This window comes from Thunnus maccoyii, chromosome 19, assembly GCF_910596095.1.
Source record: "Thunnus maccoyii chromosome 19, fThuMac1.1, whole genome shotgun sequence".
NCBI classification, from domain to species: Eukaryota; Metazoa; Chordata; class Actinopteri; order Scombriformes; family Scombridae; genus Thunnus; species Thunnus maccoyii.
Genome location: NC_056551.1, coordinates 18,908,623 through 19,033,792, shown reverse-complemented (window position 1 = coordinate 19,033,792; position 125,170 = coordinate 18,908,623). Strand labels below are relative to the sequence as shown.

General features: G+C 39.8%; 5 protein-coding genes across 13 annotated transcripts; 1 reads left to right on the top strand and 4 right to left on the bottom strand.

Moving 5' to 3' along the window:
* The first annotated feature begins 4,888 nt into the window (after window positions 1–4,888).
* aff1 (AF4/FMR2 family, member 1) lies at window positions 4,889–33,443 on the top strand. Of its 2 annotated transcripts, none has more exons than XM_042396006.1 (19): window positions 4,889–5,125; window positions 10,440–10,560; window positions 11,394–12,245; window positions 15,648–15,689; window positions 21,043–21,129; window positions 22,190–22,223; window positions 23,739–23,793; window positions 24,296–24,437; window positions 24,542–25,591; window positions 25,672–25,760; window positions 25,906–26,131; window positions 26,313–26,407; window positions 27,514–27,577; window positions 27,695–27,831; window positions 27,996–28,067; window positions 28,793–28,886; window positions 29,020–29,063; window positions 29,160–29,392; window positions 30,464–33,443. In XM_042396006.1, exons 1-19 carry the CDS (start codon window positions 5,073–5,075, stop codon window positions 30,586–30,588), a joined length of 3,615 nt encoding a protein of 1,204 aa, XP_042251940.1. In that variant the 5' UTR covers window positions 4,889–5,072; the 3' UTR covers window positions 30,589–33,443. The 2 variants fall into 2 exon arrangements, with proteins under 2 accessions (XP_042251940.1, XP_042251941.1); XM_042396007.1 differs by having other exon boundaries at window positions 4,891–5,125; window positions 26,316–26,407.
* A 136-nt stretch (window positions 33,444–33,579) lies between these two features.
* On the bottom strand, window positions 33,580–53,200 carry LOC121886089 (macrophage mannose receptor 1). 2 transcript variants are annotated; one of them, XM_042396005.1, is made up of 51 exons: window positions 53,118–53,199; window positions 51,553–51,621; window positions 51,153–51,298; window positions 50,966–51,078; window positions 50,692–50,831; window positions 49,779–50,002; window positions 49,583–49,689; window positions 49,378–49,496; window positions 49,110–49,245; window positions 48,130–48,212; window positions 47,912–48,031; window positions 47,700–47,801; window positions 47,454–47,612; window positions 47,241–47,323; window positions 46,920–47,064; window positions 46,784–46,828; window positions 46,498–46,665; window positions 45,232–45,351; window positions 45,020–45,130; window positions 44,877–44,909; window positions 44,602–44,736; window positions 44,245–44,391; window positions 43,968–44,102; window positions 43,643–43,800; window positions 43,398–43,542; window positions 43,226–43,274; window positions 43,068–43,134; window positions 42,830–42,963; window positions 42,713–42,756; window positions 42,425–42,598; window positions 41,981–42,135; window positions 41,770–41,883; window positions 40,928–41,043; window positions 40,428–40,582; window positions 40,113–40,318; window positions 39,833–40,010; window positions 39,529–39,753; window positions 38,953–39,122; window positions 38,797–38,867; window positions 38,309–38,409; window positions 38,078–38,197; window positions 36,797–36,934; window positions 36,561–36,715; window positions 36,344–36,443; window positions 35,974–36,209; window positions 35,016–35,199; window positions 34,646–34,894; window positions 34,347–34,529; window positions 34,177–34,236; window positions 33,874–34,019; window positions 33,580–33,784 (listed from the first exon to the last, which is right to left on the bottom strand). In XM_042396005.1, exons 3-51 carry the CDS (start codon window positions 51,177–51,179, stop codon window positions 33,740–33,742), a joined length of 6,330 nt encoding a protein of 2,109 aa, XP_042251939.1. In that variant the 5' UTR covers window positions 51,180–51,298; window positions 51,553–51,621; window positions 53,118–53,199; the 3' UTR covers window positions 33,580–33,739. The 2 variants fall into 2 exon arrangements, with proteins under 2 accessions (XP_042251939.1, XP_042251938.1); XM_042396004.1 differs by lacking the exon at window positions 51,553–51,621 and having other exon boundaries at window positions 53,118–53,200.
* klhl8 (kelch-like family member 8) lies at window positions 52,173–64,823 on the bottom strand. 7 transcript variants are annotated; one of them, XM_042396013.1, is made up of 13 exons: window positions 64,692–64,823; window positions 61,567–61,786; window positions 61,226–61,287; window positions 60,728–60,893; window positions 60,252–60,572; window positions 59,811–59,997; window positions 59,361–59,504; window positions 58,941–59,052; window positions 58,346–58,514; window positions 58,101–58,260; window positions 57,377–57,578; window positions 56,319–56,461; window positions 52,173–53,367 (listed from the first exon to the last, which is right to left on the bottom strand). In XM_042396013.1, the coding sequence occupies exons 2-12, from the start codon at window positions 61,762–61,764 to the stop codon at window positions 56,338–56,340; spliced, it is 1,845 nt and encodes a 614-aa protein (XP_042251947.1). In that variant the 5' UTR covers window positions 61,765–61,786; window positions 64,692–64,823; the 3' UTR covers window positions 52,173–53,367; window positions 56,319–56,337. The 7 variants fall into 7 exon arrangements, 6 of the variants coding, with proteins under 6 accessions (XP_042251947.1, XP_042251943.1, XP_042251948.1 ...); XR_006092674.1 differs by lacking the exon at window positions 52,173–53,367 and adding an exon at window positions 54,516–55,415 and having other exon boundaries at window positions 55,590–56,461; window positions 64,692–64,822; XM_042396009.1 differs by lacking the exon at window positions 52,173–53,367 and adding an exon at window positions 54,516–55,695.
* A 1,705-nt stretch (window positions 64,824–66,528) lies between these two features.
* On the bottom strand, window positions 66,529–73,072 carry sdad1 (SDA1 domain containing 1). Its single transcript, XM_042394393.1, has 22 exons — window positions 72,857–73,072; window positions 72,640–72,744; window positions 71,868–71,966; window positions 71,623–71,733; window positions 71,404–71,475; window positions 71,191–71,291; window positions 71,029–71,086; window positions 70,859–70,933; window positions 70,618–70,719; window positions 70,458–70,527; window positions 70,236–70,339; window positions 69,835–69,892; window positions 69,701–69,759; window positions 69,536–69,612; window positions 68,741–68,838; window positions 68,538–68,614; window positions 68,049–68,178; window positions 67,811–67,902; window positions 67,518–67,708; window positions 67,252–67,336; window positions 66,930–67,091; window positions 66,529–66,789 (listed from the first exon to the last, which is right to left on the bottom strand). Exons 1-22 carry the CDS (start codon window positions 72,944–72,946, stop codon window positions 66,742–66,744), a joined length of 2,064 nt encoding a protein of 687 aa, XP_042250327.1. The 5' UTR covers window positions 72,947–73,072; the 3' UTR covers window positions 66,529–66,741.
* A 2,432-nt stretch (window positions 73,073–75,504) lies between these two features.
* On the bottom strand, window positions 75,505–124,332 carry ptpn13 (protein tyrosine phosphatase non-receptor type 13). Its single transcript, XM_042394394.1, has 49 exons — window positions 123,883–124,332; window positions 117,626–117,745; window positions 114,757–114,923; window positions 113,164–113,229; window positions 111,147–111,332; window positions 110,703–110,790; window positions 107,553–108,185; window positions 97,886–97,978; window positions 96,219–96,318; window positions 95,080–95,296; window positions 93,993–94,067; window positions 93,715–93,889; window positions 93,154–93,304; window positions 92,917–93,055; window positions 92,577–92,729; window positions 91,919–92,101; window positions 91,647–91,809; window positions 90,326–90,761; window positions 89,610–89,716; window positions 88,671–88,724; window positions 88,143–88,232; window positions 87,832–87,939; window positions 87,530–87,661; window positions 86,927–87,414; window positions 86,390–86,506; window positions 84,804–84,897; window positions 84,570–84,655; window positions 84,303–84,471; window positions 82,737–82,951; window positions 82,518–82,616; window positions 82,034–82,416; window positions 81,784–81,937; window positions 81,503–81,658; window positions 81,213–81,384; window positions 80,847–81,057; window positions 80,636–80,721; window positions 80,448–80,509; window positions 80,034–80,189; window positions 79,593–79,758; window positions 79,351–79,440; window positions 79,120–79,226; window positions 78,953–79,008; window positions 78,767–78,864; window positions 78,201–78,349; window positions 78,025–78,115; window positions 77,287–77,624; window positions 76,974–77,189; window positions 76,792–76,854; window positions 75,505–76,115 (listed from the first exon to the last, which is right to left on the bottom strand). The coding sequence occupies exons 2-49, from the start codon at window positions 117,738–117,740 to the stop codon at window positions 76,038–76,040; spliced, it is 7,731 nt and encodes a 2,576-aa protein (XP_042250328.1). The 5' UTR covers window positions 117,741–117,745; window positions 123,883–124,332; the 3' UTR covers window positions 75,505–76,037.
* Between the last annotated feature and the right edge of the window lie 838 nt (window positions 124,333–125,170).

The following is a 125,170-nucleotide window of genomic DNA, read 5'->3' as shown; positions in this document are numbered from 1 at the left end:
ATAGATAGATAGATAGATAGAACTTTATTGATCCCCAAAGGGAAATTCAAAATGTATCATAACCATAACACATAGAGTTATTTGCCACCGGCTCTCACATCATTTTTACAGTTATTAAGGAATCAATGCAGGGCCAGAAAAGATAAATGAATGTAATTTATGAAAATGCTAATCTGGCTTTGTTTCCTGTCGCTCTCGGCTCTCATATGACTCTATTACCTGAGTGAACAGACAGTGAGTGTGCTTTCAACTCTCACAAAGTGGATAGCATAATGAACTCTACAAAGTAATCAACAGTGTGAGTGCCACACAACTTTTGTTCATCTGCTGTTCTGAAGTTTGTTGTTTTTATAGGTATCGTCTTCCAGAGTGTGAACTTGCCTCTTCTTTTGTGTGATAGATTCCTATAAACAAAAGACATTTTTATTTACTTTATTTACTGGTTTTAATCGTTATTTAGCTATATACCCATGTTGATTTTGATTCTCTAACAATAGTTCTCTTGATAGACAGGGGGAGTCTCTAAACCCATGATACAATTCAATTATTATCATACCAAGTTGTATACTTACCACAAATTGTGAACCATAGAAAGTATATAGCTGAGCTGAGCTCATGATATGGTATTGTATTTTGTACAGACATTTTAGTATCTGTCTTTATTCTTGCTTCATGTGATTTTAATCAATTTGTTTCATGTTTTAGTCGTGAAGGTCTTTGACCTTTGTCAAGCACGTTTATTGGAAACCTGTGAGACATTATGAGTGTTCTGCTGAATTTATTCAAAGGCAACAAGAATGATGGAAAAGTTCTCTGTTAAATGAATATTGTAAATATTAGCTGTAAATGGTTGTAGTTGTTCATGGTAACATTAAATCATTCTATTTTCCTTTTTCAGTCATGTTTTTTGTGCGTAAGTGTTTGACTGTTTGAGAAGCATTTAGAGATATTATTCTAACTATATGTCTCATTTGTAAGTCAGAATTACATTATACTGCAAAAGTAGCAAACAGAAACTAACAGATTCTGTGCACAACCTAAACTGTAAACCTTACGTAAATTAGTTTGGATGAATGCTGCAGGTATTTAGGAAATCTACTTTTGCATGACAAATGTATAATGTGCCACCTGTATGTGTTTGTCTGGTTACTGTGCACATGTGTGGTATGTCAATATGTATTGGTCTGGTTGTTGTATAATGTGAAGTTTCGATCATTTACCAAACACATCATTTACTTCTGGGAAATTTCTATTCTCAAGAAATTATATAGTGCTGCTTTGTAGTTATGATGTGAACTAGTAGAAGTAGTAGACCAGAATGCAAGTCCTTTACACCATGCAGCCTCTGGATGGCACACTTGTTACAGGGCAGGATTTTTTGTGCGTGTATGTGTGTGTGTGTGTGTGTGTGTGTGTGTGTGTGTGTGTGTGTGTGTGTGTGTGTGTGTGTGTGTGTGTGTGTGTGTGTGTGTGTGTGCATTATGTAAGGTAATCTCCTCAACGTAGCGTGCTATGCAAAAATTAAGTGGAATAAAAACCAAGATATTTGTATTTACAAAAGCTGAGACACTTATACAACCAAAATCCTGTGTCTCATTAACCAGTCATCAATAAGATCCTAAAATGTAGTAAATCTAAACAGCAGTTTCTTTAACAGACACTTAATAACTATGAAGTTTATGCCAAGGATGATTGATACTTATAATAAACTGTATTTTATGAATTTTATGATACTTCTTACTCATTTTGAGATATTATTTTGAACTCTTTTGACAAACAAGAGTCTATGTGTGTGTCAGCTTTTGCTTCAGGTATGCCCACCTTTTCCTTCCCTCTATAATGTTTTTTTTACCTCAATAATGAATACATTCATTTGAATGCATGAGCAAGCCCAGCTATAAAATATATTTCTACATTTTGGGTTTTATCTTTATTTTGTCTTCTTCATTTAAAGGTTTTAATCAGTTTTTCAAGCTTTTCATTCTGTTGCAGCATTGATTTAGTATTTAGTTGTAGCATCCAGCATATCATCATAATTTAGGTCCTGGTACTGTAACATAGGGCTGGGTAATATATCAATATTATATCGATATTGTGAAATGTATCTATATCTATCTATCTTAGATTTTGGATATCATAATATCGTGATATGGCATTAGTGTTGTCTTCTCCTGGTTTTAAGGCTGAATTACATTAAAGTGATGTTATTTTCTGAACTTACCAGACTGTTGTAGCTGCTCTATTATTTGCCTTTACCCACTCTACCCACTAACTGATGATTATTTATCAAAAATCTCATTGTGTAAAAATTTTGCAAAAACATCAGTAGTCATCCCAACAACATTGTTGCAATATCGACATCAGGGTATTTGCAGTTTGATTCCTGGCTCCTCCTGTCAAAGTGTCCTTGAGCAAGACACTGAACTCCAGATTGCTCTGTGTGGCAGTATATTGCATGGTAGCCCCCTGTCATTGATGTGTGTGAATTGAATAAATGCAGTTCATATACCATTTCTTTATTGGCATTTTGTCTACAGTCTTACAGTCTCATGGTCCATTCAGCTGTCCTGAGGCTCCAGTGAGGTCTAAATGAAGGAAGGTGGTGTCGGTGTGCTCTGCTGGCAGGCAGCCAGTAGCAGCATAACATAACCACCAAGAGTGAGTGTCCAATAACAGACCTTCCTCCACAGCCTGTGCTTGGGCAAGTATTAAATCATGCACGTGTCTGCGTCCATGCTCCAAGAACAGCAACACGCAGAATTTATTTTCCATCTCAAGCACTTAAGCTCTTTTCTGATGCACTCTATCAGCATGGTCACTATCATCCTACAGCACAAGTCTTGTTGAAATGTGTCCTAACTCAACCAATAACAAAAAAATATGACAGACGTCTTTATTTCTATATTAAAGAGAGGATATTTTGTGTGCTATATTTGGTGAAAATGTTAAATTAAAGGTGTTTTGTGCTGTATATACAACCACTTTTGCCACATATCTCTCCACTTTCTTAGAGAATCATTCTTGTCAGGTGCTAAATGGCACAAAGCCAAGGACAAATTATTTCCATATCATGTACATACTAGTTACTGGCCACTGTGTTTTTCAAGGCAGGTCATGCAGGACAGAAAAAATTTCCACACCTTAGATACATGAAAGCTCATTTTATTCCACAGAAAACTGGTAGTCTGACAGTTGGAGCTTATAGGGGAGGATGAGGATGACCTAATAAAAGAGTTGGATTTTGTCAATCAAGAAATGTCGATCCAAACAGAGTGCCAAATGTCCTGAAAAATAACAACATAAATTGGCTTTTTTTAAAAAAGGAAGGACATCCTGTCAGGTACCAGAATAAACAGGCTTTATATAAAGGTAATCCAAATTCTGTCTGGAAGAAATTCAGAACACACATCCAGACGTGAAAATGGCACAAAGCAGCTCATTTTAGCACATTTTGGACATGATAATCTATGTTTTGTTAGTTGGTAGTGCATTTAGATATTTATTTCCCCCCTGACCGATGAAAAGCACTTTTTTATGGAACTGCTGCTTATCCTGAGACAAAATATCACATTATCTGAACCACAGCAGTAATAATTAACATATCATTAAGTTGTAGTGTTCTTTTATACATTTCTATCTCTATTTTATTCATTGTGTTTAAAGAAAATATTGCCTTTTTATATATATTGCTTTGTTTACCTTGTTATTGTCTAGCATTGATGACGTCTGATCTATAAAAGTGCTGTATAAATAAACTACTTACTGACATAATGAAAGAAAATGGCTAATACTTTGCAGTTTGCTGCAGCTGTCATTCTAATACAGAAAACAAAATACTATTCACTAAGTAATAATGGTCCTGCTTTATTTTGGGTAGGAAATCCATAATACGAATTATTTTTTATAAGTCCAAAGTCAACACTATTAAAGGACAGGTTCACAATTTTTCAAGTCTGTCTTAAAACAACAGTCAGGTGCTCATATGAGCAGTGAATGAGGTTTTCCTTGCTGTAATCATTCCTCCTGTTCATACTGGCTATTAAAAGATCCCCTTCAAATGTACTTTAATGTAAGTGACGGGGGCCAAAATCCACAGTGTGTCCACGCAGTCATTTTGTGCAAAAAATTCATTTAAAAGTTTATCTGAAGCTTATATGAGGCTTCAGCACTCTTGAGTTAGTCATATCAAGGGGATATCTGCCGTCATTTTAGCATCAAACGCCCTGTTTGTGTTTCCTCAGACAGTGTTTCCCTGTTGAGCTGTGGTGACAGTATAGTACCATAAAGAGGGACTTTGGCACTAAAAAGACTGTAACCTTGAAAGTTATCTACTTCAGTTGACTTATTTGGATGGCTGAAGCTTCACATTGGCTTCAGATAAACTTTTAAATACATTTTTACACTGAGGAACTGTGGATTTTGTCCCCCGGTCACTTACATTGTAAGTGCATTATGAAGGGATCCTCTAATAGTCAGTATGAACAGGAGGAATGATTACAGCGAGAAAAACATGTTTCAATGCTCATTTAGGCATCTGACTATTGTTTTATGACAGACTTGAAAAAAATGTGAACCTGTCCTGTAATCAGGAGGCCTCACCTCAACTCTGTAGTAAAACAAACATATCTAAACACACTTGGCTGTACCATGTCTGTCACGCAGGGGTACGAGTGTAAAGTTTGGGTAAACTGTAGTAAGGAGGAAAAAACAGTGACTAAGATAGCTCTCAGTGGAGCCGTTTGTTATATTTCCACCATATATACTCTTAAAACAGTGACACAACTGCTTTAGGAATATTTTATGACAAGTTTGTGCTGCATTGAGTGTGTAAAGCTGAGCTCGGTCCCCGGACGGTTGAACAGAGTAGAACAATCCAGTAAGCAGAGAGAGAGAGAGGGAGTGAGAGAGTGAGAGAGAGAGAGAGAGAGAGTGGACAACACCAACACCAACGGTTAGCAGACAACTATCAAACAACGGCCGTCTGACAGTCATTTGATTTCAACAAATCCTCCTCACCGGTAAACAATGTGACCAAGTGAGGGGAACACCTTGGCGAGGACTGTCAGAAACACATGACAACCAACTTTGGTTGTTGTGAGAGGCGCACCATGGCATCCCAGCCGAGGTAGGCAGACCCAAGCCGCGGCTAGCTGCTAGCAGCGGGGCGCTAGCTTCGCAGCCTGACATGTTAATTAGCGAGATACGGTTAGCTGCTGCTCACCAGCACTGAGACTTGACGCGTCTCAAAGTTAAAAGTTTGAACCTTGAAAGTATGTGAAAGTAGCAGCAGGGAGGTAGTATCGGTTTGGTTAATTTTTGTGTGTGGTTTATGTAAAAAAAAAAAAGACAGACGTGCAGTGTTTTAGCTTGATAAGCAGTTCCGAGGAGGAGGTGGAATCAGCTGGAAAGAGCAGGCTGCTGTGATTTTTACCAGCTGGTCATCGGGGCTGCTGTGTTTATACTATATATATATCTGTATATATATTTTTGCGTAAATCAAGGTTTGCTTATTTAGTTTTCAAGGAAAACGTTACGCCTACCAACACACACACACACTCACCAATCTCAATCGTCGTGTTTGACTTGAACTTGAATTTTGGATAACATGTCAGCGAGGTTTGTTTCAGCTGTGACGGAGTGTCTGTATTAATTTAATTGAACTGTATATTCCTTTTAAAAAGACAGAAAATGGTGACTGCAAAGTTAACCACTCAGTTACATCAACATGTAACTTGAGATGTAATAATCTGAGCAGAAGAGAAAACTAACTAACCACTCCTACTTCAGTCTTTCTGTCTACAACTTTTCAACTTTTTTTTTACAGGCATAAATATGCTCAGTACAACTCTCATGTACTAATATAATGATCTGGTCTCAACTTTCCTGCAGAGTGCCCAGTCTTTAGTTAGACTACTGGCCAGTCAGTTAGTCAGAGAAATATGAATATTAAAACAGATGGACAAGATAAAAGATACTAACTAAAAAAAATGAGTCTTGGATTGTTAAAGTTTTAAAGGCAAATAAAAGTAGAATATGGCTTCAGAGTGGTGGCTGTGTTTTTGCTTTGGGTCTCTCATGTATTTCCCATCATACCGAATGATGATTCACACTGTTATTCTGTCCTGTATTATTTTATCGTCTCTGCTAGCAAAGTAATACTGCCTGGCATCACATGCAATGTCAGATCATTAGCCAATAAATGGTGTGAAGCTATTTTTCCTTACAGTTAAACATGCACAGGGAAAGCGTATACTGGGAGTACACGATTATGTTGTGCCCTGTTCATTTAAACTAAGAGAGGCCTAGAAATTTGTCAGTTTTGGGAAGGAGAGCATACAAATTTGCAAACATAACAGTGAGGAGCAAGTTGATGCCTTTTTAATATATCGCTGTCCAGTTTCCAACAGAAAGAAAATCACAAACAGAGGAGCTGATGATTGCCACCCCAGATTTTTAGATATACGAGAGATCCTTTTTGAGCTCAGTAACCAAATAAAATGTGCAGCGGTGTGGAAAAAAAGTGTCCAAATTTGTGGAAATGGATGTTAGACTGTAAGCCAGTTGCATAGTCATTTAACTCTTGCACTAGTTTCATTTTAAGGGCTGTAATTAATTAAGAGTTGTACTTTTCAATGGATCTTTCAGTCTATAAATTGTCTTAAAATGGTAAAAAGTTACAAGAGTCCATAGAGACGTCTTTATAAGTTGCTTATTTTGTCCAACAGTCAAAACCAAAGATATTCCCTTTAAAATGATATAAAAACACAGAAAGGTATCAAATCCTCACGTGTAAGACGCTTTTGCTTGCTAAATGACTTAAACTGTTAATCATTTAATCGACTAATAGTTTCAGCAGAACTTTAAATTATTGCTCTTAGCTTGTTGCTGCTGGCAGAGATTGCAAAAATGTACATTGCAGCTGGTCAAAGCATTGAAACATTGCAGCTGGTCAAGGCATTAAAGTTGCCTGCATGTATAAACAGAAAGCACCCTATATGGAACCCCAAAATATGTCTGTCTCTCTCTCACTCTGTCGTTGTCTAAGATGAGATACTGAACCAGGATCTTTCCCCCTCACTTTCTCTCTCTCTGTGATACTGCTGAACTGTGTAGGAAGACGTTGTGTCCTTGTTTTTCTTAAAAAGTACAATATTCTCATATGTTCTTTGCTTCTTGTGGTTGTTTTTGGCTGCCAGTCTTGTTACACTCTGGTGTATTGGAAGTTGCAAACACAATTTGGCGTGCGCTCACATAGCCTAAGCCATAGCTTAAACAGAAGTGGCTTTTTAAGTAATTTAGAGTAGTGGTGCATGGTTAACTTTATGAAGAGGAAAATATTTGTGCCGACTGTATAATTGATACATTTGATGTAAGTTTATTAGTAGATGTTACATGCTCAAAAATGAGTGAGATTGTCACAGTTTACCTTTTCATTAGGTTGTTTAAGTGCTCTCTTCATGTAATTTACATTTTTACTACCAGCAGAAACTTGATCCCGGCTTTGTTGTTTTTGCATCAGCTGCAATGGCTGCTTTAAATTTTAAAATGTGTCGGATTTTGACGAGATGGCTTGATTTGCCGGAGTCATATTCTGAAGTGGGGTTACTGTCCGCCCTTGTATGGGTGTGCCTGATCTATGATGCTTTGTCTCCTCAGATTTAGTGCCTGTCATCTCATGTTGCTTTGAGTTCGACCGTGTAAAGTTGTGTCTTTCTAAGTGATGTGCGTTCTTGGATGAGCAAACTTGTTTTCTCACTTATGCATCTTGCAGGATTTTCTGTATAATTAACATCTGTGTCAAAAAATGCCACGACACTTTGATTCTGCTTCTCTCCACTTCGAGTTTGGCTGCTTCAGTATCAGAACTGCTTTCTCGTGGGTTAGTCTGTGTTATAGACAGGTTGTCATTTCACCTTTTTATTCCAATCAGCATCTGACGTTTTGTCGTCTGTGATCAACTTTTATGCTAAAGTCAGGAAAATGGCTTGCCAAACAGCCAACAAGGGCAGCCAGACTGCTCAAAATAGTTGACAGTTGTCCAAAGGGGTAAATGTTGAGCTCTCCTCTTAAATACTGTAGTACTGATTCTGGACAGTTTATTTTCCATACTTATAAATTCAACCACTGATCCTATTCTCAGGAACAGTTTATAATTATTTCTCTGGAGTGCTTTTGCTGTCACTTATGAATCACTCTTTTGTTTTTACTGGATGGACATAGACGTGAGCAATCATCAACAAAAACCTTTTGTTTCATGTTTGTTTTGGAAGACTAGTGTGAGAGGTTAACACAGGCACAGTATGTTCCTTTACACCTGGGTAATACTGATGCAGGGCCTTTGTGTGTGTGTGTGTGCTGTCCTAGTATTTTGGCCAGTGTCTCTGCTACATTAACCCTCAGAGACCCGCTGGGGCATCTGCGCCCTCGGCCAACATTACTGCCTTTCAGAGGCCGTAGTGGGCTCGCTAGAGTGATACTGGTATCATATGAAACTAGATGACCTAAGGCATCCATTTGTACCAACTATGTCATGCTAGCTTGTTGGAAAGGGGGCTAAATAACGCTCCAAAATTAGGCTAAATTTTGGCGGTGGTAAAACTGGCATCGCATTTTCAAAGGGGTCCCTTGACCTCTCACCTCAGGATATCTGAATGAAAATGGGTTTTTGGGTACCCACGAGTCTTCCATGTACAGACTTCATGCTAACCCCATACAGTTTCTGGCAAAAAACCATGCAGTTTTTTGCGGACAGTAAATGTGTAATTTTTTCGCCTATTCAAAAAATGGTGTATTTGAATATTTTTGCATACTGGGGTAACTAAACAGTCTTGGAATTGCTTAAATTGGGTATGACTGGAAGCCTGAGACTCTTGTGGATTCAATGAGCCCAGCTGCATTCATGTGTGATGATGTTAGTCCCCATAGTAGCCATTTCATTGGAGTGAGACCATTTTTTTTAAACTTGACCTTGCTGTATAAAATCACCTATGGTGACCTCTAGGACAATCACAGCATCATGAAACTTTACAACCATAAACTAGAGACCTAGAGCAACTTTCCCAGATATATTGACAATAAGGGGGTTTCTGAGCAATTTCTTGAACAGAAGTGCTCATCATCCAATCTCCAAATGTCAAAAGTGTTTGATACCAAATCACAGCATGAATTTTTCTGTGGTGTTCCTCAAGGTCTTGGTGTCTTAATGGGGTATTTTGGAGGGATTTTTGACCATTTTTATCAATTTTCAATTGGTCAAAAGTGGTTTTTGGTTTTGGTTTTTCACCAAATCTGTGTAATCAACTCAAAAATTGCTGCAGCAATTTATGAGACACAATTGTGCATGGGAAAGGCCATCATATACTTCCATCATAATGTTGTAAGCCCTTATACACTCTTATACACACAAACTTTCACAATTTGAATAGGCGCCTAACCGAAAGATAATGTTCATTACAGATTTATGACTAGAAAAACTGACACATTGTGCTGAGCTGCATCTCAAATTAATCTTTAGGTTCCCAACTTTCAGATGATGTATACCACTTCTATGTGGCATTTACTGTTGACCTGCCATCTCCCCCTCAAGATCCCCCTAAAAAAGACAAAAATTGGTCTATGTTGGGTCTCTAGGGGTTAATGAGTAAGTGCTCATCTGTTTGGCTTAATCCCAAATCTGTGTTGCTCCACTTGTTGCCATGGAAGTAGCCCATAGGGGCTACTGTCAGTGAAGATGAGCAACACTGCATTTTCAGAAGAAAACCACAAACTTCCAAATGTAGATAAGTGTCCAGTTCTTAGTTAGTTTATTTTAAACTGGGGTTGACTCCATGTGGCCATTTGTTGCTCCACAAAATCATTTACTATAGTAAACAACCTGGTTTTTTTGGCATCTTATAATCACTAGCAGTCATATATATCCATTTCATGTCTGTATGGCCTGCGTGTTATCTTTGGGGACTAGAGAGAACAGATGTGAATGTTTTGGTGAATCCTCATGGCGTCTGTGAGTCTAATTACACTTGTCTGTTGATATGATGGGCACTGTCTTTTCCCATTAGACACTGCCACTCGGCCCCTTGGGTACATAAGTCTGTGACACGATGCCATAAATAAGCTGTCTCTAAAATTTCTGGTATCTTTAGCCAAAACTGATTTTATCATAAGGGTGTCATTCATAGGTCTAGGGTTTATAAGAGTATAAGATACAGGCATAGGAATACAAAATCTAAAACAAATATAAAATACAGACTTAAGAAACTGTCTTTATTGCAATCACATGGTCATTGAATAGTGGAGCATGTCATCAGTTTGATGGTTTGAGGCAACTATATTCCCCTTTTGCATGTAACTGGGTAATTACATTTAGTGTTACAGTGAACATGATGTACTTATGAATGTATGTTCATTTAAGATGTGTCTGTCTTTGTAATGTTTCACAGTGTAAACAATGAAGAAAGGAACCTTCTTCGCCTCCAAGCATGGGAACAGAGGAACCAAGAAACAAGTCAAGCCAAAGAACTAAACCCTCAGAATGTACCGCTCTTTGGAGAACCGTACAAAGTAAGTAGAGTCACATACTGTAGTGCGAGTGTAGCTCCTGGGTTGATTGATTCAGACAGTTTTGGTCCATTTGTGTGTAATCATGTAGTGCTGCCTCTAGCAGCACTTTTACTGTAGCTGTTATGGATAATAAGTACAATGTGTGTGGAACAGTTTTAGAGAACAGGTTTGAATTTTTTCAAGTCTATTTTGATACACTAGTCACTTGCCATATGTACACTGAGAGAGTTATTATTGCTGTAATGATTTCTCCTGTCCTTACTGGCCATTAAGCAACTCCTCCTTGAGCTGGATTTATACTCGGGGGGTTAATGGTAGGTTATGATTTATGTTTTAGTGTTGGATTTCACCCGTTGATATCACCACTGTAACATTAGATGGATGTAGCATACCTGATTGGACTGTATCGTGTTTTAAAGGATATGGCTGGTGATTCTCCATATTTTTCTTATCGTCAACAAATCTCATGTGCAGAGCCAAGCCAACAATGAACTCACCCTAATTACAAGTGTTGTGTGTGCATCCAAAGCCTGATATATTGTCTTCCTCTGTGCTGTAAACCTCTATTGTTGTCCAAGAACTATTAAAAACATCAATGAGCCACACTGTTGCACTGGGTGACATGTTCATGGTAGTTTGTTTAGAAATGGCTGTATGCCGTATACAGAAGTACTCTCCGGAGACTAAAAACATGATCACTGTTATTAGTCTTTGGATTTGCTTAACCTGCAGTCAGTCAGGGAAAACCTTCTAAAAATTTCAAAAAAACATTTCCTACAATTTCTGTCCACAGTTAACATGGTTAAATGGGTTTTGTGTTTCTTTTTTTTTAGACAAACAAAGGGGATGAGCTTTCCAATCGAATCCAGAGGATGCTGGGCAGTTATGAAGATGTGAATAGTCCCAGTCCCTTAGCCATTGAGCCCTTACCTGTTCCTACTTATGTAACCCTCTCACAGTCAGATCAGGGTCAGCTGAAAACAGATAAATCAACCAAACCTCCATTCCATAACCAGGCCCATTACATGTCCACCCAAAGCCAAACAGGCCCTCCTAGTAACAGTTACTCCTCTCAGCCCATGAGGGCGTCCACTGCCTCCTCTTCTCCTAACCACCATGGACATTCATCCACTTTGTCTAAGGCTTCCTTGAACCACAGTCAGCTCAGCCACTCAACACATCAACAAAAGAAGAGTGAAGCCTTCTCAGATCTCAGGGAGCGTGTCAGCCTTCCTCAGGAAATGTCTGCTCAGGCTCCTGATGCTAAGCCGCTACCCTTCCTACATTCCAGTGACCATATCAAAACGGAGCCCAAAGACACACACACTAAGGACACCTTTGATTTCCATCATCTTCAAGGGTCCACAGATCACCCTTCTGCTAGCACCATGGATGTTTCCACAGTAAATCTTAAGCAGTCCCCTAAAGATGCATCTCTGCCTCAAGCCAACAAAGGTAACACACTACCCTCGCAGACCTTCCCTCCACTCCTGTCGTCTAAGCAGCCCAGCGTAGTCATGACCCAGAAGCCAACAGCGTATGTGCGGCCCATGGATGGTCAGGACCAGGTGGTCAATGAGTCACCTGAGCTCAAGCCTTCACCAGAGCCATATGTACCTCTCCCAGAGATGATAATCAACAAACCTGACCTGGGCAAAACAAAGATACTGCCACAGTTTTTGGAGGTGAGTGTATTATTTTAGATCTCATAACTGTAATATTATATTTTAAATGTAATATGGATTGTAAGATGAGCAGGTAGCACTTAATAGTAACCAGATACACTAATGGGAAAAATAATATTAATAAAATAGCAGGCAGATCATATAGAAAGCTGAAGTCTAATTCTAGGCTCTCTGTGGCCACTCGACGGGCCCCAGCCTTAAACCCTCAATGGTCTTGTACTTGTGGGAAACTTGTTGGCTAAAAACTGGAAATATTAAATACAACAATATTAGAAAAAAGTTCTAAGAGTATACAGCCAAACTAGCAGCTCCATGAGGCTGTAAAGAGGAACAGCAGTGCTTTGAGATAAATGCTAACATTCTCACAGTGACAATGATGTTTGTCATTATAATGTCACAATTTCAGTTTAGTGTGTTAGCATGCTAGCATTTTCTAATTAGCACTAATCACAAAGTACAGCTGTGGCTAATGTGAATGTCGCAAGAATTCATTGTTTGGGAACCATGATTGCCTTTACCAAATTTTGTACCAATCCATGTAGTAGAGATATTCCACCAAATGAACTGAAAACCTTGACCTGCTGGATGCGCTAGATGAAAAGTCAGATGATCGACAGAGTCCTTAGGATTCATCCTCTGTGGACCATAAATGTTTGTACACAATTTCATGTCAATATAGTTGTTAAGACTAAAATGTACTATCCTTATCCTGACAAATGGAGTGAAGCACAAGGCAAGGTTATGTTGCCGGGCAGGATTGTTAGTAATTTGCATTATTACAAATGTGCAGAGTGGTTTTGAATTTGATCATTTACATTTTGGTGAAGGACCTGGAAGTTCTGGTTTTAATGTCTCTATAAACAAATGCAAAATTTTTTTAAAAAAACATATAGTATACTGTTAAATGTAAAGTTAGGACCTGAAGCAAAGGATGTATTATCCAGTACTTTGAGTGCATATTAGTCCTTTTTTTTAAAGAAATATTAAGCTATTTTGAACAAAATGTTGAACAAAACAAGATATTTAATGTGCTCTAACATATTGTGATGGTATTCGATAACAAAAATAATTTTGAGTTGCAGCCCTGATATTTTCTTCCTTAGTAATACAAATATTGTGATGTATCGTACATAATTGTCTTGAAATATAACATGTGCCACCGACTCTTGTGTGTGGTACGTCCAGTGACTGTGGGGGAGGTGACAGGACAAGGGAGGTCGTACTTATTAACAGTTTCTCAACGCTGTTGTCTAAGCTTTGATTATACTGTACTATGGGCTAAGAGGATTGTGCGTCTGCTGATCTCAGGATGTTCTCTGAAACCTCTTCATAGTTTTGATATTTCTGCTTGACTGTTCAGGCGTTTAAAAGGATCTTAGACTTTCTTTGTTTTGGAGAATTTGGCTGAACTCCAGTTAAACTCTATTCATCGGTTTTCTGTCACACAGCTACACACAACCCTTGCACCTGCAGCCCTCCACACCCCCCTTATTCTCCTGCAGCAGCACAGCAGAGCTGAATAAGCTGCCGTTTTCACTGCTAAGACTTATCCTGTGCAGGATGGCTATAGGCAATGAGTCTTTTCCCTATTTCTTATCAACTGTTTACTCCTGAGCTAGGGCTCACATCTGCATTACATATATAAGCATGTTATTCCCAATACTGGTCAATACAAAGATGTCACTGGTCAGAGAGCAGACTTCCTTGTACACAAACAACATAGACAAATGTCAATCAGGCATCTAGGTTGCAGTTGAACTGGTGTGACAAGTGAAAATGTTGATCTTTATTTGCATATGCAACCAAAATAGTCACACTGATGGTATTCGCATTTCACAAAATGGAAAACGCATTACAGAAAAAGTAGGAGCATTTCAGAAGTACATTAAGTGCAAATTTTGTTGTCGTCTTGGGAAGTATTGTTTTACACTTTAGCTCCACTGCACTGTTAATATATCAATGTTTCCTGTTAATATAATTGCATGTTGTGTCATCTGCTGCCACATACACCAGTATGCTTGCCGCATACACCATGTTTACACATACCACACGTGTATGTATGTGGCAAGCAGCCTGTGGTATGTGTTTTGTGTGTGTATTTGACCTTAGCTGCCTCCGATAACTTCACCCCTGGGCTCAGCATAACAATAAATGAGCTTTGTCACCAACTTACATAACTGCTCTGGGGGCCCATTCACTCTGACCTTATCTCAAACACTGTCCATTCAGAAGGAAAAACTGAAAGAGAGGCCTGAAAACAAACTGAAATGCAGCCTGTTGACTCATTCACACACAGTATTTATCGGACGTTGGGTCAGCCTACGTCGCTGCCTGATGCTGCGTATTGTGTCACTCATATACTGTAGTGTTAAAAGCTGTAGTTAGTGGTGATGCTGAAAGGTTGGCATTATATTGAAAGATTTTTCTAATGTTTTGTCCACCCCCGTTTTCTACAGTATACATGGGGGGTAGGGGAGGCAGAATATAAAAATCTATGTTTTCACACAGAGTGTAAGGTTTCTAAGTTGGTCTACTCCTCTCTTTGATTGGAGATGTTTTCAATAACAGAACTCGGCAGAGACTCAGTAGCCAGACACTTCTCCGTTCTCTGTCTAGGAGCGGCTGAGATTGACACTAAAATGAGAATAGCCGAGCCATCTTAAAGGTCAGTCCACCTTAAGTGAGCCTGGCTAAGCCATTGTAACTAATTTTGGGGCTCACCCCCTTCACTTTTCCAGCAGTTGGGGAAACAATGGAGACTTTTCTTTGTCTTGAAAAGCTGCAGCATTCATTAACTGACACACTGTGGCCTGTACTGTACATTTAGTGCCAGATTTTTACATTTATGCACTACCCTATTCTTTGAAGGAGCTACGCTATAGGAGTTTCCCAGACAATGACAAAGAGGTTGACTCACATTTCGGAACATCGCTTCACAGAGACTCCAAAATGGTATTGATTTCCGAATGAATGGATATTTGACGTTATTTTTGGCATTAAAAACAAGATTCTTTTGGCCTGGCGAGGGTACTTGTTGGTCTGGCGGCCTGCCAGGCTTGTGCAATTATAGGGGAAACACTGAAGATAAGTACTCTTGTACTACAAATGACAATACCCTTACTAGGGAAAGATATGCCCTTATGGGCCTGTATATTTGCCTGGACCATATGCACCTCATCAGCAACAAGGAGTGAGCAATCTGAGATGTTACTGGAGGTAGGATAAAGGCAGATTTTACCGGCAGATTTTTTTAAAGTTTGCCCAGCCAAATACCATAAATGGTTTACCCTGTAAAACGTTAGCTGCTCAACAAATCCTCCTATGTTTGGTCTTCATTTTATAATTGCAACCAGGTTTTTCACTGTTTTCAGAAACTCATTATTATTCCTCTCCTCTCTACAGACAAGAACAAATGAGGCTCAGTGTGTTGAGGACATCTTGAGGGTAAGTCCAGCTGTTTAAATTCTCATTTTCAGTCGGCTGTTGTCTTCTGCCATTTTAATAATGTAAACATGGCAAGGGCTTACAGTATTAACATCTTACATTTGAGTTCAAAACATCTAAACCATTTGCTGTTTACACAAATATACATGATTACTGACTCACACATACGTAGGCCACCCATACAGCATTCACAAGTACATCTGCACACAAATACAAACATTAAGTGTACTTACACTTATTGTATTTCTATATACATTGTGAGACTCAGACTTTTGTTCTAAATATTTTCTATATCCTGGATACCCATATCATGGTGCATTAAAAACAAGCATTAGAACTTACATTAATGAAAATAATTGAGCTCTGAGTTCATTTTCTTTGGAAAAAAATGGTTTTAAAATCATTCTCATAACATGCACCGCCCCCCCCCAATATGCCAAACCCATATGGTTGGGAGCTGGTGTATAGATGTGATTTTCCCCACAATCGCAAAGTTGTCAGAACTCCAACAAGTGCCTAATCTAACCAGTCCACTGTGGATGGTGTTTCTTTCCCTGTTTCTTTGGGTGTTTTTAGTTGCTTACAATTACAAATACCTTGCTCAATGAGGCTACATTTCCAGTAGCTGCTTCACAGTTAAAGCATTCCAGTGGTTTCCTGTTGACTTGTACATTTTGTGTTAATAGTAGTTTAACAGCAGTAAACTTCATTACAGCTCTGATAGTGCAGCAAATGAGAGCGAGAGGGCCTGTAATCAAGGAATTATTTGCTTATTCTCACAAAATTGGTCTGTAGTATCATCTTTTACAGGTTTATGAGGGCATTTTTTCTGTCATGCTGAGATCCAACAATCTGTAGTCAGAGTGCAGGTTGTAGCTGATGTAACAAAATTTGGCTGTGCACATGTTGCGTTTTCAAATACCTGCATACTTCTAGTTGCTCAACGACCCCGTGAACTTGAGAAACTGCTGAGAAACTGACTTTTTCTTCAGCTTTTTTTTCTGTGCTGGATCAACAGTATTTTCTGTATCAGTGCTTTTGTGTGCATTCTCAGTTGTGCACTCACCTAACAACTCCACTAAGTTTCCAAAGATTAACTTGTGGGCCAATGAAAAAGTACCAACATTAAGACTGTTTTAACATTTTTATTCCTCAATTATTTTCGGAATCGCTCCAATCCCTGTGTTATGTTTTTATAATATTATTTTAAAATGATCTAGCAGCATATTGTGGCTTTGCAGTAGACTTAGCATATTAATTTCACTTACAAAGAGTTGTCAGTTAGATACCCAGTGTAGTATTGTGCCTCTGCTAGCCTTCAGAGCAGCTTGGATTCATCTGGGTATGGACTCAACAAGATGATTGATGATTTGAGTTTTATGTGGAAATTATTGCATTTTGCAGCTGAATAGTGAACAGCTGCACAGTCTTGCTGCCAACAGTCCTGTTAACCTTATCCCAAATATGCTAGAATAAGACCATGGTACTTTGCAGGTCACGCAATCAAATATTAAAAAATTCTGACTGTTTCATTTCAAACTTTTAACATTTTAGGAATAAACATGGTCAGCTGTGCCTGTCTTGATACTTCATTCTGATTAGGCATTTTTGAAATCATATCAGAGGCTCTAAACTCGTCTGACCAAGCCTCGTTGGTCCTTATCTGATGCTGCTGTGCCCTTTACCTTTCTCGTTCTTTGCTGACAATGATGCTCCACATGGTCTTCGACTTTTGTACGTCATTCGACTCAGATTAGTGTTGCATTCTGATAATAATATGAACCTCAGTGTTGAAGTTAGAGGTCTGGTTGTTGCTTGTCTGTTTCTTCTTGCTATTCTCTTCTGAGCCCACTCAACCACAAGCTGTTTACATCGTTACAACGCTGGTATTGTTTGCTTTTTGCACAATTCTCAATAAACTCTTGAAATGTTTGCTCATAAAATATGTTTTGGAGATGCTAGGCCAAATAACACGCCATGTTCAAAGTTACTGAGTTCACTCATTCTGTCCATTTTGTTTGTTGTTTAAATTATGACATGCAAATGATTTATTTCATGATATCAAATCTTAATTATGGTAATAGTTCAAGCCTTCCAGAACTATACAACTTAAATCAAGTTTCCTAAGACCAGGTTTCCCACTTGTCAATCAAAAGTTTCAGTGATGCCTTCCCCTATGTATCCTCTTGTTGGTAGCTGATATTAAGGGAACCTACAGTAGCATGATCTTCTGCTGCTGTAGCCCATCCACTTTAAAGTGGATATGAAGCAGTCCATGAAGTTAACATGATTTACTAAAAGGATTTCCACTCTAATCAACAATTATATAACTAACATGACAAATATAAACATATAAAAGAAAACAGAAACCCTGTTATATCTTTCGTGGCAAAGGCACAACCATCTTGCAGCACTATAACCAATGACGTCACAGGGTTGGTTGAACTAGCTGAGTTAAACAGATACAACGCTAGAGACGGTGAAAGATGGAGACTGGGTAGCCACAGGACAGAGGAAGACAAAAAGGGGGCCACTTTTGTATTGCTCCTGGATGTACAAATGAGTTTTATAAAGCCAAGGACAAAACAGTCCATTTTCTTAAACTGCTGCGCTAGCAAGTGGCACTAAAGAGAGAGAGCCTCCGATGGGCAATGACTCCAAGGTTTGTAGTAAACTTTTTTTTTTTTCTAGCTTGAAGTTGCTCCATCTGTTTTCAATTTTACTGTCTATAACGTGTGCTCTACCGACCACCCAACATACTCTTGACAATAGCGGTACAGAGTCATTGAACACATCCTTCACTCCAAACGGCAGCACTCATGAACACCTGTTCTCCCCCCACATCCAACCCCCACCCCATCACAGCCATGACATACAGTCCGACACACAGTCAGAGCCTAAAGATTTCCATAGCATCTCTGCAGCAAAGGATTTATGCGTCGAGAGCTTGGCTATACAATATAGCAGCCAAAATGACTTATCAGTCTTATCTGAATTCAGTTTGAGGTAGAAAGGTGACGAAAATGGACCGCAACCATTATAAACACCCGGGCCTGAGAGTATTCACCTAAAAGTCACGTTATTCCACACCATACATCATTTGATTCCTCAGCTGATGCAAACCTCCAAAGAAATATTTCTTACTATGACGTTTTCCAAAGCAGTCAGTCAGGCTCACACTTCAGACACTCCAGACTTTAGACTCCAAACTTTAGATAATCCACAGATGTTATCCCCTTAATTCTGTTATCTTCCTCAGCATCATCTTCTAATTGCAATGCGTGCAATAAAGTTTCTTAGCATGTGAGATAGCTAGCTTTTCCTTCACATGACCTAACCGCCGAAAAGGTCACACATATCTCGTGGCAAAATTTAAAAAGTAGGGTTGTAGTAGAAGTTTGTAGCCATCACGAACCAATTTAGGTATAATAATTTACTTTTGGATTAATATCTTACTTTTTAACCTCAAAGTGTTGATCGGTCTGACTTGTTTTTGTTGTTTTTTTTACCACCATCATTTTTCATTGGCTAATGTCAGCTCTACCTGCTCACTACTGCACTGGTTTTATTCATGACCAACATGACCATAACACTAATAAATCAACAGTATGAACCAATAGTAGCGACAGTAGGCCAAATAATATATTTATGCATATGTCGATTTTTCAGTATTTCAGTCTAGTCTAACTTTTGCTTTTTACCAAAGGTATATTTTAGATGCCGTCAGCTGATAATCAGTCTCTAAAAACTAGTATGAGTAACTATTATAGCATAAGATAAAGACCAGAATAGAAACTAGACATTACTAAAAATTTCAATCGGAGCGTAGAAATGCTTCTAACTTTCCAAATGTTATCGGACCAAATGGATCAAAGTCTGATAGTGAAACAAGTCATTTCGCAGGAGTTATTAAGCTCAAAAAAATGTATCCACTGTTTCGCTCCTTTTACCATGATAGTGTATGTGGGGAAAAATGCTTTTTGTGCTCAAGGCAGAGTTGTAATTCAGTTAAACTTTCACGGTTTGGCCACTATGTCAAATTGGCTTCAAAGTCTGACGCACTTCCTGGGGCCTGAGCTAGATAGCTAGGTAGAAATTACGAAAATAAATTTGTCATATCTGTAGTTTTAACAACTTTATAAAACATGATTTTAGGCAAGGTGGTTTTCTAATGCATTTGGGCACAACCATTGCCAAAACATGAACGTCTCATGTCCCCTTTAAGGTTTGATGTGATGTGCATTCAGAGAAGGTCACTGTCGTGTTTGGCTGTAATTTTCAACTTTAAAACTGTACAGACTGTGTTTTATTTATTCCTGGTAAAATGAAGATACTGCATGAAAATTCCAAGAGGAAACAACCACCAACAGTCATGTGTTCAGAGTTGTTTAGATCATGCGTCTTTCCGCTTTTACTGTGTAGAACAGTGACTGAACCTCTGATGCTGTTGGCATGTTTTATATTGAGTTGAAGACACATGAGTCTGTGTTAAGAGGAACTAGTTGTGTCTGTGCCAGTTGCACCTCACAAAATGACCACAGGATGTACAGTATGTTTGTATGTACAGTACATCGCATAGTATACAGATCATGATGAATTATATACGTGTCACCTTTATTCAGTGAAATAAAATAACATTATGCATTTATTACTCATTTGATATAAAACTTACATATTATTAATTAATAGATTGATTAATTGTTTGGTCTATAAAATGTCAGAAGATAGTGAAACATGTGCGTCACAGTCATCACATGTCTCCATACGTCTTATGTCCAAAACACAATGATTCAGTTTACTTACATAAAACAGAGAAAAGCATCAAATGCAGTCAAATGAGACGCCGAAACCAGGGAATGTTTAGTGTTTTTGAAAAATGACTTGAAAGATTAATCGATTTTCAAAATAGTTGCCAATAATTTTTCTGTCAATTGACTAATCCATTAATCGACTTATTGTCGCAGCATTAATCATAAAAGAACAATTGGTTTTGTTGGAGATTTCTGGAATATATTTTTATATTTAATTTATAGGAACATTCAAATTCATTGTTATTCTTTTTCACAGGAACTAAGGTGATACTTTTTATGTTAAATGTGAGCATGCTTCGGGTCTTCAAGTTGTAAAGAAAGAGAAACTATTATGTGCCCATTACTTAATCTAAAATACATGTGGGGACAACTTAACTGGAATTTTTTTTTTTTTTTACTGGACAAGACAGACATCAGTGAAAGTGCAACCACACCCACGTGTATTGATTCCTATTTCATATAGAATACTGCATGTTTTGTATCGAGGCTCTACTTAATAGGCTCATTAACACATTTCACTTTTTTTTTTTCTCTCTCTGTAGGAAATGACCCACTCGTGGCCTCCTCTCCTGACAGCTATACACACACCTTTCACAGAAGAACCCTCCAAGTCCCCTCTCCCAGCCAAGGTAAGAGCTTAAAGGTTGATAATTATTAAAGTGTTTCTTGATTTATGCTCACTGCTGCCCATGTGTATATAGGAGGAGGGTTTTGGTTAAACTAATCTTCTTGCAAAACCTGCCCTGCAGCATTGGCTTACCAGTTGAATGCCACTGAATGAGAGGGTGGAGGACTAAATCCTAAGTCTTGTGACACACAAAATAGTATTTTTTTTTTTAAATTTCAACTGAAGCTAATGCCATGCTTTCATGAAGTCCAAGTTACCAAACTAAAGTGCATATTTTTCAAATAACTAGTCTCTTAAGTGCAAAAATCCCTATCAGATTTTGCAAAGAAAGCGTCCATTTCTGTGGTGTGGTGAAGGGATAATCACTGGCAGTTGTGTGTTGGCTCTGGTGCCAGAATCAGTATGCCAACAACACTGCAGCTGTGCGGTGGCTTTCCCCATTATCAGATACTTTACTGAGCACATTCATGCTTTGCAAAGGATGAACCCTTTCCATTTTGGACGCATAATAAGGCACCAACTAGTGGTCATCCTGAGGTCAAATTGTCAGCTATTGTTCACAAGAAATGGACTCACATATGACTGAATTTTGATTACATTTGCTGTGGATACTCATGGTGCATAGAGGATGTGTTTGCTGACCCTTTGAACCTTCCTGTAACATTTCAAATTTCTATTTTGGACACTGAGCTTTCCTCTTGCACCACTCTCAGGTCAAATTATCAAATTTTACACACAAGATATGGTATCTTATAATGTAACCAGCAGATTTGTCATGAATTTTGATTATCCTCACAAGAAATCAATCCTTTTTAAAAGCCTTGTAGCCTTTTTCTGCACACCACACACAGGACAAAATTTTCACCACCTGCTCAAGATCAGTAAAATCATCAAGTTATAAGGCTACAACTAATAATACCTTGAATCTTGTGTCTTGAATATTGAAACATATGCCTGTTTTTTTTAGTTTAGTGTAAATGTAGTTACAATGTACAAATCTAAATCATGCAGAAGTATGACTCAGATGAAAGCTTTCTTGTTGTTTTTCTCTGTCTTCACAGGAAGCAGAGCATGTCTCTTCATGTCCAGGACAAAGTGAGTAATGAGGGAATGACGCAGAGTAGAATTTAAGGGCAGGACAAAGATGATAACATGATGATAAGTGAAAAAAAAACCAACAAATAGTTAAATAGAAATTATGTAACTGCATCACGGAAGATCAACACTGAATGAAAACCAGTTAGAATCTGTTGTGTCCGTAGTTGACATCAGATGAAACATGTGCTTTACTGCATGTAGACGAAAACTGGAGGTTTGATCATCATTGGTGACATTTGGTGTGACCTAAATCTCCCCTCTCCTCTCCTCTCCTCTCCTCTCCTCTCCTCTCCGATAGTCTCTATTCTATGTTTTCTTTTTTCTTCAAAGCAATGTTTCCATGGCAACTTGTACAACCCCTGTGGCCCATTCTGCAAACTGGCCACAAAATGCCAGAGGGGAGAAACAACCCTACAATTTTCTCTCAAATTAACCTCAGCTAAGAGAAAGCTATGAACATGTAGAGGAGAGGAATAGTAAACTTTCACTATTTTCTATCCTTCTCCTTCACTGATGTCAAATGTTTTGTATCCTTTACACTCCTTTATTTTCATTGACCTTTTAGATTTTTCTTTCACCAGTAGCTTGTTTTCATCCATCACCTACTATACCCATTTCAGCACATTTCCTTTCTCTCTTTTCTTGAATTTTGGTGCTTATCGGTGGATATTTACTCAGTGCAATCCAATACAAAAGCTCATGTTTTGTTGTAAATTTGCAATTACCACCATAATTGAAAATGTATGTAACAATTATTCTATTGTAGGAGATGAACTTTAAAAATGAAGCTCAGGTCAGTCAGTTCAGTCAGTTCAGTATTAAACTTTCATGAAGCAAATTTCATCTTATATCAAGTGATTCTATTTGTCTGACCAGTTATTATCATACTAATGTTTATATAGTAAGTTTTCCAGCAGCATTGGCTAATCTAAGCATGACAAAAATACTTTGTGTCTAGCCTGTGTTTTATTTAAAGTAACATTGAACAAGAACAAGTTTTTTGTGCAAGAGGTGTGGAATTTAGGAAGGTCAGTAGTTTGGGAAATGCTAACAAAACATTCTGGTTACTGTGTTATTATAATGACGCTCACTGACTGCAAATTTACCGGATTGTAGCAATGAAAACACCAGTCTGTTCTTCTTGACAGGAGTGATGTAGATATCTTGATTGATTCAGGACTTTAGGAAGTTAATAAAGTACAGCAACTGTTGTACAATCTTTGTTCCAGGAGATTTGGCTGTATGTCATTTGTAGTTGTTTCCTTTTCTATAGATAAAATATTAGATTTTATGTTGAAATAGATGCAATGTTGAATCTACCAGGAAGCAAATGACACTTGGGATGTCTTGGGAGATCACTTTTGACTGCAGATCAGTTTTCTTTCTAGTGTTTAAGTAAGTTATAATCTGTAAAATTAGTGATAGTCAGTCAGTGTTTTTTTACAGTGACATGTACTGTACTTCTGTTTCTTTTGTTGGACTAATATCTATTTTCTCTGTTTTTTTTCCCAGAAAAGTGTGACTACTCTTCTACAGATCCATCCCATCTCAACCAGAAGAGCTCATCGTAAGTGACATGGGTCTTAAAAAAAAAAATTTCTTTCTTTTTAATTTCAAAATATGACAGAAGATGTGCAACTGAACTATGAGAGGCAGAGACAGGGACCACTGACAGTTATGGAACCTGAAAGAGCCAGTTGAGTAATTGATTTTCATGCTACATAATGAAAACAGTGTTTATCAGCTGGTTGCAGTGTGCTGTGAATTAAACTTAGGTCAAACCCCATCTATTGCATCAGTTCACATCAAAAATACAGATTTATCAGAAGAAGGCATTGCAACTAAAAAAAAAAGCCCAACAAATATTTTTATAAAAACATTTCTAAGATAATCAAAGTACCGATCATTTCTCCTCATCAGTTGTTCCCTAGTACATGATGTTTACTAAATGTATTGTTTAGCAGCACATCTAGGGCATGTAAGCCACAATGTTAGTGACTTCATTATAACAGTAACACTTTTATGTAATATATATTGTGGTGTTTTCTTGCTCTGTATATGTGCTGTAGTTCATTCGAAGCAGCACATTCCAGCGGGGTAGAGTCTGCAAGCTCCAGCGACTCGGAGAGTAGTTCAAGATCAGAGTCGGACAGTGAAAGTGCCACCGAGGAGCCACCTCAACCACCAGCGAGCAGCTCAGTTAAAACTGAGGTAATTTGCTGCTTGTCCTTTTAGTATATTGACACATATTGAATAAAGCGGTTACTCCCCCCCCCCCCTTTTTTTTAAAAATCTTAATTTGTGTCTATTTATAGCCTGATGCTCCAGCAGTGACCCGCGGCGACTGGCAGTTGGGGAACTGGATCAGGTCCAACCAACAGAACTCCAGCACTGAAAGTCAAGACGTCTCTGAGAGTCCCGCACACAAACAGTTACAGCCTACTCATAGCTCCAAGCACTCCAGTGTAGAGGTGATCGACCCCACCAGGGAGTCTAAACCTCAGCTTTCTTCTCACCAAAAAGAGTTCATTGACAACCTTCCCAAACCCCAGCAGTGTAGTGAAAGCTCTCAGGATGACTATTGCCAGAAAAGTAGCCAAAAACCCCCCTCTGTTGAACTTAACAACTGTACCACTTCCAGGAAACTTTCAGGCAACGCACGCCCCTCCAAACCGGTGAAGGCAGCTTGTTCAGATCACACTGAAGCAGCTCTCGGTGTGAAATCTGAGGAAGTAGTAGCCACACGAGACAAAGACCCCTGTTTCACAGATAGACCCAAGGTGAAAACGAAAACGGGTCATTGCAAGAAAAGCAAGGATAGCGGTGACGCTAAAAGAGACAGTAAGAGGACTTCTAAACACACCTCACTCGACAAGCGAAAGGCTGAATCAGAGCCACGGCCTGACGTCACGCCGGTCCCGTACGGTCAATGTCCATCTTGTGGTGTGAGATATCCTAACCCCTGCTCCTGCCCCACTCCAAGTCCTGCTCAGCCCGCTCAGCCTGCGCAGCCTGACCAGCTGTCTCTGGCCCCTCCAGTCAGAATCAGTTGTAACATACCCAAGGCAGACACCATCTGCCAGAAGATGCCTCACAAAACTTCATGCCCTGCAACCCCAAAGCACTCAGAGAAGACTGGGCATGCTGCCAAAGGTTCTCGGGATCCCTATAGGCCTCCTAGATCCCTGCTGGTGAAGATTGATCTCAGTCTGCTCTCAAGAGTCCCCCAGACCTCAGGCACTCACCAAAGGATACCCAGCAATACAAAGAGACCGGCCCTGGTCGTAGAGCAAGAAGGAGGAGGCAATGACGCCTCTACAACACACAAACACACCAAAACCAGCAAAAAGAGTATACTTCAAAATGTGAGAAATATAAGGATCACATATATGTACACAGTGAAAGTCCTATTTTTATTTTTAATCTGTGATTTAATGTCTTCTAGGTTGAGGTAGACAATAAAACTCTTCCCAGGAAGAAACAGAGACTGGATAACAAGAATACCTCATCAACTAATGCTTCTATCAAACTGGAGTAGGTCCACTAAATCACAGGCATCCCATTCATTTATTTAGATAACAGTAACCTTTTTTCATTTTGTGTGTGTGTATGAATCAGTCTTTCCAGTCCAAGAGTCCAATCAGCTCAAACAAGCTTTCTGATCTTTGTCATTTTACAGAAGTTCCAGCAATCCAACGGAGGATCAGGAGAGAAAGAAGGCCAAGAAAAATCCTGTAAATTTGCAGCAGCCTCCAACACCCAAAGACACTAATAAAGACTCAAAGTCACACAAACGCTGTTCTGGGGAGACCCAGGAGTCCAGTAAAGAGGCTGTAAAGAGAAAAGACTCCCACAAGCACAAGAAGAGCAGTGGAAAACACACACAGTGCCCACATGTCGAAAAGGTAACCGTCACGATATGCACACCTACCCCGTGCATATTAAGTTCGTACAGTGCTTCTTTTCCCTAGATGTTAGACGTGTTGCCAGTGAAGAGGGCTTATTAATTAACCTTTTTAGGCCAATTATGACATGAACAGGGAAACTATTTAAATTTTTAACCCATTTTCTGCCTCGCAACGCTAGCAGAAACCCCCAAAGAGCAGCCTTGCCGTCCCATCTTCTTCACAGCCCACCAGGGAAACTGTGACCAACAGGCCTTTGCTCAGATTTGATGACAGGTAAGATTCATTTCTGGGGCTGCTAAGTTGTTCTAAATCACAGTTTGTTTTTTTTTTATTTGTGTCTCCTCAAAGTCTGCCTGTGTCTCGACCTAGCTGAAACTGCAATAATTCTTCTGTTTCCAGATTTTCCCCTGTGGGGGAAAAATCCTCACAACAGAGACAGTTTTGAGATCTTTCCCACAGACGTGTAAAAGACAGTGTCGTTTTTGGCAGCGTATTCCAACCTTTGAAAACAAAGTTTGATGCTACGTGGTGCCACCTAATGGGAACATAATAGAACAGCACTCCTGCTGTGTTTTGAAAAGTGACAGTAAGAGGTAGAACGACTGTCATATTTAGAAAGATGATACAGTGTTTTCACACCTATAAGTGAAAGTATAATCAATTATGTGTCACTGTAATCATTTTAGAGCAACTCTTTATATGAATATGAGCCCATTTTTTCTCCTGTGTGACCTCTCTCTCCTCAACTTTCTTTGAAGGTTTTGGGTTTAAATAACTTTTGCCTGTTTCTGTACACATCAGTATAATCAGACTCAAGGATGCAATGCAACCACAGTGCTACACCCACGTGTAAACGTAGTGATCATTGCTGTTCTCTATCAGCTGAGTTGATGGGTGATATTTAGGGAGTGGGGGAGGCAATGAAGACTTTTAATTCATTCAGTTGTCTTGACAGTTTTTCATACAAACTGAGATGGTTATAGGCGCAGCTTAAACACTGAAGTGTATTATGTCAACAACAGTATGTTAGCAGGACAGTGTTTTTTAACCTTTTGTAGTAAATTTAATTTGTTATGTAAGTTTAAGTTTTTTCAACAACTGATTATCACCAGGAGACTGTCTGATTTTATATAAGCTCTTATAAGCCACGACTTCATTCACAAATTCAAAAAGTAACTCAGTAATTGGCAGTCGACAGTAAACAGAGCAACATTTCTTGGTCGTTATTCAAGATATTTTCAGATTTTAATGAAAATGCTGCCACAGTTTTAATTAAAAGCTGTGCACTTATTTTGTTTCAGTGACAACAACTTTTATCGTGTTATGAATCGTTAGTCATATACTGTAATGTTGTTAGTCACTGTGTCTCTCACCTGCAGGCAATATCCAGTGAAGCATTACATAAAGGAGGCCAAAAGACTGAAACACAAAGCAGATGCAGAGGTAGGTTTCTCTTTTTGTTCCTTTTTTTATGTTCATTTTCTTACATTACTGCAGTTTAAGCAGTAATACAAGTAGCTAAAAACCATATTCTGTGTGTTTGTTTCTCTCTACCTTCAGTCAGATAAGCTCAGTAAAGCTTTGAACTACCTGGATGCAGCCATGTACTTCGTCGAGAGCGGCATCGCAATGGAAAAAGATCCACAGATTTCAATGTCTTCCTACACCATGTTTGCAGAGACTGTAGAACTCCTCAAGTAAGAGAAACACGTTCATTAGATATTTTCTGCACTATTTTGTAATTATTAATTTGCGTGTTTTCCAACCCATAGAGTGCTAGCTATATAGCATTTTAAGCTATAACATGAAGATGAATGTGATTCCTGCATTAGTTTTACTACCACATTTTCCACTCTCACAGGTTTGTACTGAAACTTAAAAACACAGTGGACCCCTCTGCTCCACCTGCAGAAAAGGACTTTTTAGCTTTATGGTAAGTTGATGATTTTTGTGCCCCTGACATTACTGGTTAGGATTTATTTTTGTCTTTTCTTTTGTCTCTGTTTTGGATTTTAAGCTTGCTATCAACTTTTTGTTTCTTATGTAAAGAGGGCAGACTTTGCTGGTTTGATTTTATTCATGTCAGAGATATGTTTATGTTCATGTTGTAGGTTATGCTGCTGTTAAGTTGTAGTGCGTTATATTAGAAACTTGCTGAAATATGAGAAACAAGAGCAACTTATTGTATGTATGAGTTACTTCTGATAGCATTTATGTTGACGGGCAGTATAGACATTTTATTTTAATGTTCATTTATAAATCTGCAAATCAGTTCAGTACATTAGATTTATACTGTAAACTTTGTTTTATTGCTTAATCTCTGTCCAAACTTTTAAAATAAGAAAACACACTTGTTAAAGTTGTAAATTGGAGAAAATTTTGTCTGCTGAACCACCTGTGAAGCTTTAACTTTAATATGTTAGATTTTACCAGCAGTAACTGGTACGCTTGTACCAAACTGTTCTCCAGTTTGGTAAATTATTCTCACACATTTGAAGATTTTAGGTTGGATTAGATTCAATTTTATCATCATTGCACACAGTAGGTACCAGTACAACGACATGCATTATCTTTACCTTTTTGCCTTTTTTCTTCTTTCATGAATCATGTGAATTATGAACGAATCAGTCATCAATAACGTTTAATTGTGTCTTATAGTTTGAAGTGCCAGTCTCTCCTGCAGATGGCCATGTTTCACCACAAACACAAAACTGCACTCAAGTATTCAAAGACCCTCACTGATCATTTCAATGTAAGTACTAAGCTTTTCCTACAATTATTACTAGTTTTGTAATTGTTTAGGTAACAAACTAATGAACACTAAATGTTCAATGGAAAAGTTTGTTAATATTTCATTTCGTTGATTAAATTTGGACCTTTTTCAGAACTCTGCTCAGGCAACACAGGATCCTTCTGTCTGCACATTAAAGTAAGTCTGCTTTACATTCACTGTTTATCGCTTTAATCTATCACAGGTGAAGCTTTCTGCTTACCCTCCTCTTCTTTTTGCCTCCGTCTCCGTTAGAGGCATAGACACCCCGTCCCCTACGCCCAACATGCCGTCTCCAGCCAGCACATCCAGCAGCTCAGGTCCTGGCTCCAGCCGCAGCGGGTTGGTTGTGGGCCCTGTTGGCAGCACTGTGGCAGTTCCCCAGGCCATTGAACAAGTGGCATTCACCTATGTCAACATCACTACGTTATTCTTGAGCGCTCATGACATCTGGGAGCAGGCGGAGGAGCTGGCACACAAAGGCAGCGGTAAGAGCGGACGGAAAAGGAGCGGTGTGGCTAAACTTTTCAGCTGAATCTGAATGTGTTGTCAGAATTTAAGAATAAGCTCCTTTATATTCATAGTGGCACATAAAAAATCATCAGAAACCTCTGGTGTAGACAGGAAGTTATGACAAAATGACTAGAGGTTTTATTCCATGCGTTCTTCCTTGTCCCAACCTGGCAGCCTACATCACCCACAATGCAAGTGACATCACTTGAGGCAATTTGTCAGATTTCACTCAGCTCCCTCTGGAGCCACAAAAGGCTTTATGCTCCTTTTTCCACATATGCAGTAGCTACTCCCCAAGACCTGTAAACAGACTTTGATGTGTAAAATCAGTGGATTTCCTCTTTAACAAATAAATGAAGCCAAAAATGTTACAGATTCCATGTTTGAACCAGCGTTGCCAATTATTTTCAGTGGAAAGTAGCTAAAACCTGCTCCGAGAGTTGCTAGATGACATCATGCGATAATTTACATGTATGTGATGTCTTGATATAACTACATATATATTTACACAAGATTTTTTTAAAAAATTAAATAAAATGAAGTCCAACTAAAATGTTAATATGTCATTAGCTGCTATCATCTCTTCAATCTGCATCTAAATCTTCCTCCAATATCAAACTATTTAATGCAGGCTGCTGTATAGACTGTGGAACTGAAGTATGAACAGAAAACAAACACTGGAGTAAATTCAGTCTTGTAAATTCTAATTTAACTTAAATAAGTCAAGTTAAATCATAGATAATAATAATAAATAAATAAATAAAAAAAATTACCCAGACAAACAGTGAGGATCAAAGACACACATTCACATCTAATTCATGTTTCTGTCTGGCTGATGATTGGTCGAAAAGTTGTTTGATTTGTTGCTAGGCACTTCTTCAGAAAGAAAAAAATGTGACTAAAGGAGTCACATTGGTCTGAACGTGTATAATAAGACTATTGATGGAGAATCCTGATAACTAATCATCAGTATGTTAGTGCTGCTAAGAGGAGTCTTCAGAATATTTATGTTAATGAATGTTTTATTATTTCTGTTTGTGTTTCAGGTTTGCTGACAGAGCTGGACACTGTTATGGGCCCGTTGAGTTTAACTTCCAGTATGAGCTCCGTGGTCCGTTACACAAGACAAGGCGTCCACTGGCTACGGCTGGACAGCCACAAGGTAAAGTGACCAACAGTCCGCTCCTCCCGCTAGATGCCTACAAACCATTTGACGCTGACACCGGTCTCTGGGGTCGACACCAGATTACACATCTGCCAGCTGTGTTTTTCTACTTTCACATGGACATTAACTCATCTCGTCAAAAAAGGGAGACGCAGATATCATCTCACGTCTGTGGAATTTCCACTTTTGAACATCACACTCGTTCGTTTGTTCTTCTCTCCATTTCTCTTTCTCTCTGGCACAAAAAAATATGGGCTGCATCTGGTGTCTTTGCAAGATTTAACATGCCTTCCTGTTCTTTTATCATGTCATGGACGAGGCTTTACTGAGGAGTCCCCTCAACTAAATTCAGATGGAAACACATCAAATATAACCAAAAGTGCCGTTTGGTGGCTCTACGATTCTACTCAGCTTTATCACATGGTTGCGACGGTGCAGACACTAACACAGATCTTATTTATTATTATTATTACGATCACAACACTATTATGGTTTATAACTCACAGACAGTAATCACAAGGTCTGAATGAAAATACCTGGTAAAGGCACTTAAATCATGTCTGAAAAGTATCATGTTTAAACTCAACACCACACAGTTTATTTTATTTAATTTGAGATGAAGTTTCCCTGTTTCAGTCTGAATGATTGGTTTGATTTGGATTTTGGATTTTTTCTTAACCACAAATCACTGTCAGGATCACCCAAGAGTTGTTTTTTTTTTAGAACATTTCAGCTCCTCACAACATTGGTATCATAATGGTGTTTTTTCCTTTAAGAGAACAGGTGTGACATGGTTTAATCTTGACTGTAGGAAGTAGAGATCAATCAAACACAGGGACAATGTTGCTGCTAAAAATGGATCAAGTGTGCAAAAGCACCAGGTAGTAATAAAAAATAAAAAAAAACGTTTAATTTATTCAGTTTAGATAATACTTTAGATAATTCCTGGTTTACATATGTAATTTCAGTTTGCAAATTAGTGTTGTCAGATGTAGAGATTTAACCCTGATACACATCACGTTTGAAACACACTTCTTGTGCAATAAGTATATTGATTTAAAAAAAAAATAAAAAAGAAAAGGAAAAAAAACATGCAACATTCAGACTTATTTGTCCTCAGAAGACTCAAAAAAAAAAATTGAAAATAGGTTGAATCATAATATGAGATTATGAAGAGGTTGCCTCATAACAAAGATGAATCTGGACACAGATTATAATCTGCACATGAGTAATGATGAAGAGGAGGCAGAGTAGGAAAGATTGTGATAACCTGTACAACATTATCAGACTGTGTAAAGGATGTAAAGATGCTGTTTTTCAACATAAGTTGCTTATTAAAAGTTGTTTTGTATCAGATGGAACTGAAGCCTTAATGGATTTCACAGTATAACCATTTCTTAAGTCCGACCTTTTCTGCTTCAGTAAGACGTTAGTTTGACTTTTGTCCGCGTGAGACTGAATGATGATTGGAAGTTTTTTCTGAGAGCTGGTAGACTCGCGCTTCTGATGTCACACTGTTTTGGTTTGTGGTTGACTTCTGCCGCTCGGGGGTCTTAAGAGAGGAGGTGTCATCTTTTTTTTTTTTTTTTCTGGCTGTAGCGCTGCTGCTGGTAGTTTCAGACCAAAGCAGACTTGATTTTTATCCTCTTCATCTTCGTTTATAATTTTTTTTGCACTTGTGTCCTCCTTCTATTGAAAATCGAACAACATGCGAGAACAAAAAAAAAAAAAAGAGGGAATAATCTTACACCCGTCTTTCTTTAGGTATAGTGGTGGATATAGTGGTTCACATCGGCCGTATTTGTCAGTTTGAGTTACCTTTTCAATTAAAGTGGGACGACCACAAGTCATTTAACAGAAAAACTACAGTCCTGTTCCCTTTATTTGTTTTTTTGCACCGATAAGCTGCTTTCCTGTAAATGTTTCCCATGCTTCTGTTAGGTCGCAAAATGTTTCCTAGATGTGTGGGAGTAGAATAAATGGCCAAAACTATTACGCTTATTAAAGAATGCACTTTTTTTTTTTTTTTTTTGAGTATATATTCAGTTAATTTCAGTGTGCTTTTTGGACAAAAGGAAACCCAAGACCGGCAGGACTGTGCTAGTCTTCACTCTTGTTTGTTGTATCTTTTAAATACAAGCAATAAAGCGTGCGTTTTGTTGGCTCAGAAATTAAGTGAGGTGTTGTTATCACAGGCTCTTGCTAATAATACACAAGGGGATACAGAAATAATCAGTATGAAATAATGATGTAGGAAAAGATACATTAGTTTGGACTAGCGCTTTTAAAATAGCGCATTTCTTGAAATGATTGCTTATTGGGGTTTTTGACATTTTTCGCTTGTGCTAAATTCAGTTGGTGTGTTCGTGCAATTGAAACGATAAAAGGGCTATAGAAGGATCACACAGTGTTCCTAACTTTATTTTCTCACATAAATGATAAAGTGATATTTTTTTAAGTAAGGAGCGAGTACACTGGTGCCATGGCATTTGGGATTATTTTTATGTACAGCAGGCTGCTATAGAAATGATCGTTAGAGTCTCTCACCACAATGTCTTCACTGCACACGAGTTGAAACCACCAGTTTTGGCATTTGACATTCATAAGTAGTGCAACTTCATATGTTTTTTTTTTTTTTTTTGTCTTGTCTTCCAACCTGTGGCTTTTATTTCCATTATCCTTGACTGTTGGTGCTTCGTTTATGAATTTCTCTGCAACAAGTTTACACTTCTTGTCCAAATAATTATTTACTGGAAAAAATGTTAAGAAAGGCTTTTTGAAGGATGCGTTTTTTCCTTTTTGTGAAATATGTAAAGAATTTGTGTTGCAGTGTACAGAGATGAATAAACACTGGAAAATAATTTGTTTTACTTTTTATTTTTCTCAAAGAAAACAAGAATTACAAACTCTTGTATTTGGCGGTAAAGGTTGGTGAATGAATGACACGTAAAGTGAATTACTTTGCCCTGCTGTAAACATTACAAAATAACCGGGAGATACAGAGACAATGAAGGTTTATTTTAATACATTTTATTTTTGTATTAAAATATATACAATGCTGTTTAAACTATGGAGACATTCACACTACATCATCACTGATTTGTTTTTAAAAAAAAAGCATCATGTTCGATATACTGTACAAAACTTGAATGATGTTTTATGTGTCTGATTCTCCTGCGAAGTTGGGGTTGACGAAAGCAGGCTGCAACAGAAAAATGACACAACTTATCATTTACACCCATAAAAACGTAACCTTCTCGTCCAGCTGTAACAGGCGAATCGATAACTTACCACATTAGCGGTAGTGGTCGTTCTTTTCGGCAGGCTCAAGCTGCTTAGCTTATATCCTCGCACGATGAAGGTGTAGTAGAGAAGTCCGAATATCAAGCAGGCAATCACAACGGCTGCAATGACGGCGCCGGCTATCACCCCTCCGTCTGTACAAAGAAAGATACAGCAGATGTTTCAGTAGAGCTGATAAAAACATTTCAATTTTCTAAAGCTTTCAAACATGTCATTCATGGTGCATCTACAACTAATGACAGGAAAAGAAAGTAGGAAAATTTAATGCACAAATTGTTAGGAAACACTTACTGCTGACACCCGGATCATCAGTGGGAAAAATGGGATTACCGCCATCATCTGTTACATAGACTGAAAAAAAAAGATTTTTACAGAGAGAAGCTGTTAATCTGCTCGTCCTGTTCCGGTGAGAATCTAAAACCAAAACAAAAGCTGCGGAACTGGGTCAAGAGAATCCTTACACTGGCGGTGGCGGCATGCAAAACCTCTCTTCTGCAGGCAGTTGTTGTCGTTCCAGCGCCCGTCGTGGTACATCTCCACGCAGTTCTCCTCGGCCACGTCCCCGGGGTGAAACGCCGCGTTGGGCTCACCCGGAGCCCAGTTGAGGAAGCCCAGAGGCGTCTTGTCTGTCCAGCCCCATCCGACTAGAAAACCAAACCATCATTTGTATGTATGATTTTATTTCTAATATCAAAGCTAGAGTCCGAATTGTTCTGTAAAACAACATTATCAGTGTTCTTTTGTCCATTTCTACACTCACAGTTGTTGTCCCTCGTGAGGCCGATCCAGATGTTGTGACGTTTGGTGATGTTGATGTTCCTGATGAACTCCACCTCCGCTCTGCTGTGGAGGGACGCCAGCTCCGCCCTGACCGTCTGGCAGTAATGTCGGGCGTCCGGCCAAGAGAAGCCCAGCTTATCGTTGTACACGTAGTAACAGTGGCGGCCGTAGGGTATCCAAAACGGCAGACACTTCCCGTCACCGGGGGCGGGAGTTGGTGGCGGATTCTCTGACAGACGATATAAATGACATAGATATTTTTAGGTTTATGCTTTTTAGCCTAAGACAAAAAATAAGTAAGAAAAGGGATGTAAAAGCAAGTCGGTTCAGTTTAAGCGTGTGTTTTATACCGGAGGAGATCTTGCAGATGAAGGGTTTAGCTTGGTTGCACTTTGTGTCGTTCCAGGTCCCGTGGAACGCTCGTGACGCGTGCATACTCACGCAGCCCTCGTCCTTGATGTTACTGGGCTCTCCTGGTCCCCACTGAGTGAAAAAAACTGGCCAGCCGTCTGTCCACATGTAAGAGCCGTTATCCTGCATTACAACACGATACAGTATGAGCTTTGTTCACTGCTAGGAGAGTTTTGGTTGAATTATTCCAGATTTCAAGTTTCTGTTTCTTCTGTAGAAACTGTTCACACATACAGTGTTGGAAAGTATTAATTACATTTACTTGAGTAGCTCCATTTTCTGCTAATAAATACAGTACCAGTCAAAAGTTTGGACACACTTACCCATTCATTTGAATGAGAAAGTGTGTCCAACCTTTTACTTGTACTGTACATCTATTCTTCTACATTTATCTGAATGCTACAGTCACAAGTTACTTTGTAGATAAAGATTTTACACTAAAAATCTTCTGTATGTTCAGTTCACAAAATGTTGTTCACAACTTGTTACACCTTAAAATCCTAAAGTTTATTACAATTGTCTCCCTCTTGACCAGCTACAGCTTTAAAATGCTGCATACATAATAGAGCATTAGTAATAACCAAACAATAATACATGTATTGATATAATAAGTACTTGAGTAAAATTTGCTTCTAATGTGTACTTTTAAGTAAGCATGACTAGATACCCATAGAAGTAAGTGAGAACATGTATTTTTTGTAATTCGGATGAACCAACTCAATAATGCAGGTTTAATAAAACCTTAAACTGTAAAATATATTTGGAAAATTGTAATTCATAAACTCTGTCTGTCATTTAATGCTTCCCTCATACATTTTGGCAGTTAATTGATTTTGCTTCAAGGTATTTTGAATATGTAGGTAGTTTAAGTTGTTAGTTTCTTCCTGCTGACAGCACCTTGCGCCTGAGTCCGATCCAGACGTCCGCTTTCCCCTGTAAGACCACTCCGGCGACGAAGGCCTGGTCGTAGCTCATGTCGATGCTGGCCAGGTTGCCTCCCTGCTGCTGGCACGTCGTTTGAGCCGCGTCCCAGGTGGCCGCCTCCTCCACCAGCTTGTAGCAGTTCAGGTACCAGGAGATGTAGCCGGCGGGGCAGGGGCTCGTTGTAGGGGGAGGAGGGCTGATGCTGCTCGCTGGTGTGGAGGAAGACGGAGAAAAGTCAGAGAGTAAGGCCTGAACGGGGAAAGAGCTTTCTGTAATGTCAATATCTAAAATTAGTTTAATGATATTTGAGCAGGAAGAAGAACCACCGGAGGTTTTCACTGACATTTCTTCCTGTAGCAGACGAAGCTTTGATCCCTATGACAGGCTTCATCGTTCCACTTGCCGGTCACCAGGTGGTAGTGAGTCATTGCTACACAGTGTTCCTGTTGAGAACAACAACAAAGCTTCAAGCTATTTAACTAAAAGTGTATTTTTCAAATCACGCTGTGTAGGTTTTGCTCTGATTATTACAAATAAGCCTGTAGCGTAAATATCCTCACCGCTCCTCCTGCATTGTTGGGCTCCTTGTCGTTCCAGTTGGTGTACAGTACTGGGCTGACTCCGTCACTCCAGGCGTACTGATTCTCTACCAAGATATCTGACAGACCGATCCACGCGGGGTGCACTAGGTCCCTCAAGTAACTAGACACAAAGTCTGAAAGAGAGGATCGTTCGCTTTGACCTGCAGCCACTGGACTGTTAAATTCTTATAGATGATGTTATCTGCTGAGCTCACCGTTCTCATACTGGTCATCAATAACTGCCAGATCTCCTCCCTGGTCTCTGCACCAACTCCGAGCATATGACCAGTTGCCTTTAATATCGTCTTTCTTCCCTTTGAATAAGAAGCATTTATCCTTGAAACGCATCCAGCCTGGAGGGAAGGAAAGAACAGAGCAGAGATGTTCAAAAACTATTAAAACCATATTAATGAGCCACACTGGAGAGATTATCAAGGTGTGAAAATCCTATACAAATCCATTTTATCGCTATGAAATAGTCCTGCTTATTGATTTGTAATATTGTACGCAAAGGTCTATTATAGCTAAACATATTCAAGGAATAGCTAGTAGCTCAGATAGTTATTCATGTAAATGTTTTTAAATGTACTCTCTTTGAATTTGTGGAACTGTACATCATGATTTGTCATATAGTCTCCCTGGTTATTGTTGCCGTCATGGTATCTACTGTGATTTTATATAAATTTGATATAAAATTTCAGATTTACTTTCCCTTTATATAGAAAGTAAATTTGACCATCTGTTAATTTATGGAAAGAAAAGCTATTAGCTGCATATTTCAACACTGAAAATAGCTCCTTTTTCCTGTTCATATGTATTTTAGATTCTACTTTACAGGATAAAGATGGAAATATTCAACAAAACCCATAAAAATACCAAAACCAACAGTGTGTTTAGTCTGTCTTGATGCTTTCTGACTTCTCCATCCTGTCTGTGGCTCTCGGCCCTGAGCCCATTTGTACCGACTGAAGATGTAAATCTTTCAAAACGGGCCATGAATATATTTTATCATTTCTAGAAAAGGCTCAATAATTTCTTAAATCAGCCGGGCACAGCGGTTTGTAGCTGACGTTACACAAACTCAAGTAAATGGTGCATTTGTTGAGGACTATGTTCAGATGTGGATTAATACACATTTGGTGCACTAGTGAGTATTTCAGGTGGGATGGTGTATCAGTATCACCTCAAAATAAACTACAATGCCCATGTTCATTGCATGAAGAAACATATTAGTGTGTTACAGTGTGTGTTTAATAGTTTTTGGCAGCAATGGAGCTCTATGGCACCAAGGAATAAGATATATCAGGCTTTGGCTACACAGATGATGTGTGTTAGTATCTTCTAATCTGTTCTCAATAAGAAAAATATAGAATACCATCAGACTCATCCTTTAAAATATGTTATACACATGTATTGATCTATAACATCCATGTTTAAATAAATAAACAAATCCTTTTGGAGAGTGTTAATGTTCATATTTAAAAAGTGTGTGTTACCTGCGGGGCAGTTGCCCTCCCAGGGCTGTGTGGGTGGAGGAGGGGTGTGAACTTCTCCGGGGAACTTCTTACATACGTAACCGGCTCCAGCACGACCGCAGTTGGCATCGTTCCATCCGCCTTAACAAGCAAGAGAGCTTCGTAAATGTCACCACCGAGGGAGGAGTCCGATCGGTACACACAGGAGCGATAAATAATCACATCGTTGTCAAGTGAATGTCATTTCAATACCTTGATGTCTGTTCATCTGAACACACTGTTCCTCCCCGTTGGCGTTGTTGGGCTCACCTGGACCCCAGTGAACGTATGTTACAGGGGAGAAGTCCACCCACCTGTGCAGACAAACCTTTACAATGACCTTTTTCATTGTGGTATTTATATAACTTAACTCATTATCACCAAACAATCTCTCCAAGAACTGATGACGCTATCGGGTTACACATTTTGGAGTGATAATGAATAAGTGACTGACTCTGAGGTGAAATGTTACATCCAAATGAATTGTATGTGAATGTAGCTGTGAATATAAAAAATATAAAACGTCCTCATATGAATCACATTGGATGCTGTTATAATGTCCGAGCACTTGTATTATTTATAGCTCTAGGATTTGTCTCTAATGACATCATCACCTCAGTCTGTCAGTCAGCTACAACATTATCCCTTCAATTTCACCTCAAATTAATTAAAATCATGAAAAAGAAATGAAATACACATACATGTAGTGTCCACTTGTAATACCAACCATCCTCAATCCAATCCAGGCTGCAGAAACTTGGCCCGTCCCCACCTGGAAGAGCAGTAACACGTTTCATTGCAACATATTACAACATTTTTCTACACTGTAGAGAAGCTCTAAAAGAAAAGAAGCGCACCATGCTGTTAACGTAGGCCTGTTCGTCTTTGTTGAGGATGGAGACGAGTGAGGCCTTCTCTGCGTAGCAGCGTCTCATAGCCGTGGGGAAGTCCACGATGTCGGTGTCGTTGTAGTAGTAGCAGATGTTGTTGTTCTTCCTCCAGCCCGGGTTGCTACCACAATCAGGAGCTGAGACGTGAGAAAGCAAATATGGTGATGATATGATGGCCGCATTGCCTCGGTTTGTTCACTGTATTTTGTCATTTTTCTGGTTTGAGCCCTGTGTCCTCAGCCTACATAAGTAAAAAACCAAAAAGCACTAATATTTCCTGTTTTACTTGTGGTGTACATATGCATTTTTAAGCTGCATTTATTTGTTTTTGCAATTCAATATGCATTTACTGGCCTTTATTTAACGAGACAGACCCACCAAAATTGAAAACGTCTTTTTCTAGAGAAACACTACAAAACATGCAGCAATCTCGAGCACCTCGGCTCTAAATTAACATTCAAAATAGCTCCAGCACAAGGAAAAGAAAAACATGACTTGTCCCCTCTATACAGAAAGGACAGGAGCATTTTGGGGACAGTTTACCTGGAAGAGGAGGTGGGGGCACCGGGGGCAGAATGGGGTTCTTTCCTTTAGCGATCATGCATATCCAGTCCTGGTGAGCGTCACAGTTGAGGTCGTTCCACCAGGAGAAACTCCCGTTGGTGCTGCTCACCATCTCTACACACTCCTCACGGCCCATGTGGTTATTTGGCTCCCCGGGACCCCAGTTGGTGTGTGAGAGAGGTGAGCCGTCGCTCCAAGAATAGCCTAGAACATTAGGAAGAGTCGTCAGGTTTTCTTTTTTGTGGGTCGGCTCTATGAAACACACATTAAATGTTAAACTCACCTCCTTCTGTGGGGTTGTCCTTAAGGCCGATCCACTTGCTGCTGCCCTTGCTGTACAGAGACAGGAAGTCTTCCTCCTCCTGATTGTGGATGCTGACCAGATTAGCCCCTCTGGCGACGCAGTCTTCGTGTGCTGCTCCCCAGCTCTTCCTCAGGGACCATTTCACGTTGTGGAAGAGCTGCAATAAATCAGCCAGTAAATCAGTAGTGGAAAAATGGCCGCTGCAGAGATGATAGTGATAGATGCTGGTTTTAGATGTTTAATTCACTGCCTTATATACCTTGTAACAGTTCCTGAAGTGGGGCAGGGCCGTCCAGCCGTCAGCACAGCCCTGTGATGGAGGAGGAGTCGGGGCTTTGGTGGGTGGGGTGATGTCAGATCTGGGTTTCTCACAAACAAAGAAGTGTTTCTCTAAGCACTGCTTGTCATCCCAGAAACCGCTAACCTGACCAGTTGTCATAGCCACGCAAGTACCATCCCCGTTATCTAGAGATAAAAAGCAGATCAGTGTGTTTGAAGGTATATTCCCTGCTGCAGATGTTATGTTATTCCAGGCAGCGCTTTTTCTGATGTGTATATATTATCCTCTCTGTACCTGGCTGGTTTCTGTCCCAGTGGGTGAAGGTGAGAGGTGAGCCGTTCTCCCAGATGTAGTCCACCCCTCCGGTGGTCCCTCCTTGAGCACGCAGCCCGATCCACCACAAACCCGTCTTTCCTGACAGCGCCACTGTGAAATGCGACTGCTCATAACTGCAGTGAAACACAAGAGAAGAGAGAATCTGTCAGTGCAGATAAATGAGTGACTCAAAAACAGTCACAACAGATTGCTAAATCTGCCACCGTTATAAATTCATCCTTTTTTTTTCCAATTACAGTTCACATATGTAACAAACAAGGGCAACATCACAAAAAACCTTCAATTCCTACATATTTGGTTGCAGCCATATATTGCATACAGTCTGATTTAGAAAGGATTGGGAAGGTATAGATTGTTTATGAGCCTTGAAAGATTAAAGGCAAAGATGAGTGAAAAATACAGGATGTGTTATAGAAGATGAACTGCTGTTTGAAGGACTATGTTCTTGTCCAACTCACATGTCTCCAATGTGCAGCAGAAAGCCGTCCTTCTCTTTACAGAAAGCCTTAGCATCTGACCAGCTCCTGGCGGTCTCCTCCAACCAGTAACAGGCGTAGCCGTATGCATCCCAGCCCTGACACATTTGACAGAGGTGAGCTTATTCAAGTGACTATTCTGTTGCATGCGGCGTAGCTTTCTCTCAATAATCATTAAAGGATAGGGTCATTATTGTTCAAGTCTGTCTTAAAACAACAGTCAGGTACACACATGGACATTGAAACAGGTTTTTCTTGCTGTATTAATTCCTCCTGCTCATAGTGACCATTAAAAGTTCCCTTCTTAAGGCATTTTCAATGATAGTGATGGGGGGAAAAATCCACAGTCCTTGTTTTGTTCAAAAATGTATTAAAAGTTTATCAGAAGCTGATATGAGTCTCCAGTAGTCTGAGTAAGTCAAATCACGTGAATATCTTTCGAAGTAGTACAAAATTCCCTTTGTGTGTTTCCCTGTTGAGCTGTGCTGGTAGGATAGTAATAAAAAAGAGGGTATTTGGCACGAAAGACACTGAAACTTTGGATGGCCTTCAGAATATCTTATGAATACATTTTTGCACAGAAGGAGGACTGTAGATTTTGTCACTTGAACAGAAAGCACATTAGGAAGGTATCTTCTAATGGTCAGTATGAACAGGAGGAATGATTATAGCAAGCAAAACCTCTTCCAGTGTTCATTTGGGCACCTGACTATTATTTCAAGACAGACTAAAAAAAATTGTGAACCTGTCCTTTAAAACATGTGCACATGAGGATGCTATGCTTGCATACAAAAACAGAGAAATTAAATGTATGGTTGACCCACCTGAGCGCATCCGTATACGGTGGGTTTCACAGAGGGCAATGGGTAATGTGCTTTGGGCATTTTGCACATGTAGGTATTCAGTTTGGTGCAGGATACGTCGTCCCATCTGCCTGTCTGCAACAGAGATGACAATGACAAGAATTACCATCATTCACTTCATTTCAGCTTCGTATCTGTCTGGATGTGTAAGACTATTGTTCATCCTTCTCACCTGTTGTAACATCTCAACACAGTCGTTGTTGGACCCGATGTTGTTGTTGGGTTCTCCCGGAGCCCAGTAGGTGAAGGTCACCATGTGTTCATCAGACCAGGTGAACAAACCGGGCACAGCAACGTCATTTAGACCAGTCCACATGTTACTGGTGGCTGTAAAGGACAAAAAAATAATGTATCATGCAACTTTTTTATGTGCTTCCTTTTACATTTTTCTACCTCACCAGCTGACCAAAAGGCACATTTTTTAATTCAGATTTCAAATTTGATCAATTAATTTACACTGCACTAAAATAATGCAATCACATAATATTTTATCTGCATTAAACTCATGTTGACGGTGATGTGGGAGCAAACATGTTACCTATACCTTGTTTCTGTCTCCTTTCTACTTTCTCTACTTTCTGTTTCTTTAAACTGACAGTTTTCTCGAGATCCGTACCCAAGTACAGGTAGCTTTCCAGCCAGCTTTGCTCCGTCATCGAGAGGATGGATACGAGTTCAGCACCAAGACTCCTGCAGCTGTGCAGAGCATCACGCCATGTCTTTCTGTCTCTAGACGGTTTGTAGCAGAACTCTCCGAACTCATACCAGTCAGGCCCTGAACATCTGAGCTCTGTATGAGAGAGTAAGAGGATTCAATGTCAATGTGGTGACACAAAAATCTACCCATCTTTTTATTTAGAGAAAAGGGATATATTTAAAGTATTATAAATGTATTTCAACTTACCTCCATCTGCAAAAGTGAAAGACACATCATAGTCTCCATCATATCTGCAGAAATTAGATGCATTATTAGGTCAGCTTCTAACATCTGTTGGATATCATCTGAAACTGCGGCACTTACTGTCTCGTAGTGATGCCGTTCCTGGTGGAGCCAGCGTAGAAGCCGTTTCCTGGAGTTTTCAACAAAACAGTATCTCCTCCGATATCATTAAGGACCACTCCAGCATGGATAGCTGCTGCACAGATGTTGGAGTCCTGTGAGAGAAGACAAGAAGAAAACAAAAGCATATATTTAAAATAAATCTTTCCTCAATACTTTACAGAGATTGTGATTCAGTTTAGACAATATATTCACATACCCCACGATATACTGAAGAGCCGTATACTATGTAATTATCGTCAGCACAGCCTGCTGGACAGTGGACACTGAAAAACACATTAGCATCAGCGTGAATGATGGATGGAGTATCACAAAAATTATAATCCATTTGCAAAAAATATGTCACGTTTGACTCACGTCAGCCCATGAAAGTTGAAGTCAGGCGTTTGAGCGCATGTGATTGCATCTGTTGAACAACAATTTTTCATTATTGACCATCAGCATTTATATGTGAAAACACAGAAATTATAAAATATCATTTTTGGACTTTGGAAGTATACTTATTCCACCTGTAAAATTGTTTCCTTACAGTGAGGTGTGCATCCTAAGACATCAAAGCGGAGACCTGCCTGACCGCTGAACTCCAGCGGGAGGATGCGGACGTACTGAGCTGACACAGGTGTACCCAGCAGCTGAGTATCAGGGGTGTTTCTGTCTGTGGAGCCTGGGAAAAACTGGAAATCATGGAAATCCAGAGTGATTATATTCATTTAAGCCAACCTGACCTCCATTTTCACAGTTTGCTTTTGAACCAGGAGGGTCTTGTTTCCTCACCTGCCCGTCAGCAGTGTAGTCAGTCCAGCTTCTTCCGTCCATACTGTGTTGGATCTTAAATTTGGTGAGCCAGTAGTCATTGTGAGGACAACCCTGGATCACTATCCCTGTTACTTTTCTGGTCTGGCCCAGGTTTACCTGGATCCAGCTTGAAGTTGCTGGAGACGGGGATATTAGATATGGTTAATGATGTGAGGATACCAGTTCATCACACCATTTTACCAACTTTAACATCAAATAAAAATAAAGGTATTATTTATGTCTTTCTTATTAACTATTGATTAAAATATTATTTAGCATGTGTAACTGCCAGGTTGGTACATACGGTTTCCTGACGGCATCCAGCAAGAATTTCCATTCAAACGGGCTCTGTTGGGAGTGAAGAGACCAATAGAGGAGGAAGCAGAGAGCTGAGAGTCTGTGATGTTCCTGTCCTCGACACCCAGACCGTGCAGACACACTGACGAGGAGTCAAGTCACAAAACAACATTTAAAATAATAATAATAATTTATACATTTAGGAATTTTTTTTTGATAGTCCAGGAGATGTGGAGGTTGTTTTTTTAAATTATGTGAATCAAAGAATAATAACACAAGCCCACCTTTCTGTTCACAACTGTAGGTGATCTCGAGGTACTTGGAAACAGTGGGACAGGGGTCCTCCTCCATGTGGGCGAACGCAAAGCAAAAGGGACGGTTGTCACATGACTTTCTATATAGAGGAAGGACACCTTCCACTGTGCAGCTTCCTACACAACAGAAATCATCTTTTGGTTAAGCATTCAACAGCAATTATCAATATTTACTTATTAATTTGTGATTTAATTTGGTTTATAGTAGCCAACTGCCAGTCAGAAAGATACACACTGCTAAGTAACTGCAGATGAAGACTAAAAAAAGCATTTTAATCTGTCTTTGCTTTTGCTGAATTTGACTGTGTGACTACTGTGCAGCATCACCTCCTGATCCATCCAGGTGTGGACAGATGTCATCACTCTTCCGTCCGTAGAAAGCAGACTGGATGTTGATGACACTTTCATGTGGGCAGTGAAGGACAGCGGAGGAGTCCTGGCACACGATTGCTGTCATAAAACCTGCAGCACAGATCAAATATTTATTTGGACCATGCATTAACTGTAGATATCTAGTTGTAGTGCAAATAAAAGTGATCATAACATCTATAATCTTTTTGTCATTATGAAAGAAACCATGTCAAATAGTGAGGTGTCATTACCATCATGAGGTGGAGGAGGCTTGGGTGTATTTCCTGTGAGAGGAAACATAGTGTAGTATTGTGTTACCATCATGTACCAACAATCAAAACATTGTCTTCCTTTTGCAAGTGTCAACAATACCTATTCAAGTAATATATCTCACCTCTCCGCTTGCAGATGTATCCTCTTTTGAACTCACAGTTGTCGTCATTCCAGTAGCCGTTGTTAATAAGTATAGACAGGCAGTCTTCACCGTTGTAGTTGTCTGGGTTACCTGTGTGGAAAGACGAGGTCAGTGGTTCAGTGGTTTTGCAAGACAGTAATCCTCATATGTTGTGTTTGTAAATGTATATGCATATTTGGCTTTAAATGTACCTGCGTTCCAGTGGATGTATCTGAAAGGAGAGCCATCTGTCCACTCCCAGCCACCTTCAGTGACGGAGTCATGGCCGCCCATCCACAGAGAGATCCCCGTGGGACTCTGCTGGATCACACCTGGAGAGGACACCAAAAAATACAAATTAAGGTAAATTAAACAGACAGCATATGGGAAATCGTTGGTCATAGAGTTTATGTTTCATATTACACGCTTTAGCTCTTAAAGAGTAACTTAAACCAGACTGAAAAGCACTGTTTCACTGTCTTCTCTTAAGTTTCAAGCCTAATTCACCTCTTTGGTGTGGTCAGAAGTGTGCTTTGTTGCACCTGTAAGCGTACCCAGCAGTGATGTCAGAGTGTCCTGGGGTACACCTGTACATCACTGCAGCAAGGTGAGAAGTTAAACCACTGGAGGTCAGCAAAAAATGGTTTTCAGAAACGTTATGGGTAGAATTTGAAATGTTTCCTTTGGCACCCCCTAGTGGTGATATCAACTACCCCACTGTGGTAAATGCCAATACGAACTTCTTCCAACTACACAAGCAGCACAGAGTTGAACCTTTTTATGTGATACTCTAATTCAACAAACAAAAATGTATGTCGTCTGAATACTTAGAAACATGCTATAGTCACACAAAAATTCAACACATAGTGAGCAGCTTTAAAGTAACCACAATGTAATGTAATTACATTAAAAGTAGTTCAGTCTTGTTTATTGCAAGTATATTGAACCCTATTTCTTGCACTGAAGTAGTCAGAGTATTATGGCCACTGTGAGGGGAAAAAAGGCTGGAATTTGGAGAATTAAGTCAATATATGTTAAAAAAAAAAAGTCGGAATTTCATATAAAAGGAAAATTATTAATATAAATACAAAAGGAAAAAGGAACATTTTATGGAAAAAGCTATATTATGTATGATAAATAGGTGCTTATTGGTGAAACCCTTTAACTTCAGACAGACAGCTCTTACTTGTTTACTATGAGTATTAAAGTATTAAAATCTCAACGGTATAACTTAATCTGGAAATCTTACAATTTAATTTTTGAAGTATTATGATGCTTGTCTTTATTCTGATAACATTTTAACTCTTTCCCCAAAATAATTTAACTTTATTCTGGAAATCTCCAGATTTGGCCTAATATTCCATCAGATTAGATACATACTGAGGCAAACACAAAACCTGTACAAAATGAATAGGCCATAAATTATATAAATAATAAACAAAAATCAGGAAAGTGAAGTTAAGATGTAAAAATCCTACCATGTATGAACGCCTGTTCAAAGGGTTCAGTGATACTGATGAGGTCTCCTCCCTGGTTGACACAGTCAGCTCGAGCTTCTGCCCACGTCCTCATTGACAAGTAGTTAAACAGGTAACAGTAGTCATTAAATGGGTCAGACATCCAAGAACCACATTTCTCATTCCACCCTGCAACAAATACAACACATTCTGGTTTACACGTGCATACGTCAAGATAAATAAACACATTTTATCCGCTTCAGGTCGTGCTTCAAGTGTATAGTGATCAGTGTAGTGTGAAGCTAACCTGGTCCAGATGTTGGGGGCTGGGGAGGAGGTCCTTGTCCCTTGGCTATAGAGAGACCAAATGAAGAATAACTACAAAATAGAAGATTAATGTAACTGAAGAGGCATTCATTAAAAAAAAGAACATCAGTTGGGACCTTTTTTGCAGATAAATTCTTTTGCAGTGGTGCAAAAGTCGTCGTTCAGTTTCCCAGGTTCATGGTGATTCATCCCTCTGAGGAAGACACAGTCCTCATTATCCTGCCAGTTGTCTGGCTCGTGTGGAGCCCATGGGAGGAAATCCTGAGATCCAGAGGAAAAAATAAGTAGCTCGGACTGAAATGTTGCTTTATCATGAGTAGCTTAACATTCCGCAGCATTTTAAGGAGAGGTCAGGATGTTCTCTAGAAACCAAAGATTTTCAAATGTTTGTCAAAGTTATCTGTATCACATAATATGTTAGTGGTTTTGTCACTCACTGCAGGAGTGCCATCAGTGTATACAAACTGGTTTTCAACATTGATGTCATTCAGTCCCAGCCAGGCTTCCCCTGGCATGTGAGCTGCAGAAAAAAGAAAAGAACCTCAAGTTAATTTAAATGTCAAAAAAAAAAATCACGAAATTCATATAATTTCTTGAAAGATTACTTCATGATAAATTTGATGAACTAGAATGCTTTCTTGGTTGCTCACCAGTGAGGAAACTCAGCTCTTCCTGCGAGTGGAGGCTGGCCAGGTGACCCTGCTGTCCGGTACAGTGAGCCTCAGCGTCCTGCCAGTTTTTCACCGTCTCAGTCTCAAAATGATAGCAGGAGTCCCCGTACAACAAATATCCAGGGTCACAGTGGGAATCTGAAGCAAAAAAAAAAGTAAACCATTATTAACATACAGTAGCTTTAGCTGGACAGTAAGTGAAGAGGGGATGTTAGTTTGACTGACCAGGAGCTGCAGTCGGTTTCGGGTTCTGTCCCCCCGTCATCTCACAAATGTAACCCAGGCTCTTGAAGCAATTGGTTGTTTCCCATTTGCCGTCATAATTTCCTGGAGGAAAAAAAATTAACACTGACACTGTTGGTTTCACAATGCAAACCTTGACTGAAAATATTTGGAAGTATCATTTTAGGACCAGAGTGGCACAGTGCGGATCCTACCTGTGAAGATCTGTCCACAGTCCCAGAGGCCTGCAGTGTTTCTGGGCCAACCAGAACCATAGTTAGAAAACGTAACGGCGGTTTTATCCACCCATCTGAATTGCCCGTCCTGGTCCTTATCTGGTAACATCACAAACAGGAAAAGTCATATTTGTCAAGATGAGCATTTTTTTCTATACTTTCACTGAGAATATTAAAAAATATAGTCTGTAGAATACCTGATAAACCAATCCAGATGTCAGGAATGTCCACTTGGTGAAAGTCTGGAAGGTACCCATTTATGAAGTACTGTTCTTCTTGACTGCAGGAAACGCAAACATGACAGACAGCGCGGGATTATCTACTGTGCTCACAAGCAACTCGCTCTGTGTAATTAAATGCAGTGTGGATTTGCATTTGTTAAGATTGTATCAGAAATTCCATAAATTATCCTTCATTGTGCAAGAGTGTTTTAAAGACATCATCATTAGGTGTTTACTTTGTATTTAAAGCTGCATCAATCATTATTTTTTGTATTAACAATGGATCAGTGAACTGTGTGTAAAATGAAAGGTGTTGCTTGTAATGACTTTTAGCTCCTTTTAGATCAATGTTTTGGTTTTTTCGTCCCACAACAGGCAGCTGTTTCAAGTGAAAAAGGTCTGAAAAACACACTGTACGCTACCTGCCCATCAAAACACAGCAGACAGACAAAGCTAGTGACTGGCTGGTGAACATAGTTGATTATTTAGCAGCTAACAGGGCAAATATCTCCCTCAGGAGTAGGTGGAGACCAAAGCAGAGGTAGAGGGAGAGTGAATATTAGACATGTGTTCCTCTGTGTCTTCTGGATGTGTAAATAGGCAACCGTTTGCTAAAACATTCACCATAACAACTTTATAAGGTGATAATATGTCAACGTTGTGTTTTCAGCTTGTTGCACTGCCCCTAAGTTGGGATAAAACCATTGAAATGTTTATCTGTGACTTGCAAAAACATAATATACATAATAATAAAATTTGCTAGCAATAGCTGACATTAGCCACCATAAGTAACTGTTCATAGCAGACCAATTGAGGCTGAAGAGGAGAAACGCATGAGTGTGTCAAACTGCATATGAATAACTTTTCATTTGTCAGAGTAAGATTGTTTTTTTTCTTTCAAAAGCTACATACCTTTGCTTTAAAATTCATATGCTTACCATTGAATTCTTTCCTACCTGTTTATAATCAGCAAGTGGGCCCCCATATCAGAGCACTTGGTGAGGGCTTCGTGCCAGGTGGTCAAGAGATTGGTGTTACTGACCAGCCAGTAACAACTGCCAGCAAAACTCAGCCAGCCAGGAGGGCAGATGGCTGGATGTGAGATAGAGAGGAAAGGGTTAGAAAAACAAAAAATAATATTGTTCTTTTATGATAAAAATAAAGATGATCGTGACTGGGACAAGAGATATCCTCTGAGTGTATTACAAAAACAATCCAGCTTACTGTTCAGTGGTCGTTTACACATGTAAGGACGCTCATATCTGCACACAGTGGACCTCCATTTCCCAAATTCCTCTGCTGAATTTTTCATTATTGCAGAACATGATCCGGCCTGTGTATCACTGTTGGAGAACGCACGTTTAAACCACGATTGCACAAATTAACATTTAGATTCAAATGACAGTTATGATAAGATATGATCTCTTACACTGTTGGTTGACCACTGGCCCAGTTTGTGTACTGCACTTGGTGAGCGTCAGACCAAGTAAACTGACTGTTCCCTGCTTCAACTTGACATGATATCTTGTTGCATTTCTGGAGAAACAAAACTCATCTTTACCTTATGCATACTCAATTATTCATATGCAATATTCATATAAGGGAGCAAATGGGCTTCCTCTCACCAGAGTGGAAAAGCCAATCCAGAGGTCAAAATGAGATGAGTCCAGGGTTCCTGTGATGTACTGCTCTTCTTCTGCTGAGATAACAGACACCAGGTCTCCTCCTTCCCGCACACAGTCATGTCTGGCTGCTGTCCAGCTCTTACTGGTGTCTGCCTTCAGCTTATAGCAGTTGGAGCCGTGCTGTCTCCACCCGTTTGCTAAGTCACACCGTGGGGCAGGATTGGCTGAAGAGGAGGAAACAAAATATGTTGGCATGTGTAAAGTGTTATTAGTCCTCTCAGTATGTTGGGTCTGAGCTTATGGAGACTCACCCATCAGGGTCATAAGTCTTATTTTTTAAAGGATTAAACATTTCAGACCTGCAGCTACCTGACACAAAATTAAAGGTACCCCGTGGAGTTTTTGACCACTAGTGGCGCTATGGAGCAATATTCTGATGAGTGGGTTTGTTTGTATCTCATGCAACATGTCCTAGTACATGCACAAGGACGTTCGTGTTCTTGCATGCGGGTGACGTGTTACACTTTTCTGCTAACTGTAAAGGCCATAACACAAGCTCGAGACAACAAGACTGCAAACAAGATAGTGGACATCTCTTATTTTCATGCTACTCCACTGAAACGTTTGAACGTCTGAAACGTCTGAAAGGTTTTGCCCTGTCATAGAAACTATTGGTGCATAAATGAAAACCAACCATTATTCCACTTAAGCCAAGGAACATTTAAAGAAACCTTCACCAGTTAGTGGCCAAAACATGATTTTGTGTTGCCTGAGTAAAGATAACAGCACAAATTTAATCACTCTAGGTGAATAAAAAGTTGAGAAAAGTTGAGAAAATGGCAAATTAAGAATCTTAATAGCCGACTAGACAGCTCTACTAAATAATGTAGACGACACTAGTTGGTGGACTTACGGTTGGGGTGCTTGCAGATATATTTCCTCTTAACACTGCAGTTTTCATCATTCCACCGTCCCATGCTGGATCCTAGCACCTGACCACAGTCCTCCCCAGGGTCATCACCCCAGTTATCAGGCTGGCCTAGCAGCCAGTATCTGAAACAGGAGAGAGGATCATTTCAGTAAAATACTAAACACACTTTTGAATCTGTTATCACAGTTTGATTCAAGTATATCTTTAATGAATGTAATGTTTTTCTAATATATGCAATGGTATCAGTATAACACACGATAGGTATGAGATGAAAGGACTCCCATCACTCCACGCCCAGACACCCTCTCTGGCTTGGTCAGTCAGGCCGATCCAGTAGATCTCTGTGCTGATTTGTGTCCTCACCCATAACTAGAAAAATGACATAAAACACATGAACCCAGTGTCCCAACCATAAGAGAGGAAGCTTGTGTGTGCTGTCTCACCCTCTCATGAACGTCCTCAATGCTCATCAGGTTGCTGTTCTGCTCCGAACAAAATGCATTAGCCTCGAACCATGACTTTGTATCAGTTGAAAAGAAGTAACATTTATCCTCGTACTCCCTCCAGCCTTGCTGACACTGCCCATGTGCTGAAAATACAACACAACATACTTTTACTGTGCACAAATATGACCAAAACATATTTTATACATTACAACAGAACACCACAACAAAGCAAAGTAAATATGTTAAACAGCACATGTCCAGAAATACAAAAGACTCACAGGAAAGTTTGTATTTCTTTTGCTGTGGCTGTGACACAATTTATCCCTGAAAAGGAAATACTTTTTTCACTTGCCCTCCTTTACAGAAAAGTCACAGCTGAACACTGGTGCAAACTCACCAGTGTTTTAAGCTGCAGTTCCTCTAGAGGCCACTAGATGCTCGAAAAAGTAACTAGCAAAACCCTGAACTTAAAAAAAATACAGATCAATAAATATCTCCCACAAGAAATTAGATTCTCAAAAGCTAATTAAACTTCTTATGAGTCTAATGTGTGTCTCATGGAAATTTTGACAATATTGCCCCATTTAGTGAAGTGGGGTGTGGCAGGCCACTATAGCTGCAATGGTTGCTACTCGTTCACTCAGTCAGCTACAGACCGGCTACAGTTTGCTGCTCAGATTTCAGTTTTCTGGCTGATCCCACAGATCTAGTATTATTATTATAATGATCATTTTGTGGTGTGAAATTTCCAAATAATAGTTGGCAGCAAAAGTAGGATTCTGACACAGACGCTGTAATCCTAAAGTTTGAGGCTGAAGAGCTTTATACCTGCCGCATCACAATGTTTCTTAATGGAACATTAAGTGATGAGAGTTTAACAGTCAATTAAATATATATTAAATGCAGAGGTCTGTCAATTACATAGCTTTTAAATACCATAGAAATATTTAGTAAATACAGATGTGTGTAGAATTGATGCACCATTCCTACAGATTACAATTCATAATGGAAAATTTGCAATTTCACAGGCTGGTGAATCATTTGAATGCTGCACATCAATCATAAAAGTCCCATGACAGACATCCACAGTCCAGCCATGTCAGTCAACTCTCAGCACCTCATACAAAACTTTGGGTAATGTTTGACTTTAACAGCTTTTACAGACAATATAGAATCACATGTTTTGCACACATCCTTGATGGGTTGAAAGACCACAAGAAATCCATCAGATACTGAATTACGGACGCTAATTCTGCAGTTTGGATCTTGACTGGTCCTGGTTTAATATAAAATATACCAGAATCCTCAGCTAGTTAAGACATGTATGTATAAACCACAGATTATTTCCCTCTAAAGAGAATTGGCAACACAAGAGAATTTGATCAGTGATTAGACAAATCTTGTCAAAATGTTTATTTTACCACAGAAAGTAGTAAAGGATGAGTTAAATACATTTTGGCCCTGGTTTGGCCAAATGTAAGATAAATGTCAAATACATTCATGTAGGTGTGATCTTATAAAACAAAAAAAAAACAAAAAAGAAAGTAAAGTTTCTGTGTGAATACACTGCTCAGATTACTCCAGAATTAAATGTTTTAAGAGCTTTGTCAAGTTCCCGTGTCCTTCCTTTTATTAATTTTATGGCAAAGCTAAATATTCATGAGACAAGATTCGCAGGTCTGCACATCATGTGTAATGCAGTTTTCCTGATTTCCTCTAACCAACAGCACAAAGCACAAGTCATTTATTTAGTGTCCTCTTCAGCTGTCTCACAACAAAACACAACACATTAGATAAAAAGGTTTCTCTCCAGATTTGAGATGTTTCTGTTAACTTGTCTTTATTTTAAGGATTGCAAAACTAAAAAAACAGTGCTCTCAGGTGTTTGCTTTCTCCCTCTCAGGAGTCAAAAAAGCTTCACATATACAAGAAAAAAAAATGCATTCAAAAAGGGAGACTTACCACAAGCAAGAAGAGCAGCAAAGCTAAACAGCTGCAGAAGAATTCTTTGTCTTCTGTCCATTTTTACTTTTCTGTGTTCGGCTCTCAAGGTGTGTTTCTACACATCCTAATAGGTTTACGCTTTTCAGCAAACTCCCCTGAGCCTGGCAGTGTGTGTATGATGTGATGTGTTCTAGCTCCAAGTTCTCAGATCTCTGAGCATCTTCTCTCTGAGTTCACCTCTTTTCAGCATCCGTCCAGGGTCCAAAGACTGAAAGCAGTAAAACACAGATGACAAACACTTGACCTCTTCACTCATCTTCTACATTAAAACTTACGGTAGTTTACTACCACATAAAACTTCAATGATCAGAAACAAAGTTTGTCATTTAGATTCCACCATGTGCAATATTTCAATTTCATAAATCAGAAAATAACAATTATCAATAATTAACTATTTGACTACATATACTAAAATGAACAGATTTTCTAAAGTTAAAAACATTTTTTGTAATTATTCAAGAAAGAATATGGTTAAATATCAACTTTTTCTTGCATTTACTATAATCTTTGTATTTATTTTCTTATTTTTTGTTGCTGAATGTGTTACATAAATAAAATCGACTTACCTAATGAAGCATTAAAAGGCCTGAAATATTTCATTTGATACAATTGCTGTGCGCCTTTTCATTCTATTTACTTAATAATAATAATAATAATAATAATAATAATAATAATAATAATAACAACAATAATAATAATAATTGCAGAAAATAGCAGAATTGTGTGTGAGCTGTGCGGTGTCGGCCCTAAGCGCTGATATCACACAATGATTATAAAAACACACAAGAGGTTTCATACATTTTTTTCCCTAAAACATCACAAACTTTCAGGGTAGGTAAACAATATATGTAACTTGAACTACCTGGATGTTAAATCATTAGGACAGATCATCACATTTGACACAGTGAAACCACAAAGTCCAGAAGAAAGTTTATAACAACCACATGTCAACTGTCAATAAACTTTATACTGCTAAACCTCTGCCTCCAACTGTTACTTTTTAACTTGGTTTAATAGGATGTTACAAAACAATAAACACACAAATCAAATTCTCATTTACACGGTACGTTGCTAAGGAGACGCAGCTTGAGGATTTATCAATATGACCTGAGCGTATGAAATGTCTACTTTTCAGAAATAAGTATTTTATGAATCTTCATTGAGAGGTGTGTAGGGAAATGAACCATAAAAGTAACCAACCCCCACATACACTTTTGTCCAGAGCCTGGTGTGTATGTTAAAAGGGGTATTACCACAAATTTGATTGCTGAATGTTTTTGTTTTTTGGCTCCAGTTTATAGAAAACCAACATTTCATACACTGTTACCGAAGGAAAAGAAAGAGGAATCACACCAATGAACGTAAAACACAACTTTATTGTACCAATTTATATCAATACCATGTAAATAAAAAGCACAAGATGGAAGCAGTCAAAAGGAGGAAGAACAACACAAAGTACAGCAAGTTTACAAAAGACTGTATCTGGCTCATTTGCTAGCAAAGTTGGCAGCAACTTACATTTTGGTGTAAAAATGATATACCAGGTTGATAATATGCACTAGTATTAATACCAGTAGGACACAAACTGTGCAATAATATGTATTTTTCCTAGTATAAATGTAATTAACATTTCTGTTTTCAACCAGCCTAAACTGTTGCCAGAAATGTTCCTAACATATGGCAGAAATAGGCATTAATGTTAAATAAACATCTTCAACTTATAACACGTATAACATGAAATTCTCTATTTAGGACAAAAATATACTCAGACTTCACATCTATTCTAGGAAAATAGTGCACAGCAATGGATTAGATAGTGTAGTAAAGGATAATACCAAAGATACACCTATTTTATAATACAAAATGTCCATATATTAAAATATAACAGAACCATCTGCAGACACAAACCTCAGTTGAATCTCATACACATCTGAAAGCACTCTGATTAGGATTTCTGACAGTCCAGCTATCGTCAAACACAAATCTTGGATTGGAAAAATCTTTCCCTGCAAGTTTGAACAGACCTCTGTACAATATTGTAAAACTGAACAAGAACCGAAGAGGTGCACGGTAGCTCTGATCAGTCCTTGACTCAGGTGTGTAGTCGTCACACCGTTATCACTTCTGAGGTCAAGGTAAAGGTGGCGACTTGGGATTCAGCAGAAGGTTGGACCGCATTTGCAGCTTCTTATAAACGGCTGACACACTTTGTTGTGTTTGGCACTTGCAGCAGTGAAATTCCCTGGACCTGCCATCCTAACATGATTTGTTCAAATCAGTCTCAAATGATTGTTCAAACACAATAACAGGCAAAGGCCAGCTGGAAGTGCTGGGGTGCGATCCAGCACGGCGCAGCTGGAACTGCTGATTGAATCAATCTGAAATGCATCTTTAAAAAAGTCTAACTGCTAAACGGACACTTTCACTTACCTTGGTATAAGATCATCAAAGGAATCTTGGAATTGTACTTGACATCTTAACGTCCTATTTCATATTTGTTGATGAAAATGTTAGTGTTCTAACAGCACACGCTGCACTGCAAAAAAAAGGCATTGAATCCAGTATGATTGTGTTCAAATTACTAATTAGTCACATCTCTCTGCAATAATGAAAACAACCGCAGAACCAAAGAGAAATCTAGAGACAGTCTTAATGAAGAGACCTTTGAAATTCTTTCATACTGGCCCACGATAAAGTCCATGTTCATAATGTGCACATTATGTGAACCTAGTAGCTCTGAATTGTAACTATCCTCTCATTCTTAAGAGGTTAGTATTGAGAACAAGACTCAGCTACTATTTTCCCTTAAAGTCAGTAAACAAATGAAAATACAGTACAAAATACTACATCACTGATTGCAAAATAACACCAACAGAAGTCAAGAGTTTGAATGTGTCATTTTGTCAGACAGCTCAGAGAAGACATTAGATTTGTCAGATATGCACTTCAAGTCAGTAAAATCCCCCCAATATTTCTCAGTCACTGTAGAGACTGAACATCAGCCTCACTGTTAGTCACACACTGAAGGCTGATGTTCAGACAGTGTCAACAGTAATGTGACGTCGCTGGGTGGAGACGCTCTGTCACTGTTAGTGTGCTTTGTTGTGTTGTGTGCTTTGTGCAGTGATCAGATCTGGTGGTGACCAGGAAGTCAGTCACCTGGGAGGTGGAGCGGAGGTCACATGCAGTTGACCACGTTGCTGGACCCCTGGCCGACGTCTCTGATCTGGCTGACGTGAGATGAACAGACAGCCACTCCGGCTCCGGCACGGCAATGAGACACTGAACCCACCAGCTCCCATCTGAAGAGCAGAGATACAAATCACGAGAAAATTATACAATGACGTCATATTAACAGACTTCAAAAATACAACTTCTCCTTTGAGTTAGAACTGCAGAGTTCAAATTATTTTAATTAGAGTAGTATAATTATTCAAGTATGTGACAGGTTGAGAACTCTCTCAGTTTTCATGCAAACTAAACACACCTGGAGTTACAAGCTTCAAATGTGGATTGTTGTTCCGGGTACCATTAAATTTCCTCCAGTTTTTAAGCTCAAATAACATACTTCAGATTTTATTGACTTCACCCACAAATATTTTCTTTGTACTGTCATCTGCAGTCTGTTTGTTGCAGGGTTTCTGTATTTGTTTGAATTTTCTGTTTTTGCTTCTAAATACAGCATGTGTTGCCAACTGGTGAATATTCATTCATGTTGTGATTTCTAAAGATCCCTGCATTGGTCTCTCTCTGCCACTCTAATATCTAATATTCATATAGCAACAAACAGGCAAAAAAGGCAAAATGTGATTGTTGCACCATTTTTGTGGTCTTGTCTAATATATTATAGACAACGTTCTATAACTCTTACAGTATCTGAACCTTTTTTTCCATTTATTTACATTGTCTTTGTCAAAAGGACAAGAACTGAATACAAAGTGTTGTTAAACTCAACTCTAAAATTATTTATTTATTTTATTAAATTGACAACCAGCTGCCTTTCAGTATCACACTATATGTTTTGTATCTGTATGTTTTGTCCCTGCTTATTGAAAAAGCAGGGACCCGATGCCCGAAACTACCTACATTATATCCTGATGGTTTTTCACCACAGAAGCATTCCTACCATTAAAACGAGCTGCTTCATTATCACACACTGCACCTCCATACCTTAGAAACACATCACATTATACGACTTTCATTCATCTCCTCCTCACCTGTTCATTCGAGGCTCGAAAGCCTCCACTGTGTTCAGGTAGATGTTTCCATTGTGGCCCCCGACTGCGAACACTCTTCCCATTACGGTGGCGACCCCAACTCCACCACGTGGGGTGGTGAGCTCAGACATGTACTCCCAGCGTTGCATTCGTGGGTCAAAGCGCTCTACGGAGCTCAGGGGTGAGTTGTCATCAAAACCACCTTTAGGAAAGATGAGGGGAGCAAAATTATTAAAAAATGACAAGAAAATTCATCTTGTAGATATCACTTTGGTAAGAAAAAAACTTCACATGATGTTACCAGTCGAGCAGACACAAGATAAGGTGATTTCACAAACCCATATTAAACCACAGCCACTGACTAAGCAAAATGCCACAACGGACGTTTTAATGAACCTTGAATGACTCTTCAAATTCTAGTGGTACAATAAAAATCTCATCCTCTGTGAATCAGTTACGAGATATCTCTACAAAACATGAACTTTTGTCTTCCCTGATTCATGTATTTGTGTATAAAATTGCAGGGTGTCTACCTCTGAAGTCATGTGATCTGAGAGTATCAAAATAATAAAAACAAAAAACACAGCAAAATAATAATATTATTAATGAAAAAATACATCTTCCAACAACTACTCCAACTAACAATATGTGATTATCCAAGTGATCATATCAAAATATACCCAAGTGAGAAATCTCATCTGTCTAGTTTGCTTATTCCTCTCACCCACTACATAGAGGCAGCCATTGAGTTTGCTGACTCCATTTCCAGCTCGTCTCTGGCCCATCTCATTGACCTCTGTCCACTTGTTGAGGTGGGGGTTAAACCGCTCCACACTGGACAGTGATGCCACGCCATCATTGCCTCCAACTGCGTACACGTAACTCTGACAAGCAGAGGGTATAATGCAATGAATTGCAGAGTAGTTATCATATCAAACACTATTTATTGGATTTTGTCTCCAGTCTTACCCCCAACGCCACAGATCCCACTCCTCCTCTGGGCGTGTTCATCGGAGCCACAGCGCTCCAGCAGTCACTTTCAATGTCATAACGCTCCACGTCGTTGAAGCAGGAGTTGTCATCCAGACCTCCAATGGCGTAAATAGGACCACCAAGAGCTGCCAGGGCTATACCCCTCCTGAGAAACAAAGCAGAATATTTCTGCTATTTACCCAAGACTTTTAGTAAATGGTTCACTGGGAGAAATGCATGTTATGGTATCAATTCCTGAGTATTTAACAGTGCTGAAAACGACAATCTTCTCTCATAAGGAAATAATGAATTGTTAATTTAGGTGCAAACTAACAAAAGGCTCAACACAGCACAGTAAAACAGCTGTCAGAGTGTAAAGAACAACATGAATAATTTCTAGGCCTTCAATACAAACATAACATTCCATATTCAAATCACTTTGTTCAGCCTCGTGGATTTGGCCTCCCAGATAATCCTACTAGTTCCAGGAATTTCTTTTCTTCAGCCACCTCAGTGTAGTAGATAGATAGTCTTTTTTTGAAGTGCAGACTCTCCAGAAAGCCCCATTCAGTATGTTGCAGTGTCTGTGTACCTCTTGGTGTTCATGGAGGCTTTCATCATCCACTTGTTGGTGAGGGGGTCAAACATCTCCATGTTGCCTAAGTGTTCATTACCATCATGGCCCCCAACAGCATAAACTTTACCTAAGAAAACCAACAACAAACAGATATGAGGTTGAGTCTTAATGATCATGTGACCAGATCAGTGATGATCACTTCTAGATTCTGTGAGACCAGACTAATTAGGCCTTTTGACAAGTAATCTGTAATCCAAATATTGATTTCATCTGCTAAATAACCTCAGTAATACGCAAATATTAGTGCATTATTTTTATTTTCATAAAATGTCAGTATTACATGTCATAATGTAATAACTGAAGAGCAACGGGAACTTTCCAACCTGCCTTGTCTTTTACTTTCTGCAGTGTTATTATATATGGAGCACCTCTTACCTCCTACAGATATTACGCCCACGTGACGTCGTCTACTGTTCATTTCAGGGCCAAAGAACCAGCTGTTCTTAGTGATGGAGAAGCACTCTATGCTGCGAAATGGGTCACCAGAGCCCCCCCGGCCACCAACACAGAACAAAACCCCTGAGGAAATCATTGGAAACAAAAAAAATAGTTGTCGCAGTGAGAGAACATATAACTTACTTTATGACCACAGAACATTTTAAAAATATTTAAAAACTTTCTATAAATAAAAAGTTATTCTATTTTTGTAAATTTGCTTATGTTAAGAAGACGAGACTACGCCTTTTACACACATAAACACCCAGAGAAGCATTTGGTTTTATGTGAGTAGTTTTTAGGATAAGAATAAAGAGCTAAATGTTGCTACAAATGCCATAAAACCAGCAGTTACATATACAAAACAGAGCACCACCATATAAGTACAACCTGCAGTGTGTTTCCGGGGTACGGTACGGACTGAATACTCAAAGTCCAGCACCACCTTGTTGCTGAGGTGCAGGTGGTAGTTCCTGGCTTCGTCCATCAGGTCTCGACAACTCAGGTTACCTTTGATCATATCGTCCTTAGCCACGGTTCCTGTCAGGAACTCTACAGGGAGCAGGGGGAGCCGCACCTAAAGTAGAGAACAACATACAGAATATTGTGGTTGTAAAAGTGATTACATAAAGTTGTGAACATATATATAACACTAATTACTCATGCTGTTATGTAACTAAACGTCCTTGTAGTCAGTAAAGTAGGTCATTCTGTCTAACTTCACTAGACACAAACACAAAACTTGTGGAGAAATGAAGGGAGACATTCATTAATAACATTAATTTATCTAAGCTCAACCAAACTATACCCTCGTGAGGCAAACTCCCTAACCTGACACATGATCTGGTCCAGCCAGGCCTCGTGGTGCTGTGGGTTTGCTTTCAGCCATTTCACTGCTGCGTTGTACACCTGTGTCTCTGAGTGGATATTAAGCTCATTGGAGGACAATAATGTGCGTAAGTGCTGAGGAGACACACATGTGAAGTCCTCGCACTCTACCACCTCAGTGAAATGTTCGCAGGCATAGCGGTCGGCCATGTCCATCAGGTCCACACGATTGTGGCTCTCAGCAAAGGTACGAACTGCCAGGCAGTTGGTGGGGTGGAAGTGGGCCTTCATGTACTCACAGCAGGCTCTCGCCACCAACTCCACCTAACAGATTCAGACAGTAATAAAGATTTTACACACTGTCTCAAGGTCTTAGATAAAACTTTATAACTACACTTAACTATTCATTGAAAATGCAGTTCACGTAAGACAAGGAGAACAAAAAGCCTGCACTGCTTGTTGCACTTGTGTTTCTTTACCTGAAGGATGCAGGCAGCATAAAGCAGGGGCTGCACATTATCTACAGTTAATGTGAGCCTAGAGGAGTAGGCAAAATGTACCAGGTCCTGGATGGCATCACCATCAAAGTCCTTGATCTCTATCAGTTCCTGCTTAGCCTCTGACATCTCTGACAGGAACATGGCCCTAAGGGAAGAGATAGCCATTTAGACAAGAACCAGGCAGAAGTCTTCCAAATACAAGCTTTATGTTTCACACTTTTATGTTAGAATATAATCATGTAGATAATTTGTCACAAAAACAGTTTCACCCCAAATGAATAATATAAGACTCAATACTTTAACTACATGACACATGTATAAGTGATAATGACATTTTTTGATATATTAATTGTCTAATTTGATCTATTTTAGGCCAATCCACCAGTAAGAAAAAATAGTCTTTTATTTTTCTACATTGTACTGAAAACCACTATTATAGGCCTAGTTCAGAAAATAAAACATAAAAATGGAGCACACCTGAAGTAAGGGATAACACAGGCCAGCACCAGCTTGTGACATGGTATCAGCCTACTGCCAACCTACAGGAGAAACAAACACGGAATACATGTCTTAACAGAAAACAAGGCACACCTACATGCAGTATTAATAATCTCACCACAGTTTGACATTAAGATGGAGTACTGTGATATCAGCAGCTATTTAGAGATAGAAAAAGATAGAGAAATTAGGCTCACATCTATAAAATGTTCTTCATGAAATCACAACCTTCAACCTGACATGACTGAAAACACAGAGACCAGTTGAGACATAAATATAGGTCACAAATATCTCTAATACATCTCGACAGAGTGACTGACCTTTAGTGTGACATCACAGAGCTCTCCTACTTCGTAGAAATGCCGGAGGGAATTATGGAAGTCCTTCCAGGCCTCATGAGCCTCGAACACAAAGGACCCGTCAGGCTCGCAGTCTGCTTTCGATGCCCTGTTTCCAGGCCGCTTCTCTTTGGACTTCAGCTGCTTGGCATGGTCTGGCACCACATCCCCTGGTGCCATAGCTGGCTACAGGAAACAACACCTGAACAAAGAGATGAGAGGGTTGAGATATACCATAGAAGGAAATAGTTTACTGTAGGTGTGGGCAATACTGAATCAAAATTAATATTACCAAAATGTATATAGAATTATCTCATTCAGTGATGGTAGTTAGTAGAGCTACAACGATTCCTTCGATTGGTGGAAAACTCATCAACAATTTTGATAAATCGACTGATCATTTTAGTCATTCTTTAAGTAAAAATGCCAAATATTTGCTGGTTCCAGCTTTTCAAATGCAAATATTTGCTGCTTTTCTGTGTTTTTACATACTTAAAATTTGAAGACTTTTGGGTTTTGGACTGTGTGTCGGACAAAACAAGACTTTTTAAGACATGAACTTGAGCTGTGGAAAATTACAACAGGCATTTTTCACTATTACCTGACATTTTATAGACTAAATGATCAATCAATAAGTTCAAATGGATAATGAAAATAATCATTAGTTGCAGGCCTTGCAGTTAGCACTCTGAATTATATCTTAGAAAGTAATACTCATGTTCATTCCATTGAACCAAATGTTATCTTAGTGTTTCACCAGAACAACATTCTGTAATGGTAAAAAAATAAACAGCCTCAAGTATTTATCATCTAACTCACTAATCAAATTTAATTTGCTCTAATTTATGTAGACAGAATAACAAAATCTGGATATATAAATGTTGTTGTGATACAATTATATGAAAACATAAAAATATGAAACCAGCCCTCACAATTTTCTCTGCCAATTGCAATTTATTTCAAATAGAGGCCACAACTTGGTTCAAATAACATTTTACAGGCTTCAATGGAGGAAACAAAAAGGAAATTAGTGGTGGGGGATATGGCTTGCCAGCTGAGCAAGTTTGGTCAGTATTCCTCCCCCCTCTCTCAGTGTCACTTCCCCTTTACTCATTCAGCAGTGACTGGAGGAAAATGTGAAAAGAAAATAGGACAAGCAGATACTGCGCTAACATAACACATTCAATCAAAATGCTACAAACACTAAGCAATCCAACCAGTAAAATTCCTACCTATTGCCGAATCTGAATCAGATGAACAATCTTCACAGTTTGTGTCTCTAGTTGAGAACAGAGAAACTGAAAGCAGACAGCCAGAGGCCAAAACTCCACCCACACCTTACAGATGATGCACTGTCTTTCTTTTGAGCTATGCCTCTGACACTGAATAGACTCAGTGTATCACCCCCTCATCGCCAGTCCTCTCAGCTATAAGAGCAGAAAAACACCAAGTCCCATCATACGCACTGGTGATCAAAGGCTCCTTCAATATCCGTTCTACTTTGTAGAACTTGCGGATAGGCTTCATCTTTGAGACTGTTTGGTTTCTCAGCACATGGACGGATTTAGTAATATCCACTTAATTCAAAGTCAGATCCAAGATCAGTTGAAACACTTTCACAGCCTTAAGATGATAACATCCCCAGACTGTGTTGTATTATTTATTAGGAGTAAGTGGAGCGAGAGAGTCAATAATTTAACAACAGATGTATTGCACAACTACTCAACTCCACTGAAGACAAAGTGAAAAACACTATGTGCAAACAGCGACCTCTTTTTAAATCTAGCAACGTCTTTCTATGCGTCTATGTGTTTCACTCTGAGTCCACCATACAAAAAGAAAAGAAAAAAAAGACTCCCATTAGGCAACCAGCATGCCTCAAAGGCACAAAACATACACAGAAGACGGGTATGCTCTCATGAGAAGCCACTGTTGTCATGTCAATTTACTCCACCCACTTGCAAGAGGACACAGCAACTACACATACTGCTGCCAAATACTGCTTACCCTTTGATCAGAGTATTGTGAAAGTAATTTACCACTAATGACCCCGCTCCCTGCACGCTGTATAAATATATTTCCGTCACCACCTTCCTTTCGCAAGAGATTGAGGGTGAAGCGTCTTGTGAAAGATGACTGATAAAAATCAAGTAGACTATTTGTTATGCAGTCTCTTGGGTGTATTTTTACACTCATTTAACCTTTTGGATAATAATGTATTTTTTTCTGTCATACATGCATTTTTTACAATTCAATCTTTCCCAGCACTTCGCTAGATTGTTTTGCCCCTCTCTATAACTATGTAGTAGATATTACATGAAGTCTGACAGTAATCCTGGATGTCCATCTTGCACAAGCCTAACTTTAATTCTAATTTACCAAAGTAGCTCTACTATGTCCCAGACATTTGAGACACTCAGGTATAAAAGTGTGCAAGCTAAATGTTCTTGGACATGGCCAAAATATACAGTGTAGTGAGTAATAAAGATGCTTGAACAGCTATCATTTACCCCTCTAGGACCACTGCATGCCAACACATCATGTAGCTAAAGGATGCTGATATTTAAGATACCATCGTTACTACAAGTATGGCACCAAGCTGTTTAAGTATACAGCTAGTGGCTTAAAATGTTGTCTAAAATAATTATGAAGAGGGGTCGAGGTTATCTGCGTTTAATACCAAAACGTACACACAGTCATTACAGTTAGCACACAATATGAGGCACAACAGTCGTTAAAATATGGAATAAAATTGGCAACCGCACGTCAACAGTTTGTGAAGCAAGGCGAGCTGGGGTATGAGAGGTTAACTTACCACATTCAGTATTCACAACATTTACACGTTTCTCTCTTAAAGAAAACAGACAAAATACAACACTACAACGATAAATGTTCACGATAAAGATATCTAATTAGCCCAACGGTAGATTAACGGTTAGCTTGTTCGCTAAGCAGCTAGCATCAGCACGAGAGCTAATCTTAGCAGGCAGGAGACGAAAAAGAATTAAACCCTCAATTTAACGAAAATACTACATGTAGACAGATACAAATTACTATAAAACCTTGCTTATTCGTTACAATAGATGAAATGTATTTAATTTGGATACCTCATGTCGCAGGAAGAATTAAAATGCCGGCTTGGTTGAAAGAAATGTTTGGCATTTGCACGTTTGTTGTGATTCCAGGTGCTTCATGGGTATTGTAGTTGTAATACATCCCATTTTAGCAACAACCTCATGAAGCAAAGCAGAAAGCTAATTAAAAGCTCTTTGTGCTTAAAAAGTCAAACAATGGGAAATTTTAAGCTCGTCGGTTGTTTCATCTGTGATGCTGATAAGTTTATCACCACATCTTCCAATATATTTAGACTAACATCATGCAGGAATGTTTAAGGGTGTGGGTAAGCTTACTATTTTTAACTCAAAGCAAAATAAACAAGACTAGGAAACCTAGTGTGTGGCTGGACCTTGTATGGTCAATGTGGGAAATTGTGGCCAATTTGTTACAGGGACATTCAGTGATCTACAATGTGAATTCCTGGATATTAAATGTTCGTCTGCAATTTTCTGTGGTGGTCCCAGGAATATTTGTTAGTAAAGTGTGTCAAAAAAGGTTATAAATGCAATTGCAAGAACAATACTTTCCACTCATAACTTTGGATGTTTGATTTGAAAGATAACTTCTTTTATTTCTAATTATAACTACTCTAATTATCTTGCTATTAAACAGGAGTTTAGCCGATTTCACTCCTGCAGCCAAGAGCTTGAGCAGGAAACACGTCACTCTGCGTCACACTGCTTCCATCATCTCAAAGAGCAACAGCCAATGAGGAAGCTCCAACTCTTGACCTGCTGACCAATGGTGTAACTTCATCACTCATTCACAACCATGGTTATTTACTAACAGATTTCTCTGGTATTTTTAAGAATGTCACTGTCAAAGTTAATTTACAACAACACTTACAATTTAACTGCAACTTTAGTTTATTTGCTCTGACACATCAAAGAGTCATAGTTATGGCAGACAGACATAACACACAACATATTGTTTTCAGTCACCAAGTGCTGTACTCAGATTGAGTTAACTTTGCCTTGTTTTGTCTTCTGTCTCATTGAACATAAAGCTCCAGCACATAACACTGATATGATCAAAGTAACACACTAAAAATGTGCCAAGTAAGGAACTGTTATACTATAATTACAACTGTTACCATCCTCTAAACTATATTGGCTCATAAAATCTATCCTAAAATTATACATAAACAACTCCTTCATAGCCTGATTGACTTCTATTCTACTGCTGTACCTTGCAAACACTAGGCAGAAACACTGAAATCAGGACATTAATATGGATCAATTTCATACTTATACATGAGGATGAAATTCTCAATATAAAATGTATTAAAAACCAGTGTAACCACAAATGACTAATTTGGTGAGATCCAGGTCCATGGATGCAAAAGTCTGAGATTTGCAAAAAACTGTCTTCACAGCAGTGTCAACAGCAGTTGGTGTGAATCTTTACATTTACACTCTTTTATATAAATCACTTATATTTCTTTGAATGTGATCAGTTCAGAACAAAAACTTGGTACAAAAACAGAATTTCTTGAGACTGAAAACTAAGGTTTATACTCCCTTTCAGTGCCTAAAGCCTAATATGCAACCTTTTATTTATTTTTATTAACTTTATTACAACCAAAGCTACCTGAGTTTATTTAACTTGAGAATGGAAAACTAAAAATGTCCAAAATTAAACCAAGATCATTTAATTTAAGGTACAGAGATTCATAGTTTTCTTGTAATTTAATGGGACACCAATTGTCAGCTGGAATAAATCAGCCAGCTTCTATGAAGTGAATGAGAGATGCAGAATAAACAGAAAAAAAAGAGATTAAGTCTTAAATGTACATTAAAAAATAATTATAAACCCATACTCGGCTAGTAAAAATGACATTCACACAATTACCAAAGATTGTTTATTTCAGATCACTGTATATTTATGAAGTTCATCCACTGAAAATAATACATTATTAAACTGACAAAGTTTTACAGGCCACTTGTAGGATGTACAATATTATTTGACATAGTCAAAGTTCAGGTTTGCGATGGCCATCGAACGGCCAGAGCGAGGCGAATAACATCATGTCCATGTGTCCTACTTGTGTTGCTTCTTCTTTTTTAGGAGTGCATCCCGTAGAGCAATCTGGATAAGCAAAATAAAATAGTTTAGATGGAAATGCAAAGACTGTTTCCCAAACAGTATATTCAGTAAAAAAAATCAATTTAGCCACAATTAAACACAGCAGCTCATTCTGACATGTACCTCTGATAGTTGTGACTTACCTGTTTCTCTCTGAAGGAGCGTTTGCCTTTGGTTCTGACATTCTGACTGTGTCTCATCATCATAAAGTTCTTCGTCCTCTTCTTCTCCTTGTTGCTGGTGCTGGCGTGTGGGTTCAGCTTGGTCCGTCTCCTGATAAAGTCTTTACGGTCAGTCCTTCCCGCCTACAAATCCGAACACATCATTATTAACACAGTAGGCAAACTGCCCACGAATGACTTTGAGATTCAGCAGCGTTTCAGGTCTATTAGGATGCCATGATTTTACCCAGTGAGCACCTCTAAAATGTTTTAAATCAATCTCCAGTTAGCATTAAAGACATACCATTGCTGTCGCCAGTCGTGTTTCCTTGTCTGCTTTTGGTTTCTTGTGTAATTTCTCAATATTCCTCAAGGTCAGCAGCTCCCCTCTGAAAGGTTTGGAGAAGAAAACATATAAAAGTATGATCATCCATCTCAAGAAACATCACTGATTACTCTCTTATTCCAAGAAATCTAAGACCTGAGTGTACAAGTGTTTCATATAAAAAATAAATTAATCTTTGCAGATGATGTAATGCTTTACAGTCTAGGTTCAAATTGCTTTCTAACCTGTTGTCACCCTCGTCATCACTGTCCACTGTCTTCCTCTTCTGGCCCTTTCCTGGTGCAGCGTTGACCTCCTTTGCCATCTGGACCAGACGGATCTTCTTAAAGTCATCTTGTGTGAGGAGCCTGCTGCCGCTGACCGCCGCTGCCTTGGCTTGTCTTTCCTCCAGTGGTATACTCTGAAGCTTTTCCGCCTTGAACAAACAAAAAAAAAAAACACATTCTTTCATTAAGACAAAGCTACAACACACAACTAACCTTGTGAAATTTATCAAGCTATGCATTTTTATTCTCACCACTTCTCCTGTGTCTTCATCAGACGAGTGGTGAACATCCACCCACTCGCCATCTTCATCATCATCACTAATACTGGCACTCTCCCAGCCGTCTGTCAGAAGATATGAAAAACATATTAGCCTGCTATTGATAATCTATTATCTCTGTGAACACAGAGTGTGCTGTATGAAAACAGATTGTTTTGCAGATCAAATCAGACACTGTAATCCAATCCTATCGATTCAAATAGCTGCTGACCTTCGTCGTCCTCTCCTTCTTTTTTCTCCTCCTCCACCTCCAGTACTTCAGCTCCAGGGATATAATCTTTAGCCTCCAGCTCTCCATAGTCTTTGATCTTGGCCTCTGCTGATGCCTCTGTGGGTCTTCCCTGGACAGAAGGAGGCAGAGTTAACAATTAGTGACATTTTCTATACTTAGAGATGTAGTACTTTGTCACTATTATACATTTGCATCTATTGCCACTTTGTTTATTTGTGCTTCTGTAACTACAACATCATTTATTACAACCCCTCTCCAGACCATGCAACACCATGAATACAAATACAGTACATTGTGGGATTATAACTCTTTTTAAAAATATGATTTTTTCATTTATAAATGACTAAATAACTGTCTTTTTCTCATTCAGTGTATTACACAAACACCAATCTCACTGTTGTTAAATGTGAAGACATCGTTTCAGGTTTTAAAAAGTGATGTTTTCAGTAAAGTTCACAGTGAGCTCACCCTGTCCTTCTTATGCAGCATCTGTGGATTAAGATTCCTGAACAGCTGGATCAGACCCCTGGCAGACATCATCACATCTGAGGAATATACAGACACATGCATGTTGTGAGTGAACATATGTACATGCATGCATCAGTTAATAAGTGTATTCAGCATTGTGGTAACAGTACAGAGGCAAAAAAACCAGACTGGCAGTCACTCACTCTTGTCTTTGTGGATCTTGTACTGGGCCAGATCCTGCAGCAAGTCTTCATTAATGGCGAGCGGACAGCGGGCTGCCACCTCCTTAATGGCATTGATACTAAAGTACAAGAAGAGGTTACATTTACTCTATATATAAATACATCTATATATTGAGAGTCAAAAACTTCATCGTCATTATGCAAGAACAACAAAACTGCATTTGCCTCATCCTCAAATGGTGCATTTGCATTTAAGAGTTTACACATATTTACTTCAGGATACATAAGTTAGATATATTAAAATCTCAGTGATAAAGAGTGCAGAATCTAAGCAATATAAGTACAAAATATAATATAATAATATAACACAAAGTATAAAATGCAACTAATGATAAAATACAACTAACAAGGTGCAACAGCACCATCAGCAAAATGCAGTAAAGGTGCGGTGACAGATATGAAGTGGTGTTGTACTGGGGCGTTGAATGACGTGTATTGCACATGATCAGTGCTTTAAGTGAAATGCAAATAAAATAAATATTGCACCTGCCCAGTGATGGCAGTATATCAGTCTGAAATATTGTGCAGTAGATAAATATGTCAGTCTCAGACTGAGGAGATGTCTGAGCTTTTGAGAAGAAGCTGTTTTTCAGTCTATTTGTGCGTGTACGGATTGATCTGTAGTGTCTGCCTGATGGGAGTATATAATAATATATAACTATATAATTGGTTTGAACATTTTTTCTTGACATTTTACTTAATATTCACTGCAACCAGAAAGTAAACCCGTAAAACATCGCCATGGCTGCTACTTACCCCACAGTCATGACCTCTCCAGAGTTTCTGTCCGTCACAAAGTTGTTGGCAATGGTCATGATCACAGGTTCAATGATCTGCATGAGTGGGAATGTACAGAGTTAACAGTGTTATAGTGAAACTCCTGTGTTAACTTCTGGAATAAATCTGTTGATCTCACTGTACCTCAGGTGGGACGAGTTGATGGGAAGACTGGGCAGCACACAGGAGGATCTTTGTCACCTCTACGACGACAACAGATTGTTAGAAATGTGCCATTAAAACTAGTAAAAAGACTCAACAAATTAGTTATTTTTTACCTCTTTGATGGGGCTGAAGAAACCTCTGGATGAAGGGATAAAAATTGAAGAGGAAGAGCTGAAGGAAAAGAACAAAATACTTGATTCACTCACTATGAAAATATTCTTTTCATACTGTGTTCTCATCAAATATATGCAAAGTTCAAGGCAGGATTCCCACAGCACAGACACACTTTACTACTTGGTTCTGTACATTAGGCATCGTTATCCATACTAGAATATCAATATTTGGTAGAAATGACAACATCTAGCTGAAATAAAGCTAAAAACTGAAATAACTTCACAAGTTTTATTAGCAGCACAGACTCCTGCGTCTTTGAATCTGTCACCAATTTTTATAAGGACACTTTTTAAGTCACCTGCCATGACGTTCAACAGCTGATTACAGCCGCGTCACTTACCTCATGGATTCCAACCAATCTGGATATGAGCTCCATCAGCATGATCTTCACCTCGAAGCGCTCTTTAGAGTCTTCCAGCTGCTTCAAGAGTTTCTCTGAGAAATCTAAAAAAAATACAGTGTATACATGTTAAGGTCAAACAGTCCGTTGAGTATTTTAATACAAATAACTTTGGATAAATTTGTGTGCTGCAGTTGTTGTGGAGAGGAGGAGCAAGCTTACCTTGAGGGTCATGAATGAGGTGAATCGCTGAGAAATTGAACACTTCTACTTTCTTCTTTTTCTTGTGTTTCTGCTCAGAGAGTACAGAGAGTGAAGACGATAAATTCATCTGAACCTAAATGTAACGATATAAGTCCCATCACAGAGTCAATAGAGGTACCTTGAGGACTTTCATTGCTTTTTCCATCTTCTTCTTGTTTTTGGTGGTTTTCTTGCCTGTGGAGTATCTCACCATCAGGTCTCTGGCTGACGGTCCCTCCGCCTGGAAGATAAGACTGACTCTTATCAAAAAAATCTACACCATTTCTTTAATTGTGTTGCCTATGCATTATAGCTTTCCTTAAAAAAAACACTCTTTGCTAGACTAATAAAAGTATCCTTCCTTTATCTTTGGTACTTGCCTCTGAGTCTGAACCGCTCTCGTTCTTCTCGTCTTCATCTTTGCCCAGGAAGAATTTAAGACCCGCCACAAGGATCTACACAGGAAAACAACGCGGGTGATGATGCACAGGCTTTTCCATTTGTTCAACAAATTAAGCAAAGCATGGCTTTCAAACAGCAAAAAACATACCTTTGTCACCTTGGAGAAACACGCTGTTGTAATGACGTTAACTGTTTTGGCATCATTCCTATGATACAGACAAGAAGACGACCAGGTTAAAGCAATGATAAGATTTTAAAATAAGATCTCTAACTAATTCATGAAGCCAAGAGTATAAATCATGACACCCACCAAATGTTCCTTTTGTATAGCTCCACCATCACATCTAAAGATATTTTTGCTGCGATGGGATTACTGTCTCTCAGCATGGTGTACATGAAGTTCTGTAATGTCTGAAACACGCAACATAACAAAACACATAGTGAGTGGTGACAACTTAAAGCTGCACAGTATTACAGACAGTCACATGTAAGATAATCAGGAGTTGTGTATATATGTACTTACTGTGTTAACCTTGTTGTTTTTGTGCTTCGCATTGATGTTTTTGATATCTGCTACAATGTGTGTGTACAATGTCTGTGGAGAGAGAAAAACAAACAACAACATTATCACATATTTTCACTCTGCAAAATCTATTTCAGGATTTTAATATACTCTAATCATTTCGTGGCAAATACCAGCCCATGACTGAATGGTGATTGGGGTTAAGAATAGGTCATTGACCTTTCTGAGCAATTTGTCGTGACATCGCAGCAGCTCAAAGAAGAGCTCCAGGAGGCCGGTGGGGTCGATCAGATCTTTGTTCCTCAGAAGAATCAGCGCTTTGCAGAAGGTCTGACAAGGACAGGGACATTAGACAAAAGTTATATTTAAATGCTGTGTGACAAATCATTAGCATAAATATCAACAATCTACAAGTATGATCAATGACTTCAATAAGCTAGCAGTAAGCTTGCAGCCATTCTCACCATTCTTAGGTCCGGCTCCAGGACTGTGTGGTGACTCATTAATAACTCACACAGCTCTTGGGGAAAGGTAGACAGCTGCTGTAGGTAGCAGTGACCAACCTGAAGGACAAGAAGAGTTTTAACGACACGATGTATAAACGACAAATATAGACATAAAAACTGTGAGTATGTGGTGATATTGGGATGAGAGCCTTGTGATATTTGGCAAAAGGGTGACATGTTACATCTGTGGAATAGTTTTACCAACATGCCTCAATGGATGAAACAAATCTTTTATTAGGATTACTCAAATATTAATTGAAATTTGGTTTACAGTATATATATATATAAAAAGTTCTATTGTAGTCTTAGTTGTTGTAAGTCTTTGTTATTTGAAAACGATAAAGAAAAATGGTCAGAAAAAAACAGACTGCTGAGGCTTCATATAAGCTTCAGATCAACTTTTAAATGCACAAAATGACTGTGTGGACACACTGTGGAGTTTGGCCCCCATCACTTACATTGAAAACACATTTGAAGGGGATCTCTTAATAGGCAATACGAACAGGGGGAATGATTACAGAGAGGAAAACCTCTTTCAGTGTTCATATGGGCACCTGACTGTTGTTTTAAGACACAACTGAAAAATTGTGAACCTGTCCTTTAATGCCTGGGAACCTTTTGGGTGTATGACACTTGAATAAAAATAAGAATTAATTCAAAATAGTAGCTAAACATTACTGATCACCATTAGACAGGCGCATTAGATACAAACATAAACAATGTTTGTTACCTGAGCGAGGAACATGACAAGGTCTGCCAGCTCCTTGTTGGGTTTGTCCGGCTGCAGTTTGAAGATCTGTACATTGGACTGGTAATGTCGGTACTGCTGCAGAAACTGTTAAAAGGGTACAAGTAGTGATTCATTACTGCTGTATATTGACAGTACTCGTATGCATCAATTCACAAATGAAGCCTTGCAGCTAATAACTTTAGCATTGTTAGCTTACCTCATCTACGTATGACTGTGGATCTCTCTTGATAAGATTCTGCAGTTGTGGCAAATTGTTTGGCAGTTTGTTGTTATGTCGCCCTGACATGTTGGACGTTTATTACGTAGTGAAAAAAAATAATGATAATTTTCTCTTTTTACAAAGCAAGCGTGGCCAATGTGCAGGCTGCCATTAAGTTTACAGTGTGGGATGTCCTCACTGTCACGTGACGTCCGCGTGTGTTTTTTCCCACCCGCATTCCGCGAAGACCCGCCCTAGTCTACCTTTGATTGGCTAGAGTTAGGAAAAAAATCAGGGTCAGAGCCAATCAGAGGTAGAGTGGGGCGGGTCTTCAAGGAATGCGGGTGGGGAAAAAAATAACACGTCACATTCGGGCTTGAAGTCACTTCCGCTTCCGATTATGAGAGTTTGTTGTCTTCTTGGGTGGCCGTGTAAGTGATCAAAACGTCTAAATCCTACACACGTCTGACTTTTTCTACTCTTCTAGTTTTATAATCCCATCCTCGGTCAATTTTAAACTGGACTCAGGGCTCGTGTTGTCTCGTATCGTAACATCTAGCAGTATAGGTTGGTTCCAACTGCTGTATAACGGCAAAACGGTTGTCAGTGAATTTTAATGGAATCTTATTCATTTGAACAACGTTAAATTGTAATGTTACAACAAATATAGTGTGGAAAAATGATGAAGAGAGAACGAAGAGACGGAAAACTGTTCACCTCAAAATTACAGATATCTATTAAGCTTGTAAACGACCCCAAAACAGTGTTTCATATGTGTAAAGTTTGCTTTCGTAAATGTTATATTACACGAAGGTAACGGACGGAAATTGACATAAACAGTGCAGTAACGTTAACACGGAGCACAGGGAGAGGATAGTGGTGGTTTAGCTCCAGTCCAAACAAGGCAGTTAAATCACGTCTGTCCACTAACAGCTATCATTCAGACCCTGCTACTCCTCTCCGGCCCACCAGGCGTCCTTATTGTGTTTCTACCTTTTCCAATCGCCTGAGCTCCCACCTGCCTGCAGACATGTCCCTCATTACCCCGCTAACCCTGAATCTGTTCAGTCTCTGATGCCCCCCTTGTTAATCTAGTCCAGATCTGACAAGTCTAAATAAACGGTTTTTGATCTGGACCTGGTCTGGTGTGGTCTAGATGGAGAAATATCAAGTGAAATCGCCCTTTTTTCCTTTTGTTTCACAAACCTGAAACTGTTTTAATGAGTCTCTGTAGTCTCCTTATTGAACTAGTCCAGATTTGTGGTCTTTCACCCATTATTCCTTCACTAATGTTAAAAGCATAAATCACATGCTTTATTGCGCATGCACAGATTTTTCAGTCGATTTACTCTTCAGAATTTAGTTAAATACAATAAAATTTTGATCAAAATGTCGTTATTTATCTGACATGTAGCTGTTCTTCCCAGGTTTGAATATATATATATATAAATCCTAAGAACTTTAATTCTGTTTAGCAGCAGATAAACTTGTAGTTGAACAATGTTGTATATTCATTAGCTTACAAAATATTATGAAAAGACATCAAAATACACCGACCTACATGTTTAAACATTTGCATGTATATATGCTCATATATGTACACCGCTGCTTTTTGGTTTTGACAGTTCAAAAATGCTACATTAGCATTAGCATTATCATATTTAAGGTGTACACGGACAAATTAAAGAAAAAAAAAAGGTGGAAGGAATTTTGATGGGACATGTGAGGCTGCGGTTGATGTGGGAAGAGAGAGCTCATGTGGTGGTGAGATGTTATTAAAAACAATATGATGATTTGATTAATCCTTGCTACACCCACTCTGGGAACCACTGCTTCTTCTGTAACAAGCTAGGCCTGCAACTAACTAAAGAAAAAAAATTCTATCCAACATATTGATCAATTTGAGCTTTTATTTAATCTAACTGGGAAACTGAACAGCCAGTAAGGTCCAGTTAAATATGTTTAAACCCATGATGATGTTTCCAGACCTACTTCACAACTGATGAGATGATGAATTTTGGCACCACGTTGTGGTGAAACTTGTATAACAGCCAATCTGCTGCCACACCTGCTGCTCTCTGCTACATTTGCAGCCAGTTAGATTGTTTCATCAGATAGCTAGTGTGCACTAATTCAGGCATATTTTGTTAAATGATAGACACAGTAACAGAAATACCTGTACAATATGCATTCCAACACAATATTTAGGCAATAAATACAATTGAATCCAATGTTCAATCTTTGTGGAGACAATTTGTGAACTGTTGGTGAATTTTGATGCCAGAGATTGTGGTTGTCTGGTCAAACACCTTTCAATATAATGCAGAAGAAAAGATTTAACATTAAAGGCTTCATTATTCCATGCATTATATTATATTTTAAATGCAGTAACTTATGTGGTGTGTATGTAGTAATTTTCAAGTTAACAGTATCCTACTTTTCATTGGGCACACTTCCCAGCCCAGTATCAAATCTTATAACAGCTGCATCAATTTTTTGCTTTTCTCTCTCTCTCTCTCTCTCTCTCTCTCTCTCTCTCTCTCTCTCTCGCTTTTTGAGCATCCCACTGCTTCATAATCTTTAGTCATCACTCATAAACACAAAGGAGAAGATTTGATTCATATAAAAAAAAAAGTTCCTTTACATTTAAAATGTATCCAGTTTAATTTTCAGGAGATGAATATGTACACTTTGAATTTCATCATTTACCTCAGGCAGTGAGCAATTACTGTATAATAGATTTACAAAGCAAATACTGACATAGTATTCTGTCGAGGCATGTTCCAGCATCAAAACAGGATTCAAAATAGACAAAGTACAATTTTGTTCCACATAAAATATGAAGTCATTGATCATTTCATAATAATTTTAGAATATCCAAGAATCTGGAAAATAAAACATTAGTGTTCTCTTGTAGGTGACAATAAGAAATACAATCAGCAGTTCTCATGAATGCATTGAAAGGGAGTAGCAGCCAAAGAAAGTGAACTCAAAAAGCAAACAATAAAAATATAGACTTCTTTAAAAGGATTTACTCTGAAGGAACTGAATATTTTAAGGCATTTTAAAAACATGTAGTGTAATTTGGCAATTTCTGCCTGTGTCAACTCTCCTCCATTTGTTTTGCTCTTTTGAAACAGTCATCCAGCCTCTACATGACAGCGATATGTGGTTTCTACTATCCCGAGATGTTCTCCTCTGCTTGAAGGCATCTGAGGACATAGAGGATCACTTGATAGCAGAAAATATATTGGTCCTGTAAAAAAAAAAAAAAGAAAGAAAAAGGAAAATATGTGAAAAAACATGTGAGCCAAAGGGATGCTGTGTTTATAATAAGTGATATAAGTTACTTACAGGATGGATTCACAGTTCTTCATATCTTTTTCACAATAGTCAGGTGCCCACTGACCATTAAGAGATCTCTTCATAATGCACTCTCAATGTACATGATGGGGGACAAAGTCTGCACCCCTTTCTTCCGTGCATAAATTAGCTTTTTAAATCTAATGTGACCGTCCAAATTAGTCAGATCAGGTAGACATCTTTCAAAGTTAGCCACCAAATTCCTTCTTTTTGTTATGATCCTTCTACTGCAGCTGAACAGAAAAAAAACTGTCCAACCAGACACAAAAAGAGTTTTCTACTACAAAGACTGTAATTCTGGAAGATATCCATTTTATTTGATTGACTCAGAATCATCATATTATCTTCAATAAACTTTTAAATACATTTTTGTTCAAAATGGAGATCCCCATCACTTATATTGTAAGTACATTTTGAGGGGATCTTCTAATGGTCAGTATGAGCAGGAGGAATGATTACAAAGAGACGAACGTGTCACTGTTCGTTTGGGAAACTGATTGTTGTTTTAAGACAGACTTGAAAAATTGTGAATCTATCCTTTAATATTAAAAGCAAACTTTAAAAATTACCTCTGTCTGGACCATTCCCTGTCTCTGAAGTCTCATGTTTCTTACGACATCTGAAATATCAAACTACAAAAAAAAAAAGGGTATTAGAGCATGATCATTCTCAACAAAAAAGCCAATTTAATATCAGAGGCCTTCATGTAAACAATATATAAGATAGACAACGTAAAGAGTGTTGTACTTACATCAGCGTCTTTACTGATGAGACCCAGAACCACGTCTATACAAATGAGGGTTCCTGAACGACCGATGCCTGCGCTGCAGTGTGTGATTATAGGTCCTGATCGATGAACGTGCCTCATATAGGAAATGAATGTGAGCAGCTGCTCTGGTTGTGTGGGCGTTCCGTGGTCAGGCCATCCCGTGTAATTCAGATGAGTTACACGCTGGATTTCATTGGTCTGAAGAAGAGGAAATTCTGATGTTAATGTGCCCATTATAAGGTGTGTAAAACTTTTACATATCATTACAAAATGAGTAATCTTTATTGAGATTCACCTGGATGTCTTTGACCTCGATGAGTCGGATGACGAAGTTGTCCAGATATTGGTCTTTAATCAGCGTTATCTGTAACCTGTCGTCCACCATCTCCGCCGTCTTCGGTGTGTCTGGCCAGTACCGTTGACATTTCACTTTGCCTCCCTCTACTTCCTGGGTCATCATGGCGATCACATTAGACTTCTGCTCCCAGACCATTTGCCAGAAGTCACCCAGAGTGGTGGGTAAGGGTCCCTGACAGGCGATGTACATGAAGTTCTCATCCTTCACTGGCATCTTGATGAAGTTGGCGTTGATGTAGCCCCCGTCTTTGCCGAGCACCACTCGAGTTGTGTCGACTAGAAAAGGTATGTGCATACAGAGGCTGTTTCAAATCATATGTAACAATTTAGGTATGTGTGTAACTAATGATTATTTTCATTAGCGATTAATTAATTATGATTATTTTTTTGATCAATCGTTTTGTTTATTTCCCAATGCCCAAAATAACGTCTTCAAATATCTTGTTTTGTTTGACCAACAGTCCAAAACCCAAAGATATTCAGTTCATTTTTACTTGAAAAAAAAAAATCACTGATGCAATTAACCAATTATTTTTCTTACAATGGACTAACTGACTAATCATATCAGCTCTAAATTTAGATCACAATAAGATGTAGTAATTTGGAGTGGTAAAGCATCTCTTCGGTTTTCTTTTGTGATAGAAACATGGGCCAAGACGTTTGTAACTTTTCTTACAGGGAACAATATTCTTGTAGCGGTTCTTCTTCTTGTTCTCCTTTGTCTGACCTATTAAACAGTCATCCAGCGGCTGCAGATTTTGTAGATTCTGCCAAGGAGGAAAACAGATGTTAAATCGAATGAATTCACTGGCATTCAACATTTACAAGTGGCCCGAGATGAGAGATTCTTACTTCGAACTCCTGCAGAGGGACTTTCTGCTCCAGAAGCCCCCTCATCATGCGGACCACGGTGTTAAGCTTCGGTCCCGTGTACTGGCCGTCAGGGACCACCTTGACGAGGGGCAAAGACGTCAGCTCGTCCTCTGTGATGATTGGCCCGTCTGAGGGAAAACAGAACGAAGGAACGAGACAGTTTGAGCAGGATTACAAACATTAAGTCCAAACTCCTAAAGTCAAGTCAAGCCAAAAACCTTTAGTCAGTGAACTAATTCTGTATAATCTGAGACTGTATATATTTGTCTTATTATTATTAACTTGTCATTCACCTGTAAAGCACTTTGAATTGCACTAACTTGTATGAAATCTGCTATACAAATGACGTTTGATTGCTTGACTAAGAAGGAAATAGACTGTGACCTATAACTTCAACTTTGTTTAGACTCCATCCTCACAATAACTCATTAAATGTCTGCATCTAAATCTCTTTCGCACACATGTTGAAAGCTCCTCTATCACATATCATTTTAACATATTTACAGTCCGATTTCAAATCTAACGTCAGAGAAATTGAGTCTTACCATCTCTTGATTTGGAGTTCATGTTTTCGATAGGCAGTTCGTCACTTCCCCATGTGATTTCATCTTCCTCTGGCTGTCCAGCACTCATTTGCAGATAACTGTTGATTCAAAATTTAACAGTGAACAGATGTGATTATATTCACAATCCTATTTTACAGGTGTACATTCCAAAAGAAAAAATCTTACTTTTCATTTCTTGGATCATCCACACTCTCTTCTTGCCATTCCACTTTCCTGGAACTCTAATTATGAAGGAATCATAACAAAATTAAACAAAGCAAACAAAAAAAGAGTCAGGTATAACCAGTCTATAGTTTCAGTGTTTCATCAGGTGCAGCAGGTTTGATTTGTACCTCGGGGGAATCTTCAGGTAAAGAAGAGCCATCACAGTCTGTGTCCTCTGAGAGCTCTGCGCTCTGCTCCGTCTCTCTTTGCTGCTCTAGTGGGCCGTCTTCATAGTCTGTGAAACATGGTTCACAATTAACAAATTGAGTCATTTTGGCAGTAAAATTCCACCACATTCATGATAGTTCTTTGACATACTAACAAGATTTTCAATACATTTTCTAGCCTCTATGTTATACCTATTGGTGGTATGACAGGGAAGCCGCTAGATTTCAGCTCGTCATGGGGGCTACACAGCTTAGTCTTCACTCCACTGTCCTCACTCAGATCTGGAAATAGAGTGGGTTGTGTGAGTGATATGTATTAATATTACAAGTCACGTTTTATATCAAATAGAACAAAGGTAAGTCTTTATAAATCATTTTTAAAAAAAAGCAATTATCAGACAAAACATACATATAAATGCTATAAAAGCTTGTACCTGTGTTTCCGTTGCACTTGTCAGAGTTGATGGGCAGATAGGCCAGGTATGTGTTGGGGTTCTGGTCCGGTGGTCTGGACACTATAAGATGTACCAGGCCTTTAGCTTTACGGATGGTGGTGACAGCTTTGGTGTGGGACACGCCCGTCATTAGTTCTTCATTCACCTGTAAGTAAAAAAGCCAGTGAGTCATGATTGCTGTGTACAGCTTGTATTACAGGTTATATCTATAACCCATTCAGTCCTCTACTGATGGAGCAGGTTGAGTTGCAGTGAACTACATGATATCAGTAATTGTTCTGGTGATAAATAATCTGAAAATGGACTTGATCAATTGTTCCAAAAAAAGAAAAACAGTTTTCTACTTTTACATGGAAGAATAACAGAGTACATATATTATGATGATCACAAATTTTGACCAAAATGTCAAACATCACTCACTTTCAGCAGCCTGTCTCCCACTTGCAGCTTGCCTGTGGACTCTGCTATTCCTCCTGGTGTTATAGACTTGACAAAGATGCCCCTCTCCCCTCCGATCACTGAGAAACCCAGACCTCCTGACTGCGGCTTCTCCAGATCCAGCTTTATGATCTCCTCCTGCATATTCAACAAACAAATGTGTAATCAATTCTTGATTCGAAGCCGAGCTAAGTGCTAATCAGACATGAGCTGATGACGGTGATCACAATATCACTGCTACAAGAATACTCATGTAGAGATGTGTTTGCTTGGAATTTCTATGTAGAAATTGGAATAAATGCAATGGTGGAACAAGTTTTCATGAGGGGTCACCTTGGATTATAGAGCATAACAAGGAATCTAGAGCATGAAAATAATATTTATTTCTTAACTTACCTCTATAGGACAAAGTGCTGCAAGACACTCTGTACCTCTTGGATCGTCTCCTTTAAGAAAGCCTTAAACAGAAAACAAATGGCACCATACTTGTTAGGCGGTGCAAGAGTGTCAAGACAAGAATTAGCATCATAGTCGGTATAATTAAAAAAAACACACAAGTGGCACCCCTAAGATCTAAAACTTACCATTGATGCTGGATGAAACCTTGGGGCTAATGTTGTTGTTGAGAAAAGAGACACTTTTCTGCCCGGGGAAAACCGGCTTTCCATCCCTTTGAGCCAGAGAAAAAAGAAGAATAATAAAGTTATTGAAATTATTATACATATGTCGAGCCAACACTGTCCAACACTGAGTCAGCTTAGGCTACACATGTCGTTCTTTGCTAGTGCAGACTACCTCGTGGCCTTGAGAGTCAGGTCGTCCAGGGAGAGCTCCAGGAGTCTGGTGTTCTCACTGAGGGTGAGCTCCTGGGTGGGAGCGCCACTGATGTAGTGGATTAGGTCAAGTGGTCTCAGACTGCCTTCCTCAGAGGCAAGTGATCCTGGCAAGATGTCTTTCACAAATAAGACCCCATACATGCTGTCACAACCACCATCCAGTAACAACCCTGGGGATTGAAGACAGAATAAAACTTTATATTTGACTTGAAGTACTGGTGCAACATCTGGGAGGGATTGCAAGGCGGATGAATAGTGAATATACAGTGCCTGAATTTCAGGCATGTCAGGGATTTTTACTTCATTACTGAGGGCTGTTTCTTACCCAGTGGCTCTTGGCTGCCCTTGAAAGAGATGTCAGGCAGCAGGTGGGCTTCTATGGGGGGTTTCGGAGCCTCCAGGACCCTCCCTACTACCAAGTCAACCATCCGAGGGGCCGCTCGCACAAGATTGACTACCTCGGTGTGGCCCATATTGGTCACATCTGTGTTGTTCACCTGGAGATAGAAGATAAACACTTTGAAACCGAGCTTGAAACAATCTCTCTTTGGTTAGAATGAATACACCAACAACTCAGGCTGTGACTAGAATAAGAGATTAGGGATGAATTCGCACCATGATCATTCGGTCCCCGGGCCTGAGCCTTCCATCTCCTTTGGCTGGATCCTGGACAATGTCATGGATGTAACATCCATGATCATTACCTTTGGTGAGGGTGAAGCCCAGGCTGCCTTTTTCAGACTTCAGCAAGGAGACCTTTAGCTCTACTTCCTAACAAAAGAGAGGAATCTCAGTTACAGGAATTACTATTGGTAGTGGTATTCCTTCTTAATTCAAAACATGGGAACTTTTAGATCACTGGATTAGATTACCCTGAGAGCTTCCTCAGTGCTTACCGGAACAAGTTCCTCCATATCTTGTCCATTGCCAGACATGGTGAGGTTTAAGGGCAGAGGCAGAGGAGGAGGCAGGGGGTCTGGGCTCGGGGCAGTGTGGGAGGACACCATAGGCAGGGGGGATGATTCCAGATTAACGGGGGATGAAGGACACCTGCCCAAACATTCAAAAAGACATCATTATATATCAGATATGTCAGAAAATATAAGTAATACAGATATGACCGTTATTTTAACACTGATCAGTTACCTCTTGCTGAGGTCTGATCTTGTCATTGACAGGTTTGGGGAGTAGAACGCTGAGTTGATGGTGTCGTCCAGCTGACCGGTGCTGTCATAGCGTCCCAGTCCCAGGTTGCTACTGGGGGTCTGGTAGACGCTCCGCTCCCAGGTCTGTCTGCTGTGCTCCAGGGAACTCGGGCTGAAGGCTTCCTCCACCTCCTCGTCCCCATCAGTACTGTCGCTGTAGCTGTTGTGTCGGCCAGGGGTTTTGAGCAGCAGCCTCTCCAGGGCCTCCTCCACAGGGCCCTGACTCCATTTGCCTTTTGTGCCTAGAGGAGAGGTCGTCCTGCCTAAGCTCAGGCTGGGCTCTGCCTGGGTCACTGGCTCCTTTCTGGGTGATGGCATGGGTGTCTACGAGGGGGGAAAAAAATTAGAAATGGTTCTTGAAAATTCCCCAAAGAGTATTATTTGCTGATTTTGCAAATAAGAGAATAATTATTAGAGATTCCCACCAAAGCTGAAGTGTCCAACTCGGGAAGAATGCCATGTTCTGGTCTACAGAGGAGCAAAGTCACCTCCTGTCCTGTTCCTCGCAAGGCTGATATCACCTCCTATGTGCGCATATGGGACAACACACATAAATAATGGTATCCAACAACATTCTGATCTAACCTTGATTATCATTTCTATCACGCCATGGTGGAGCAAGAAGAGATATATCTTTTTCGTACGTGTTGCGAGAGTCCTTTGAGGGGGGTTTGATTGACCCGCAGGATGACATCGCCCACGTTGATGCGACCGCTCTCTGCCGCTGGTTGGCCTGGAAATAGTTTTTTAACCCGCACCATGCTGGATCCTGGGGGCTCATCAGGGATGTTCTCCTCTCGACTGAAACTGAAGCCCAGCCCTGATGTGTTCTTCAGTAGGCACACCTCGAACACGTTATCTGTGGGGACAAACACATGCAGGTACGGTGAACTGGACGCTCTTTAGTTGCCGGTTTGTGATGTGGGAACGTGAATCTGTGTAGATGTGTTAGCCCTGTGACCCTGCGTAGAATAACCGAATATAGAAAGTGGATGAATGGATAATTGGACGGAAGGATTTGCTACAAAATACACGCCAATAATGGATTTACTATTGAGATCAGTACTACAACTGTAACTATACAGAGATGCTGCTCCTTATGGAGCACCTGTTTGAGCTCAAGATTTGATGTCAGAATATGAGAAATAACTAGTATATCATCTTCCAAAGAAAGAGTGAGTCACTGAAACTCAATAACACCTCTGAACACATTGACATGGTGCCACTGTTTTCCTGAAGGCTTCACATATCCTTCCAGACACAAACCCAATTAGGAAACAAATCACTTGGGTGACTGAGAAAATCAAGTTATTGTACCATGTAAATGCTTCTCTCAGTCTATTACATCAGTCTGGTAGTCTGGTTATTCACACTAATCTAATTCTAGTGTTCATGCAAACTTAGTAACTCTTTGCAGAGAGCATACAACTCTGACGAATCCATGCAACATACAAAGAAGATGAATGCATCATCCTTTCTGGAGAAATAGGGATGCGCCTTCCAACCACCATTACTGGAACTGGATTCAATCATGTGTGTTGCTCCAGAAAAAAGTGATTTCTCTCTGAGGTAATAAATATAAAGTAATGTAAACAATTGGAGGCAACCCCTCACTTAATTAAATGCAAATTCAGAAATAATTTGACATAAAATGACACATCTACACTATTCACAAAAGAAAATGTAATGTAGTCAATCACAGATATTGCTTAGACTATAAACTGGAATGACTGTAAGGAGCTATGGCTTCTCATCAATGAGCAGTTAGACAAAACAAACAAGTTCTAGGAAAGCAGTACAAGAGTTTTCTACATCCAGGCCAGCTACTGAGCTCTAAATTAGCAGCGGTGTGCAGCTAATGGGTTGTACACACATGCTTGTTTGCTTTCAAATGAAATTACCAACAGCAAGTTACTTTGTTTAGAGAGAACACAGGGGTTTAGTGTAACACTATTAAGAATTATATGCCCTAAATAATCAGTGTTTTCCTGCCTACCTTCATTAACATCCTTGTGGACTCTAAACGTTTATACGCACTAGATGTAATCTAGGGAAAGAGGTGTTTTCAACTAAAATAAAAAAATACCCTAAGCTGAAAACAGATGCCTATTGACGTGTACTAATAATGAGTCGCCTTTAAGTTTTGGTTACTTAACAAACTCCGAAAAGTTTAAATCACACTGCTCTGGGTTTCTTATTTGTCGCCTCACCTTGTGTTAGAAAGCTGTACTCTGGTTTGTCTTTGACCTCGAGTGGCTTCTCTTTGTTCTTGGTCTGGTCTTGGTCACTGTCAGCACACGGCGGAGTGCACTGAGGTGTGAGAGGAGCATGGACACTGTCTGCAGGCGGATGACCTTTCTCCAGCAACAAGTGCACTGTCTGAAGGAGGGATGTGATAACACTTAGTGTTACTGGCCAGCTGGAAAGCAATTAAATAGCTTGTCAGCAGGGTGCTCGTGGTAAATGTCGTCTCTCACCTGCCCGGTGTCTCTGAGAACCTCTACTGCTTGCTGATGAGTGGCGCCCTCCAGACTCTTTCCATTGACGGCCACCACACGATCCCCTGAGCATAGGACGGACAAAGAGTGGTTAAAATATTAAAACAGTATCTATATTAATCTATATTAATTAATTTGAAATCTAATTGTAGTGTATAATTCAGTCTTTCTGTCATACGTCATTACTTGTAACATCAGTGTTTAGACTATTACCTTTCTGTATCCTTCCATCTAGCTCAGCAGCACCTTTTGGTATGATGGCTTTGACGTAGACGCCTCCATGTCGAACAGTTGTGTTGACTCCCCCCTTGGAAATAAAACACACCTCTTAGTATAATTAGTCAAAGAGAAAACGGTGTATGGGTGTTGATGGTAGGTGTGGAGGGTTTTTTTTTTTTGCATTTCAAATGAACTGCTTAATGATAAATGCTTTATTCATACTGTAAACTTAGAAATAATCAATGTAGAATATAATTTTGATATGTAGGTATTTAAAAGCCAAAAGCAATCAAGGCCAAACTTTCCTATAAGGTAATGTTGCAGTATGGTGACATATCACACTGACTAAATAATGTCCTGTCAATCACCTTTAACTAGAATTAGAACAAGGAGAATCAGGTTTGGAAGATTCAGAAATTGAAGTTTGCGAAATAACTGGCTCAGATTTCGCTTTAGAGTCGGTGTTGCCATTTCTGGCACACCCAAAAGTGTACTGCTATTGTTCACTGTTGCTTTAAAAATGTCATCAGCTGTTATGTGAGTGTTGAAACCCATTTCAGCAGGAAGGATTTGCATGTATTTAGGTTTTCAGCAGTGAATATCCGTCCTTGTCTCCCTCTCACTCTGACTATTCCACCTGTTGATGTGAGCATGTCTCTGGTGTTCGAGTGTTGTGAGATTATTATCAGAAGTGACTCGATGCCTCAAAACATGGCTGAAAAATGAATGAGACCGACTTTGTAATGAAACACTCTCTTTTCCAGGAAAGCACGGCCCAGATTCTGTTCTCCATAATGATCCTTTTACGTCATATTGACAACAAATAATGTTGTCTTTCATATTAAAGTCCTCTTTTGTTATTTATTAGATTATTCCTAATGCAACAGTAAAAGGAATAAAGCATTTATTATTGTCATGTCATAGTCATCATTAGTCATGATTTAGTTGTAAATTGAAAAATCCTCCACTGTGATGTTATTGACAAAATAACTGAGGTTAAATCTAAATGATCAGAGATGATGTGACTTTATATTTAGTGCCATATCGGTTATGATGAGTCCTGATGTTTGGTTTAGTATTAATACAACTGAATTGAATGGTTATTTTAATATACATATTACTGAACTTGAAGACACACAGTCAAGTGATTTTGTATTAAGTGTTAATTGTGCCTAAAGAGTAAATGAACCCATGCCAATTAAGAAGGTGTTGAAAATCCCTGAGAGAGAAATGATATTAGTCAATAACCAATATATAGGTGGCCAATCGAAAGGTCATTCATGAGTTCTGTTTAAAGTGTTTATGGTCCTTAGTTTGAAGACACTAAAATTGCACCTACTGTGTGACATTACATTAAAAAAGCCTTATTGATTAATATTAAATAAATGTAGCATGCAAAGAAAGCGAGGTGGTGAATTATCCCACAAAAGCTTCCAGATTTGACAACATACAGCGTTAGGAAAGCAAACCACACCAAGCAACATATAAACACAAACGGACAACAGTGACGAGATGAGAGGGGAGGGTGGGGGGGAAAGGGGGCAAAACAAAGAGAGGGTGAAAACCTTGCCGAACAGTACCGTGACACTTATGCCCAGGCTGCTGTCTTTTTTGGACAGCTCAACGTCAAATAGTTCTCCTGGACGGAGACTATTGACCCCTGGGGCATTACCATTTAAATTTTCCATGATGTATTCCTGCAAACAGAGAACAGGGGATTAAGGTGAATTATCACAGGCTGGAACATGCAGAAAGAAAAAAAGGGAGAGTGACGAGGCTGAACTGGGTACGGCTGAGAGGAAAATGAGCAGAAGACATGCAATGTACAGTTGGCAAACTACCTTGCATTGACTCTGTAAATGCAATGACAGGCAAAAGGTTATATACAACAGGCAGTTAGTTGTGCCAAGCATCTGGCTGGTCATTTGTAATGCTTGTTTATGGAAGAACCATTCTCATAAACATAAACTGATTTTATATTCTTTTCTGTACCACAAATTACTTTTGTGTGTTTTGTGAGTCATAGATGTGGTGAGTCAACAACTATGGTGTATGGTGATGTGTCAAAGCAAAGGATCCATTTAACAACAATGAATTCATAAACACAAAGGCCGCACCTTTTTGACCTTGAGTTTCTCTTGACTACTGGAATAAGTCTCCTCATCCATGTCTGAATCACCCCAGTCAGAATGCTCAGAAACTTTGGGAGCCTCTGAGACTTGTTTAGCTTTCCTCGTTTTGGGTGGCAAAGCCGGCGGCGTAGGATCCAAACCCACGTTAGGTTCTGGTCTATGATGTTGGGCAACGGACGCAGCTGTGTTGGTGGCCGTAGCTCTCTCGAGGCACTGCTGAACTCCATTAGCGGGGGTTTGGCTTATTCTTGCAACACTGCTTGTCCTGGAGTCCTGAGAACTGAGGCTGGTGTTCTGGTGGACTGGGGAGGAGGCGGATGATGGTGTGCCAGTGCTGTGGAGAGGAGGGCTGGGGCTTCCTGTTCCTACATGCTCCTCTGAAGAGGTATCAAAGTCTAGTTCTCGTCTCTGGCCAGAGTTAAGCGCCTTCAGTGAAGGCTTGGCCTGGTAGGGAACGTAGCCTGCTGAAGATTCTGCCAAACAAAAAAAACAAAGACAGTGATATTAGTCTTTGGAATAAAAACAAAAAGATGTGAATTTTACACATAGCAACAAAAAAAAAAATGACACTCATATCCCTGCTTTTACCTTTGTAGAGCCTCTCTTTGGGCTGTGACACCACCAGAGTAATGTCATCAGGAGCGTTTTGGAGGATGTCAACGGTGGTGGCATGAGAGAGCCCTTCCAGGTTTACGTCATTCACAGAGATCAAGCGATCACCTGCATCAACATTACGACTATCACAAATGGTGCACAACAAACTGGCAAAACATAAAACTGAAATAGGGTCATCTGATAAAGATTATCACAGCACTCAACAAACAAACAACAAAAAAAAATATTTAGGAGGAAGAACGTAGGAGGAAGAGCGCAGCAAAACACGGGCCTACCGGGTTTGAGAGAACCATTGACGTCAGCAGGACCCCCAGGAGTGATGGAGCTAATGATAGTGCCGAGGTCCATACGACCGGAGTTCTCCCCCCCCACAACCTGGAACCCTAGAGAACACACACAAGCACAAGCACAAACAGATCTAAACACAGACATATATATACACACACATCCGCAGACAAACATCAGGGGAACACAAGTGCCTTAAACGCAATTTATAATACTTCTCAACTCTGACAGCTGAGAAGTGGCGGCAGACACGGCGTGAAATTGAGTAGTTATTTTAGGGAAAAAGAATATCCTCCCTTACCCAGGCCATATTTCACATCTTTCTTCAGGTTTACAGTTGTGATTTCTCTCTCTGGAGAAGGTAAGGCATTGAGCTTTTTCTTTAGTGAATCTGTGCAACAAAAAGACAAAGGGCATTTATTATATTAACTGTCGCTTCTGACTGATGCATATCATATTGCAATTTTTGGTATTCAGAGTATTAGTATATCTACACTGTAACTATTAATCAGCCCAGGCAGGCCTACAGTGTGGATGACGGGCCCCTGCTTTAGCACTGTTGGCTAATGGGCTTGAGAAAGACGGACTAAGCTAGGATGAAAGGGGAGGTCATGAGTTCAGTGCCAAGCATGAGGCTATTAAAATGGTGGGACCGCGGCCAGAATTAAGTTCCACTGGCAGGCAGCACAGAGTGGACAGAGACTCAATTCACCTCAAAACACCTACCTTTTTTTTTTTGGGTATTTATATCCGCACAGTCAGCATACGGTTCAACAGATTGAAGGGGAGGATTAAGAATGTTATAAAATGAGATGTATGTGATACACACCGTTAACGGAGGCTGGGGTAGACGGCGGTCCAGAGGAGCTGTGCATACTGACCCCTGCAAAGGAACATAAGAGATCAGCAAGGTCGTATTTTGGCTTTGTGCATTATAAAGAACAATGGAAATTGCTTGTCTGCTTCTCTGCTTATTTTTAAGCAATAATATAGGAAAATATGTATAGAAACATGTAACGTCGTCACTTAATAACACATGCAGAAGCCCCTGACATGCTCATTATATGACCATAATGTGAAGGAAACAAAACAAACTTACATCCAGCACCAAGGATTATTATCAGTGCATAAATGGTGTAAAATAGAGCATTAATTACAGTTAATAGTGATATATCCCTTTGTTTAATTCAGGCCAACAAAAGATGGTTTTATGTCCCACTTTTTTTTTTCTCCTGTGAGTCAATGCAGGGTAGGAAAAAGATGATTCATATCTATTGTGCATGTCAAGTCAAGCCTTTATGCTGGAACAGCTAAACTATGAAAAACAGGAGCAGAAATAACAACAACAACAAAAATCTTATCTGGTCTCTGAGGGAAAACTAGATTAAAATGGTCTGATTTTTTTTCTGGTTTCCAAATTAGATAATGAGCATCCAAGCAAAACGATATGACTATAGTTAAAAGACATGTGCAGAGGGATTTTCATGCTTGCACTTTCAAAAAAAGTCATTTTTAGGATAACACCTAAATTTAATGTTCCCCATTCAGTAACAACTAGGTCAGCAAAATAGATGGAGCTGCACAGAACTATTCAATTAACTACTGCTGTAATATGATGTGTCACTGACTAGACTCTAGAGTACCAGAATTATGATTACATAGATTTATATAAGCACAGATTCATGTTTCAGATGGAAACTCTGCACCACTGGTGTGTTCGCTGCTTCACCAGTGAACAGGATCATCCTACACAGGTCAGCATCCTTACCTACTACGTATGCTGGGCCAGTATCCTCTATGGAGGACGAGTCTGATTCTTTTTTGGACCTACTGCGGCTCCAGGCTGGGCTGCTGTGGGACACCGAGCCAAATGATCTGAGTAGGTGAGAGAGCAGGAGAAGATGGTTTAGCCTGAGGAAGCAACTCTCCTCATTGAACGGGGGCAGAGGAGCGAAGAGGAGATGTAAATGTGTCTACATTAAAAACTTTTCCACTTTCATTCTTAATTAGGTTCGGGTCATTTGTAAAGCTGACACGAGAGGGAGCAACTGGGCCTAAAACAGGTTTGTTACTAATTAAAATAAAAAACACACACTGGTAGGCAATTTCATGAAAACACAGCCCCCCAGAGGGTTAATTAGAGGCTGGAGGTAGAGTTCTCCATGTCCCTGTAGTGTTAAGCAAAGCTATAGTCCCAGCAACAAGTCTCTGATTAGTAAACTAAGTCTGTCCTACAGCGCGCTTGGAGACACTGAAGACTTGACAAATAAGCATATGATCCGATTGCCCGGCTTGAAATAAGATATTGAAGAATTAAGTAAAATGCATGAACATATTCCAGCGTCTGCATAATTTGATGAATAGGATGAAAATTAAATGTGACGGAGAAAGAAGTCTACATTTATAATTTACAAAACCCACAATAGTTTGATTCAGAACAAGTCTCCCACATATTAATGTGAAAGTGTCTCTTAACCGACTCACTTGTCCTGTTGGTGTGAGAGGGAGTCTGTGTCTGAGCTGGCTCGCTGGTGTTGCTGGAAGTGAGAGGCCACTTGGTTGGGTTGCGCCTGACTCAGTCCGCTGTGTGACTGTCCGCGATACGACTCTGCCGCACGGTGCCCCGGAGAGTCTGGCATCTGTACGAGGTTGTGGTGGGAGCAGCTCATTATCCGGGGATTGGAGTGGACCGTGGAGGCCGCCGGATTGAAACCCGGAAAGTGAAGCTCGTCTTGGACTAATAGCGGGCCGGACGGTGCCTTGTTGAGGGCCACCTCCGAGTAGGAGATCCTCTTCAGGTGGTCTGGGTTGGAGCGTGTCGATAAGGTGGGGGCCAGGCTTCCTGAGCTCACTGTCCTCCCCACTGCGTCTCCGCTCCGAGGGTCAAGGGAATACTGCAGACTGCTCAATGGGCAGTTCTCTGATTACCAGGAAGAACATGCAAAACAGAAAATAGCAGTTAATGTTAATTAATAATGTCATTTGTTTTTTTTATTCAATTATAAAAGGAGAAGTAGAAGACAAAATTGAAAAAAAAATAGGGCAGGGAAATTCCAAGAAACTACACCAAAGTGATGATCTGTGTCATTAACACCCAACAGCAGTCTGGAGTAATTATTGTCTAGACGGAAAGGCAGTTGCTATCCTTTGCACTCGTAAGCAAATCTCTTTATGTTCCTGAGATATCCATCTTAATCATCATAGCTAATGGTCTGGCCAGTATTCTTGGCAGACATCAACTTATAAACCTAGTTGTGTGTTTATGTCAACTATCTGGTGGGACTTTGGCGAGTGATGAAGTTGTTCCGTTTTTCAGCCAAGTTAAATACATCAAACCAGGCGAACGCAGCACATGCACACGTTTGACAGACACAGTAGATAATAGGTGTAGATGTGTAGGGATAAAACCTAGCTGAAAGCGACGGAGCCCTTTTCAGATATAATTTGGTAATTATTACAACATGATTATATTATCAAAATGTTATTTTACAGCAAATGAGTAATATTTAATCTGAAACAACCTGGAATTGTAAGAGAGGGAAATGAGTGGGCATTAGCTTTTATCTGGAGACTGTGTGTGGGATGGCTGACACATGCAGCTGCTGTTAGAAACAGTGTAGCTAGTGTTGACATCACCAGGAGGTTTGCCTCTCTTTTGATTAATAGGGTTTTTTTTTTGACATGTTAACCTTTCTTTGAGTGAGTATAAATGAAACTGCTGACTGGTCAAATATTCACATCTGTTTGAGGTCATATTATGTGAACTGCACCCACTTGCACATGTGGCTGCTTACTTCTTTCTTACCTAAGTCCTGCAGCTCCTGGTTGTTTTGGCGGGCCTTCATCTGCAGATGGAACTTGTGCTGATCAGAGCAGAGCTGTAGCAGATACTGACAGGCCTTGTTGCTGTCTGTCTGAAACAGGTGCTTAATCCCATCTGATGTGTTCTGAAGGCAAATCTTCTTTTTCTTCAAGACGAAAAGTAAAACGTTTAAGTGAAAGTGAGGATCAACCGGGCTAAATTAGAGTGAATTTAGTGTATTTACTATTTCTGATAATAAAGACAGAAGTGCGTACTGTAAAGGAAATCTTCTTAGTCTCCCTCCAGGGGAACCTTAGCACCGGAGTACGATTTCCATTAAGCACCTCAAAGATGAGCACCCCCTTGGAGTAGACGCCCAGCATGATGCCTGTCTGTGACCTCTTCTCAGGAAGCACCCGATGGAAATGAACCCCATATTCTGTCAGCCTTTGGCTCACCTTTGGAACAACCAAAACAGAGTCGAAGTCTTAAATTCTCAAAGAAAAATATACATTGATATAAAGGGAAGGGATGTGAATGTGTCTTGAGGCAGATTAAAGTGGAATGCTGGAACTTTTCATAAAGAAAAAAAAAAAAAGGTCTTTGACCATGTCAGTGATCCAATATGAGTCAATAAAATATTACAATGAAACAATAATATGCAGAGTAAGAACACAACTGCTTTTGTTTGTAGTTAACACTACAATCTTTGGATTACTGTCAAACAAACTCAAATGTATTGTGTCTTCTGCCAAAGTTAAATCTTTGGCACTTGCCATTTGTGTACACAAAACTTTCATCATATTTATCACAAAATAAACATTTAAGCTGCAAATTAGTACAAAATGAATTCCAAGTGTATCAACAGCTGAAAACGTTTTAGTGCTTCTGTTTGAAACCATGAGTCCTGTATACTTCTTGCGTCTTGCTGACCTTGAGGAACTCAAACTCTGCCTCTGACTCAGACGCTCCATAGTAGTTGCTGTGAAGTTTAGGCAGCTCCTCCTTGATGGTCGTCTGGTCCACCTTATCCAGGACCGTCACTGGCAGGTAGTGCTCCAGTCTGAAATATGTCTTCCCATGGAGCTGAGGCACAAAGATCAACAGCATTATTTTTAATATTTTTGAAAATGAAATAAATTAGATTAAATGAAAAGAATCAGAAAAGTGGGAATTAATTGGGAAAAATAACAATTCAGCTTACACCGATATTTTAAGTAAAAGTGTTGTTGGCTAACTGATAACACACAGATGTATTATAGAGAGTCGGTACCTCAGGCTGGTAGTCACTGAATTCAGCTTGCAGTGCTAGAGAAGCCAACAGCATGGCATCTTCTGTGTTGCAGCGCATCCTCTCCTCTAAGATATCCTTCCTCAGCTGTAAGTAGTACTGATGTTTGGTCAAAGTATGCCTGTTATCCACCAAACAAAAAAACATTTTTAGTTATCTTACACTTGATATGGCAATATTATTTTAGGTTTTCAGCTAATTACCAAAATATACACTTACTGTATGAGGTTGACATCATCGAGGAAAAATTTGATGCGTAAGAAAAGATTAAAAGGCACGTCAGATTTCTTCTTCTTAGGATCCTCCTTCCATCCCTCTGGAGCCACTTTGGACAGTTTGGCATCAGCATCGACGAAGAAAAACTCGTTATCTGTGTGTGTGAATTTTTGAGTGAGAGGAGAGGGCAGGGTAGGTGTCAGATCGAGGAGGAATCAATCAGTGAAGTCTGGCTGCTTGCAGCGGCATACGCTTTGCATCTTTAATGAGACATCAAGTGTAAGAAATGAATTTACATAGAAAAACAATCAACCTCTGCACCAAAAACTAATCAAACCACTTCTAATGTGCTTGACATGTGATCTCATTAAATGACACTTTAAATTGAAAATTTTCTCGACGAGCAGCACTGGATTCTGGGACTGAACTAAAAATGGAGAACTATGAAGAACTAACAACTACAGCAAGTAAGTGCACACACACACGTTTGCGAGTATAGAAGACTGATCCCGTACATGACACACACCTCAAACCACAGACATAAAGAGGTGCAACATACTCTACCTCTGAGGTACGCTAGGCCGAAGAGATGGTGTTCCACGAGCCCGATGTGGGCAACCACCATATCAAGAACGTCTTTACACACTGCCTTGATGTCACAGCTCAGCTCCAGCTTCTGGCCGTTCAGCAGCACCACGCCCACTTTCCTCTGCACTTCTTCCACCTTACCACGTTTCTTCTGGGCAGAAAGGAAAAAGGGGGGAGGGGAAATAGATTATAAATGGGGAATAATTCTGTGACAACACCATGGATACAAAAGTGGCATAAATATAAATCCTCACCATTATTGAAGAGGGAACAGATAAGGTCACGCAGGGCTCACTGGCCATCTTCACAAACTCAGGACCATGGAAGTTCTGTCGTTGGTTTAAAGACAAACAGCGATTATCACAGAGAGGTCTTTTATTTTACCAAATTCTTCAGGCATCATTTTGAACCCGGGCCTTATTTTTTTTGTGTTTATGACAACCGGTTGTGTTTAGAATTTCATCAATTGCTTTGAGTGCTGATCTGTGATACAAAAAACACCTGCACATACACATGAGCACTTCCTTTGCACGCTAAATATTTACTGTAGGTTCACAGCTGTTTTGATCAGCTGCACTAATCACGATATTTCAATGACAACAGTTCATATGATGTACACACACACGCTTCCTTGTTGACTGCTGGTTTCCTGCTATAATCAAGTCTCACCAGAAGTCGAAGAGCAAGATTCCTTTGCTTCAGCTTGAATGCTTTTCTTTTACCAACCGGAAACTCCCCATATCTGATATTACAACTATTTAAAATGTACTAAAAGACACACTGAAGCAATTTTGTCTCGCCTTTGCAAGCGCGATGAACTTATTAGGAATATAACTGATATACAGTGTTCGGGGTTTACTGCTAACATGCTAACACATTTTCACAATTTGTCATAGTAGGTGGAATAAGTCAGACCATACCCAAAAAAATCCCACATATCCCAGGCTCACATGAATTATGATTTTCCAGTCAGCACTTTGTTGAGAGAGCATCCAGTGAAAACAGCATCAACAACACAATGAGCTCATGAAAATTGTACATCCATCATCAAATCTTGCAATATAAACAAGCTTCAGGCAACGGATAGTCAGACAATGGATTCAGGGAGTTCCCATTGCAGTGCGAGTGTTGAAATGATGTCTTTTACCCACACTCCGGAGTCTGCTGTGTCATGTGTATTTGTTTGTGTGTGGTCCACAGCATAGTGAGTAAATAAGTGGGGAAAATGTGTATGTAATTAAACATCATGTTTGTAAAAAAAGGAAAATAAGGCCCGAGAAACTGAAATGAGATCTTTTATAGCATATTCTTTGAAGCTGTTAAGTCGTGAAGTGCAAAAACCTTGGTTTTGCGAAGCGGTACGGAAGAAGGGTAGAGCGGGTCTCCAAGGTCGAGCATGGAAGTGCGAGATGGGGCCAGGGGGTCATCTATGGGGTAAAGGTTTGCCCTGGACAGCCTGCTGGCCAGGTGGGCCTGGAGCCGCTGGACCTCCTCCTCCTGCTTCTGGAGGAGCAGCTCCGCTCCAGCCAGACCTTCATCAGCTGCCGTGTCATACTGCCTATAGGGCAAAAGAAGAGGAGGGATGGTGTCAGAACAGTTTGTCAAAAAAAGATGAGTAGAAACAACTGTAATCTGCAGAAATCTGTTGTTTAATGCGTAATCCATGTGAGATTTGTCTTTTGTTTACTGACTTTTTTTTTTTGCTTTCTCCATAAAAGGAATAAAGTAGCTACAATGTCAAACACATTGTGTTTACAGAAAAAAACAAACAAACACCAAATACTAGCTGATATGCTTTTCTTCTACCAACAGGGGAGAAGTGCTCTCTGCTGTAGGGCAGATTGAAAACATGGTTTTTCTGTTAGCAGGCACAGCAACAGCAGGCAGTTCTGGTCCATAATGCCAGAGATTAGAGAGACAGAGATTGCTGAATGTGGATGTCACATTAGATGACCTCACTAGCGAAGCATGGGGCTGACCCTGCTGCCTGCTGTGCCACACCAGCTGTGTGTGTGGCCCAGAGGACCAAACAGGACAGCTTCATCTGTGGCTTCCATGTTCAGTGGAGAGTTTGTAGTGCAGGTACCAAATCCTCGGGGGAATAAATAAGATGTACATGCTCCTATGCAGTGGGGCAGGTGGTTTAACTCACGCAATAACATTTCCCATCCAAAATCAATAATCAAACCACCTTTCTGAATGCCAAATGTCAGCAGTGAGAAGTAAACAACTGGTACAGTCACTACAGAGGCTGACTAATCAGCTGGGGGGCAGGGAGCTACATAATACCACACACACACACACACAAATATCCTTGATACACACAGATTTTTCCATATTTTCAGTATATTTCCATTCACTATAAGGGGTCTGTAACATCAATGAAGGGACAGGATTCTGTATGGATCAACTAACTAGTGGCTGGCAACATTGGTAACTTGTTTGTTGTTGATCTGTTTACATATATGTGTGTGTAGTACCTGTGCCTGTGTGTGTTGTGACTCGTCAGCGACAGGGCGTCATGTTCAGAGGACAGTGCCAGCTGGGAGCCATATCTCCTCACCTCACCGGGTTTCTTTGCTGGAAGAGACATGGGAATATTAGTTGTACACACACACACACACACAGTAAAAAATTTTTTTCACACGTACATAATTGAACACACCCCTTCAGACTCAGCCACCTACACTCCGGTGCCTGCTTGAACATGTGTCGAAGGAGGCGGAGTAGTTACAGACCACTGAAATCGTGTCAAATCAGTGCCGCAGTCTGAGTCTGTTCGTGATCAAATTTACGGGGTCAAGGGCTGCCAATCTACGACAGGAGGGGCCCGTCCGTGTCTTAGAAGACTTACTGTACAGTTCAGTTGAAGTAAATTCAAAACAACCTTTCTTCTTGGATCATGTTTTATATATTTTAGCCTTTTCTGAAAACTGAAACTGGCACAGTTCCCACTAGTATTTTTGAACTCTTCACAGCTGTCTGAGCTCAGTGTGAAACTCTTGTGCAACCCGTGGAGACAGTGTTAAATGGAGAAGGGGTGTTAGGCCATCATGAGTAAATTTGTTTTTGACCTTTGTACACTGACAATTTTAAGTAAATGAATCTTCATTAGTCACTCCGCTGAAATAACAACATGCACACCACTTTTCATTTAAATTAAATCCGCTAACAGCCTGGAAGCCTCGGCATTTTCAAACTGACAGTCTATTAGCAGCCACCTGCTCTGATATGTTGGGTTCACAGTTAATCCTGTGGTTGTAGGATTCATGAAGTTAACATCAGGCCTAATATTCACTGGGCTTAAGGCCACTAGAATACAATGAAATGCTATAAAAAGACATCTAGTAGTGACAAAATAGTCCAAGAGTGATAAAACATCTCCTGCTAACACAGTCATCTTCAGTGGCTCGGAAATCTTGATAAGCACAAGGTAGATCAATCATAGGTCTGTCTGTACTCTCTGCCTTTGCTTTGTTCTTTTTCCAACGGGACACTAGAACCCATTGAATCCATTGTCACAGGGTTTATTGGACAAATTCATTTTGCAGTGACAATGATGTTCTCTTGTGCAATTCTGCATAGCTAAGGCCATTATCTAATCCCACTGGCTGTTCTAGGTAAGTGATTGATAGCAGTTGACCTGGCAGTTACCTGGAAACAGCAGTGTTTCTCAAAATCAAGGCAGAGCGGTGCACGTCACCATTTCAAGCCTACAAAGCCTGTCCTGTGTGGTTTGGTCATAAGACAGCTGGGAATCTGGCTTTCAGCAAGACAGGCCACAGTCAGTGGTCAGCGGAGACAAAGAATAATTGATATCTTTCGCCAGTGGTTTTCAGTCCCAGGCTTTGCGGCCACGAACGCTGCTGGTTTTCTAGTTAAATGTATTCACTCGCCGTTCCAGGTGTAAATCAGTCCTTGATTAGATGGCTAATGTGAAAACCAACAGGGCTCCGGCTCCTCAGGAACAGGACTGAGAACCATGTAGTCCCAGTGCGGCTCCTTCTTTTGTCCTATTAACTGATTACTTTAGTCTATAGTGATGGGGATATAACCTGTATTACTGGATGACAAAGAGTTTAGCTGCTTCACTTTTCTCTTCTGCTGCCACACAGAACATAACAATGATAAAGGATTCCTCTTTTACCTTGTCTGTAGTCTGGATCAGAGGAGGTCACTGAGGGGCTTTCACTGGATGAACTGTAATCACTGTGGTACCTCTGGTGGGTGTGGACTGGGTCTGAGGGAAGAAAAAAAGACCATCAGCCGATCTTATAAAATCCTAAAATATGAACCATGCAGTAGTTTAAGATGTCAGTGAAATGATGAAATCGATAAAACATGACCTTCATGCACATTAGACAACTTAAAAATGGTTATTTCGACTTGTTTGCTGTTTCGTTTGTGAGGGGTGTTAAGTTGATGCCGTTTATTTTTGCATTTCAACAGACTTAAAGGTATACTATGCAGGATTTTATTAAAAACTAATGTATAGACTCATGCAAAAGTAATCCCTTTCAATCATCACTTATGACCCACTAGAAGTGTGTGGCGGTGTATTTATCTGCAGAGACTCCGCCCTCTGCCTGTAATTTATTATTTTTCTTCAGGTCTGTAGTCCCCAGCCAATAACAGCACGCAGGGTGTGAGGTTGTGATTCGTAGCATAGCGACCAGGTTACATCGCTGTGTTTTTATGTGATTCAGTGTTTCCCTGCTCTTCCGTCTGCCTCCTCTGCTGTGTGCTGCTCATCTGCTGTCAGTGTGTCTGTTTGACTGACACACACACATGCAGAGCAGAGAGTGGGCGTGTTTACTTGTGCTTTAAAATGTAACTGATGTGAAACAATCAGAAAATAACGCTTTATTTGTCTGATTCATGGCTTTTTCCCCGCCAGCACCACTCACTCTCTTCTCTCTCTCTTTGTCTAAAAATCTTATTAATTTATTTCTCTCTCTCTCAAGCGGGAAGGAGGGGCCAATTTTGAATGCTGCGTGTTTACAAACACCAACCGACACTTACTGCATAGTATGCCTTTAACAAAAAGTCATTTTTCATAAAGGTTGGACAGTGCATGTACTAATGAGCTACTGCTTTCCTTTTACAGGACTCTAAGGCTCTCTCCTACCCTACTTAGGCCATATTCAGACCAAATCAGGCATTGTAAAGAAAACAGTCAGACCTGGCATTCATTTGAATGGGGGTAGTGTGTTTAGGCTGCAAGGGTTTTGGCAAGAAAGTTGAACCAGAATAAACTTTTGGAGAAACACAACCTGACGTCACTCTGTGGTGGCCAATCACAGCCGGCGATCAGACTGATCAGAGCTGTACAACCCTGCCGTGAGGGAGTACAAAGATGTTTCTAGAAGGAGGGGAGGACATTTCTCTTCGTTTGATAACGTTAAAAGTAAAATTAGGCTTTGCTGACAGCTTCAACACTCATTTTAAAAAAAGACAAGAAAAAGAGAGAGAGAGAGCAGCTGTGGTTGAGCGAGCTAGAGAGTGAGTGATCAGAGGGAGCGGTGGTAAGGAGAAAGCTGGTGAATCAGATAAATAAAATGTTATTTTCTGATTGTTTCACAGCGGTTACATTCTAGAGCCCAAATAAACACACCCACACCCCCACACACCTCTGTACAACCCTGCGGCAGTGCACCGCAACGCTTGATTTGGTCTGAATACGGCCTTAGACTGATGGCAACCTCAAACCAGTAGACTGAGACACACAAAGCAGGTATTAGTCATGCTGTTGGTAAACACAACTAATAAAAGACATATGTAACTACACTGAAAAGCAGCTACAGCACAAGTAGTTTGCAAGCATGCGTCCTGTCAGGTTAGAGCTTTTTGTTGAGGGTGTTATCTTTTGTCTGGCTGAACCACAGCATGTACAGACCAGCTCATCGCCTGTATTTACTTTTCTCTCACCAATGTTTCATAAACTTAATAATGAATTAGATAGGAAACAACAGAAAATACATTCAAAAACAGTTTGAACTCTAACCTAATGTGTCATGTGTTTTCTCTTTCATGTACACAGAACTTGAAAGTCCTGCTCCTCAGTATCTGTTTCAGCTACATAGCTTGAATGAATGACATTCCCCATTGCTCTGGCATTTTACTTCAGAGAAGTTTCACAGTACGTCACAAAGAAGCATCTTTTCTTAGTAATGATGCCTATCTTATGTTAACACATTAAGCATGTGGCCCAGCAGCAACTGGAATCCCAATGGGGAGGAGGACTGGTCAAACAGTTACCTAAAATAGTTTTCCATCTTCCGCTGGTTAGTGAGTCATGAGTTCCTTTGAAAAACAGTGTCATCTGCGTTCAAAGGTACACAGAGGAGCGATTTGCCATCTTAGTTTCACCCATGCAGTTACAACGACTTACACATTTGTTCAAACACAAACGGTGACACGTACATGCTCGGATGCCCACACTCATGCGCTGTCACCTGTCCTACATTGTCTGCTATGCTGCTATATGTGCAGTTATGATGCATGTGGAGACCTACAGGGTGAAGTGAGGAATATAATGCAGAGAGAAAAAGAAACATCAATCCCGTATCAGCCCGCCACTATCAACTGAATTTTTCCAAAAGGAGCTCATTAAGAAATATTTATGATCCGATTACAGCTCGATAAGAAGAGGAAACAGAAACAAGGTAAACATTTGTGGATTAAATGAGTTTTCTGTGCTACTTATTTTTGGAAAGAAAGTAAAAAGACAAGTTATTGTAACAGTAAATAAAAAAACACACAAATATTTAAGTGACAGGGGAAATGCATTTACATCTATTGAATTGATTTACTTTTAAATTATCCCAACTAAAAAAACTATATCCACAGTAAAAGTCAGGTTGGAGACTGCCAGGCTCTGTCCAATACAGTGTGTCCAGGATGTAGACAAAATAACAACAATGCAATACAAACTACCCTGCAGCAAATACCAATATACTGAAGCTCCTAGAGTGTTTTGTTTTTGTTGAGACTGGTGGGGGTGTTCATTCAGTTCAGTGGTAGTTTTTGGGGTTGCAGTTTGTAGTGTAAAGTAGATAACCTGTTACAGATACTGGTTCACAGTACTTAGGCGGCACTGGTTTCCAGAAAAGGTGATAAGCACTGCTTAAACACAAGTACTCCATCAACCTATCCTATAGTATTTAGTGCAGGGGTATTTTTTGCATTGTTAAGTTTGTGTCCACCCCCTGTATATCTACTGTCTATCCAGTATCTATCTAGTTACTTCAGTTCTTAAACTCTCCATAAGTGTAGACATCTTAGTTCAGCATTTAGTCATTCAGCTTGACTTTTATAATTGGAGTAACTTTAAGTTTTTAATGTGGTTGTTGGTTAGTCACAGTTAACCTGAGGGTGGAATAAATCACATTTAGAGAAATCCAAAACAAACCTGGGATCAGCATTTCATCATGACATTAAAAACACCTACTGCACCTCAAAGATAATGAGGCAAAAGAGGAACGGAGAAGGTCACAGCTGCTTAGAGAGATTAATTGTGAGATCTCGCTGGTAATGTGAATATTTCACTAAGTGAGCGAGGCAACAGAAGGGTTAGACAAAGGGCGACTCATAAACATGTACTGCATGGCTCCCTCTCAGTGCTCTTTCCAGCTGATTGTGCTCCCGGTAAGTAGAAAATATTGCAAAACAGAAGAAAACAAAGGAGGAAACGAATGATTCAGATGACTCTCTGAATCCCTTCCTCCTCCACCTTAAAGGAGTACAATCAGTAAGAAGCAAGCACGCACACACATACAGAAAAACGATAGAAAAAAGAAGAGAATTTCCGTCACTGTCGGCAAGTTTTAGTAGTAATTAAATACTGTAGGCGTGAATGCACTGAAAGCGTCTGACGCGCGCATTTTGAAGTACACCTATTGTTTTAAATGGATGAAGGTGCACTAAAAGCGTTATGAGGCACATCGAACTGCCTTGACGCTCCGACTCTGACCTTGTTTTGATTTTGGAGTGTCAAATGAGGACCCAGCAACCAAAGCTGTTTTTTTTCTGCAGCCGAAAAAGAGACATAGCGTGAGCGAGTGACTGAAAGAGAGAGAGACAGCGTTGGTCAAGCGAGGAGAGGGAGATGCGGTAGAGAGAACAAAGCAGTGAATGAGAGACATAAAACATTATTTTTTGATCGTTTCATGGCGGTTACATTCTAAAGCATGAATAAATAACCATCAAACACTCAGATGACGGAAACAGACAATTCATTTTCCCTCTTTGCATTTCTCCTTTTCATTTATTCATACTAATGCAACAGTAAATACAAAGAACATGTTGGCATTTCAAATCTGATGCCTGCAGTGTGCCATAGGGTTCATTTCCTTAACGAAAACTAAGACTAAATATGTTCGTCAACAACTTTTTTTCCCATGACTAAGATGAGACGATGACGAGACGGCACCGACGTCATTAAACATCAACTGTGACTATATCAACATGCGATATTGTTGACCAAAAAAGAGAGACTAAAATGTGGTTTAAAAAATAAAAGCTTTGGCAAAATCTCTCTTTTCATTGACAAAAAAAAGAGGAGACAAAATAATATAGACTGTTTGGTTTTTTTTTCTAAATACGAGCAGCAAATACGAGTGTTGGTTAAGCAGTTGGTTATACAGTTGTGAGTGGGTTTGCATAAATTAATAAGAAAATGTATGAATTAATAAGATGTTTAGAACAGTCTATGTGTGTGTGTGTGTGTGTGTGTGTGTGTGAGTGAGAGAGAGACAGACAGAGAGAGAGAGGCGGCCCGCCACAGTTTAATACATTAATAGCAAACCCAGTTGTTGAACTGTGTTGGTTAAAAATAAATATGCAAATCAAAAAACGTTCCACGTCTGGACGAATTCCTTTAATTGATACCATCAGATCAGACACTTTCTGCAGAGCTGCATTCTTAATCATTCAACCTGTGTTTCTTTTTTTAGAAAGAACTGATAAGATAAAATCTCATGTGAAAGAAGTTTGACTAGAACGACAAAATTGATTGGTTTTGGCAGGACTAGATTGACTGAAATGTTCAATATAAATCTGATGGCTAAAAAGACTAAAACGTCAACAGTTTTCATTGACTAAAACTACACTAAATAGTTATGTTTTTCTTTGACTGACATAAGACTTAAAAACTAAAACAGACTTTTAGTCAACTACAACAGGATGACATTGACTAAATATGATAAAAACTAATAAGGTCATTTGACACAGGACTAAGACTAAATGCAAAAACAGCTGACAAAATTAACACTACGCCACAGGAGCATCAAATGAGGTGCATCAAATGAGGCGCATCATTTGATTATCGCTTTCAGTGCATTTGGGCTTTGTGTGTGCACCTACTGAGGCTTAACAAGCACGTAGAGATAGTTTAATGTTCCAACTTACTTCCTACTCAGCCATCATTTCTTTTTCTCAGTACAGGGAGACACACACACACACACACACACACACACACACACACACACACACACACACACTTGCTGGAAATACTGTCTACACACATTTTAACTGGAAGAGCATCCTCTCCAGGGAAGAATTAATGCAATCTCCATTTATCTGCTTCTCTCTCCTCCCTTTCCCTTATCTTTTCATTTGCTCTCTCATGTCCCTAACTGCCTCCCCCCCGCCCCACCCGCTTGATTCCTTGCAGAACTGATACATCTGCACATGCTTTCTGTGAGTACACAAACAGCTTCTATAGGCTATGGCCTTTTGGGGTGCTCAAGCTGAGAAAAGACACAAACTCACACCGAGGTTATTTAAAGTTTGGTGGTCCGACAGAGAAATGGGGGAGCTCGCTTTAAAGCATAGGCTACGGTGGATAATAGCTTACTTTAACCCTCAAGTTAACATGACTTAGAATTACAACATTCAGTGTAGATTTTGTGAAAATGAAATTTTACGTGCATGTGGTGTAAAAAAAAGTAAAACATTTACAAAATGTCCACACTGTGAACCTTTGCAGTACTTGCTTTAGACACTACTATATATATAATGTGAAGAGGAAATGAGTCAGGCAGATGATTAAAACTGATCATAAATAAACCTAAAAGCTGTTCATGAAAGCCTTAAAAACACCCCTACAATATTCCCTGCTGCAGCCCTTGAAGTCAACAAACTAAACTACAATAGAATTATGAAAATTGTAGGTTTTTGTGAACACCTCCCCTTCCCCTGGGGCAGTAGTGTTCTGTATTGTTATCCAAACTGGACCCGCCCCGGTCCGGAGCCACATGACCTGCTGCCAAGTGCCGGAAAAGTCCAATAATGTTTGGAATTCCCTCATCCGCTACACATGACTCCAATTACAGCCTGTAGGTCTGCTAGGAAAGTCTCTATTGATTGAAGCACCTTGGCACCAAAAAGGGAGGGGGGGGGGGTTCTGGGTGAGACAAAGGGGACCAGGTACAAACATGCCCATGCACACACACACACACAGGCATGCATACACACAATGTTTAGTTGTGTTCATGTAATACATATTCAATTGAACATGATTTGCGAACACGCGCACACACACACAGAAGGCTTAGAAACAGGACTTTATGCACTGTGTAACTGAGTGAAACCTGAGAGCACTGACCACTGCTGCGCCATCACTTTCCTGCAGGAAAGAACAGAAAAAAAGTAAGAGAAAAAGAAAGAAAAGGAGGTCTCTGCCAAGTAACACATCCACGAGGCCCCGCAAATGGTCTGTGCTCAATTAAGCCCCCATTCATACTATAGTGAAATAGCTCTGGGATGGAATACAAAAATATTTTGGCTTAGCCTTCACAGTCACTCCACGGTTTTGATGGGAGTAAACATTCCTTTGTGTCAGCATAGTGTCTAACATCAATCATAATTTTATATTCGTTAGAATCTACTGACATCAAAAATACACAAAGATAATCCTTGCTGGGAAATGCGCCCTCTCAGTCATAAACAAGCACACAGAGACATATACACACACACAGTCTGATAGGTGGGACAATGAACAAGGGGCTACCCGCCATCCTAATTTTCTTGTTCTGACACACTGCTAGGGGCAGAGGTTTAGCTCCTCTCTTCACACCATCGTATGAAATAAAAAAAAGTGCAAAAAGGGAAAGGGGAGGGGAGGGAAAGGAAAGGAAAGGAAGGCAGGACTTGCTGGGGATAAAAAAGCCACAGTCGAGGAAAAGAATGCCGTTGGTTGGTGGCTCGGTCAGCATTAAAAATAGCTGCCAGAAAAGCAGGGAGGCTGGAGGTTGGGGGGAGATGGAGAGTGGGGAGCGTGGAAGAACAGAGGTAGAAGACAGTAGTTTATTATATAAAACCATTCATCCCTCATGCTTCTCTACTGTCCCCAGATGGCTAGCAGACCCATATAGCCACATGTGACTCATTGCATAAAACTAGCCTGCCTATGGAGACTTTACTAAGAATTCAATAAGCTCCCGAGGAGAACTTAAAGCTCTTGAGGCTGACTGCTGAGGTGTTAAACAATTGTGTTGTGTGTGCTCGGTCCAAGCATGTGATTATACAAAGATTGTTGTTTTTTTTTCTGTGAATACCTTGGGTGTTTGTATGATTAGGCTATTAACAATTTAGCATGTACATTAGCTTATATCTGAGAGTCATATGTAAGAAAAGAGAGAGGGACATGGCTATATAGCATGTGTGACAGTTAGCAGCAGGCTAGAATTAAGCTGGCCTGTAATTAGAATCAGCCATTTGGAAACCTCTGTACTAGTGACTCATACATTCTGTCTAAACACTGTTGCCCAGCCACCACCAATGATACTTCATTCAAGCCAGCACCCACCTCTCATCCCACACGGTAGTTACAGACGGACACACAACCTGTAACTAGTCCGGGTGTCTGTCTGCTCACGTCATCCCATCGCTGTCACATTTTCACCTCCCTGTTGAGCCCAGCTGATGCCGCCATGCAGTCCCCCCCCCCCCCCCAAGCAGCTATACCCCCTTTTATTGCCTGATAAATTCACTATACCACCCAGTCTGACATTCCTATATATGTGGATGAAACAGCTGGGACTTTGTAATATTTTACGGGGGATTTAATTCATTGTCTCAGTAGCAGACTAAAGCCAGGAACTTTTCTCAGTTCTGAATTGTGGGTGACCCAGGAAGTAACAAGCATATTCACCAATGTAGTAGCCCACACGCTACATGCTCTGACCAAGTACCTGAACAACTCATTACATAAATATGTCACATGACCAAACTCAGATGTGTCACCTAGGGTTGGGCATCGAGAACCAGTTCCAAAATTCAAATTCCAAAGGGATCATTGACAAATTTTAATTTCGATTCTGCTCATCAGTTCCTAAACACAACATAACCCTTTACTATTACAAACAAAGGCTACATATCTGCCAGGACCTGTCTATGTCACGCATCAATGCAACAGCATGTCGATTTGTTTAGATACGAGCTAACATGCGTGTATAATGTCACATCAGTAGTGAAAGATGGGCTGCTGTAAACGCTAAAAAGTGTGGCTTCACTTTAGGAAAGAAAACGACAACAAAGCAAAGTGCAATGCATGTTGGGAAGCTAATTAGCTGCAAGTCAGGTTGCTTAACAAATCTGACCAAACACTTAACGTAAAGGCAGCACAGCGTAGATCTAAAAGACTAAACAGTGTTTGACGTCTTGCTGTCTCCGAGCTCGAGTATGTCATCAGCCAGTAGAGCGAGGGACAACTCGCCGCGACACATAAGTTACTGTATTCCTGTTGTCAAGATGTAGCTTTTCTTTTGTTGACTTTTTGTCGTTGTTCAGCAACATACAGGAACTCCCCAGCTGTATTCAGACTAAAAACAGTCCTGTGTAAAACAATACAAAACAAGTCCGGTTGGAGTAACAGATTGTTGCGTTTAAAGGCTGATCAGAAAAACACAGCAAAGCAGTTTGAAATAATCACAGACCGGATTTTTCAGCTGCAACCCTGTCTACTAGTGCGCACATGTGAAACACTTCTGTGTGAACTGGCCTTTACAGTAACAGCAGTAAAGTCATAGTAAACGCTTAAAAGAATTACGATGTTTTTGTTACATAAACATTTGACCTCTTTTAAGCAGAATCTGAATTGATAGAATTCAAACGATGCCCAGCTCTAGTTACACCAAAATCCCATTATCATGCAATACTGATGACCAGGTACTCATTGTGTGTGTCGCAATATGGAAAAACAAGAACACGGAGATAAAATATCTTCATTTTCATTGGACTGAGAAGGAGTTGCACAAGACTTCAGCTTGCCAGTCTCATTCGGGAACTGCTATTGTTTCTGTGTGATCAGCATAGTTATCGGAAAAAATGGCCAGTGAATAATTGTCTTTATTATCATGAGATAAATATCATTACTTTTCGAAATTGCGACAAATCGTCTCTCACAGGCAGTTAAAAATGTCTCAATCAATGACTCCCACTCCAACTACAGAAAAGACTGCTATTATATTACACAAACCTTTACTCATGTCATTCCACAAGACAGTTAAGATTATTCTTTGTTAATGGGAATTATTCTCCAACTGTCAGGAAAAGCCAAAATCTCTGTTTTCTTGGTTGGTTCAAAAGTGAAGATCATCCACAATATGTCATGTGCACAGTAGGAGGCAAGTAAAACTTCATACCATTTCGACTGACATACATTTGGCATGATGTACACTTTGTTGATTCCATACATAAACACACAACACATTACCTAACCCTATGGAATTAAAACATAAAATGTATCAGTCTTAGGACTGAGAACAGCTACACCACTATACTGCACTTATATGTTAAGAAAGTAAACTCACCATCCACTGCTTGCCTTAGAACCTGAAGTTTCCTCTGTCTCTCCTTGATCCTGTCATAGGCACCAGGGAGGCCCGAGCCTACAGACAGGGCTGAGTGGTGATGAGGCTTCCTACTCTTCAGCCCACCAAACTCTGGGTAGCGAGAATCCCTCTCCCTGGATGCCCTCAAGGGCGATTTGTGCCTTCCTATGGAGTGGGTACTTAAGGCAGTGCTGCCTCTCCGTGCATCCTCCAAGGCCCCGAAGCGAATAGCTTCTGGGTCGATACAAGCCAAGTCCACAGAGGAAGCCCAGGTCTTCCTGGCCTGACTTGGCCTCGGGTCTCCGCTGTGGAAGGGTAATGACCTCCGGTCCAGTTCAACAGGCCGGCCCTTTTGCTGGGGGTGAAGGGGGTGAAGATAGGGATAGGAGTGTTGGTGCGGGAGTGAGGGGGGTTTGGGGTAGAGTTCTGTGGGGGATTCAGAGTTGTGGTGATAGTCAGACATGGAATACTGTAGGGCTGCCCCATCATCCCCCTTCAACAGGTCCTGGATTGGCAGGGAGCCCATGGAACGACTGAGGCCCCGGTTGAGAGACGCCTGTTCCTGAGTCCTGGCTCGGTAGCGCTCCAGAACCCTGGGGGCGGCACTCCTCCCTGAGAACAGGAGAGAAGCAGAGTTTTGTTAAACCATGACCAGACCAAATTTTAATTTTGAATACTTACAAAGTAAAACCACTTAGAAGGTATTCAAAAAGAAAATAAACCTGATTGCAAACGGACTCTTAGATTATTTCTTACTTCATAAACGTTTTTCATTATTTCATGTTTTAAAAACAGACATTATGAGACATAATGTGAAATATACTTCAAATGGAACCATTCCCAGTGGATAATACACACTAGCCTTACATGATGTGATATTTATGATGAGAGGAGGGATTAACAAGGATTTTGAATTCAGTAAATGCAGTACGCTTCATTATGCCTACGTGCCTCTCAAACCTGGCATCCAGTTCTAACAGCATCAGCATGTCATGGCTCGTTAACACGGCACTGTCGGCTTTTTCTCCTTGGCTCTCATACCCTGACTTGGCTTTAAACAGACTGAGCACCTGCAGCAGGCCTCTCATGGCCTCTCCACTGAAATACTTAATGCTGACATCCAGCAACAGTTACTGAAATTTAGTAACTGATTTACTTAGTGGGCATATGTCCTCAAATTTCCTAAAATCAGTCACAATAAGAGATACAGTACATATAATATATTATGACACTGCTTGTCTAAAATCTAATAGTCTCTGCAGTTCCCTTCCAGCTGTTTGGGGACCAGGTGCCTTGTTACAGAAACTTCCTAACTCTGTTAAGAAAGATTTCACAAATCTCATAATTCATATTTTGTTTATATTCTTTATATTTTCTTTAAATTCAATTAAATTCATTAAAATGGATGGTGGATGGATGGATCAGATGGCATTCAGTTATAATAAGTAGCAGCAGTAGGACATTTCTGACATGTAGCAGCCATTAGTGGCAAATAAAAGTAATTAATTTGTAAAGTAAACCAACAGCAGCACAAGGAAAATGAAGAAAAATGGCATGCTGCTCTTGACCTTAAGGTGTACCTACTCTTTGTGCAGACAGTCTGATTTCTTTAGTAGCCTCTTTTCCCCGTTAATTAAGACAAACAATACAGCATAATGTGCTACAATAACTAATGATTTCTGGCACACGCGTCCAGCCCACCTATCATCATGTCTTTCTTAAATCTGAATAATGAATGTTGCTTTCTCTTCCATAAATTTGAAATATGCCTTTCCAGACAAGCTGTCACCGGAAGAGTTTATCTATGTCTTTTGTTTTTAGAGAGAAAGAGATAAATACAAGGCAAACATGTGCATGAGCGAGAGCAGAAACAAGAGGAAGAGATGTAGAAATGAGAGAGCACAGGGAGATGTTAAGTCCTGTAAAAACGCTGCATGTGGCGGTTTAATCTACAAAGCATATGCTTGGTCTTAACAGGGAAACACATCAAAGACAGACAGGCTGTCTTCCAGGAACTCAGGGAAACATAAATGGACTAGCTTGAGCAAATTTTTTATACCCCCCCCCCCACTCCCCAACAATATATTTTTGAGTCCAAGTTTTCAGCTAAAACTTGAGTGGTGTTGCCATCGAATGGACTACAGCAATGAAGAAATGGTGACATAAAATATCCAACAAAAAAAAAAAAAAAAAGAGAGAGACAATAACCGAGTTCCCCTAGCAGCAATTACAACTTGGAATCACTGGAATACAGGAGGGGAGAGAGCCGCTCCTTGAAAAGAAAGACGCTTAAGAACTGAGTAATACTCTTTGCATGTACTTTCCCTAGGGCTGGCTGGTGCTCAACCAGGGAAACAAAGCACTGATACAAACAGCAGACCAGCAGCTTCACTGGTGACTCCAAAATATGCATCTGTAATCAATGCCATGCCGTGCTTACATAATCGGGACGATGGCCATGTTTGTGCTCTCCTCTCCTTTCCATGGCCTGGAAAAATGCCGGAGTTCTCTCAGAAACCACTGGGAAGATTTGGTCATATTTTCCTGAATTAAATCCGATTCGAGGTTGCTGTATGTTGCTCCTCGTCTACTTTCGGTTCTTTCCCACACACTCAGAAAGTTGAGGATGCAAAGTGATGAATGGCTCGACAACCAGGCGAGGCATTTACATCTAATTAGGTAACTCAAATGTAAACATCTTCGCATAAAACACATAAACAGAATATCCGACCACACTCGGTCACGGCCTCGGGTGTATCGTTTGAAAGGAAGAACAGATAATGTACTCTCTTGACCTAAATATACAAACTATTTCAACATTATTATCTTATACTAATCTCGGATCTAGTGATTTGTCCTGCTTCCTGACTATGTGTCACTAATATGAAGATTACACAGAAAATGTGTTAAAATAGGTCATAAAACTGAGCATGGCCTGATTTTACCAATTTAAAGACTTAATAGAAAGCAGCCGCCTTTGTCATGAGCCATTGGCAGCCAAGAAATCTCAATCAATGCATAAATAAATGACTTTTTCTACACCGCTGAAAAAGTTCCCTTTGACAGCACACTGAGCAAATACAGCACTAGTTGCTCTGTGTTCAGTGTGTCAGCGTCAGCTCGTCTTACCTGAGGGTAAACCTTTGCCCCTCAGCCTCTCCCGAATCTCCTTACTCCGCTCCGGAAGAGACTCTCTATCAGTCAGCAGACCGTCCAGCTGCGGGAAAGACAGAGGGAGTGGAAGTAAGAGAGAAAGAAAAATAAAGAGCGAGGGTGAAAAAAAAAAGCAGGAGGGTGAGAGGAGGGGAAAAAAAAAAAAAAAAACATAAGTTAGAGGGTCATTCCTCCTGAGAGTCATCCATCCTGAAATCATGTTCTATCAGCATGAGACCCATTATCTGTTGTGCCATTCAACTAACTTACTGCGCTTTGACAGAGCAGATAAGCCTTTCAACCGACACTTAACTGGAAAAATGTTTGCAATGAAGGCTTTCTGGCAAACATCTTCAATAAAAATATAGAAAAAATAAGACAGGAATGTTGTATTTGACCTACATAAGTAAAAGTACGTACCTGGGAAAGGCTGCCCAGTACCAAGCGGACCAGTTTCCTGATATAAGAGAAGGGAGGGTCACAACTGGAGTTTCTGATGTGTTTGCTGCAGATGTCCAGCACCGTGCGCATCGACATTCGACTCACTGTAACATCATCACACATGTTGAGAAGCAGGCTGTTTAGGTGTTCCCCCAACTTCATAGGCTACATGGTAAACAGAAAAGAAAGACAGTTACTATACAAACAGTGACAACAGCAGTACAGTACATACTGTGAAAGTGACAAGAAGCTCTGTTGGTATCTCTCAATCTGATATCCTTATTAGCATGTTTACTTCCATTGTGTTCAGATGAGGAGGCACAAACCCATCACCAACTTTTAAACAACCATCTACTACATCTTCTCAGATTAAAAGGCTAAAGTTAAATGTCAAGAAATGTTAATTACTTGGCTTTATCCATCATTAACAGGACATACACTGACATTAGAACAAAGACATGAAATTTGTTAATTTACTGGAAAAGTGCAGACATTTCAAGCTACGTTAGTGGCGTGACTGAATGCTTGCAAAACTAATGACATCCCCTCAGCCTCAGCTGTACTTTCTGTTTACTGTTAATGAGCAAGATAGCATGCTAAAAATACACTCTGAACATAGTAAACAGTATAACTGCCAAACCACAGCCTGTTAGCATTGTCTTTTTTTTTTTTTGCAAGCTAGCATGCAGATGTTAGCAGGCTCCCAGAGCTGCTAGCATGGCTGTGGACTCTTGTTAGCATGCCATTTGAGAAACACACCACTGAGATTGGGGTGGTGATGCTGATTTTAATTCATTATCACCACTACATAATCTCTTTTTTGTAGTCTTCTCAATAATTCTCAAATGATCTTTCTGAAATAGTACTATAATACATTGGTTTAATATGTAGAGTGTAGTTGACGTGATCAGATTTTCAGTTTCCTCTTCACAGTGATGTCATTTTTGTCCACACTACATAAAGCAGGCTGTGGGTATAGAGCTGGCACTGTAAGTGAAAACAAACATGGTGGGTAAAGGGTCATAAAGCGTCTGTACAACCAGTGTATCCTCTTTATTTCAGGAGGAAAGGACTGTCTTTTATGACCCTTATTTACTCGCAGTAGAAACAATGGCATGCTTTTGGCCCAGTATTTGTTACTTTTTTTTTCAGCTGCTATGAGCAACTCCTTCATGGATGTTGGAAGCATTATGACTGGTGAGAGTGGGTGGAGCTTGATCCTTTCAGTGAGGCGAAGTGGATGGCACACTTGAATGACTCATCATGTCTAACCAGTGGGCGGTGCTTTCTCACACAATGTGAGCACACTGTACAGATAGTGTTTACACCTGGCTGACTCTTACTGAGATATAAACGCACTGAGAGCGAGACCATCCCCAGAGGTCTTGTAGATACTAACACATTCCAGAGAGGATTTAGAGCTTGCACCTTTTCTTATCCAGATTAGATTACCAGATAACATAATGTCTGTCTCGTGGTTATGAGGCATTTGTGCTGTATATAATTACATATATTAAAAAGTTGTATTTGGCCCAATACTAGTTCCTGCAAGGGCACAATCCATCTTCTGATTTGGCCAATGTTACTTGAACCTTGATTTATGTGTGACGCCAAAATCACCAACATACCAAGATACTGTTACACCTTGACAAAAATGTACTCTGGGTGTGGACCACATTTATTTAACATGCTGGCGAGGGTTCTAGTTAAAACACTGACAGAAGACACCGCTTTGTATTCCCAAGTGATGTTGATATGTTAGCATCCTGTTTCGTAATGCCTGTATAGTCTGTTCAACACTGTTTGAAATGCCTGATGTAGTGAAAAGGTGAATTTTTTTGGTAAGACATAAAGGCAAAAGTGATTTGCTAAGTTTTTTGAACACATTTATAGTCAACAACATGAGTCTTTGTTACACTTTATAGGTGTAAATAAGGTTACATCTTATCGCCACGCCTATCCATGTGGAAGAAAGTATCTGTAGTAATGAGTTTACCTGACTTTGGGGGATTTCATAGTCTGCTCCCCAGAACAGGGTCATCCCCAGAGAGTACATGTGCATCTGTGAAAAAGAACATCACTGAATACAACAACAAGAAAAGGGAAAAGGAATGGTGAACACACAAAGATGAGGAATGTAAAGGTTTTGTTTCACCGAGATGAACTAGGTATTAAAATAAGTCTCATTATGTCCAGTATGTCTGATTCTATTCTGAGAGAGAGAGAAACCGAGACAGTCTAAAGTGTAATAACTGCTGTAGTGAAAAGTTGAATTTGTTCTTATTTGGAAAGGAAAAAGACAGGGGCTTTCAGCCTAAATCCAAGAACATTTTTCCATTTTCCTTTACTTATTACTCTGCTCTCATTTCTTGGGAGAGAAATCACTTCCCCTGAATGTTGGGCTTGGTAGAGGAAAGAATAATTCAGGGATTGCCAAAGAATGCAACATAGCCTTCAAGGTCTTTTAGGAACAGAGCTCAGGCACAAATTTAAAGACACACTCACACTTTCAGAAAATGTGGAAATTTAAAAGCCGCCCCTTGAAAGCAAAAATAATACCTCATATGTTGAAAAAGTGAAAGGAAAACTGTGGCACTCGCAGCTGACGTATATTTACCCACAGTCTCTGATAATGACAGAAACAGATTATATTTTCTACACTGAAATAACTCAGCTGGGGAGACGGGCCCAGGGCTGGAAAACTGACTCAGCACAAAACTGTGTTGAGGTCTGTGGGACCGTGCCAGAGACGAGAATCCAGTCATGCAAGCTTTTAGCTCTTCTACCAGAGGGCCACAGTCGAATAGAGGGGGTGTGGTTCTGTATATATGTAAAAAAAAAAAAAAAAAAGGGTTGTGCATACCAGGAGATAATAAAGTTGTCACAGCTTCAGATATGAATTGCAACTGGACAAGGAGAGGAGATCGGCGAACAATTGATATGCATCGTCAGAGTTTTATGTTGTCCTGTTTTTCAGGCAATTAAACTTATTTTAACACCTCAACAACAAAAGGTTTCAACATCCTTAAAGGGACACAGCCACAGGAACACAAAGCCTGTTTGAATACAATATGTCTGTGGTGACAGATGCAACAACTTGTATTTGTATTCCTTGTATTTGCATTTTGCAGTTTTACACGCCACTTGTCTTGCCCTTAAAACTCAGAGCACTACAAGAGGCACTGATTGGGACCAATAAAATAAAATCCGCAGAAATATGCAAAAAATATTCACTGGTGATGGATTTATGGATTAGCCTATTACAGAATGTTAATGTATTAGTTGTATTGCCAAACTGTGACATGCAGAAATTTTTAAAACTGTGTCAAATCTTCTCTATACCCAAATAAAACAAACAGTAAGAGAATGAAATGACAACAGCTTCATTAAGGGACTCAATAGGCAACCGTATAAGACACTTCTGAGAAATGAAATGAATGTGTGGTTTAAACTACAAGTTATCACCAGGATTTTGCTGAAACAGGTACGCTAATTAACACAATATTTGGGAAAAGGTGATAGTACACACACCAGTGAAGCATTAGAAAACGCAGACTAAACAACTTGTTAAGTATCTCAATGTTTATACCTTCTCTATGTCAGAGATGGAAGTCAAGGAGGCCCCTTCCAGGACCTCTGGAGCTGTGAAGGCTCTTAAGTCCTGCTGGGTGACATACTCGTCTGTGAATGAGATGTTGCCAGAGGGCATGAGCAGGAGGGACCAGGGAGAGATGATGAAGCCCATGGCTGCAGGGTCTGGAGGGGGAGAGGGGGGAGGACAGACAATTCAACCATGTCAGATAACATCAGGAACCAAAACAGGAAGAACAAATACAACATCATCTTCCATTATTTAGCCACTGTCATTCATGCACACACAGTGTTAAAGTAAACTCAGCTTGATAGAGGCATCAAATTTTTTCCTGAGCATTTACAGCCTGAATGCAGCAACTATAGACATATACATCTACGGTGGATGTTTTTCGCTCAGGCTTTGGTGTTTATGGAAATTCAAGATGATTGAAGTAAACAAAAACATATGTTGCTTTCTTAGCCTGCAAGAAAATAACTGTTGAGGCATAGAAGCAGAAAGGAATGGCTACACAGCGTAATTCTCTTTTCCTACAAAGCCACAGCCAGCGCTATGGTTAGAGAACGTTTTAAAAATATACAAAGGAATGTTTGAGCAGCGCTGCAAAATTCTTTTCTTTGACTGATACTTTAACTGAGAGAGGAGCAGAGAGACGTACAGAGGAACTGGATTTGAGGCACCAAATATCTGCTTTCAAAAGCTGGAATTTACTAAGTAAATATAAGTTTCCTGTTTAAAACTTCTGTGACCGTTTGGAGATCTTACTCGAAAGTAGACTGGGTTACTAGGTGTATCCCACACAAATCTTTTTTTTTTTTTTTTTTTTTTTCTCTGGATAAGTAATAATAGAGCTTAGCAGAAGTGCATGACTCAGCCTGAGTAGATTTGTTTCTTGACAGATAACATATTAATCAACAGTTTCAATAAACTGTAGATACATGCCAGCTGGTGTTTGACTGTTAAACCTGATAGAAATTTAAAATGTCAAAATATGACTTGGGAATACACTATCTGATTCCCTGCTGACTTCAAAGGACAGCTCATTGTACTACTGTAAGTTCCTTATCTTAAAACAATGCAGTCTGTAATTCTGATAAGCTGCTATCTGAGTTATCAGGGACAAGAACAAAAAAAAAAAAAAGAGGTCATCCTCTAAAAGTGGATGCTTACAGACTGTACGGTATACCATGCATTCAATTCCACAAAAAAAAAAACATGCTATTAGAGTGACAGGCTGTCAGATGTAGCGCAGTAGATGGCCTTGGCAGAGTACCAAACACAGGAGCAGGAAAACAAACATCAGACAGAGAAACACACGAGTGTAGAAGACGCCGGTTTCTATATATACTTAAATAATCTGTAGATGGAGGCAAGAGAGGGGATTCCTTTGAGAAATCAAAAAATATTCACACGTTGCTCGTTCAAATAAAATCATTCTTATGCAAACATAACTAACCGCTACTGTTTGCACACAGGAAAAGAGAAGTGCTGGTGGTTTATTGTTTGACAATGTGAGTCTATTCACACTATTTGAAAAAGTACTTGAAACGTCTGTCATGTAAAGGATGTCTGAGTCAGTTTTACATTAGGAAACATCCTGGCACTCACTTTCACAGCACCCCTGAAACAAATTAAATCTACGGTATGAAATTTACTACAAATTTTAAATCTGCTTCAGAAAAACAAAGAAATTGACTTTTATTGGTTTTTATGGGGGTTCTTTTTTAGTATAAACCAGCAAAAACTACACTTTTCTATTATTTCATCATCTAACAATTTTAAGTGTGAATGGTTGCTGGTATTAATCCACTCTGTCTTGGTAAACTTGCTCCTTTACATAACTCAGTGACTACAGTATATAATAGCTGGTTCCGACATCTGCTCTTCAATTTTTAGCTTCACTCAGCCGTCTAAAACTGTACATGTGAGACCACAGTTTACTCAGAATGGCAACACAATTACACACTCAAGTAAAAAGAAGAATGTGTTAACAATCACAGGAGCACAATGCCATGTAAGGATTAAAAATAAAATAATCTAAAATACTTCAAGAATCCAACCTTGTACATTGTCCTTAGTATGTCCAGAAGGCTATCTCAGAAGTGTTAATGACATTTTTACACATTCATCTTGTAATAAATGTAACCTCAGCATCAAAAGCATATTTTCAGGCCAAAGTGATAAGAGCAAATTCTTGCAGCATGCCAGAATTGTCTACAATGAAACCAGTCAGCAAAACTGGAAGTCAAACTGGTTTATGCGGGAATGCATACAACAAATCCCACTGCTTCATGGAAATTCACACGGTCAATAGTGAACAGTTTAAATGACACAATTATCACATCCAACACAATCAGGTACACTGGAGTTTCCTATGAAATTAGGCACCACCCGAACAACGCAGAGGGCACTGCTGACTCATATCCTGTCCTGCGTCTCCAGAGTTAAAACCCCCCTTAGTCACCCGTAGTTTCAGTTTATTTAAGTGACAAAAAAACTTTGGAGTGGAGCAGTCTTATCTCGTCCTGCCTTCAAGGACAGGCACATCTACAGGCACGAATGACTCACGAAAATGATTGAAGCACGAGATGCGGAACTTGGGTGATTCAATACAAGTAAAAGTTTGCATATTTGCCAGGTCGTTTGTGTGACAGAACTGGTAAATTAAAAGGCTAGATCAACTCAAGGGATCGGGATACAAGAAGAGTCTTTCCCAGCCCCATCATTTACAAAAAGCTGTGGTGACAGATTTAGAGAGTAGGCTGTTCAACAGGTAGAACACAAGAAAATATGCAAGACAAATAAACATGAACTGTGTTTTGTGTGTGTGTGTGTGTTTCGCAGATTGGATTCCACATATTCATACCTTTGTGAAAGAGTTCTTGGAGGCTCTCCGCACTCTGGCTGAGCACTGCCCAGACCTCCTCCTCCTGGAGCGGGCCTCCTCGGACCTCCAAGGCTTCTGCCAGAGACACATGCATCTTCCCTGCGCAAGCGGAGAAAAAAAAAAAAGGACCATGTGATAAGTGATTTACAACAGAGAATAATACACCGAAATCCACCCGCATAAATCCCCAAAATTTCAACCATAATTTAGAGACAAGGGCAGATGCTTTTCTTGGCCTTTACTATACCTTTTGTTTGTTGTCTGTTTCTAGTTAATTTAGTTGAGAATTATAATCACAACACAATTCTGTGTGAATCCACGCCTCACTTGTCCTGACTGGCCCGACACTCTAGGATGAAAGCAAATAAGCCCACATTGCCGTATCACAACAATAACCTCAAGCTTTGATGCACTTAACACTGGCTCTGATCAACAATTGTGCGCTCTCATGCCCTTGGGCAAAATCCCACATCTTCTAAATGTAAGCTATCTTATCATACTCTGCAGTGGAGGAGGTAGCGCAAGCACATGATGCGTGCATGCACACACAGACATACAGTTTATTACTTTGGGCCTCCACAAGCTCCTCAACATCGCTATAAGACGGCAGCTTCCAACTCCAATGGACACTAATCTGGACAAGCAAAACACTTTTTTTAGTGCGGCCTTAAAGCTGCGAGCTGCTGTGAACATGAGTAATAACACAGACTTTTATTTCCTGAGCACAAGCCATAAAATTATGACTGGGTCAAGCTGAAGCTAGATAGTTTACATTACCTTGTGAACAGCAGTGATACAGCAATTTAGCTTTTGGTGAAGAATTTATGTAAATACATGGTCCGTTATCACACAGTAGTGCATCCAAGTGCACATGCACAAAGATTACACACAGGCCACAACACGCTACGCCTGTGGGAGAAAATTTGACTTCATCCATGTGACCCACAGGCAGGCTGTCTTACATAATTTGATTTGATTATGATTTTCATATATTGTGATATGAAGTGGAGCCACATCCGTTTTTAGGTTTTTCTCAGCTGTAACTGTCTACAAACCAAACAAGACGCCCAAATTAAAAAGGGGGATTTGTGGGTTTAAAACACCACAAGTTTGCCTTACACGTCCCTGAACGAGAGAAACGACAGATCGGATCATCTCTTGTCTATATCACCGTTTCTCTCTGAACTCCAGCTCCTGTGCTGCAGCAGCAGCAATGAACTCTAATCTTCCTGATCCAGTCATGATGTGATGCAAATGGAAGCAAAACAAGAAGCTCCAGAAACACTACTTCTAACTGAGCAGAGACTGCTGGCACCTACAGCGCATATACACATACAGTACAGTTAACAGTAGGTGCTAGAAGTCGGTGGTGGGAAGTGCAAAAGAGTAGTCAAATCATCTATTTGTGCAGCACTGAGAAAAGCTTGTGGTTAAGGGTGGCTGTAGCTTTGCATGAGGCTGTAAATATTTCTCATCAAGAAAAAAAAAAAAAAAAAAAAAGTATGATGATTTCAAGAGGGAAAACTGTCATATCTTTGTTTCAAATAGATTTAGCACTGTCAACCAAAACAGGTGCGGCCAAGTAAATCATCATTTCGCAACAACAGAGTATGAAGAACATATCCAACTATAGTTAAATGTGCTGGATTTTCTATTTCACAATAAAATGTGTCTAACAATTAAAACATTATGGATACCAGCTTTCAAGATTCAAAAGGTTTTATTTGTTACATGCTCATGCAGCGAAATAGAGATTGGCATACTCTTAAGGCTGCACAAAAAAGCTATTGTGTGCAAAAAATAATGATACTTAGAATAAGAGTAAAAATAATAAATAGACAAAAAATGTATATATAAGAGATCAAAAGGCCTGGCCTGGTATGTGAGTGGGCAAATTCTCCAGTATATAAAAATATTAAATGCTGGCAGAAATCAAAAGCACCAATACCAAATTTCTTGGCAGAGCAGTCACAATGGCGTCTGAACTATATTCCCCTTGAGAAGAAGGTTAACGTGCTTCAACCACTTCACAACGATAAACCTGCGTTCTCTGATGAAGACAACTCGAGCTAAGATTGATAGTTCTTAGAGTTTGTATTATAGCAATTTAAGGTTATCTGTCTACTCTACAATCTGCATAAAGACTAAAAAATCTTACAGCCCAACCACACCTGATTTTGCAGACAAATCTAAAATGAGTCACTTTAGAAATAATCTTTATTTACTGGGGAACCGTATATGATGATACTGTTGCATACAATAATGCTGGAAACCTGCCTGTCTTTGATTCATCCTCCGCTTTTTCTTTTGATCTAGACCTCAAAAGACTAAAAGTGTGCAGCGACCACATTTCCTACTACTTAGTCACAAATATTGGCACTGACAGAGCATAAAGGGTGATAAGAAATGTTTTTTTTGCCAAAAACTTGTGAAACATATGAAAGATAATATTTTCCCCTCATGACTCCTTGACTTAAAACAAATTCCTTTTTTCAACATTGACAGCTTTTCTGATGTTTTGAACACTTTCCCACAGACTTGGGCGAACCAACACTAAACACAGCACAGAGTATATTTGGACTCGCTAAATCACAGCTTTTACACAGGATTTCATAAATCAAAAACTGTTGGTCCATGACATCAAAGCAAAGCTGATGGAAACATGTATGAACAGGAAATGAGGCGTAATTCCTACGCGAGATCGACCAAACATCACTCATGTCTGGTTTGACGTGTAGCAGAGTACATGAGACCAGATTTGATCGTATTTTATCTTCTGTAATATTTCTGTTAAGAAACGATAAATAAGACTTTCTCCAAGTAAAGCCAAATGCCGAAATCATGGCTAATTACCAGAGCTTGGCGTGTTAAAAAAAAGAGAGACAAAGAAGAGGTTAACAAAGATGCCCTACCCTAACTTGTTAGATCAGATTTGGCTGTGTTCTGTGATGCTGCTAGGCTATATCACTCTTTTGCTAACTGCAATATATGAGGCACCTGTATAACCTATGGCATCATCTCACTATGTTTTTTATTCATTTCTTTCATTTAATCACAGATGTTAAAATGTCACAAATATTATCCAGAGATAGTCATTTCAGCTAAAAAAAAAAAAAAAAAAAAAAGTGCCAAAGTTGACTCGACATTCCTACGAGAAGGAATGCACCTGTTTTGTTGTGTTTGGCATTGTGAGAAAATTGTGAGCATACCATTCACCATACCAAAAACTCTTGGTATAAACTGGGTCAGTAGCCTCATTAGTGTTAGGTTTTTATTTCTGCAAGTAATATGTGAAAACAACATTCCCTTTATGATTCCAAGTTTGAAGAAGAGAGTTAATGAGTAAGCATGTCACAGGCCTGCATGTTTATGCAGGAATGCAGGTTAACCATTCTAGTCAATGGGAGGCGTGAAGTGTGAGGCGAAGTGGGTTACTAACCATCTTGCTCATTACCCATGAGAATGGGGAGAGCGGGTGCTGTGAAGACTGATTGTTTTGTGGCCCTTGTTATTTCAACAGAGACCTACAGTGGAATGTTTTTTATCCACACTGAGGCTGCTGTGCAGGCCAGCTCCTCTCTCATTGGACTGTGGTCCTGCTCATTATTGAGGGGGCTTAGGAGGCAGCGGCCCAAAATAGCGAGAGCAGACAGCCTTCGCCACTTCAACGTTTCATTTTCTTTCTCTTTTTCAGACGGTGGAGATGTTTGTTCCCAGGTATTCCCATGTATTTTCACACTGTAGCTACAAAGAAAAAACCCTAAACAAGGCTTAAGTCTGCTGCTGCTGCTGCTGCTAATTGTTTGAAAGTCTTGGCCACAGTCACAAGGACTTTAAAGAAAATAATCCTGGAAACGTGATAGCGCTCTTTTCTCTGCACTTAGGTGAAGCTTTTCCTTTCCTCCCACCTTCCTGTCTGTGACACAGCTACAACCCACAAAATGGATTTGAAAACAATCCCCTGAAAAAAAAAAAAAATGCACTGCATCTGAGTAACCCATACGAGAAATTTCAGTTTCTGCTGCTTTTCCTTCAATGCTCATCCCTCTATACTCGCAAGGAACATAAAGATCAGAAAAACATGTACATCTTTGTCTCCTTTTTTTTTTTTAATCCTAAATCCTTTGAAAACCTGAGTAGCTGCATTTTCAAAGCAATCACCCATAAAAAACATCATATTCCACTTTCATTTCCAAAAGCATAACTCATAACGTAAGATATGAGAAGGAATTTGTTCATATCCTCTGAACATTAGAACTGTGGTCTCAGCTGGCAAAGACATTTGGAACAGAAGCCGGTGAGAAGAGGTACTCCGCGCCAACGTTGAGGTGAAAGTCTTCCTGAAGTCATTCATGCCAGGAAAATTCAACAACAAACTCTGACTGAACCTCTTTTTCCCAGAATCATACTGTATGATGCAGCCTGCGAGCACAAGCTTTAAATTTAAAACACACGATGTCTAGGAAGGTCTGGACCAGAATGTCTTTTGAACCAACATGACTGATGATGTAAGGATTGATGTTTTCAAAATGCATGGCAAAGCAAAACATGTGGACTGCATGCTATTAAACTGATTTAATGCAAACTGAAGACATAAGAGTTAAAGAATCTCTCCCTAGTCGACTGACAGAGAATTTTACAGCAACTATTTTGATGATCGAATGACCGTTTTAGTCGTTTTTGAGCAAAAATGCCAGAAATTTGCCGGTTTCAGCTTCTCAGATATGAAGATCTGATGTCTTTATTTCATTTTGGACTGTTGGTCAGACAAACTAAGACATCTGCAGACGTCTCCTTTGACTGTGAGAAATTCTAACTGGCATTTCTTACTATAGACAAACGATTAATCAAGAAAATAATCTGCAGATTAAATCAACAATGAGAATAATTGTTAGCTGCAGCCCTATGTTCTTCCTTACTGCAAAACTGTAACGCGAGTAAAGAAATTGTGGTTTCAGTTATGAGGATTCACAGCTGTGTCTTACTTAAGTCAGTGGTCTTGTGAAGAAAACAGTAGCGTGGATGGAACAGAAGTGGTGACTCACTTAAATAAAAAGGGAAAACCCAATTGTTGGTTTTCATTCATCGTAACCCACTTCCAATTTGCAGACATGATTCTCCAGATTTTCTTACAATGACTTAACACGGGGTTGGTGATGGACACAACACTGGCCATTACAGCACTGAACATGGTATCTACCAATCATGGATCGGCCTCTCTAGCCAATAAGCCACCCTGGATGTTGGTGTTTTGTTTTTCAGCACAGTTAGGGCCAGTACCAGCCAGAAGGAGAGCCATGACTATTCCATGATTATCAGCCCAGCTCTGGACTGACGGCCCTCACTTCTCATTTTGGTCTCGACCTCATCCGCTCCATTTCTGTTAATCACAGGGTTGCTATGAGTACTGTGACATGCAGAGCATGGTTTTGCGAAACCTCCCTGCAACCCCCCACCTCCTCCCAACACAAACCCAACCCACTGACTATTTTCCCCGTCTTTCCTATGATGATGCACACACCATCTCCATCATAACCACTTTCGATGGGAATGTTCATCTTGCTCAATTACACAGCCACACCGCTCTCCTCTTTAGTCTTGAATGACACATACGGCATTCAAAACACTCGTGACCTTTGACTTTGAGTAACTTTACTACTTTTCTATGATAATGAAGGGGGAGGGGGTGCAAGCTGCCTTCCTACAACCCCCATAAAACCTTCAGTCTATGCTGACACATTAGGGCTCTGACTGGCTTTGTTAAGATTACAAAACAACAGGAAAAACTGCAAGATGCTTCTGCATGTTGCCCATTTTTCCAATAATGCAGGTGGATAAGCTTGAAAGCAGTTAGCTAGCTAGTTTTTGAAGTGGTGTCTCCTCTCTCCCAAACTTAAAAATACAGTTAGTGGTGTGTTTAAACCTAAGATGCCCAATGACAGACATCAGTATGAGCAAGTGCTGTTGTGAGAATAATATAACATAAAGCAATAGTTTCACGTCGAGACCCCCCCCTCCCCCCCAAAATATCAAGAAACAGGCTGTTTACTAGCATGAAAGTAACCGCTAGCGAACAGTTTTCAACGGTTTCACATGAAAGCAGCATCGGTGTTTCAGCGTCGCCTGAGCGGACTCAACTCTCTAGTTTTCCCCCTGTTCCGCTCAAGTTCGTAACAACACTGTAAAGTTTCTTCACATCACTTTTTTTTTTTAAAGTAAGTTAAAACGAAACTTACCGAACAAGAAGAGCTACAGAATCACTCGGAGGATAAATGTTCGAGCTCCGGCGAGGCTATGAGTGCGCACACAAACGGGACCAGACGCCATCCCATCCACAAAGCAACATCTTGGATAGTGGTTGACTATGCGGCGAGGCAAGCAGGCAGGCAGGCAGGCACAGGCAGGCAGGCAACAGGTTTACCTTTCCGCGCCGCGTTCAGCGATATAAAAAAAAAATCCACCACACAACGGGTATTTATTTCCCGAGCCGCGGCAGTTAGCTAGAATATAAACAAAAGTCTCTTCTTCGGAAATTAGCTGGAATTCCCGTGTCTGTCTCCACTACTCGGCATTTGCTCTGTACCAGCGAAGCCAAGTTACCATAACTGCTGCGGAGCGGAATAACCCCTCCCTTTGCCCAGCTCGCGTGGGTTGACTGGGAGTAACCAGACACCTTACTATGGCCTTCCATTGGCTCTCTGCTAGGGGACTGTCATTTAACCGTTTCTATGGTAACACACAACCGGGAGTAAAATGCACAGCGAGCGAGGATCATCTGTATGGAGGACAGAAAATGACTTAAGTATTAGTACATAAATCATTAAATGCATAAATAAATGAAAAATAAATACATTCCGGTAATGAAAAAGATGTATTTTCTGCATTTCCATGAATAATCTTTTATTTATTTGTTTGTTTGTTTATACTTAAAGGACCAGTGTCTAGGATTTAGTGGCATCTAGCAGTGAGGTTGCAGATTGCAACCAGTAAAAGGCCCTCTCTTAGAGCCAATGTTTGGTTTGTCCGTTATGGGTTACTGTAAAAACACTGCAGTGCAACATGGCAGGCTCATGGATGTATCAAAAGAGCTGGATACCGGACCGAAAATGGCGCCTACTCAATCCAATAAGAATTGGACTTTTGGCCCACTGAATATGTGGAGTAGTGTCTCTCTCGCTGGCCCCACCCGCAAGTTCCTGCTCGGCCCTCAGACTTTACATCTTGGTGACGTCGCAGATTTTTAAATCGCTTTACTCGGCTCAAAGAAAGTTTTACAAATATAAAACCTCAATGGATAAAAAATTAATGATAGAAAGAGTTATAATTGATTGTTTGCAGTTCGAGGTGTCCTGTCAACAGTTTTACAGACATCCCTTTTACAGTGGTGGTCTGTGGGGAAAATGCTTTTTGGGCCACGGGGGGATTTTTTGCTGCAATACCGCAAGTGACCACTGGGAAAAATACATCCATGGACAGGCTCTGCGAAAGAGGACCCGCTCCTTATGTGGATATAAAGGGCTCATT

What these genes read in the sequence shown, in the direction of transcription:
- aff1 (XM_042396006.1), top strand. Translation starts at nt 5,073, where the DNA reads ATGACAACCAACTTTGGTTGTTGTGAGAGGCGCACCATGGCATCCCAG. An exon ending in CTCTTCATGTCCAGGACAAA is followed by an intron (nt 22,224 to 23,738) that starts GTGAGTAATGAG and finishes TTTTTTTCCCAG; the next exon opens with AAAAGTGTGACTACTCTTCT. An exon ending in AATGCTTCTATCAAACTGGA is followed by an intron (nt 25,761 to 25,905) that starts GTAGGTCCACTA and finishes GTCATTTTACAG; the next exon opens with AAGTTCCAGCAATCCAACGG.
- sdad1 (XM_042394393.1), bottom strand. Translation starts at nt 72,946, where the DNA reads ATGTCAGGGCGACATAACAACAAACTGCCAAACAATTTGCCACAACTG. An exon ending in GTTTCTCCAAGGTGACAAAG is followed by an intron (nt 70,934 to 71,028) that starts GTATGTTTTTTG and finishes TTTCCTGTGTAG; the next exon opens with ATCCTTGTGGCGGGTCTTAA. An exon ending in GCTCCTTCAGAGAGAAACAG is followed by an intron (nt 66,790 to 66,929) that starts GTAAGTCACAAC and finishes TTGCTTATCCAG; the next exon opens with ATTGCTCTACGGGATGCACT.
- klhl8 (XM_042396013.1), bottom strand. Translation starts at nt 61,764, where the DNA reads ATGGCACCAGGGGATGTGGTGCCAGACCATGCCAAGCAGCTGAAGTCC. An exon ending in ATGCTGCCTGCATCCTTCAG is followed by an intron (nt 60,573 to 60,727) that starts GTAAAGAAACAC and finishes TGAATCTGTTAG; the next exon opens with GTGGAGTTGGTGGCGAGAGC. An exon ending in TTCGAGCCTCGAATGAACAG is followed by an intron (nt 56,462 to 57,376) that starts GTGAGGAGGAGA and finishes TCTGCTCTTCAG; the next exon opens with ATGGGAGCTGGTGGGTTCAG.
- LOC121886089 (XM_042396004.1), bottom strand. Translation starts at nt 53,178, where the DNA reads ATGGACAGAAGACAAAGAATTCTTCTGCAGCTGTTTAGCTTTGCTGCT. An exon ending in GTGTAAACGACCACTGAACA is followed by an intron (nt 49,246 to 49,377) that starts GTAAGCTGGATT and finishes TCTCACATCCAG; the next exon opens with CCATCTGCCCTCCTGGCTGG. An exon ending in CTGGGACAGAAACCAGCCAG is followed by an intron (nt 40,319 to 40,427) that starts GTACAGAGAGGA and finishes TTTTATCTCTAG; the next exon opens with ATAACGGGGATGGTACTTGC.
- ptpn13 (XM_042394394.1), bottom strand. Translation starts at nt 117,740, where the DNA reads ATGCATGTGTCTCTGGCAGAAGCCTTGGAGGTCCGAGGAGGCCCGCTC. An exon ending in CAGCACTTTGTCCTATAGAG is followed by an intron (nt 80,190 to 80,447) that starts GTAAGTTAAGAA and finishes TTGAATATGCAG; the next exon opens with GAGGAGATCATAAAGCTGGA. An exon ending in GAACTCCAAATCAAGAGATG is followed by an intron (nt 78,350 to 78,766) that starts GTAAGACTCAAT and finishes GTTTTCCCTCAG; the next exon opens with ACGGGCCAATCATCACAGAG.